The sequence below is a fragment of the Salvia hispanica genome, chromosome 3 (assembly GCF_029641045.1).
Source record: "Salvia hispanica isolate PSC_SH4W2 chromosome 3, Shi_PSC_v1, whole genome shotgun sequence".
Classification (NCBI taxonomy): domain Eukaryota; kingdom Viridiplantae; phylum Streptophyta; class Magnoliopsida; order Lamiales; family Lamiaceae; genus Salvia; species Salvia hispanica.
In genome coordinates this window covers 42,889,972-43,034,150 of record NC_142694.1, presented here as the reverse complement: position 1 = coordinate 43,034,150, position 144,179 = coordinate 42,889,972, and the positions used below count along the sequence as shown (strand labels likewise).

General features: G+C 39.5%; 5 protein-coding genes, 1 long non-coding RNA gene and 6 pseudogenes across 8 annotated transcripts; 10 read left to right on the top strand and 2 right to left on the bottom strand.

Moving 5' to 3' along the window:
- Positions 1 to 40,749: 40,749 nt before the first annotated feature.
- LOC148930872 (rust resistance kinase Lr10 pseudogene) lies at positions 40,750 to 42,110 on the top strand (annotated as a pseudogene).
- Positions 42,111 to 46,108: 3,998 nt separating this feature from the next.
- On the top strand, positions 46,109 to 47,243 carry LOC148930871 (rust resistance kinase Lr10 pseudogene; annotated as a pseudogene).
- A 12,224-nt stretch (positions 47,244 to 59,467) lies between these two features.
- On the top strand, positions 59,468 to 60,676 carry LOC148930870 (rust resistance kinase Lr10 pseudogene; annotated as a pseudogene).
- A 10,660-nt stretch (positions 60,677 to 71,336) lies between these two features.
- LOC148930869 (uncharacterized) lies at positions 71,337 to 72,266 on the bottom strand. The gene has a single exon (XM_089066637.1). It carries the CDS (start codon positions 72,264 to 72,266, stop codon positions 71,337 to 71,339), a length of 930 nt encoding a protein of 309 aa, XP_088922763.1.
- A 29,970-nt stretch (positions 72,267 to 102,236) lies between these two features.
- LOC148930868 (uncharacterized) lies at positions 102,237 to 103,031 on the bottom strand. The gene has a single exon (XM_089066634.1). It carries the CDS (start codon positions 103,029 to 103,031, stop codon positions 102,237 to 102,239), a length of 795 nt encoding a protein of 264 aa, XP_088922760.1.
- A 3,442-nt stretch (positions 103,032 to 106,473) lies between these two features.
- Positions 106,474 to 113,751, top strand: LOC148930867 (uncharacterized). Of its 2 annotated transcripts, none has more exons than XM_089069145.1 (7): positions 106,474 to 107,276; positions 107,366 to 107,398; positions 108,845 to 108,958; positions 109,030 to 109,074; positions 111,721 to 111,840; positions 112,002 to 112,043; positions 112,360 to 113,751. In XM_089069145.1, exons 1-7 carry the CDS (start codon positions 106,571 to 106,573, stop codon positions 113,532 to 113,534), a joined length of 2,235 nt encoding a protein of 744 aa, XP_088925271.1. In that variant the 5' UTR covers positions 106,474 to 106,570; the 3' UTR covers positions 113,535 to 113,751. The 2 variants fall into 2 exon arrangements, with proteins under 2 accessions (XP_088925271.1, XP_088925270.1); XM_089069144.1 differs by having other exon boundaries at positions 107,357 to 107,398.
- A 458-nt stretch (positions 113,752 to 114,209) lies between these two features.
- Positions 114,210 to 114,814, top strand: LOC148930866 (uncharacterized). Its single transcript, XR_016136339.1, has 2 exons — positions 114,210 to 114,452; positions 114,561 to 114,814. It is a non-coding gene; the product is annotated as an uncharacterized LOC148930866 (long non-coding RNA).
- A 4,057-nt stretch (positions 114,815 to 118,871) lies between these two features.
- On the top strand, positions 118,872 to 119,918 carry LOC148930865 (rust resistance kinase Lr10 pseudogene; annotated as a pseudogene).
- Positions 119,919 to 121,959: 2,041 nt separating this feature from the next.
- LOC125210209 (LEAF RUST 10 DISEASE-RESISTANCE LOCUS RECEPTOR-LIKE PROTEIN KINASE-like 2.1) lies at positions 121,960 to 126,621 on the top strand (annotated as a pseudogene). The gene is made up of 5 exons (XR_016136275.1): positions 121,960 to 122,649; positions 122,726 to 122,758; positions 124,659 to 124,724; positions 125,173 to 125,232; positions 125,285 to 126,621. The product of XR_016136275.1 is annotated as an LEAF RUST 10 DISEASE-RESISTANCE LOCUS RECEPTOR-LIKE PROTEIN KINASE-like 2.1 (transcript).
- Positions 126,622 to 128,785: 2,164 nt separating this feature from the next.
- On the top strand, positions 128,786 to 131,065 carry LOC148930864 (uncharacterized). The gene is made up of 2 exons (XM_089066633.1): positions 128,786 to 130,665; positions 131,028 to 131,065. The coding sequence occupies exons 1-2, from the start codon at positions 129,264 to 129,266 to the stop codon at positions 131,063 to 131,065; spliced, it is 1,440 nt and encodes a 479-aa protein (XP_088922759.1). The 5' UTR covers positions 128,786 to 129,263.
- A 4,750-nt stretch (positions 131,066 to 135,815) lies between these two features.
- Positions 135,816 to 136,788, top strand: LOC125216902 (LEAF RUST 10 DISEASE-RESISTANCE LOCUS RECEPTOR-LIKE PROTEIN KINASE-like 2.1 pseudogene; annotated as a pseudogene).
- Positions 136,789 to 139,841: 3,053 nt separating this feature from the next.
- LOC148930863 (protein FAR1-RELATED SEQUENCE 5-like) lies at positions 139,842 to 143,442 on the top strand. The gene is made up of 3 exons (XM_089066961.1): positions 139,842 to 141,148; positions 141,782 to 142,796; positions 142,893 to 143,442. Exons 1-2 carry the CDS (start codon positions 140,388 to 140,390, stop codon positions 142,734 to 142,736), a joined length of 1,716 nt encoding a protein of 571 aa, XP_088923087.1. The 5' UTR covers positions 139,842 to 140,387; the 3' UTR covers positions 142,737 to 142,796; positions 142,893 to 143,442.
- Positions 143,443 to 144,179: the final 737 nt, after the last annotated feature.

The following is a 144,179-nucleotide window of genomic DNA, read 5'->3' as shown; positions in this document are numbered from 1 at the left end:
TCTGCCAGGTTGTTTTCTGACTCAATCTTGACCACTTGTATGTCTCCTCTCTGCACTATATCTCGAATGATATGATACTTCCTCTCTATGTGCTTGCTCGCCTTATGAGCCCGTGGTTCCCTCGAATTTGCCACAGCACCAGAGTTATCACAATAAACGGTGATGCGCTTGGGCATATTCGTAACCACACCTAAGTCCAGAAGGAAGTTCTTAAGCCATACAGCCTCCTTTGCAGCCTCCGAAGCGGCTACATACTCGGCTTCCATGGTAGAGTCTGCAATGCATTTCTGCTTTACACTCTTCCAAACTATAGCTCCACCTCCTAAGGTAAACACATATCCGGAAGTTGATTTTCTCGAATCCAGATCAGCCTGAAAGTCTGAATCTGTATATCCTAAAGGACAGAGCTCGGCTGCATTGTAAACTAGAACATAGTCCTTAGTCCGATTAAGGTACTTGAGTATGTTCTTTACGGCAGTCCAATGTCCTTGGCCGGGATTTGATTGATATCTTGCTACCATGCCAACAGCAAAGCAGATATCGGGTCTAGTACAAAGCATAGCATACATGAGACTACCAACTGCCGAGGCATATGGTATTCTTCTCATCTCTGCTATCTCAGATGCTGTCTTAGGACACATCTCTTGAGACAACTGGATGCCATGTCTAAAAGGTAGGAAACCTTTCTTGGCATCTTGCATGCTAAAGCGTCTAAGTACCGTTTCGATGTAAGATTCTTGGGATAAGCACAACATTTTCTTACCTCGGTTCCTAAGAACCTTGATACCGAGAATGTGTCCCGCATCACCCATATCTTTCATCTCGAACTGGCTGGACAACCAAGTTCGCACTGATGACAACATCTTTTTATTGTTTCCAATTAGAAGAATGTCATCTACATACAAAACTAAGAACACAACATTTCCTTTTTCAACCTTCTTATACACGCAGCTTTCATTAGGGCATTTTTCGAATCCAAACTTTTGAACAGTTTGATCGAAACACTGGTTCCATGATCTAGATGCTTGCTTGAGACCATAAATGGCCTTCTTAAGCTTCCAAACCATGTGTTCCTTGCCCTTCACTACATAGCCTTCGGGTTGTTCCATGTAGATGGTCTCCTCAAGACTCCCGTTTAGAAACGCAGTCTTAACGTCCATCTGCCATACTTCCCAATCCATGTAAGCTGCTATAGACAAAAGTATACGGATCGATTTGAGCATGGCCACTGGGGAGAAGGTCTCATCGTAATCGATACCTTCCTTTTGGGTATACCCCTTAGCCACTAGTCTTGCCTTGAAGACTTTAACTCGTCCATCGGGTCCACGTTTACGTTTGTATATCCACTTGCTCCCAATGGCAGTACAGCCTTCGGGTAGGACAGACAAATCGTAGACGTCTTTGTCTAACATAGATTGTAGTTCCGAATCCATTGCTTTCACCCATTCGCAATGATCGACATCAGCCTGCGCCTCTGCAAAATTCCAGGGATCCAGTACATTGCTGTCCGAGGAGTGATCCATACACTCACCCAAACCAATGTATCTATCGGGCTCATGAGAGACCCTCCCACTGCGGCGCGGCACTACAATATCTGGAGTATTAGTTGAAGTTTCTGGAATTGTTGTTACACTTGGTAATTGTTCTTGGTTAATGGAAGTTGAAACTTGAGTTAGCTCTTCTAGAGCAATCTCACTGCTGGACTTATGATTCATTACATAGTCTTCCTCTAAGAATGTGGCATGAGTGCTCACAATCACTTTCTGATCTCTGAGACTATAGAATTCATAAGCTTTCGTTCCTCTAGGGTATCCTATAAACACGCAAACCTCAGTCCTAGATTCCAGCTTAGTTGGATCCTTTTCCAATACATGAGCCGGACACCCCCATACTCTGAGATGTTCTAGATTGGGCTTACGCCCATTCCACAACTCATATGGGGTAGTAGGAACAGATTTAGAAGGTAAGACGTCTAAGAGATAGTTTGCAGAAAGCAAAGCATGACCCCAAAACGAAACAGGTAACCGTGCATAACTCATCATCGATCTGACCATATTTAATAAGGTCCTATTCCTTCTTTCAGCCACGCCATTCTGCTGGGGTGTGCCCGGCGCAGTCGTTTGGGATTCAATCCCAGCTACCGATAAATAGTCCAAAAACTCGGCACTTAGGTATTCGCCTCCGCGATCAGATCGCAGGCATTTGATACTCTTACCATGTTGCGTCTCTACTTTAGCCTTAAACTCCTTGAACTTGTCAAAAGTTTCAGACTTGTAGCGCATCAAATAGATGTATCCGATTTTCGAGTAGTCATCTGTAAAGGTGACGAAATATCGAAAACCGCCCCTTGCCTCGGTTGACATTGGTCCACACACATCAGTATGAATGAGCTCAAGTACTTCTTTGGCCCTATTCCCCTTTGATCTAAAAGATCTCTTAGTCATCTTGCCTTCGAGACAGGACTCACACTTCGAAAACGGTTCCTTCTCAAGACCTTTAATAAGATCTTGATCAACCATCGCATGAATCCTTCTTTCGTTGGCATGACCAAGTCTAAGGTGCCATAAGTACGTTTCATTCATTGAAGTTGAAGGTTCTTTTCTTTTCTTAGAAATTTTCGATGTAGCATTGAGTTCTGATTTACGTTGATTAAATTGTGTAGAAGTGATCGTGTACAGATTGTTTTCCATGATACCGCGACAGATATAAGAACCATCTTTCTTAATAACGCAATTGTCATTAAAAGAAATCGAATATCCATCATAAGACAATTTAGAAACTGAAATTAAATTTCTTCTAAAAGAGGGTATCAACAAAACATTCTTCAAAATCAAAAATCTATCACTAGAAAAACGTAAATAAACGTCTCCCACTGCAACGGCCGCCACTTTCGTAGCGTCGCCCAGCTGGACCTCTATCTCACGATCATGTAGCCGTCTTGTCACCTGCATCAAGTCAGGATCAAAACATATATGATCAGTTGCTCCAGTATCAATAACCCAAGTATGAGTAGATGTCAAAGCCAAACATGACTCGACTACTAGAGCATGGTGCATACCTGTAGCCTTGCCCTTTTTAGGACAATCTGGCTTCCAATGACCTTTCTCTCCACACTTGAAGCATTTTCCAGTTTGCTTCTTGTCACCCCGCTGTTTCTTCTTTCCCTTAGCATTGTTGACTGCTACTTGGTTCGGTGCCTTTTTCTTTCCTCTTCTAGCCTTAGAGCCAGAGGAATTAGGCGCGATACTCATCATAGCTACTTTAGCTTGAACCATAAGGTCCTCCGCCGACTGAAGTTCAGTCAGCAACTCTGCTAAAGTATAATTCCGTTTGTTCATCTCAAAGTTGAGCTTGAACTGCTGGAAGCTAGGGGGAAGACTCTGAAGGATTATAGTAACCTGGGACTCGGGATCGATCGTCCCTCCCAATACCTCAATCTGGTTGAGGTGACTCATCATCTCGAGGACGTGTTGCCTCACAGACGAGCCTTCCTTCATAGACTTCGTCATGATACTCCGAAAGGCTTGAGACTTAGCCGTTCGATTCTGAGTACCAAAAAGATTTGCGAGATTTGTCATGATCTCGGCGGCAGTTTCCATGGCAGAATGCTGATGCTTGAGTACTGATGACATAGAAGCCAACATGTAGCACTTAGCCATCTCATTCGCCTTATGCCACCGTCTATGCGCATCTCGCAATGCTTGGCTGGCACTAGCAGCCGGGACAGCTGGGCGTGGAGTAGTGAGTACGAACTTGTACTCTTCTGCTGTGAGAACGATATCCAAGTTTTGTTTCCATTCGATGTAATTTTGGCCTTCGAGTTTGTTTTCTTTGAGAATGGCAGAAAGAGGATTAAAAGACATCTTGACGAATTTTATTGCACTGCAAACAGAAGATTTTACTATTTGTCATAAACTTATGTAAGGAAATTGAGTAGATTAACCATAAAACTTTTCAAAATCTTACAACAGCAAAATTAATAAATTGTATCCTCCTCAGGAGGTTAATACGCATTAAAATTTCGACAATTTACTGGTCACAACACCGACATATCAATAGCTTCCTCCTCTGGAGGTTGACATGTCAAATGCTTCCTAAGCACGACCACCTGGTTTAGCATTACAGTATTTTATTTCTACAACACACTCCCATAACAATGTTCATGTGTTGATAACAAAATCAAGCTATCTCATAAATTCCGATTGAACCCTGAAACTCGCAATTCCTTAGGATTATTGTCCCTACTCTGTAGGTGGCGATAATATTAGGAATCACTTTCTAGTTCACTCTATTCATTATTTGAGAAGTCCGCCCTTATGAACTTACTGTTTTCGTAGGATTATTGTCCCTACTCTGTAGGTGGCGATAATATTAGAAAATCAGCTTCACAAAATTTGGCAGTCCAACCGATGGAGACCATATATAAACCATTAGTTCATAATTATCGCTTAGATATTTGGGTTATGGTTTTAATTAATTATCCTTTAGCCTTAAGGCAGATTAAGACTAATTAAATTCTGTTGGTATTTAATTTACTGGATAATTAAATCTTTTATAATCTTTAATATCTTAATATAGAAACTATTAATCTAGAATTTAATTCTCATTCATGTCTTACTATAAGATATATCTAAAATAAAATACATTATTTATAATCTTAATTAGACATGAAAAATCAAATTCATATAATTTCCAAGTTCAAGATTAGGAAGAATATCAATTATATTATTTAATGTATTCTTATATATATCATATCTTATAATAGATTCTAGATATATATTATAATTAGGAAACTATTAAATTATTCTTATCTATATCATCTAGGATATAAAATATTCATAGATATAGAAAATAATCCAAATATTCCTAAAATCTAGGGAAATCTTCCCAAAATGTTTTATTTCATTAAATAATATTATTTTTAATGATATCTATTAATTAAACAATTAAATAATCATTAAAATAATCTTTCGTCAATTTCTAGAGATTCGAGGTTGGCACGAATCTACACAACGAAGATACGAAGATATCCCCGGAGATTCTCGCCGGGACGGCGTGTTCGCCCCCCGACGACCGCCGGAAAACCCGCGCCTTACGGCGCGCTCTTCCTTCTCCCTTCTTCCTCCCGGCGGACAACCGCCGAGATTTCACCCTCCGTCGTCGTCGAGCCAGAAGGCGCAGCCAGAGCCACGACCTCCCGGCGATCTCCCACTGCCCGACGAGCTCGCGCGCACCAGCAGCCGGCGGCTGCTTTCGGTTGCGCCTCGCTAGGGCTGGGTCGGCTAGGGTTTCGGTATTAGGGTTAGGGTTAGGGTTTTGCGAAGAAGACCGGCGCCTCGGTGGTTCTCGGACGAGCCACCGTGCCAGGCTTCCTCCGTCCGACGCGTCTGGTGCCGCCTGGGCTCGCGGTCTCGATCGGCGGCGCGCGCGAGCCCCTGCTCGCATGCGCGTCGCCGCGTGATCGCACGTCCTCGGCTCCTGTCGCGTCGCATCGCGTTTGATCGGGGCCGGCTAGGGTTTGGCGGGCTTGGCCGGTGGCGCGCGCGAGCCCTTGCTCGCCGGCGCGTCGCCCCATGCCCGTCGCCCTCGGCTCCCACTCGATTGGCAACCCTCTTCGATCGATCATAGCGCAATTCGTCCCGGCGCAAGCGCCGACGAATCGCACATCTAGTTCGTTCGAATAATTCAAGTTCTATGATTCGAATGTTCTTGAGTTCAACATGCATAAACATAAAAAATAAAAACACAAGAACATGCTTCGTAATCAATCAAGACATGCATACATGAATTTCGCGAAATTTAAATCCAAATAATCAGAGCCAAAGACTGGCTTTGATACCAATTGTTGGTGAACGCAGCGGAAGAGCATGTAAATAAATCACATAATAATCAGATCTATTTAGCAGATTATTTAGACAAAATCTATTCGCGTAATTATCACATGTATCATGCTCATAACTTGAATTAATCATGCTTTAAGAATATTGAAAACCTAAAACATGCTTTTCTACGGAGTAGAATAATACCTAATTAATTCTCCAAAGAATTGAAGATGGCTAGCGACTTCTCCACGTGTAGCTTTAAGTACTAGACCACAAATCTTCTCTCTGGTTCCCGAACTCTACTCTAATATCAGTGTGGGCTGATCTTACTAGAATACTAGGACTTAAATAAAGAAGACAGAAGAAATCCTTTTTGGAATAGGACTCAAATTCGAAATCTCCTACAGCTGGGAGAGATCGAAATTTTCGAAAATTGCAATATGAGATATTGTGTATTTTCTGTCTCCTTTATTCTCCTATTTATATTAAGTTCCTTTTGGGCCCAGACAGGGATCTATGGAAGGCTTTGGATATGGGCTCATCCAATTTACTTTTTACTAATTAAATTGAACCCACAATTTAATATAAGTTATAATTGGAATATTACGAGCAGCCACTACAGAAGTAATATTGAACTCTCCCCATCCAAATCCGAAATTATAAGTAATCCGGGTTTCCGTTTATCTTTCATTTCCCGTGCTTAAGATTAATATGTCCATTAATTAATTAATGTCTGCTATTGACTTAATTAATTAACTTCTTATTAATTCCAAGAGTGGACTTAGCATGAAACACTCATTTATTATTCATAGAGTAATCATACTCCAACTAGCTAGGTTCCGAATAATAAAACTTAGTTTCGCGCTCCTCTTGAGGACATTATCAAACGAGACTCACCTCGTGCACGATTCAATATAATAGCAATCCTAGCACCGCTAGATATCGATCACCACTGCCCAATATATCAGGATAATTGGGCTACGAAAAACCCGCACCATTTGATAAGTCAAAGCAATGCATAATCAATACCGTATGCTCAATGCTAACCTACATTGATTAAGAAATAAATATTTATCAAGACCTCGCCTTTCAGTAGATAGCCCAAGGCAAGTCTTGCTGTTAGATCCGTTCAGTGCTATACCACACCAATGTCATCTTATTTCAGTAAGGCTTAGAAATATACGGACTGACATTGCAACCTTTCTCGATGGGTAGTCTAATTCCATCTAGGTTGTGAAATTCATATTTTTCTTTGTTTAGAACTGACCGTATTACCTTAAAGTGGACGACGCCCACAACCGGTCTACTAAAACAAAGACTTAGACTTTGTTAAGTTAACTTATACATTTAAACATGCATTAACATCCATTAAATGTAAAACATAACAACATTATGACAAAAATAATCTGTTTTATTCATTGGAAAATAAAATAAGAGTTTTACAGTATTCAATCACTCGAAACGTGATTTCTAGTATACAAACTCTAACACGGGGAGCTTTCCCGACTGAAATGAGTCTCTGAGATTTCCTGGGCCAAGGGACCTCAGTTGTCTTTCCCTTCCTTTTTCGCTCCTTGGCCACCCGACGCTCTTCCTCAGCGTCTACCTCATCTTCAGAAGCAGGAGTCTCTCCCTCCTGCGTGCTCGCCGCCCTTGGGGCCAGGGATCCTGATCCCTTCGTCTGGTCGTCCTCATTGACTTCGTCCAGCAAACTACGCCGGACCATCCTCCTTGACGCCTGCCGATCAGCGGGTGATTCCTCTGGTTCCTTTTCTAGATCCACTACCTCCACCGGCCCGTCCTCTTCGGGCCTCTGTCCTTCAACATCCCCGGGGACCTCGTCCCCTCCAGAAATTTTAGGGATTTCTCCCTCAATAGATTTAAACGGAGTCTCCTCCTCAGAATTTTTTAGGGATTTCTCCCTCCGACACAATTGGGGTTTCCCCCTCGGAATTTTTAGGGATTTCTCCCTCTGACACAACTGGGGTTTCCCCCTCAACAAGCAAGTTCGGGGTCGCCCCCTCAAGATTAAACGGGGTTCCCCCCTCCACATACACATTCGGGGTTTCCCCCTCCACATCTCCAGAAACTGGGGTTTCCCCCCTCACAAATTCACCCACCGGGGTTTCCCCCTCCACTAATAGTATGGAAGAATCATTACCTTCCCTCGTGAGTACATCCACCGAATAATCCACTGCCATTCTGTCGATTTCGTCTGCAAATCCGCTGACTTCTTCCTCCTCGAGTTTGCTGTTTGGGTTTGGCCCAATTGCATGCGACTGATCTAGGGTTTTGGAAACCCCTGGACTTGAACTCAGTGGTTGCGCCTTTGATTCCTCAGGGATGGTTGGCTGTTGCTGGCGAAACATCGAGAAACGGGAGAACAATTTCTTGGCCTCTTCTTTGCTTCCAAACTTCTCTTCTAATTCCTTCAAAAATGCCTCCTCATCGGGACTCTTGACGATAGAGGAACTTTGCACAGAAGTCGGATTCCATTTTGATCGGATATCGAGTGCCGAAAGCGTCGGTTGGAACGGCGGTTGTCCGGACGACTCGCCGGATGGTGGTCTGGTGGTTGGGACTCCCTTCTTTACGGTGGTGCCTTGCGCTTTCTTCATTGTCACCTGCAATTCGAAATTCTTTGGTAGACAGGGTTAGGATTTGAGAGGAATTTGGGGAAATTATTTAGAGAGAGAGAGTTATGAGAGTAGAGAGAGTGGACGATTGATTTTGATTGAGAATCAATTATCTCTAGCTTTTTCAGAGTGGCAGGCGAACGGTTGCCATATGATGCAAGCAACTGTACATTCCTCGAAAAGCGGGATTCAAATTCCAAAAGGCAACTGCCTTTTCTCCTATCTACAAGGCGTTTCCTCCCCCTAGCAATGTAGAATAAAAGAAATGAAACACCAAATTCCTGGGTCGGAGATTATGAGTGACAAAGCAATTTCCCCAAGGAATTCGGTGCTTCAAAAAATATTTTTTTTGAAAATTTAGATTTTCTCATATTTTTTGGATTTTTACTTGAAAATTTTAAAGCGCAATTAAACTATTTACACATTCCTTATAAGTATTCCCGAGATTCCCTGGTTCAGTGTGTGTATTTAAAAATGTCAACCAAGTTACTGTTGGGGATAATCGCAGCGGAAATTGCAAAACAAATAAATCCACATAAGAATCTATTTAGGTGATTATGTGGGTCGATTCAATTTCATGCTTGAACATGTAGAAACATATAATTGCGCAATTAATCACATAATTTAAATTAAATTATGTTGTTGAATACTTACAACAATGATTCTCCAAAGAATCGAAGTAGCTTGCTACTTCTCCACGTGTAGATCTTGAAGCTTGATTGTGAATGCAAGACCAAAGATCTTCTAACCTATGACCCTTAACTCTATAGATCTAAATTCCTTGTGGGAGGAATCTCTTAGAAATTATAAGAATCTTGAAGGAGAAGACAAGAAAGCCAAGTGTGGAGGCTAGGGTTTGTAATAACATGTTTGTCTCATCTCCTTACATTCTTATTTATAGAGTTTATGATGGGCTAGGTTAGGGATCTATGAGGCTTGGATTGGGCCTCCCTCATTGGACCTTCTTTACTAATTAAATTATAACCCATAATTTAATATAAGGCCAATGGAATATTTCTTGTGCCACTATAGAAGAAATATTGACCGCCCATCCAATCCGTGATTACAAGCAATCCGGGTTAACCTCTTTAATATATTATTTTCCGTGTCTAAGACTTTCTATATCCATTAATTAATTTGTAGTCTGCTATAGACTTTAAATTAATTAATATCTTTATTTCCAAGAGTTTGTCTAGTACGAGATGTATATTAAAAATATACTTTTCCTTTTCTATTTATTCTTGGATTAAATCCAAACCGGCCCGGTTTCCGAATAATAGAACTTCTCTCGAACACCTCTTGGGGATATAGTCAAACCACGCAGGCACACGATTCAATGTAATAATAAAGCTGACACCATTCTAGTTATTAATTACTACTACCCAAGATATCAGGAATATTGGGTTACGAAAAACCCGCACCTATTGATAAGTCAAAGCAGCGTATGATTAAATAACGTGTGTCCTATATTATTACAAAGATTAGGAAATATTAAATCTCCAAGACATCGTCTTACAGTAGATAGCAACAAAGACGTGTCTATACTTTAGATCCATTCAATGCTATACCACACCAGTGTCACTAGTCATTCTCAAGGTAAAGACGACTTTTCGGATGGACACTGCAACCTTTCACGATAGGTAGCCAAAACCTATCTAGGTTGTGAAAAAGTTTTACTTCTACAAGGTACCGGTTGGGCCACCTACTGTGATGACATGTTCCACGACCCAACCTTCAATGTAGAAGACTTAGACTGATTTTACTTTCCGGCGTTCTAATTATATAATTTAATACTCCCTCTGTCCCATTAAAAATGAAACGTTTTCCTTTTTTGTTTGTCCCATTAAAAATGAAACGTTTCTTAAAATGGAAACAACTCTATCTCTACTTTTTCATCTCTCTTACTTTACTCTCTCCTCATCAACTCACAAAACAACACTACATAAAATCCCGTGCCGATTCCCAAATGTTTCATTTTAAGTGGGACGGAGGGAGTATATAATTAAATACGGTCAATACCCATTAAAGTAAAATACACAGTGTGAAGAAAACATTTATTATTCTCATTAAATGAAGAGTGTTTACAATATACAAGCAATTTATCAAATTCAAAAATAAACTCGAAAAATGCTTTTTAGTATATATGTTCCAACAGTTACCTGACCCATGAATTAATCGAGAATACCTCCTTGTCTGACTAGGTGATAGTAGGGAGTGCGCGTAGTGGCACTTCCTCCACTACACACAACTCAGAATTATCCCTATAGACTTTCACCCTATGACCATCAACAAGAAAAGAGACAAAGTTGGAGGCACTTCCCTGGATCTCTACTGCTCCATTTGCGCGGAGGCCGACAATGGTATATGGACTGATCCACTTAGACTTCAACTTCCCTGGCATCAGCTTGAGCCGGGATTGGAAAAGGAGCACCTTCTGTCCTACATGGAGTTCCTTGACCCGGAGATTCTTGTCATGCCATAACTTTGTCCTTTCCTTATACCACATAGCAGACTCATAAGACTCCAGCCTCAATTCCTCCAGTTCTTGTAACTGTAACTTCCTTTCTTCTTCACAAGCCGAAGGCTTCATACTCATCTCCTTGACCGCCCAGTACGCCTTGTGCTCTATACCCACAGGCAAGTGGCACATTTTGCCAAACACCAGCCTATAAGGCGACATTCCGATAGGAGTCTTGAAAGCAGTTCTGTAGACCCATAATGCATCTCCGAGCCTCTTACTCCAGTCATTCCTTGACGGATTAACTGTCTTCTCCAATATTGCCTTGATCTCGCGATTAGAAATTTCTGCTTGGCCGTTAGACTGAGGGTGGTACGGGGTAGATACCCTATGGTGAACACCATATTTCTTCATCAGAGCCTCGATAGTGCGATTACAGAAGTGTGTTCCTTGATCTGAGACGATGGCTCGAGGAACTCGGTATCTGTTGAAGATATTGGCCATCAGAAATTTTGCCACCTCCTTCGATTCACATGTCGTGGTGGCCTTAGCTTCTATCCATTTAGACACATAGTCTACTGCAACCAATATATATGTGTTCCCACAGGATGATGGAAATGGTCCCATGAAGTCCATTCCCCACACATAAAAAATTTCGCAGACAATCACCGGAACCTGGGGCATCTCGTCCCTCCTTGAAATTCCCCCTGTCTGTTGGAACCTCTCGCAATACTGACAAAACTCGAAGGCATCTTTGTTAAGCGTCGGCCAGTAGAACCCACTATCTAATACTTTCCTCGCTGTCTTCCTTGGGCCAAAGTGACCTCCACATGCCAAAGTGTGGCAATGATTAAGCACATCTTTTTGTTCCCATTCGGGAATGCAGCGTCTGATCACTTGATCTGAGCACATCTTCCATAAGTAAGGATCATCCCAAAAGTAATATTTGGCTTCACTTTTAATTTTCATCTTCTGGGCCCGGGAAACTTCGTCTGAACTTGGCACCTCTCCCGTGACCAAGTAGTTTGCTAAGTCAGCAAACCATGGTTTTGCGTTAAGTGTTCGCTTCCCCTTGTCGGATTCTCCTAGACCGGTTAATGCCAAAACTGCCTCCCAGCTGATCTGTCTAGGAAAATCCCCTAGATAATACAAGTGCTCTTCAGGAAAAGCATCGGGTATGGCCTCTTTCCGTCTTCCCTTGATGAATTCTGCTCAAGTGATCGGCTACTCTATTCTTCGTTCCTCTTTTGTCTTTCACTTCCCAATCGAACTCCTGCAAAAGCAACACCCAACGGATTAACCTCGGCATAGACTCTTTCTTAGCCAGTAAGTACTTTATTGCTGCGTGATCTGTGAAGACTATAACCCTCGACCCAAGAAGATAAGGTTGGAATTTTTCGAACCAATTGACGACAACCAACATTTCCTTCTCCGTGGTATCATAGTTCTTATGAGCTGGATTAAGAGTCTTGGATGCATAGAAAATCACATAACTTCTTCCGTCTATCTTCTGACCCAGGACAGCTCCCACAGCGAAATCACTCGCGTCGCACATTATCTCAAAGGGGTGATTCCAGTCTGGCGCCCTGATTATTGGTGCTGACACGAGTCTGTCCTTGAGCAACTGAAATGCCTTCTTGCATCCTTCGTCAAAGACGAATTCCACATCGTGGTGCAACAAATGAGTGAGCGATTGCGCGATTTTCGCGAAATCCTTGATAAACCTCTTATAAAATCCCGCGTGACCCAGGAAGCCTCTAACTTCTTTTTGGTTCGTGGGGTAAGGTAACTTTGATATCACATCTACCTTTGCCTTGTCCACCTGTATTCCTCTTTCAGAAACCACGTGACCCAGGACAATACCTTCAGTCACCATGAAGTGGCATTTTTCAAAGTTCAAAACTAGGTGCTTCTCCTGGTATCTTTTTAATACTAGGTCAAGGCTGGCCAAACAGGTGTCGAACGAATTCCCATATACGGTAAAATCATCCATGAATATCTCAATGCATACTTCAAGAAAATCCGAAAAAATACTCATCATACACCGCTGGAACGTTCCTGGTGCGTTATACAACCCAAACGACATTCTTCGGTATGCATACGTACCAAAAGGGCACGTGAACGTGGTCTTCCCTTGGTCCTCCGGGTTAACGTAGATCTGGAAATAGCCACTGTATCCATCAAGGAAGAAAAAATACTGTTTGCCAGCCAATCTTTCTAACATCTGATCAATGAAAGGTAGAGGGAAGTGATCCTTCTTCGTGGCCTCTTTCGGCTTCCTGTAGTCGATGCACATCCTCCACCCTGTCACCAGCCTAGTGGGCACCAACTCGTTCTTGTCATTCTTGACAACCTGTATTCCAGGCTTTTTGGGCACCATATGGACAGGACTGACCCACTCACTGTCCGGAATGGAGTAGATGATCCCTAGAGAGAGTAATTTCAACACCTCATTCAAAACTTCCTCTCGCATGTTCGGATTCAGTTTCTGTTGTGCGTCTCGGTGAGCCTTCACACCTTCTTCTAAACGGATGTGGTGCATGCAGAGATCAGGACTGATTCCTACTAAATTAGAAAGGGTCCACCCTATTGCTTTCTTGTTCCGCCTGATCACTTCCAACAATTCCTTCTCCTGTTCCTTAGTCAAGTTACTATTGACTATCACTGGGAATGCCTCATTCTCTTCCAAGTAAGCATACTTGAGGCCTGGTGGGAGTGTCTTCGGTTCCTTCCTCGTGTCATTCGTTTCCTGGGGCAAGGGAATTTTTTCTGCAATATCAGGTAATGTTTCCTTCCCAGACCCAGGAGAATTCTCCAGACTAGCCACATGGGCTGATCTCCTTGATCTAGCTGACTCGGGATTTCTGCAAAACTCCATGATGGCCTCTGTTAGTTCCTCATCTGTCAATTCCGTTGTGTTCATTGCTGCACACCACCCTACAACTTCTCAGTCGATTAAATGGCTCAACTCCGAGTTGTCAATTTGTTCTTGTATCAATTCTGTCTCAAGATATTCTTGAACCAAAGGGTTAATAACATCTATAGCATACAAATTCTCAACATCCAACGGCCTTTTCATTCCCTCATCTTTGCTAAATGTATATTTTTCCCCATTATAATCCAAGCAAATTGTTCCATCGAAGACATCGATAATGGTCTTAGCAGTGCGCAAGAATGGTCTCCCTAAAAGCACGCCACTAGACTCAGCAGACTCATTATCATTCATTTTGATAACATAGAAATCAACAGGATATAGAAAATCATGCACCTTAACTATGACATTTTCTAACACACCTTCAGGACAGATGCAAGTTCTATCTGCTAACTGGATTACTACCTTGGTGGCGACCATCCTAACTCCTGTCAGTTTCTTGTAGACTGACAGTGGTAAAACATTTATAGATGCCCCTAAATCACACATAACATGCTCGACTCTGATATCCCCTAGAGAAATGGGTAAAGTGAACATACCTGGGTCTGTGCATTTCGAAGGCATCCTTCTCTTTTGTATCACAGCAGACACGTTCTCCTCGATCACAATTTTCCCGTCTTCCCTGCTATGAATTCCTTGATGAACTTGCTAAAGGCGGGCATCTTCAGGGCTTGCAAGAAGGGCATGTTGATTTCCAGCTTGCTAAAAGTCTCCATGAGGTCCTCTGTATCATCCTTTTTTTTCTTTGCTTCCCCTTGTTATGGAAACGGCTTTGCTCGCTTCACCGCATTTGTGGAACTCCCAGCCGGGGTTTCGCCAGCTTCCCTACTTCCTTCCTTACTTACTAACTCAGGCTCTGGATCTAGGAAAAATGGATCTTGCTCGAGGTAAAGATCCCCCTAAATCTCCTTTCTGGAGGTCATCCTGAACAGGAACTTCTCTGGGTCTAGGGATATCTCCTTGAAACACCTGACTCTCCTTCCCTTTACTTGCCTGTGCGGGTACTTCTTCGTCGATCTCCAGTGTCGGTCCTTTATAGCCCCTCCCGGATCTCAAGGTGATGTGACTAATGTTTGCTCGGTCGGGTGGCTTGACTATGGCAGAAAGTTTTCCTTCATTACCCCGCATCTCATTTAAAGAAACCGCGATCTGGGACAGTTGTTTTGCCATCATGTCCATGGTTGCTTTGTGTTCCGACCGAGCGTCTTGCAATTTGTGCACCACGTCGTTGTTGGAATGCAAGTTATTATGCATGAACTGCTGTGAATTCACTAGGTCGTGGACCATGTCATCTAAACTCCTTTGTGGCCTGGAGTTGAATTGATTAGAATTTGATCCTTGACCTTCGTTCTGTCCTTGGGTTTGTCGATAGTTCCCCTGATTTCCTTGGTGGTTATTGTACTGGTTGCTAGACCCTTGATTCCCTTGGTGATTTGGTTGGGAATTCTGATAGTTCTCTTGGTTATTCCTCTGGTGAGGTGGCACACAGGAGCTCCCTGGATTGTTCTGATTCTTGTTTCCCCAATTAGTATGGTCCTGATTCCTGTACCCCAGTTGCAGTTGCCCCTCTTGATTTCTCCCTGACCATTTGGACTGCCTCTCTGGAGGGTGTGCATAATTTGTGAGCTGCAGTGGGGGCGGCTGACTTTGATCATTGTCAGTCTATCTAAAATTGGGGTGAGTCCTCCATGTGGCTTCCTTTTGTCTTCCTTGGTTCCAACTTCCATCCGGATTCCAGCTTCCCACTGAATTTGTCTGGGCTTGACATTCCCCTTCACAAGGTTGACCGTAATAAGGCTGAAGTTGTCTTTCCTCTGACTAGGGGGTTTCTCATTTTCCGATGGAGCATGAGGGTTGTACTTCTCAATAGCATTCAACAGTGCTTTCTCCAATTTATCTATCATGTCCTCCACTTTCTTGTCATCTTACTCTGTTAGTGCATTGGCCGATCCCCTCCTCAAAATGCTCCGCGGGTTATCATAGGCCTTCTTCGCCTCGATCAATCTTCCCAAAGTTTCTTTGGCTTCACTTGCTTTATTCTTGGTAAAATTTCCCCCGCTCGAGGAATTCATCAAGTCTTTTGATTCAGGGTTTGCACCTTCGTAAAACAGATAGTAAGTCTCTGCTTCAATCATCCTATGGTTTGGACAAGCATCCAACAGTCCCTTAAACCGGGACCAATAAGAGCTTAGAGACTCATCATATTCTTGCTTGCACTCCTGGATCTCCTTCTTTAAGGCATTCGTCTTGTTGGACGGGTAAAAAATAATCCAAGAACTCCAGCTTGAAGTCCTTCCACGTGTTGATCGAGTCTGGTGGGAGCCTCAACAGCCAAGTATTAGCCTCCCCTTTTAGGGCAAACGGGACTGCAGGCAAACAGTAGTCCTCCTCAGTCGCCTCGTTGGGTCGCTTTTGAATGCTGCACAGCTTACTAAACTCAATTAGGAATTCGTAAGGACATTCGTTCCTTCGTCCAGAGAATGTGGGCAAAACTCCGAGCACATTTGTCTTGATATCGATAGACCTCCGGCGCGAGTTTGAGACTATGGCATGGGCGGGCTCGCCGTCTAGATGCGCGGTGAGTGAACCTATCTCCGGATCGGGATCCACTAAATGTGCCATATTCACGTCTTCCTCTTCCTCAGTCTCGGAATGCTCTATTTCTGTGGACGACTTCGGGTCCTCTTCTCCTGACGAGTTCCACTCCTTCTCACTTTTAGATTCGAACGGAAATGGGTCTACTGTCCTTAACCCTGATCTGGTGGTGATAGTGGACGTAGACTCCTTGACCTGCCACTTGTATCAGTCACTTCCTAACCCAGATGAACTAGCCCAACTTCTAGAATGGAAGTCCGTGTTCATAAACTGTCAAGAAAAACAAAATAACAGAAATTAAACTATTTACACCAAATCCTCAAACACAATAACAATTAACGCCATCCATCCCCGGCAACGGCGCCATTTGAAGCTACTGGGTTTAGACCGTGTGCACAGTAAGGAATATCAAGCTTCCTAGGTCCAGCGAATCCACTAGATCACAGGGTCTAGGAACTCACGGATCGTCGAAGATCTCGGTCGTCGGACACACAGAATACCTCTTCAAAACCCTCAACCACGCATACTAAATTTAGCAAAGGGAAGTAGGGATCGATCCCACAGAGATGAATGCGCAATAAACAGGTTCAAGGACTCGGGAATTATTTCTGGGTTGGCTGCTGCCACGCAATTTTTTTGGGGTTGAGGAAATTAAGCTAGACTTGGTAATTGAAGTATGTTACTCTAACCGCTAGATCTAGGCAGAAACAGAAATCATGCGTATAACTGGAAAAAGCGAGGTAATTACTAGATCTAAGAAAACTATTCCCTAAATTACCCAGACCTAAGAAAACAACTGACGGTGGGGACCATTTCCTGAAAAGGTAAAGTACGGATGAAAAGTTGGAGAACAACTAACTAAAGTACTAACTAACAGCGACATCATCTTCTCCAACAATTTGCATAAAACTTTCAGTAAAAACAGAGATAGGACGTAACCGAAACGAAGCAACAGAAATAAAAGCAACAAAATCGAAAAAAAAACAATTCAAACTAAGACAGATCTACGGCTACTAGACGAAGTAAAACAAGATTGCAAACTTAAACACTGAAATGAAGCTTTAAACAAACAGATCCAGTCATGGAACGCTTAATCCACTCCGGATCCAAGCCATCCACAACAACCAAACACCATCTCCACCTCAAATTACACTGATCTACGTAGAATTCACCGATCAACACAGATTTCTCACAACCAGCTTCAAACCCAGATCAATCAACAGAGATCAACAACTCAGAACCCAAAACGATATTACGATATAACAAGATAAACGAAACATAAACATAGATATCCATTGCAAAATACTAAATATCCAACGATAGAAACCACACAAAAGTCGTGCTTCGAACAGCGAAGACTCGACGAGTACCCAAAGGCAGACAGAAAATAAAAGTAATTGTTTCTTCGCCTCTGTAGAGACGGTGTTGCACCCAAATTATCTATGAAACGTGAACCCCCAGAAAATTTCCCCCAGATGAGTGTGTAGAAAAGTAGAGAACTAAGCTAAGAGCTGAAAAAGGTATCTCTTCATGTTGGTTGCGTGCTCCTTTTATAGAGGGTAGAGCTTCTAGACTGTTCTTGTGATTCCCATTTTTCCCTTCAATCAATGCTCCCCAGTCTAGTGGCTCTTCATCCTTCTTGCTTAATTTTCCTTGCCAGCTTCCTTCATCAGGTGATCTTTATCTTCTTCCTGGGGCTGACAGTTTCTCTACACACCTGGCTCAAAAAAGTTCGTTAGACCCAGGAAACTATAGATTTAATCCCTATAACCAATGCATGAAATTAGCCTTATCAAATTCCTAAATAAGTTATGCAAAATCTGTAAGGCGCAGAGGCGGCCGGCAGGAGCAAGCGAGGATGACTACAGACTGAAGGCCCTACCGTTTGTCCTAAAGGGAGAGGCCAACACCTGGTTCATGCGCTTGCCAGCCGACTCCATCAACACATGGGTCGATTTCAAGTCAGCTTTCCTGGCTGAGTTCTTCCTTTCTTCGAATACGAGCGCATTGAAGATGAAGATATCATGTATAAGGCAAGAATACGATGAGACCCTGAGCGAGTATTGGAAAAAATACATGAGTCTTTTAGAGTCGTGCCCCAACCATCGCATAAAGGAGATAGAGGTGCACCACACCTTTTATGAGGGGATGAACAAAGAAACGAAGGATCTGGCGAATTCATCATCCGGAGGCGATTTCACACAGTTGAGAGTCAGTGAAGCCAAGAAGGTCTTACGCAAGCTGCTGAATGCGAAAAAGACGTATGACAACGCAAGGGATGGGTACAACAGAGAAAGGGTAGCTAGTGCTTCGGCTACTGACCAAGAGGAAAGGATGGATCTGAAGATGGAGGAATTAAAAAAGGAGTTGGTGACCGCAATCAAACAGAACACTTCACCACCTTCTCCGACTGGAGGCAAGGAGGCTCCAGAACTACCATATGATCAGCCATACAACTCGCCAGATGTGGAGCAAGTAAATGCAGCAGGATACTACAATTCTAATGGCAATTGGATTCCGGGGAAGCAGAGGGATGCACCATGGAGGGACCACCGAAACTTCCGATGGGGAGATGGAAATCAGAATAAGAACCAAAATCAAGGTCAGAATCAACCCAACCCCCACCCGAACCAAAACTTCAACCGTAGCCCAACGAACCCTGACCACCAGTCTAACTGGGCAGGAAGGAACCAGCAACCTCAGAACCAAAACCCTCAAAACCAGAACCCGAACCCTGTCTATGTGCCACCCCATCAGCGGAACTACCAGAACCAGAACCAGAACCAGTATAACCAAGGGCCTCAAAACAACAGCCACAACCAAAACCAGAATCAATTCCAATCCCAAAACCAAAATCAGTACCAGCACAACCACGACCAATACAACCCTCCTGCCCAGTATAACCAGTACCCACAGAACCAAAACCAGCAAAATTTCTCAGGCTACCAGCCAAACCCACCGCCCCAGTATAACCAGCACCAAGGTTCGAACCAGTTCCTTCACCCAAACAGGTCGAGGAGGTCTATGGAGGACATGATGGGAGAGATGCTTGCTTCGTAGCAGAACATTAAAAGCGACTTACAGTCCAGTAATGAAACAATGCAAGGAATGCAAAGTGCCCAGAAGGAGCATAGGGCAAATATGGATATGATGAACATGCAGTTAGCCCAGCTCGCAAACTCGGTGGACGAGATGAAAGGGAACTCAGGAAAACTCCCGTCTACAGTCCATGTACTTGAAAAAGCCAATGTGAGTAAGATCACACTGCGGTCCGGAACAGCCTATAATGGACCTCAACTCAAGAACCCTATTGGGGAGTCTAGTGGAGCAAGGGTGCTGAGCGACACCGTCTCAGTGGAAGAGCTCAAGAGGCCTCTGCCTCAGATGGAGGATCCATTTTTTCTAGACGAGGAGCCTACTGGGGAAGGAAAGGAGGGAAAAACACAACCTAGAAATGAGCAACCTGAAGAAACAATACCCACATCGGGACCTCAAACCCAGGAGGCACCAAAGGAAAGTCCACAAAGGCTTATTGAAGAGGCTAAAGGGGAAAAACCGTTTCCATATCTGTTTGTTACGAAGAGGAAGAAAGAAAACCCTGTGGATTTCATGTCGATCTTCGAAAAGCTGGATGTCACCATACCATTCCTCCAAGCCGTGAGACTGCCCCTCTGGGGAAGTTTATAAAGGAGTTCATAGCCGGAAAAGCCCAGGAGGATGGAAAAATCATGGTGGAAGGGATATCATCAGCTATTGTGCAGGAGAAACTACCACCCAAGAGAGCTGACCCAGGTATGTTTACTTTACCCATAACAATTGGAGATGTAAAAATTGAGCATGCAATGTGTGATTTAGGAGCATCTATCAATGTTATGCCGTTATCCATTTATAATCGGTTGAAGGGGGTAAAGTTGTCAAACACTGGGGTGTTGATCCAACTGGCTGATAGGTCATGTATAAATTGTTGGTGCACGCAGCGGAAGAGCATGTAAATAAATCACATAATAATCAGATCTATTTAGCAGATTATTTAGACAAAATCTATTCGCGTAATTATCACATGTATCATGCTCATAACTTGAATTAATCATGCTTTAAGAATATTGAAAACCTAAAACATGCTTTTCTACGGAGTAGAATAATACCTAATTAATTCTCCAAAGAATTGAAGATGGCTAGCGACTTCTCCACGTGTAGCTTTAAGTACTAGACCACAAATCTTCTCTCTGGTTCCCGAACTGTACTCTAATATCAGTGTGGGCTGATCTTACTAGAATACTAGGACTTAAATAAAGAAGACAGAAGAAATCCTTTTTGGAATAGGACTCAAATTCGAAATCTCCTACAGCTGGGAGAGATCGAAATTTTCGAAAAATTGCAATATGAGATATTGTGTATTTTCTGTCTCCTTTATTCTCCTATTTATATTAAGTTCCTTTTGGGCCCAGACAGGGATCTATGGAAGGCTTTGGATATGGGCTCATCCAATTTACTTTTTACTAATTAAATTGAACCCACAATTTAATATAAGTTATAATTGGAATATTACGAGCAGCCACTACAGAAGTAATATTGAACTCTCCCCATCCAAATCCGAAATTATAAGTAATCCGGGTTTCCGTTTATCTTTCATTTCCCGTGCTTAAGATTAATATGTCCATTAATTAATTAATGTCTGCTATTGACTTAATTAATTAACTTCTTATTAATTCCAAGAGTGGACTTAGCATGAAACACTCATTTATTATTCATAGAGTAATCATACTCCAACTAGCTAGGTTCCGAATAATAAAACTTAGTTTCGCGCTCCTCTTGAGGACATTATCAAACGAGACTCACCTCGTGCACGATTCAATATAATAGCAATCCTAGCACCGCTAGATATCGATCACCACTGCCCAATATATCAGGATAATTGGGCTACGAAAAACCCGCACCATTTGATAAGTCAAAGCAATGCATAATCAATACCGTATGCTCAATGCTAACCTACATTGATTAAGAAATAAATATTTATCAAGACCTCGCCTTTCAGTAGATAGCCCAAGGCAAGTCTTGCTGTTAGATCCGTTCAGTGCTATACCACACCAATGTCATCTTATTTCAGTAAGGCTTAGAAATATACGGACTGACATTGCAACCTTTCTCGATGGGTAGTCTAATTCCATCTAGGTTGTGAAATTCATATTTTTCTTTGTTTAGAACTGACCGTATTACCTTAAAGTGGACGACGCCCACAACCGGTCTACTAAAACAAAGACTTAGACTTTGTTAAGTTAACTTATACATTTAAACATGCATTAACATCCATTAAATGTAAAACATAACAACATTATGACAAAAATAATCTGTTTTATTCATTGGAAAATAAAATAAGAGTTTTACAGTATTCAATCACTCGAAACGTGATTTCTAGTATACAAACTCTAACAATCTCCCACTTATACTCAAAACACTTTCGAGTATACAAAATGTGCTAACGTCTAAATCTCCCACTTATACTGAAAGCGGATTGAGGTCTTGAATTAGTCGAACTCCCATTCCTTCAACATGGCTTTCATACGGCTTTACCGCTAACGCCTTCGTGAAAGGATCTGCCAGGTTGTTTTCTGACTCAATCTTGACCACTTGTATGTCTCCTCTCTGCACTATATCTCGAATGATATGATACTTCCTCTCTATGTGCTTGCTCGCCTTATGAGCCCGTGGTTCCCTCGAATTTGCCACAGCACCAGAGTTATCACAATAAACGGTGATGCGCTTGGGCATATTCGTAACCACACCTAAGTCCAGAAGGAAGTTCTTAAGCCATACAGCCTCCTTTGCAGCCTCCGAAGCGGCTACATACTCGGCTTCCATGGTAGAGTCTGCAATGCATTTCTGCTTTACACTCTTCCAAACTATAGCTCCACCTCCTAAGGTAAACACATATCCGGAAGTTGATTTTCTCGAATCCAGATCAGCCTGAAAGTCTGAATCTGTATATCCTAAAGGACAGAGCTCGGCTGCATTGTAAACTAGAACATAGTCCTTAGTCCGATTAAGGTACTTGAGTATGTTCTTTACGGCAGTCCAATGTCCTTGGCCGGGATTTGATTGATATCTTGCTACCATGCCAACAGCAAAGCAGATATCGGGTCTAGTACAAAGCATAGCATACATGAGACTACCAACTGCCGAGGCATATGGTATTCTTCTCATCTCTGCTATCTCAGATGCTGTCTTAGGACACATCTCTTGAGACAACTGGATGCCATGTCTAAAAGGTAGGAAACCTTTCTTGGCATCTTGCATGCTAAAGCGTCTAAGTACCGTTTCGATGTAAGATTCTTGGGATAAGCACAACATTTTCTTACCTCGGTTCCTAAGAACCTTGATACCGAGAATGTGTCCCGCATCACCCATATCTTTCATCTCGAACTGGCTGGACAACCAAGTTCGCACTGATGACAACATCTTTTTATTGTTTCCAATTAGAAGAATGTCATCTACATACAAAACTAAGAACACAACATTTCCTTTTTCAACCTTCTTATACACGCAGCTTTCATTAGGGCATTTTTCGAATCCAAACTTTTGAACAGTTTGATCGAAACACTGGTTCCATGATCTAGATGCTTGCTTGAGACCATAAATGGCCTTCTTAAGCTTCCAAACCATGTGTTCCTTGCCCTTCACTACATAGCCTTCGGGTTGTTCCATGTAGATGGTCTCCTCAAGACTCCCGTTTAGAAACGCAGTCTTAACGTCCATCTGCCATACTTCCCAATCCATGTAAGCTGCTATAGACAAAAGTATACGGATCGATTTGAGCATGGCCACTGGGGAGAAGGTCTCATCGTAATCGATACCTTCCTTTTGGGTATACCCCTTAGCCACTAGTCTTGCCTTGAAGACTTTAACTCGTCCATCGGGTCCACGTTTACGTTTGTATATCCACTTGCTCCCAATGGCAGTACAGCCTTCGGGTAGGACAGACAAATCGTAGACGTCTTTGTCTAACATAGATTGTAGTTCCGAATCCATTGCTTTCACCCATTCGCAATGATCGACATCAGCCTGCGCCTCTGCAAAATTCCAGGGATCCAGTACATTGCTGTCCGAGGAGTGATCCATACACTCACCCAAACCAATGTATCTATCGGGCTCATGAGAGACCCTCCCACTGCGGCGCGGCACTACAATATCTGGAGTATTAGTTGAAGTTTCTGGAATTGTTGTTACACTTGGTAATTGTTCTTGGTTAATGGAAGTTGAAACTTGAGTTAGCTCTTCTAGAGCAATCTCACTGCTGGACTTATGATTCATTACATAGTCTTCCTCTAAGAATGTGGCATGAGTGCTCACAATCACTTTCTGATCTCTGAGACTATAGAATTCATAAGCTTTCGTTCCTCTAGGGTATCCTATAAACACGCAAACCTCAGTCCTAGATTCCAGCTTAGTTGGATCCTTTTCCAATACATGAGCCGGACACCCCCATACTCTGAGATGTTCTAGATTGGGCTTACGCCCATTCCACAACTCATATGGGGTAGTAGGAACAGATTTAGAAGGTAAGACGTCTAAGAGATAGTTTGCAGAAAGCAAAGCATGACCCCAAAACGAAACAGGTAACCGTGCATAACTCATCATCGATCTGACCATATTTAATAAGGTCCTATTCCTTCTTTCAGCCACGCCATTCTGCTGGGGTGTGCCCGGCGCAGTCGTTTGGGATTCAATCCCAGCTACCGATAAATAGTCCAAAAACTCGGCACTTAGGTATTCGCCTCCGCGATCAGATCGCAGGCATTTGATACTCTTACCATGTTGCGTCTCTACTTTAGCCTTAAACTCCTTGAACTTGTCAAAAGTTTCAGACTTGTAGCGCATCAAATAGATGTATCCGATTTTCGAGTAGTCATCTGTAAAGGTGACGAAATATCGAAAACCGCCCCTTGCCTCGGTTGACATTGGTCCACACACATCAGTATGAATGAGCTCAAGTACTTCTTTGGCCCTATTCCCCTTTGATCTAAAAGATCTCTTAGTCATCTTGCCTTCGAGACAGGACTCACACTTCGAAAACGGTTCCTTCTCAAGACCTTTAATAAGATCTTGATCAACCATCGCATGAATCCTTCTTTCGTTGGCATGACCAAGTCTAAGGTGCCATAAGTACGTTTCATTCATTGAAGTTGAAGGTTCTTTTCTTTTCTTAGAAATTTTCGATGTAGCATTGAGTTCTGATTTACGTTGATTAAATTGTGTAGAAGTGATCGTGTACAGATTGTTTTCCATGATACCGCGACAGATATAAGAACCATCTTTCTTAATAACGCAATTGTCATTAAAAGAAATCGAATATCCATCATAAGACAATTTAGAAACTGAAATTAAATTTCTTCTAAAAGAGGGTATCAACAAAACATTCTTCAAAATCAAAAATCTATCACTAGAAAAACGTAAATAAACGTCTCCCACTGCAACGGCCGCCACTTTCGTAGCGTCGCCCAGCTGGACCTCTATCTCACGATCATGTAGCCGTCTTGTCACCTGCATCAAGTCAGGATCAAAACATATATGATCAGTTGCTCCAGTATCAATAACCCAAGTATGAGTAGATGTCAAAGCCAAACATGACTCGACTACTAGAGCATGGTGCATACCTGTAGCCTTGCCCTTTTTAGGACAATCTGGCTTCCAATGACCTTTCTCTCCACACTTGAAGCATTTTCCAGTTTGCTTCTTGTCACCCCGCTGTTTCTTCTTTCCCTTAGCATTGTTGACTGCTACTTGGTTCGGTGCCTTTTTCTTTCCTCTTCTAGCCTTAGAGCCAGAGGAATTAGGCGCGATACTCATCATAGCTACTTTAGCTTGAACCATAAGGTCCTCCGCCGACTGAAGTTCAGTCAGCAACTCTGCTAAAGTATAATTCCGTTTGTTCATCTCAAAGTTGAGCTTGAACTGCTGGAAGCTAGGGGGAAGACTCTGAAGGATTATAGTAACCTGGGACTCGGGATCGATCGTCCCTCCCAATACCTCAATCTGGTTGAGGTGACTCATCATCTCGAGGACGTGTTGCCTCACAGACGAGCCTTCCTTCATAGACTTCGTCATGATACTCCGAAAGGCTTGAGACTTAGCCGTTCGATTCTGAGTACCAAAAAGATTTGCGAGATTTGTCATGATCTCGGCGGCAGTTTCCATGGCAGAATGCTGATGCTTGAGTACTGATGACATAGAAGCCAACATGTAGCACTTAGCCATCTCATTCGCCTTATGCCACCGTCTATGCGCATCTCGCAATGCTTGGCTGGCACTAGCAGCCGGGACAGCTGGGCGTGGAGTAGTGAGTACGAACTTGTACTCTTCTGCTGTGAGAACGATATCCAAGTTTTGTTTCCATTCGATGTAATTTTGGCCTTCGAGTTTGTTTTCTTTGAGAATGGCAGAAAGAGGATTAAAAGACATCTTGACGAATTTTATTGCACTGCAAACAGAAGATTTTACTATTTGTCATAAACTTATGTAAGGAAATTGAGTAGATTAACCATAAAACTTTTCAAAATCTTACAACAGCAAAATTAATAAATTGTATCCTCCTCAGGAGGTTAATACGCATTAAAATTTCGACAATTTACTGGTCACAACACCGACATATCAATAGCTTCCTCCTCTGGAGGTTGACATGTCAAATGCTTCCTAAGCACGACCACCTGGTTTAGCATTACAGTATTTTATTTCTACAACACACTCCCATAACAATGTTCATGTGTTGATAACAAAATCAAGCTATCTCATAAATTCCGATTGAACCGTGAAACTCGCAATTCCTTAGGATTATTGTCCCTACTCTGTAGGTGGCGATAATATTAGGAATCACTTTCTAGTTCACTCTATTCATTATTTGAGAAGTCCGCCCTTATGAACTTACTGTTTTCGTAGGATTATTGTCCCTACTCTGTAGGTGGCGATAATATTAGAAAATCAGCTTCACAAAATTTGGCAGTCCAACCGATGGAGACCATATATAAACCATTAGTTCATAATTATCGCTTAGATATTTGGGTTATGGTTTTAATTAATTATCCTTTAGCCTTAAGGCAGATTAAGACTAATTAAATTCTGTTGGTATTTAATTTACTGGATAATTAAATCTTTTATAATCTTTAATATCTTAATATAGAAACTATTAATCTAGAATTTAATTCTCATTCATGTCTTACTATAAGATATATCTAAAATAAAATACATTATTTATAATCTTAATTAGACATGAAAAATCAAATTCATATAATTTCCAAGTTCAAGATTAGGAAGAATATCAATTATATTATTTAATGTATTCTTATATATATCATATCTTATAATAGATTCTAGATATATATTATAATTAGGAAACTATTAAATTATTCTTATCTATATCATCTAGGATATAAAATATTCATAGATATAGAAAATAATCCAAATATTCCTAAAATCTAGGGAAATCTTCCCAAAATGTTTTATTTCATTAAATAATATTATTTTTAATGATATCTATTAATTAAACAATTAAATAATCATTAAAATAATCTTTCGTCAATTTCTAGAGATTCGAGGTTGGCACGAATCTACACAACGAAGATACGAAGATATCCCCGGAGATTCTCGCCGGGACGGCGTGTTCGCCCCCCGACGACCGCCGGAAAACCCGCGCCTTACGGCGCGCTCTTCCTTCTCCCTTCTTCCTCCCGGCGGACAACCGCCGAGATTTCACCCTCCGTCGTCGTCGAGCCAGAAGGCGCAGCCAGAGCCACGACCTCCCGGCGATCTCCCACTGCCCGACGAGCTTGCGCGCACCAGCAGCCGGCGGCTGCTCTCGGTTGCGCCTCGCTAGGGCTGGGTCGGCTAGGGTTTCGGTATTAGGGTTAGGGTTAGGGTTTTGCGAAGAAGACCGGCGCCTCGGTGGTTCTCGGACGAGCCACCGTGCCAGGCTTCCTCCGTCCGACGCGTCCGGTGCCGCCTGGGCTCGCGGTCTCGATCGGCGGCGCGCGCGAGCCCCTGCTCGCATGCGCGTCGCCGCGTGATCGCACGTCCTCGGCTCCTGTCGCGTCGCATCGCGTTTGATCGGGGCCGGCTAGGGTTTGGCGGGCTTGGCCGGTGGCGCGCGCGAGCCCTTGCTCGCCGGCGCGTCGCCCCATGCCCGTCGCCCTCGGCTCCCACTCGATTGGCAACCCTCTTCGATCGATCATAGCGCAATTCGTCCCGGCGCAAGCGCCGACGAATCGCACATCTAGTTCGTTCGAATAATTCAAGTTCTATGATTCGAATGTTCTTGAGTTCAACATGCATAAACATAAAAAATAAAAACACAAGAACATGCTTCGTAATCAATCAAGACATGCATACATGAATTTCGCGAAATTTAAATCCAAATAATCAGAGCCAAAGACTGGCTCTGATACCAATTGTTGGTGCACGCAGCGGAAGAGCATGTAAATAAATCACATAATAATCAGATCTATTTAGCAGATTATTTAGACAAAATCTATTCGCGTAATTATCACATGTATCATGCTCATAACTTGAATTAATCATGCTTTAAGAATATTGAAAACCTAAAACATGCTTTTCTACGGAGTAGAATAATACCTAATTAATTCTCCAAAGAATTGAAGATGGCTAGCGACTTCTCCACGTGTAGCTTTAAGTACTAGACCACAAATCTTCTCTCTGGTTCCCGAACTGTACTCTAATATCAGTGTGGGCTGATCTTACTAGAATACTAGGACTTAAATAAAGAAGACAGAAGAAATCCTTTTTGGAATAGGACTCAAATTCGAAATCTCCTACAGCTGGGAGAGATCGAAATTTTCGAAAAATTGCAATATGAGATATTGTGTATTTTCTGTCTCCTTTATTCTCCTATTTATATTAAGTTCCTTTTGGGCCCAGACAGGGATCTATGGAAGGCTTTGGATATGGGCTCATCCAATTTACTTTTTACTAATTAAATTGAACCCACAATTTAATATAAGTTATAATTGGAATATTACGAGCAGCCACTACAGAAGTAATATTGAACTCTCCCCATCCAAATCCGAAATTATAAGTAATCCGGGTTTCCGTTTATCTTTCATTTCCCGTGCTTAAGATTAATATGTCCATTAATTAATTAATGTCTGCTATTGACTTAATTAATTAACTTCTTATTAATTCCAAGAGTGGACTTAGCATGAAACACTCATTTATTATTCATAGAGTAATCATACTCCAACTAGCTAGGTTCCGAATAATAAAACTTAGTTTCGCGCTCCTCTTGAGGACATTATCAAACGAGACTCACCTCGTGCACGATTCAATATAATAGCAATCCTAGCACCGCTAGATATCGATCACCACTGCCCAATATATCAGGATAATTGGGCTACGAAAAACCCGCACCATTTGATAAGTCAAAGCAATGCATAATCAATACCGTATGCTCAATGCTAACCTACATTGATTAAGAAATAAATATTTATCAAGACCTCGCCTTTCAGTAGATAGCCCAAGGCAAGTCTTGCTGTTAGATCCGTTCAGTGCTATACCACACCAATGTCATCTTATTTCAGTAAGGCTTAGAAATATACGGACTGACATTGCAACCTTTCTCGATGGGTAGTCTAATTCCATCTAGGTTGTGAAATTCATATTTTTCTTTGTTTAGAACTGACCGTATTACCTTAAAGTGGACGACGCCCACAACCGGTCTACTAAAACAAAGACTTAGACTTTGTTAAGTTAACTTATACATTTAAACATGCATTAACATCCATTAAATGTAAAACATAACAACATTATGACAAAAATAATCTGTTTTATTCATTGGAAAATAAAATAAGAGTTTTACAGTATTCAATCACTCGAAACGTGATTTCTAGTATACAAACTCTAACATAAATCCCGAGGGTGTGTTAGAAAATGTGTTGGTCAGGATACAAGACTTTACTTATCCCACTGATTTTTATGTAATTAAAATGAGTTTACCAGAAGCTAGGGAGTCTAGCGGGATATTGTTAGGAAGACCATTTTTAAGAACGGTTAAGACAATTGTAGATATGGCTGAGGGGACAATCTGCATTGACTTTAATAGTGAGAAATTTGTTTTTGACATCAATGAAGCCATGAAAAAGCAAATAGATTCTGAAAATCTATGCTATGTTGATGTTATTGACCTCCTAGTCCAAGAATTTCTTGAGATCGAATTATTGCAGGAAAAACTCCAAGCCTTGGATGTGTATGCACAGGCTGATGTGGAGGCAGCTGCATGGTGTGATCTGATCAGTAGCCGAGGGTTAACTGACGAGGAGATCGAAGCAGCAATTACGGAATTCTGTCAGAAGTCGGAACTAGCGGGATCTGCAGGGGCTTTACTACCGGCCAGTATGGAGGAGAAATCAGATGGTGACCATGAGCAAGAGGGGGATTCTAAAAAGAACCCTCTGCCTACAGACACACTACCCCCACAAGTGGAGTTGAAGAAGTTGCCAGTGAATCTTAAGTATGCCTACCTCAGGGAGGAAGACTCGTTCCCTGTAATCATCAATAGCGGGCTGACTGAAGAACAAGAGGCAAGGCTACTAACCGTGCTGAGCAAAAACAAGAAGGCTATCGGATGGAGCCTTACACACCTGGTGGGGATAAGCCCGAATGTCTGCATGCACCACATTAGGCTGGAGGAGGGAGCCAAGGCAAATAGAGATTCGCAAAGGAAGATGAACCCAAACATGCGGGAAGAGATACTGAAGGAGATCTTGAAGTTGCTCTCGTTGGGCATTATATACTCAGTACTCGATAGTGAATGGGTCAGTCCGATCCATATGGTCCCCAAGAAATCAGGGATCCAGGTGGTCTAGAATGAAAGGAATGAGCTAGTGCCCACCAGACTGGTCACTGGATGGCGAATGTGTATAGATTACCGCAAGCTGAACACTGCAACCAGGAAGGACCATTTCCCCCTGCCATTCATCGACCAAATGCTGGAGCGACTGGCTAGGAGGAAGTACTTCTGTTTTTTGGATGGGTACAGTGGCTATTTTCAAATTTACGTGAATCTCGAGGATCAGGATAAGATCACGTTCACCTGTCCGTTTGGAACATATGCGTATAGGCGTATGCCCTTCGGCCTATGCAACGCCCCAGGTACTTTCCAACGATGTATGATGAGCATAATCTCGGATTTGATTGTATATTGCATAGAGATCTTCATGGATGATTTCACGGTCTACGAAGACTCTTTCGACTCATGCTTGCAACATTTGGATGTCGTGCTGGAAAGGTGCCAAGCGAAGAATCTGGTTTTGAATTTAAAAAAAATGCCATTTTATGGTTACAGAAGGAATCGTCTTAGGACACGTGGTGTCAGAAAGAGGGATCCAGGTGGATCAAGCCAAGATGGATGTCATATCCAAACTACCTTTCCCTACTGATCAGAAGGGAGTAAGAGGTTTTCTGGGGCATGCTGGATTTTACCGAAGATTTATCAAAGATTTCGCCAAGATCTCCCAATCTCTTACCAGACTCCTCCAGAATGAGGTGGAGTTCGTTTTCGATGAGCAATGCAAGGCTGCCTTTAACCTTCTCAAGGAAAAGTTGATCTCTGCACCGATCATTCGAGCTCCTAACTGGGATCACCCCTTTGAAGTGATGTGCGATGCTAGTGACTATGCCGTGGGGGCAGTACTGGGTCAGAAGGTCGATGGGAAGAGGTACGTGATATTCTATGCATCTAAGACCTTGAATCAAGCCCAACGGAACCATGACACCACAAAGAAAGAGATGTTGGCTGCTGTTTATTCGTTTGAGAAGTTCAGGCAGTACCTATTAGGATCTAGAGTCACCGTCTATACTGATCGTGCGGCAATTAAGTATCTCATCACGAAGAAAGAGTCAAAACCCTAACTGATCAGATGGGTGCTGCTTTTGCAAGAATTTGATTGGGAAGTAGAAGACAAGAAGGGGGTTGAGAACAAAGTGGCGGACCACTTGAGCAGAATAGTGCAAGAAGGAAACAGTGAGGATGTGCGAGATCGATTCCCGAAAGAGCATTTGTGTGAGGTGATTTTCTCCGCAAGGAAGATCGATTGGGAAGAAGTAATGAGGCTTACAGGGCAGGACGCAACAACCAAGGGCAAGGAGAAAGTAGGACAGGAACCCTGGTATGCGGACTTGACCAACTACCTAGTGACGGGAGAGCTGCCAATGGTGCCAAACGTGACAAAGGTTCAGAGGATGAAGATCAAGAGTGAAGCAAAGTATTATTTCTGGGACGACCCATACTTGTGGAAGGCAGGAGCCGACCAAGTAATAAGGAGATGTGTTCCTGACTGGGAGCAAGGGGATGTACTAACACACTGTCACTCCTTGGCATGTGGAGGACATTTCGGACCAAGGAAAACTGCAAGAAAGGCGTTGGATAGCGGATTCTACTGGCCGACTCTGAACAGAGATGCATACGAGTTCTGCAAGGGCTGTGACCGTTGCCAACTGACCGATGGGATCTCCCCAAGGGATGAAATGCCACAAGTTCCAGTGATTGTTTGTGAAGTGTTCGACATCTGGGGCATGGACTTCATAGGTCATTTTCCCTCATCTTATGGGAATTCCTACATCTTGGTGGCAGTCGACTATGTATCAAAGTGGATAGAAGCCAAAGCCACGAGCACTTGTGAATCCAAAGAAGTCACCAAGTTCCTCAAGAGTCATATATTCAGCCGATTTGGGATACCAAGGGCAATCATATCCGATCAAGGGACTCACTTCTGCAATCGAACGGTTAAAGCCTTGATGAAGAAGTACGAGGTTCATCACTGCCTATCTAGTTCTTACCATCCCCAAGCCAACGGGCAAGCGGAGATCTCCAACAGAGAGATAAAAAGCATCTTGGAGAAGACAGTTAACCCCTCCAGAAAATATTGGAGCACAAGGTTGGAAGATGCTCTGTGGGCGTATCAGACAGCCTACAAAACACCTATAGGGATGTCCCCATACCGCATCGTTTATGGAAGATGTGCCACTTGCCAGTGGGAATTGAGCACCGAGTGTACTGGGCAGTTCAGCAAGTTAACATGGATGCTAAAGCCAGTGAGGAGGAAAGGAAGCTGCAACTACAGGAGCTGGAAGAAAACGAAGATGTGGCACGACAAAAATCTGAGAATCAAGGATCTCCAAATTGGTCAGAAAGTACTACTCTTCCAGTCGACACTAAAGCTAATGCCTGGGAAACTCAAGTCAAAATGGGCAGGACCTTACATTATCACTACACTACGTGCTAATGGAGCGGTCGAGATTTCAGGGAGTATCCCTAACTCTGAACCTTTTGTCGTAAATGGGCATAGGTTGAAAATATATAGGGAAAATGAAGAGATGTGTGTGGTGGAAGAAATTCCACTACATTTTAATACCGTCTAATGACCAGTAGAAAAGGGGTTTGGAGTTCCACTTGGCCAACTTTATATAATTTTTGCTCATTGACCAGGTAGAATTTCCAATACCCTTAGTGATGATGTAAATATTGTGAATATTTAGTAATTTAACTTAAGTTAAGTAGGAAAATATTAAAAATACAAAAAAGATTTTTGGATCTTAAATATTAATTTGGAGTCCATACTGACCACGAGGATACCACCTGGGTGAAACTCTGAATTGTATTTAAGAGTCTTTTTATTGCTTTATTTCTATTTTTAGCTAATTGAGAGGGAAGTATAGAGTGAAATTTGAATTTTGGTGCGTGGTGCAGCTTTGCAGGCGAGTGCAGTGACTGGGAGGGCGCGTGGAGCAGAGACGTGACAGTGGACGTCCAATCAGCTGAAAAACGCACAACCGTCTCCCATTTGAAGCGTCGCGACCTGGTAACCGTCTGCAACCGGTCAAAACCCTCAACTGCCCACGCCACTATAAAATACCCCACCGCCTACTCCCCTTCACTTTACAAACCCTTACCTGCATTTTCTCACCCAAAACAACCACCCCACTTCGAAAAACCACCGTGAATCACTACCGGAAATAGAGAACCGCCACCGATACAACCCATGGCAAAGAAAAAAGCAACCAACAACCAGGCATCCACTATCGGCGACAGCGGAATCGCGACCGTCGAGTCCACAACGATCACAGCCAACGCCGACGCTACAAATTCCGGCGATGGTTCCTTTAGACGCACTAGCGGCGTATCTAAGGCAACAAGACCCGAACAAAGATTGGACAGCGACCCTGGCCGGATTTAGCCTGACCGGAGGAATGCCGGCGATACCAAGCCCTACCCCAATTGCGACCCCCGTAAACCCACCCATCACCACCCCAAATACCTCAAACCCCACATCTGAAAAGACCTCCCCAATAGCAACTGCACAGTCAGAACCTTCTAACCTTTCTCCCAAACACCAACAAACAGAGCCACTCGACATTAGCCCACTTTCCGCCTATCAAGATCCCAACTGGGGAGAAACAGAGGAAATGGAGAGCGAAGAGAAGATAAGCGAAGGCGAGAAGGATAAAGCAGAGGAGACAACGACCACTGAAACCAGAGCCGAAGAAGCAGAGAGAGAGGAGATAGATCTGAATGAAATGGCCAAGAAGCAAGGGCTAATGACGGATGATGAGTTCCAATCGGTTTTAGGCGGGGGAGATAGGATAGTGGTAAACCCTGAAGGGGTGGCTGAGGTACTAGACCTCGCATCCCAGCCTGGAAGAGGGGAAACAGCCATGGGAGCAGATGAGTCAGAGGGGGTAGTCCACCAGCCAGTGGAGGAAATGAGAGAAGTACAAACCGAAGAACAGAAACAAGGTGAAAAGGAAAGGCAGGAAACAGAGACATACCAGTCAATGGAAACAAAGGAAACAGAAGAAGAGACCGAAAAACGACCAGAGGAAGCCTCAATAGTGTCTAAACCAAAGCCAGTCAAGAGGAGGCTAGTGTTGAAGAACGACCCCAAGGCAGAAAGGCAAAAACCCAAAAGAGTGTCACAGAGATGCTTAGGAAAGTGGAAGTTCAACAAGGCAGGAGCAAACACAGTAGCAGATGCAGTGGAGGTCTCTAGCGAAGACGAGAAGACTACTCCTACAAAACCTGGGGAGGAGCCCTCGACAACTAGCCAGAAGGACACCCAAATGACAACAGGGACAGTTTCATCAACGCCGACTGACCAGAAGGAAGATGCTGACAAGGTGGCTGAGGGTCTGGACCTCGCATCGGAGTCAGTAGGTTGGGAGGAGACGATAGGAAGTGATACTAGTACCCGCATGGTGACCGAGACTACTGCCCAGGAGGACATTTCAACACAAGCCGATGAAGAAGTGGAGGCAAATGAAAATGAAGACAGGTACATCAAGGAAAGGAAGAGAAAGGGGAAAGCCCCTGCCAATAAGAAGCAAGTCGTCAAGAAACAGCGCACAGCCAATACCAATATAGTGATCAGGGAAACAAAAGAGAGAAGGAAGTTGAGTGACAGTGACTACACTTCCAGTGAAGAGTCAGAGTCAGAGAGTGATATCTCTCTAGAAGGGGAGGAGTACCATGAGCAGCAGCTCCCCGACAACCACCAAGAACTAGTCCACCCTCCGGTAGAGAGGATTGTGTACCGACGGTGGCGGGTGGAGCTCACTGATGAGCTTATGGAGGACATGAAGCACTACAACACCAAGAAACTTCAAGACGCATTTGACGACAAGGAAGATAGCAGCAAACACGTCAAATGCGGAAAGGTACCCCACATACCCCCTCTGGATGAGTTATCTGTGCGTGATTCTTTCCTGGCCAGGATAGAAGCATTGGGTTTTGAGTGGCTGTTAAAGAATAGGGACCCGGAGATATCAGTAAGACTAGCCAAGGAATTCTTCACTACGTTTAGGTTCCAAGTCACAACAGACCTAGAAGAAGTGTCAATTTCCTTCAGAATATTCAGTGGAGAGCTGTCCATGAGTCTAATCGAGTGGACTGTGAGATTGGGGATGTGTACCTTAGAGGAGGCCATAGGACCAGAATGGAGAAGCCGAGAAAGGGGGATACCAAGGCGGCATGTAGACTTTGAACCCCAAGAAGCCTGGGATGAGCTAACCCACCCCGATGCTGGTCAATTCGCCTCCACCACATCCAGATCCACCCACTTCAACAATTCCATGCTCAGACTGGTGCAACTCTACTTAGGATACAACTTACTAGGACAAAGTAATTCAGCTTCCAGAACTTCTATGACCGAATTATACATGGTGTGTTGCGCTACTCGCGGGAGGAGGCTACATTTGGGATTCTGGACAGCCTACCAATGCCACCTGATAGCAACCCACCCAGCTAGGAACTTGTCCCTCTGCAACATAACAGGAGCCTTCGTGCGCAACAACATCATCATAACAGAGGCAGACGACCTATCTCCGATGTACATAGTCGACTCTCCTGGCCTGTTCGATATACCCTTCTTCGTCCGCACAAACGTTGTATACTACCGAGAAGAAGTCCCTCAGTTCTACCCGATGGGAGAAGCCCCTGGTGGAAGGGCACAACAAGGCCAGGATGGGCAAGTTGAACAAGCGCAAAGGCTGAGGCAAGAAAGTCTGGAGAGGGAAGTACCCGAACTGGCAGAGGAGAACAGGAAATCACGGGCAGAGATGGCAAGACTGACGATCCTGATGGAAAATGTACTTAAAGAATTAGCGAGAGGAAAGGAAAACACAGGAGCTGGAACGGGTGGCCATGGACCCCAGAACGATGAACCCACTGAACCTGAGGAAGAAGAAGATGATGAACCAGAGGAGGCAGAAGTCAACCAACCGTAATCCACTGAAGAGGAACCCAAGGAACCACCTGCACAGACCCCTACGCCAAGGAGGAGTAGGAGGAATGTCTGAACGACCCCCCCCCCCCCTACTGACCAGTTAGTTTTCCTTTTAATTTTCAATTTTTAGTTTTTTTTTTATTATTACTTTTATTGTTTAGGTAAATGTATATGTGTAGTCATGTGTGCAAACCCCATTCATAACACTTAGCATATCTAATAGTCTAAGTGTTAGAAGTAAAAGGGTTTTCTACTTTGGTGCATGTGTTATGTTTATGTTTTTTTGTGTTCTGTTATATGCATGTTAACTCACACTTAGCCTACTGCGTAGTCTAAGTGTGAGGAGTTTATTTGTTTATATATCATGTTTTGTAATATTCTGTCCTGTTTTGTTAAATCTATGTATATATCTAAAACTCTCTCACTTAGCCTATTGCATAGTCTAAGTGTGAGAAGTTTTTAGATATAGTATGTGTTTGTTATAAATTTGTGTCTGTCATACTAGCCATTCCCATTTTCACTTCACAGCCCGTATCTGGGGCAGACACTTGTGAAGGAAGAGGGGGGAGCAAATGGCCAGTATGACATGTATATATGTGTTATTTGAGTCAGTGCATGTTAGTATTTTTAGGGTTTGTTTAGGTCTAGGATTTATGTATTTTTATGAATGGGCTTAAAACTCAACTGCCTCAAACTGACGGTGAATGGAATTGAGGGAGATAAGACATGCTAGAAAACAGAAACCACCCCCCCACAGTAGCTCCTAGTCAGTATAGATGATGCAAGTATGAAGGAAAAAACCCATTCCTTAGGTCAGACACGAAAGCCCTCTTAAAAAGGTGAGTTAGAAGCCCAAAAGTGTAACTACTTTCCACTAAACACAGAAAAAAGAAGAGTGGCAACCAGATGATGTCTAGGGCAAGGTGACCGCGTGTAGCAAACCCTGAAGGCAGTAGGAAACCACCAAAAAAAAAAAGCCCTACCCTTAGAACCCCATTTTCTAACCTGATCTACACCCCGAAATAACCCATCAGCCACTGTGTGTGTGCAAGGCATAAGGCAAGGAATCAACTACCTAGGAGAACATACAAAAAGAACTAGCTGAAGAAAAAAAATAAAAAAAAAAGAAGAAAAAAAAGGAGAAAATCGATCTGGAAAAATTCCAGATCCAAAAATATAAGAAGGTATAAGGGTGGCAAAGCCACAAAAAAGAAAATCGAAGAAATGGTCGCAGATACTTGACCACAAAAAGAGAAAGGAAGAAGAAGGAATAAGGGTGGCGAAGCCACAAGGAAGCTACTGACAAGTGAAGCCAATGTCAGAAATTGTCCAATCGAAGAAGAAGCCCTAGCCAGAAGCCTAAATGCACATAGTTCTCCCACATCAAATAAGTAGTTAGGTTTTGAACCTTAGAGCCTTAGGAACCACCACCCCAAACATTACAAACCAATAGCCCCGTTACAAGCCCTAAAGACCTTCAGGAACTGCACGTGAGATCTGAGTCGGAAACATCTGTGGTTAAGCATTGAGAGAAAACAGTCCTAACATCCATGTGAGGAATGAGTGACTGAGTGAATCCAGTGTTTGGCCTAGAATTGGGTTATCCTGACAAGCGGATATACTGACTAGGAAGGAGAAGGGGGGCGGCGGAAGTTCAAGGCTGCCTAAGGCCGGATTGCACCTGATCCCAAGGGGAGGGATGGTTGAAAATATAGTTTGTTCTATGTGTTTGAGTTATTTTATATATGTTTATGTGTTGTGTCGTTGTGTTTTTCTTTGCGTCAGAGTCTTGAGTCTAGGTGGTAGAGTCGGTCAGGGGGAGTAACCAGGCTCGAATTCGACTTATTTCTTTTTGTTTGTCTTCATGCTTGAGGACAAGCACGTGATAAGTGTGAGCAATTTGATAAGTCGTATTCTAAGCCTTGGTTACTGATCAGTATGTCGTGAAATGCATGTATTATCTGCAAAACAGTTGCTCAAGTGTGCAGGATTAAGGGATCCAAGCCAGTAGGAGACGATTCAGGCGACGCAAGTGAAAAGAGCGCTAGAAGGGTGCAATACTGACCAGCATGCATGCCAGAGAAAAGGCTCGAGATGGAGAAGATAGATAGCTGGGATGATCATTAACAAGGGCAGAAAAGTCAAATCGAGAGGGAAGTCTACCCTAAAAGCAAGGGCAAGCCTCCCTATAAAAGAAGCCACTTGGAGAGAGAAAACGGATACTCGGGTCTTTCATTCTTCACACTTAGTAGAATTCTCTCTAGAAGATCAGCCTTTCAGCATTATCCAGTCTCTCGTTCCTCGCCACAGCTATGGTCACTTGACGTCCAAGAGTCTGCCGGAGAAGTCATCAAACTACCGTTCCAGCCAGTTTGCCGTAGTAGTATAGCAGTATCACCGCCCGGAGTGGCAAAACAATCATTATTTTCTTTCTAGTTTAATCTTTACATGCTTTTTCCGTTGGATCTGTTGCAAACATTATTTTTGTTGCCTTTTGAAGTACTGGGAGAAGATCCAGACGTTTAAGTTATGAAGTTTCTATTTCGTATGTCTCTTTGGTTTGTTTGCTTCATTCTGCCTAGGAAAGTTAGATTTAGTCATCGCTTTTAACTTTTAAGTGGGTGCATGTGTTTTCCGTCGAGTAGGCTAGATCTGAAGTTATTGATTGAAAGTTGTGGCTATGTCTCAGTTTAAGTTTTCGTGCATGAGTTTCCTGTTCTGCGCTATGATCATCACCTTGCATGTTAGTCAGTAGTGGTAGTCTGCAGTTTCAGCTGTTCATCTTTAGTTAAGCATTTTAATTAATGGATCGTGAGTTTGAATTTATGAATCTGAGTTTAGTCATGGAGTTTGTGTTCATATGATTTCTGTTAATACTTGGTGAAGAAGAAAACGTCAAAATCAACTTTTGCCTTGGACCACTTTTGCTTTTTAGTTGCTTTTGCTTTTGTCTCTTACTTTTCAGTTGTACCTTCCAGACCTGTCAGAAAGCCAACCAACCACCAGATATACCCTGTTGTCTAAGTTTCCTCTTTTAGTAATTGTTTACTTTTCACATGTCTCTGAAATACCTTGTCCCTTATTTTCACGAACACAACCACATGTCTGTCATTTTCAGGCCTACTAGTCAGTAGAGTACCATCTTTATTTCTCGCGTAGGTAGAGTCCCAACCCCAAAAGCGTGGTAGCTAACCAAAAACACCCAGGAAAGTCACCGCAATTATTCGACCCTTACATCCACTATACTAGCCAGTAGAAGTGGGTTGAGGAAATTTATTTGACACTAGGTTTGGTTGTAGTGCCAACGACTCAGCTAGGTTAGGAATCTCATCCTGATCAGTTAGATACACCCCTGCATTTTCACGCCCGACCGAAAATCTAGTACCGTCAATTATCAAAGTGAAGCTCACTCTTTTATCAAACCTAGATAGGTATCTCTCGATTACAACTATAAAGGTAAACAAACTCAATTGGTAGCTAAGCAATTGAATTGAAAAGACACAAGAATGAACAAAGAAATCACAAGAGCTAAGCAATCAAAAGAAGTCCTTGAATTAATCACAAACATCCATTGTAGTCTTCACCAAAACTCCACAATAAAATTTAGCTACTCATATTCTTCATGAAAATCAAAACAATGGATTCAATCAAATACATTAAAGAAAGCAAATAAATACTCATGTGGAATGATTCTATGGATTAGAGACTCCAATCTCTCGATTTGTAGTCTTCAATCTTCAAATCTCTATTCAAATTGTTCTTGGGAAAGTGTGGAATGTGTTGGAGGCGGTAGAATCGAGAATCTGTGAACCCTAGGCATTCTTCCTTTTAATCCCCCTCAAAAATCACATTTTTGGCATAAAAATACGCCAAAATATCATACCCGGGCGGGTGGAATTATAAAGAGTAAAACTCACCCGACTGGGTGGTCATTTTCGACCAATTTCTGACTCTTTTCGCGCAGAAACACCGTACCCGGCCGGGTGGTTAATTCACCCGGCCGCGTGAAAATTTCTGGAACGCGTAGTGTTCTTATAACGTTCATTACTTCTTCTACCGAACTCCGATTGAGGCGTGCGAGATACCCACACAAATCTCTTTCGAAGACGAAGAGATTGATATGCATTAGGGGCTGATTGGACTTCGAAATATCCAGTTAATATTGTCTCAAACTAAGGCAGCTGCACATCCACATATTTTGAACCTTTTTCTACACATTCTTAACAAAATGGTCAACATACCAACATAATAAAGAAGTGGATATAAACATGCCCAATAATAGACAAAATATGATCAAATTCATACAAAACCACCCTCTAAAATCATGTAAAATCCAGTATGTCAGTTTTGTAATAATATCCAAGTATGATTTAGTGGATTATCCATTGCCAAAAATGATAAAAAGTAAATAGACAAATTTTGTGAGACGGATGGAAATGAAAAAATGGCACAATCTTTGTGGGATGGAGGGAGTACATCAGTTTTCCTTTCATTTCTACCTAAAGCAAGTCACTATAAAACTTTTTGGCCTTATTTCAATCTTTATTTTGTCTTGTTTTTCCATGTTATCTCAGCCCTCTTAACTGAAATCATCATTTGTGCACCAAGAATAATCATTTGTCCTTTGATTTTCTAGTTTTTTATCTACAAATTCTGGAGAAGGCAATTGTCATTATTCGAGGGAGTAGAGTCACTCCTAAAAGGTGACAACAAACTCGTACCAATAAAGTATTCCTACTGGGACTTAAAGAAGATGACTAAAAATTTTGAAGGTAAACTAGGGCAAGGAAGTTTTGGTTCTGTTTACAAGGGAAAGCTTCGAAGTGGTCATCTTGTTGCAGTCAAATTGCTCGAAAAATCTGCCGCAAAAGACTTCATCAATAAAATAGCAACTATTGGAAGGATCCATCATGTAAACATTGTACAACTTGTTGGATATTGTGCTGAAAGATCCAAACGTGCCCTCAATTTTTATTTCATGCCAAACGGGTCGCTCGATAAGTACGTCTCGAATCGAGAAGAAGCTTCTTTATTGGATTGGGATATAAAATTTAAGATTGCAGTTGAAGTGGCTCGAGGGATTGAGTATCAGCATCGTGGTTGTGACATCCAAATCTTGTATTTTGACATCAAACCTCACAATATACTTCTTGATGAGAAGTTCGTGCCAAAAATATCAGATTTTGGGCTGGCAAAATTATGCCCCTCAAACAAGGAGGCAGTGACATTGACGGCGGCTAGAGGAACCATAGGTTATGTTGCTCCTGAACTTATCAATAGAAGTTTTGGCGCAGTGTCTTACAAGGCTGATTTGTATAGTTTCGGGATGTTGATGGAAATGGTAAACTTAAACAAAGACTTGATATGGAATAATGATGAATCTAGTAAGTATTTTCCAAACTGGATTTACGACCACTTGAACCAAGGTAGTGACATTGACATTGGAAATGTTGATGAAAATGACAATAGAAACATTGGTCGGAAGATGACTATTGTTGCATTATGGTGTATACAAATGAATCCGGACAACCGTCCATGAATGAATAAGGTATTAGAGATGTTAGAAGGTGATTTCGAACATCTGCAAACTCCAAATTATCTAACATATACAGCAAGAAATGAGGAAGAAAGTTGTACTACAGATTCAAATGCTTCCTTATCATTGTTGCATGATGACAATAGTAGCAGCATTATTGAGATTATTAGTAATGCTTGATATATTTGTGTGTCTTCTATTTTTACTTGAAAAAGAGTTCCACTAGTTGTGTATTTGTGATATGTTCATAATAAGATGTAACGTAAAGTGAATTACCATATTATTAGCTAGTTATTTACTTACATGGTCTTGTGAATTATAATTGAAGAGTTCTTTATTTATCCCATATATAACTAGTTGACTACCAAGTCACAAGGTAAGAATTGTTGTGAATGGTTTCCTAATAACAGAGTTTGAATATGATATGATTTCTTAATCACTGGTATTTAAGCTCTGAATATATGTTTATTCGAGGGGGCTCTGTATTTATGCTGAAGTTACTATTTCAAATTATGATTTTCATCTATATAAACACTGTCAAATACTATGTCAAAGATATCAACTACCAAAACGCCACTATTAGGCTGGTTGATGCTTCCATAAACAATGATACAATCTGCTATTTTCCTACCCATTCGTCGTATCTCCACGACTTCATACCTCGTTCTTCTTCTCCATACTATTATGATCCTGATCGAGAATTAATGTCTGTTAACTTGATTAGCTGCCCCAATCTGATCAACAATTCTTACCTCTTCATAGACATAACTCAAGATTGTGCCTCTAATTTATCACATCCAATATTTAGTTATGTAAATGTTGTGCGCGTCACGGCCTCAGAGGTGCCACATCTGTGTGATGTAGATCTAAGTGTCATGATATCGGGACGGGGATTGATGGATCCGATGAATGCTTCTCTTCCAGAAATCCTCCAATCTCTCTTGTATGGCTTTGAACTCCACTTCTTTCCCTATTATGTCGATGAGCAATCAACAGCATGGGGTAAGAAAGCCAATCTTGTTAATTAAGAATGTTATTAATTAAGATATTCTGTATAATTTCATATTTCTTGAAAATGCAGAGGAACTCTTGGGCCTCTTATCAGGAGCTGATCGTAAGGATAAACACTTTCAATTCGAACAACATACTACTCTATAACTGTCTGTCTTAATTAATGATTATTTTGCAGGCTATCTGCTGTTTCTTCTGGCCATTCTAGGTGCCCACTTAACATTTTTTTCAATTTTATCACATCAATCAAGAAGAGAGGTATCTGTTAGTACAAATCTATCCCACATCGGACATCTGAGGGAAGTTGGAAGGTGTATATAATTCCTGTCCAACCCCAATTAGTTTGAGGCCTTTTGAGAGTGACCCAAAAACAAATCCGTGCGGGCTTGACCCAAAGCGGACAATATCAAACTAATGTTTGCCGACGCCGACAATCCTGACAAGTGGTATCAGAGCCAGGTTGGCGTCGGGTCTGGTCCAATTTGCGAGACCCATGTTTGAGTGGGGCCGACGATCTGTCTGAGTCGGAGCCCATTATGTGTTTCGATGTGGTCTCGGTTTGAGGGGGAGGTTTGTTAGTACAAACCAATCCCACATCGGACATCTGAGGGAAGTTGGAAGGTGTATATAATTCCTGTCCAACCCCAATTAGTTTGAGGCCTTTTGAAGTGACCCAAAAACAAATCCGTGCGGGCTTGACCCAAAGCGGACAATATCAAACTAATGTTTGCCGACGCCGACAATCCTGACAAGTGGTATCAGAGAATAATTCTCACCCTCTGAAGATGAGAATAATTCTACCCTCTGACTGAGAATAATTCTACCCTCTGAAGATGACCAAATTCTGTACCCCTTAACTCCATCTCCATAACCAACAAATACTCCCTTCTTAGCTCTTGGCTCCAATTTACCTTCACTCACATGATAGTAAACAGTACTACCAAAAACTCTCAACATAGAGTAATTTGCAGGTGAATCAGACCATACCTCGTACGGTGTCTTGCAGTCAATGCCAATGTGAGGTCCACGGTTGATCAGATAACAAGCCGTGTTTACTGCCTCTGCCCAAAACTTTCTAGTCAAACCGGCTTGGAAGAGCATGCATCTTGCTCTCTCCAACAACGTCTGATTCATGCGTTCTGCCACACCATTCTGCTGTGGTGTATGTCTAACGGTGTGATGGCGAACGATCCCTTCACTCCTACAAAACTCATCGAACTCAGACGAACAAAATTCCAGACCGTTATCTGTTCTCAATCGCTTGATCTTCTTCCCAGTCTGGTTTTCAATTAGAGTCTTCCACTCTTTGAACTTCTTGAATGCCTCACCTTTATACTTCATCATAAACACCGAAGTCATTCTCGAGTAGTCATCAATCATCAACACAAAATACTTGGGTCCTCCAATAGACTCAACACGTGAGGGACCCCAACAATCCATATGAATTTAGTCAAGTGTCCCCTTCGTTCGATGAACACCTTTCTTTGGAAACTTGCTGCGATGAAGCTTCCCCAACACACAGTGTTCGCAGAAATCAAGTTTCTGCACCTTATGGCCCAAAAGAAAATCACGATTCGACATGATTCTCATGCCACGTTTTCCCATATGACCGAGCCTCATATGCCACAGCTTGGTCATATCCTTGGTTGCAACCTCGGATGATGCAATATCAGCAGAATTTGCTACAATGGAACCTCTCAGAACATACAAGGTACCCCGTTTCAAAGCTGTCAGAACCACCTTCGAACCTTTCAAAATACGCATTACTCCACCTTCACCTCTGAAACTGAACCCCTTACTATCAAATGTACTCAGGGATATCAGATTTTTCGTCATCTGTGGAACATGCCTAACATCGTTCAAGGTGCAGAAGACCCCATCATGAGTCCTAATCCTGATTGAGCCGATGCCAACCACCTTGCAGACAGCACTGTTGGCCATGGTAACATTGCCTCCATCTATCTGCTCATAAGTGTTGAAATACTCACTGTGAGGACAGAGATGATATGACGATCCAGAATCCAAAATCCACACATCATTACAGTGTGGCTGTTCATTCGCAACCAAGGCCAATTCTTCTTCCGAATTTGTGTCATCAGCTTCTGCCACAGTCGCAGAACCGTTAGCATCTTCCTTCTTGCCCAGTTTCTTCTTTATCCTTGGACGATCAGCCTTCCAATGCCATGGTTCTTTACAATATCTGCAGATGTCATCTGGCTTAGGGCCTTTAGGACCTTTTGAACCTTTTGAGTTCTGCTTCTTTTGTCTGAATTTCTTCTGTCCTTTACCCGTAACAGATAATCCCGATGGCAGATCTTTTGTGGCTGAACTCGTTGCCTGTTGACGATCCTCTCTGATGTGGAGAGCAGATCGAACATCATCCAACGAAAGAGTTTCCTTGCCAGTCATAAAAGACTCAACAAAATTTTCGTAAGATTCAGGCAGAGACACAAGCAAAATTAAAGCAGCATCCTCGTCTTCTACTTTAACTTCAACATTACGCAAATCTAGCAAAATTTTATTCAAATTTTCCAGATGATCCCGAAGGGGCGTACCTTCCTGCATGCGTAACCGAAACAAACGTTGCTTCAAGAGCAACTTGTTGGTTAGAGACTTCGTCATGTATAGACTTTCCAACTTCGCCCAAAGAGCAGCAGCCGTCTCCTGATCCGCAACTTCGATGATAACATCGTCAGACAGGCTCAATATGATGGTCGAGTGGGCCTTTTCGTCTAGGGTTGTCCACTCCTTATCATCCTCCGTAGCCTTCTTTGTTTTGAGCGGCTCCCACAAACCCTGCTGCTTCAGCAGAGATCGCATCTTGATCTGCCATAAACCAAAACTATTTCTCCCGGTGAATTTGTCAACCTTCACGTTCAGAGCAGACATCTCGATTTACCAGACAAAACCCTCGCAGCGGAATTCAAAACCCTAGTTCGAAAACCAAGGCTCTAGATACCAGTTTGTTATGACAAATAGGGCAATTGTGAATCGAGAAACAAAAGAAAGAGACACAGAATTTACGTGGTTCACCAACGTTGTGTTGGCTACGTCCACGGGCAAAAACGGAGAACAAATTGTATTATGACTGCAGTTTTCAGATACAGATTATGTGCTCTACTCCCATATATATGGGCACACATTAGACAGACTGGGCCTAGGAAACATAATCCTATCCCAATTAGAAAACCTAATCCTATACAAATTTAAGGCATACTAACAGTATCTAATTTTGTGAAACAAATTTCAGTTAGCATAATTGCAGGGTTAAGTCTTCCCGTGACAATCATAATGGTAATTACTTGTGTACCATTACTCTTATTTACTTCCCTTTGGAGAGATGTACAAAACTTTTGGGCAGATATACAAGAACGTAAGAATTTTTAATTTCATTTTTTTTTGTTTAGTGTCTCTTAATTTCTCTAATGTTCTGTTTTAATTCGCAGAATTCTATTATCAGGCTCTGGGAGGCTCTAATTACATTGCATTCATTGGTACGCTTTCTCAGCTCTAATTTTGAATGTAAACTGGGCCAAGGAGGCTTCGGTTCTGTTTACAAGGAAAAGCTTCGAAGTGGCAATCTTGTACCAGTTAAATTGCTCGGAAAATCCGAAGCAAACAGGCAAGACTTCATCAATGAAATTGCAACTATTGGAAGGATCGATCGTGTAAATGTTGTCCAACTTGTGGGATATTTTGCTAAAAGATCCAAGCGAGCCCTCATTTTTGATTTCATGCCAAATGGTTCACTTGATAAGTACGTCTTCAATCCAGAAAAAACCTCTTCATTGGATTGGGATATGAAATTCAAGATTGCAATTGAAGTGGCTCGAGGGATGGAGTATTTGCACCATGTATGTGACAACCAAATCTTGCATTTTGACATCAAACCTCACAATATACTTCTTGATGATAAGTTCGTCCCGAAAATATCAGATTTTGGGCTGGCGAAATTATGCGCTGCAAACAAAGAGGCAGTGACATTGACGGCCGCCAGAGGAACCATAGGGTATGTTGCTCCTGAACTTATTAATAGAAGCATTGGTGCAGTGTCTTACAAGGCTGATGTGTATAGTTTCGGGATGTTGTTGATGGAAATGGTAAACTTAAATAAAGCCTTGACAAAGAATGATAAGGAATCTAGTAAGTATTTTCTAAACTGGATATACGACCACTTGAACCAAGGTAGGGACATTGACATTGGAAATGTTTATGAAAATGATGATAGAAACATTGGTCGGAAGATGACCATTTTTGCATTATGGTGCATACAAATGAGCCCAGACAATCGTCCATCAATGAATAAGGTGTTAGAGATGTTAGAAAGTGCTATCGAACATTTGCAGATCCCTAACTATCTAGCGTCTATGGCAGGAAATGAGGAAGAAAACTGGGCTACAGGTTCAAATGCTTCCATATCATTGTTGCATGATAACAATGAGAACCACATTATTGAGATTATTATTAATGCTTGAAATATTTGTGTTATCATCTATTTTTACTTAATAGCAAGTTCCACTAGTTGTGTATTTGTGATATGTTCATAATAATATGTAACATGGAGTGAATTACCATATTATCAGTTAGTTAATCCATCCGTCTCGCTTTAGGAGTCCCGGTTGAGTCGGACACATGTTTTAAGAAAAAAAGTGTTTGAGTGTGTAATAAATAAATATTGTAGTGGATGTTGGGACCCACTTTTAATTGAGTGTCCAATAAATAAATATTGTAGTGGAGATTGAAACTCACTTTTAACACTTTTTTATTAGTTGTAGTAGATGCTGGGACCCACTTTTTACCACTTTGTAGGCATTTTTTATTAATTTATCTCAACTGGGACTCCTAAAGCGGGACACCCAAAATTGATCAACCGGGACTCCTAAAGCGTGACGGAGGGAGTATTTATTTTCATATTGACGAATTCGTTATTCACCCATATAGCTAGGGTGAGAATTGTTGTGAAAGGTTTAACAACCCTCATTCATGCCAAGCTTGTATAGCAATACATGCTATGATGCTAATTACCTTATCCAGATTAAATATATAAAATATGAAAATATAATTATACGTTGTAACATATTACAACGATATTATCTTAATTTTTCAATGAGTTCAAATTGTACAGAGTTAATATATGTTAATTACCTTTTTGGTGGTGAATTATAGGATTAAAAATTTGGTGGTTATGACATGCCAAGTGGCATGATGACTTGGTATGTCCCACTAATTACTAGGTGACATGTGGATATAGTAGGATTCTAGATATTTAAACGGTACGATGGAATACAGTTTTATAATTTGAAAACTTTCTAAATTGTGGAATGGATGATAAAAACAACCACAGATAGTAAGATTTAATGGGATTATTCTACTATTATTTTTATTTTATGGAGTATATATTAAATAACCTTAAGATAGTTAATTACAATTTTATATTTTTATCTTTTTTATTTATATATATAAAACCACAAATAAAACAAAAACAATACTATATTTATAATTTTTTTTTTCTTTTTTATTTATATCTGTAAAATTTACAAATAAAAAATATAATGATAAATTAAACCATAAATTAATCTTGCCAGAACTATTATTAAACTGTACAACGACAAAATTAATTTTTTTAAAAATTAATCTTGCTATTATTAAACTGTACAATGACAAAATTAAAATTTTTAAAATTAATCTTGCTAGCACTAAATGCACAAAATTTTAAAAATTTATATAGTATTGTTTTTGTTTTATTTGTGGTTTTATATATATAAATAAAAAAGATAAAAATATAAAATTGTAATTAATTATCTTATGGTTATTGAATATATACTCCATAAAATAAAAATAATAGTAGAATAATAATCCCATTTAATCTTAGTATCCGTGGTTGTATTTATCATCCATTCCACAATTTGGAAAGTTTTCAAATTATAAAACTTTATTCCATTCCTAAAACTAAATACTATATATATTTTAAATATCTAGAATCCTACTATATCCACATGTCACCTAGTAATTAGTGGGACATACCAAGTCATCATGCCACTTGGTATGTCATGACCACCAAATTTTTATTCGAATTGTAGTTAAAAATTATTACTGAATAAAAACATTAATTCATGATTTTGATAGAAGAGTTTGAAAGATGTATTTTATGGGATCAATAATTATATTTCATAGTGCCAAAACGAAAATCAATGCGACGAAAATTTCAAAAAGGCTTACTTTGAAAAATCGATCGTCATTGAATAGTAACTTTATCCAAATTGAATGATTCCTCTTATCTTTAGCTCGTCGACGGCTTCATGATTCATGAATAACAAAAATGTAGTTTATGAAAAAATATCTACATAATCTAAAAAGAATTATCAAAAGGCTTAAATATTCAACGTGTACTAGAAATATATATGAAAGAAAACATTTGATACACAAGAAAACTTTATTAGATACTATTATAAAAATTAAAACATACTGTTGAAATATATCGTTTTAATTAAGAAGTAAACAAAATTAAAATTAACTCGAAGGATGGCACATCTTTTTTTTTCTCAATTAGTAGGATTAGTAGGAGTATAATTTATTTGTTTCGTGTGATTTGACTCTTTCAATATATTGTAGTGCGCGTCCAAAATAGTTCACCAATAAAATGAAGTGATTTGGTATATATAATTAAAGGTTTTTTTTTTTGGTATATAATTAAAGGTTGTGTGCGAGTTAGTTTACAAATATTGTTTGGCCTTATTGTTAATTTACTAGTTATCCTGCCATGATCACTACTCAGAAGCTCATCATCTTCCTCGCCACTTCGATTCTCTCACTCCATTTCTTCTTCCATTCTGTTGGTGCAAAGAAATGTCGTCCTTCTGCCTGCGGTGCTATTAGCAATATCAGCTTCCCTTTCCGCCTCAAGACCGACCCCATCCACTGCGGCCATCCCAAATTCGAACTCACTTGCCAAAACAATGTCACCTTCCTCTATATAAACACTATCAAATACTGTGTCAAAGATATCAACTACCAAAACACCACTATTAGACTGGTTGATGCTTCCATAAACAATGATACAATCTGCTCTTTCCCTATGTGTTCCTCATATGCCTATACCTTCACCGCTAGTCGTTCTTTGCAATTATACTATGTTTATTCTTCTCGCGTTGAAGAATTGTCAGTTAACTTGATTAGCTGCCCCAAGCCGTTGAACAATTCTTTCTCCTTTAAAGATATTACTCAATATTGTGACTCTAATTTGTCACACTCCATCTTTAGATATGTAAATGTAGGGCACATCATGGCCTCAGAGGTGCCACATATGTGTACATTAGATTTAATAGGAAAGACATCGTGGCCGGGATTCGTGGATTTGAAGAATGTGTCACTTTCACAAATTCATCAATCTCTCTTGTATGGGTTTGCACTCGACTTCTGTTATGATTTCAGTGAAGAATCAATATGGGGTAAGAAAGCTAATCTTGTTCAGTATATATAATAATTGGCTAGGATATATATGTAGTTTCATCATGATTCTTGAAAATGCAGTGCAACTCTGGAATCGCTTCTTAGGAGATACTTCCTCCGTCCACGAATAAAAGACCCGTTTTTCCATTTTGGTCCGTCCACGAATAAGAGCCCCGATTCATAATTACTATAAATGGTAAAGAGACTCCACATTCCACTAACTCATTCCACTCACGTATCATTTAAAACTAATATATACAAGTAGGACCTCTATTCCACTAACTTTTTTCCACTCACTTTTCTTAACATTTTTTAAAATCGCACCATTTGAAAATGAGACTTTTAATCGTGGACGGAAGGAGTACTAGTAAGGATACACACTTTGAATTCTACTAACATACAAGTACAATTGAGTTCATAACAACCTAATTAATGATTATATATCATCTTTATCTGCAGCGTTTCTCATAATTCCTCTGGCTATTCTAGATGCCCACTTAATTAACATTCTTTTCCTTCTTCTTCTTCATCAATTTTATCAAGTGATCTAATTTTGTGAAAGAAATGTTAGTTTTTGTAATTGCAGGGGTAAGCCTTCCGATTACGACATCATCGTAATTACTGCTCTATTACTATTCTCATTTACTCCCCGTTGGGAATGGATACGAGGCTGTAAGAATCTTCAATATATTTCCTTTTGAGTAATGCTAAACAACCGTAATGTGGACCACCACACAGAGGCAAATTAGTAAATTTCTATATCAATTAATAGATAAAATATTAGTTCTAGTTAGTGGATATGTTAAAATTACTTATATAACCTTTTCTTTATTTTCTGTTCTAGAATTCCCTCCTTATTTAAATTTTGAATGAGCTAATTTGAATTTTGAACTCAAATTATACATTAATTACTAATTAATAGCCGAATATTGGAAATTGAATCAAAATAGGCAGCCACCATACATTGGAGTAAAAATTTAGTGGTCAATCCTCACACCAAGGTGTCAATCCTATTTGATATGTCCTACTAATAGAGATTTGACAAGTGAAAAATATATATAATCATGTTTCCAACAAGATATATAAACAATGAAAACATTAAATTATATGGAAAGTTTCTTTAGATTCCATGTACAATAAATAAATACACTACATATGAAAGAGATATTATTTAAATAATTAATCATCATCACAATTATTGTCAAGTCATTTTATACGTAAATATACAAAAATGGTAGCTTTATATTAGAACATTATTTATTTTATTTTATTATGAAACCATGGTGATATTTCATGTATTAACTATTATCAATTAAGTTTGATAAGATTAAATTTTTTAATTGGAGATCACTATCACTTTTATTATAGTAGTTTTAGTTTTTTATAATTTTAATTTTATATGTTATTTATGGAATTTTTTATTGTATATTGAAAAGGATAAAATGTACTAGTATTAATTTTTAGATCATCTTATTATTATATAACTATTTTTATAATTTAACATAGCACTCTCTATATAATATGTTAGAGTTTGTATACTAGAAATCACCTTTCGAGTGATTGAATACTGTTAAAACTCTCATTTTATTTTCCAAATGAATAAACAGATTATTTTTGTCATAATGTTGTTATATTTTACATTTAATGGATGTTAATTGCATATTTAAATGTATAAGTAATTTAACAAAGTCTAAGTCTTTGTTTTAGTAGTCCGGTTGTGGGCGTCGTCCACTTTAAGGTAACACGGTCAATTCTAAACAAAGAAAAAGAATAATTTCACAACCTAGATAGGCTTAGACTACCTATCGTGAAAGGTTGCAATGTCAGTCCGATTATTTCTAAGCCTTACTGAAATAAGATGACGTTGGTGTGGTATAACACTGAATGGATCTAACAACGAGACAGTCTTTATGCTATCTACTGAAAGACGAGGTCTCGTAAATTATTTCTCAATCAATGTACGTTAGCATTGAGCATACGGTATTGATTATGCACTACTTTGACTTACCAAATGGTGCGGGTTTTTCGCAACCCAATAAGCCTGGTATATTGGGTAGTGGTGATTAATATCTAGCGGTGCTAGGATTGCTATATGTTGAATCGTGCGCGAGGTGAGTCTCGTTTGATAACATCCTCAAGAAGCTTGAAATAAGGTTTTATTATTCGGAACCTAGCTAGTTGGAGTTTAATTACTCTATGAATAATAAATAAGATTTTCTTGCTGAGTCCTCTCTTGGAATAAATAAGATATTAATTAATTAAGTCCATAGCAGGCAATAATTAATTAATGGATGTTTCTATCTTAAGCGCGGGAAATATATATAAAGTATTGGAAACCCGAAGTACTTGTAATTTCGGATTTGGATGGGGAGTGCAGTATTACTTCTGTAGTGGCTGCTCGTAATATTCCAATTTTAAGCTTATATTAAATTGGGTTTAATTTAATTAGTAAAAAGCTAATTGGAGGAGCCCATATCCAAAGCCTTCCATAGATCCCTGTTTGGCCCAATATGTGACTTATTAAAAGTAGGAGAATAAAGGAGACAGAAAATACACTTAATTTTCTCTCAAAATTTTCGGCCCTCTCTATTCCTAGTAGAGGTCGAATTTTTCTCCTCCGTGGGAAAGGATTTCTGTCTTCTCTATTTAAGTCCTAGTGCGCTGGTGAGATCAGACCACCCTGATATCAGTTCACAGTCCGGGAACCAGTCAGAAGATCCGTGGTTTTGTACTAAAGATCTTCACGTGGAGAAGGCGCTAGCCATCTTCGATTCTTTGGAGAATCATCAAGGTATAATGGCTAAACCTTAGAACAGCATGTTTTAGGTTTCTATTAATTTAAAGCATGTTATTATTTGAGTTTTCAGCATGATACGTGAGATAATTACGCGAATAGAATTTTTCTAAATAATCCGCTAAATAGATCTGATTATTATGTAATTGATTTATGCATGCGCTTCCGCTGCCAACCCCTTCATAATATTCATACAATCAATGTGCAATGAAAATATTAAACAAAAACTACGTTATATAATTAGTCATATAATTAATTTAATTTATACACTTCATAATTCTTTATATTTTAATTTAATTTATAAGTATTTCACGCTAATAAACTTGCAGTTATATATAATTACATGTTTTATTTATCTAAACTTTTGTATTTATAAATAAAGAGAAAAAAAGTAATCACCTAAAATCTAAAATGGTGACGTGATCGTATTCTGTATTTATGTTAACACTACTATATATTTCAATATTTAATTAATTTTCATGATTATTGTCTAGGTCATGTATATTTAGGTATAAAATGACTTGACAATAATTGTGATGATGATTAATTATTTAAATAAATAGAATAATGAATATCTCTTTCATATGTAGTGTATTTATTTATTATACATGGAATCTAAAGAAACTTTCCATATAATTTAATGTTTCCATTGTTTATATATCTAGTTGGAAACATGACTATATGTATTTTTCACTTGTCAAATCTCTATTAGTGGGGCATACCAAATAGGATTGACATTGACGACCTCTCTTTTCCATTAAATTTTTACTTCACATTGACTGCCTCTCTTTTCCATTTTTTTTCTTCTATTTTTCTCTTTTCCATTTGTTTCTTCTAATTGATTCATTCCAAAGTACCGTAGTACTATATCCTAAATTCTAATCATTCAATTCAACTAATTTTAAGCATAATGTAGCACTTGTCGAATGATGTATAACCCAAATGGCATAAAGGAAAAGAAAAATAAGTCATACTACAATTTAATTGATGTATTAAAGTTAGGATTTTGATTATTATTAGAAATTTAAAAATGATTATATTAAACAATATGATTGATACTTGTATTCAATTGAATCATCTGAGATTTCAATCTAAAAATGATTATGTTAAACAATATGATTGATACTTATATTTAATTGAATTATCCTAGATTTCAATTGTTCTTATATTAAATTGAATCATAATTGAACAATTTAATTGAATTTCAATTATATTCAGATAAGTATTTATGCTTTCAATTAATCTTATATTCATTTGAACAATTTAAAGTATATGTTAAACTTAATAATTCTTATTGTGTTATTAATTTTAAGTTTTAGATTCAATTAAATGCTAAATTCAATTGGAAAATATAAATTAGTTTTTCATATTGAATCGATCGATTCAATTGAGTTTAGATTCATAATAGATTCAAATTAACTGTTAAGTTGTAGTTTAGCAATTTAACAATCCATTCAAACTTGGACTCATTTTTAATTCAATTAATCTTAGATTCAATCGAATGATTGGAAATGCTTTGATATTTGATTCAATTCAACTAATCAGATTAATATTGGTTTCAATTGAATAGTTTAGTAAATTTTAAATTTAATTATATAAATAAGTTGAATACTAGATTCATTGTAATAATTAAGTTAATATTTGATATCTAATTAAATAATTTAGTTAAATTTATATTCATTTCATATTCAGTTTATCATAAATCCAACTGAAGGATTTTGATATTTAATTTGAATTTAACTATTCAATGAATATTGGACTCAATTAAACATTTACTTTAATTTTAAATTCAATACACCTTAAATAATAATTAAACAATTAAGTTGAATTTTAGATTCAATTTATTAATCTCAAATCTACTCATAATATTGAGATATTTTTATTGTGAATTAATTGATATATACATTCAAATGAATATTAATATTTATTTGAGCCATTGAGTTTACTTTAAATTAAGTATAATTAATATCATTAAGATTTTTTTAATAATAGTTAGATGAAAATAATTTACTAATTGATCTACATATTTTTCAATATTAAGTCTTGACCACATATAAAGTTTAATGAATCACATACTAGAGGAATGATATGCTACATATCTTATGTGAGCATCACTCTCGTTTGACGCTCATTTAATGGTGTTCGTTTTGATTTATATATTTAGTTTGATTCTAATACAATGTCATAAGTAAAAAAAAATGGATGATAATAAATCACTAGTTGAATTTTAAAATATTATATAACGAGCATATTAACAGATCATTTAATCTACTCATTGACTGATCTATCTATTTTGCAACATTAGATCTAAATAATGACTAAAATGTCGTGAGTATTTTTTCTTACAAACCAAATACTTGGATGGTAATAATTCACCAATTATTCTATTTATTTTACAACATTAAAAATCTCAAGCACATAAAAAATTATTTAATCAAACATTAATATCATAGAATTACTTTTACAGACAAAATAGTTAAATAAGAACAATCAGATGCTTGATTTATTTATTTTCTGTCATAATATAATCTAAGTAAATTAAAAAATATTATTTAATCTAACAATAATTCACTATAATTTTTCTAATAAGTCAAAGGGTTGGATGAAAATAAATCACTGTCCAATATTACAATATTAAATCCTAAACACATTAACAAAACATTTGATCAAATCACTAATTGATCTATCTATTTTGTAACATTAGATTTCAATCAAGACTAATGTCATTAGTATTGCTTTAACAAACCAAATAGTTTGATGAGATGATTGACAAATTAATTAATTTATTTTGTAATATTAAATCTCAAGCACATTACAAATTATTTAATCTAACACTAATATCATAGGATTTTACAGACAAAAATCAAGTGATGAGTATGATTCGTTGTTTGATCTATTTTTTTTTATGATATTAGAATCCAGGTAAATTTAAAAATATATATTTATTCAAACAATAATTTTATTAGAATTAATCTATTAAAATCAAAACTCAAAATGTTAGATTAATGAATTTGTAATACATTTGAGATTTCATTTATAGACCAATGAGAATGACAGATTGAAACGCAAATAATGTTGTATGTCATTTAATCAATCTTTTATTTTCTTTTTCCATAAGCATAATTTTATTATTTTACATATTCTTGTATATATAATATGTTTCTTTTTTTTATTACACTATATGTTTTATATTTATACTTAATATTTTATCACACTAGAAATTATATTTATGTAAAAAATAAAAATATTAAAAAAAAACATAAAAATATAGTACTCCCTCCGTCTCACAAAAGATGTCATACTTTCCTTTTTAGTTTGTCACACAAAAGATGTTACATTTCCCTTTTTGGAAAAAGTCCTCTCTCACATAAATATAAAAATTACATTTTTTCTCTCCATTTAACACACAAAACAAAACCTCCTAAAATCTCGTGCCGTCCCACAAGTGTGACATCTTTTGTGGGACGGATGGAGTATATAATATATGATATGATTATTATATGGGTAAGCCTTTCAGTTTATAAATTCTTGTATATAACTATGTTTTTTTATTATAATATTTTTTATATTTATATTTAATATTTTAATCACATTAGATATCATGTTTATGTAAAAAATAAAAATATTAAACAAAAACACAAATATCTGTACATAATATGATATGATAATTAAAATTGATAAGCATTTCAATTTATGAATCCAACTAAATTTTAAAGTAATTGAATTTTCAAATAAAAATATAATATTACATAATAAATACTCCCTCCGTCCAGCAATAGCAGTCCCATTTCTAAAGGGCACGGGTTTTAAGAAAATTTTGGAGTGTGTATTAAATGATGTGTGATAGTAGAATTTTGGGTCCACTTAAAATATTTAATTTATAAATTCATTTTTTATGGTGCAATAATTTTTTGATTTTAGTTTTTTTTATCACTGTTTTTATTCCAAATTATCCCACAATCAAAGTAAACAAAACTCACTAATTGCAGTCACAATACGAAGATTTAAACACCAAGAACGGAGCCAAACCAAACCAAACCAGCTCAAGGCAATACACGCAGCAAAAACCACACTTTAAATCAAACCCAGTCTGAATCGATTTCAAAAGATGAGATTAATGAATCAAATCTAGCACCAAACTTAAATCAAAGATCAAAAACCGTATAGAGGCAACAAGAACAGATTTTTCAAGAACAATTTTTTTTGAAATTAATACTCCAATACAACAATGTTTTGGATCTTTGTCCAAATCAGGCACAGAACCAGTCGAAAAAACCTAATTACACTTAACACAACAATTAATTTTAAGAAGAGGAAAGGGATTAGAGTTCGCCGAGAGAGAGAGAGATAAGGGACAATTTTTGGACTGTATTCCAGAGAGAAGGAGATGACCGATTGTGGTTCGATATGGGGTGGAGGAGGCGGCGCGGTGGAGGCGGTAGGCGATGAGGAGACGGTGGAGGCGGCGTGGTACGACGGCGTGGTAGAGGCAGGGTGGTGGAGGCGACGGACGATAAGGAGGCGATGGCGGCGGCGCGGTGGAGGCGGCGGTGGAGGATTAGGTTTTCCGAGAGAGAATGGGAGAATGAGAGAGAGAGAATGGAAATTAGGGAATCAATTTGGGGGGGTTTTGGATGGCATTTTTGAAATTTAAGTGAATGAGTAGGGTAATTAGATTGTCCAAATATGGTAAGTAGAACCGGGACTCCTATTCCCGGATGTCCCAAAACGGAAAAACGGGACTTCTATTGCTGGACGGAGGGAGTACTTATTAAACAAGGAAAAGAGAAAAGTTAATTCAGTGTGCATATTAAATAAATATGCAAAACATATAGATTTAAAAAAAAATTCATGTTATACATACAAAAATACGTCAGATAACAATACTATGTTTATAGAAAAAAAAGAAAGAAAGCAAGTTTAGTTAAAGATTTAGCTAAAATATTTTCTGTATTGTATCGTCCCCTTTTAGTAGTGTTTCTTTTGTAGCTAGGTAGATATGGAAGTTTATGAGGTAATCAAGGAAATAGCAAACGGGAGAGGGAAAAACTGAAAAACAGGCACCATTTTGGGTGGAGAAAATAATAAGAGGCCACAGTTTTTAGCAAGGGTAGAAATGTAAATTTAGTTTTAATTGAACTGAATATTTATGAATGAATCGTTTTTTTTTTCTATTGAATCGGATTATGGTTGTACATAATATGGTTGTCTAGCTTTTCCCTTTCTTTTTAGTCTCTCTTAATTTCTCAAAGATTCCTTTTCAAATCGCAGACTACTACTACAAAATTTTTGGGGAACCTAGTTCCATTCCACAAATTGGCACGCTCTTTTTAATTACTATCAGCCTCTTTAAAATCATTTTCTCTTTTAGTAGGATTAAGTCTTTTATCGCTCATTAATTCTATTTTTTTTTCCTTTTATCATGTGTATGCTTGTTGGATATTTTGTGGTGGACTTTCATTTGGGCTCTTTATTTGTGTAGCCCAAGTGATGTTTATTTAGGCTGAGCCCAATACTCTTATCTCTTGCTCAAGATGCTGCCATGTGTACTCCCACCCGGATCTAGGCTCTGAGCCGTTGGATTGTGATGTGTGTTTGTTATATGAGTAGAGACTCTTTGAGTCTCTAATATTCCAGAACTCTCTCTCTCTCTCTCCTCACTCGTGTTCAGTGAATTCTCTCTTCTCTCTTCTCCTCCCTCATCTCCAATGTCTTCTCCGGCCATTGTCTTGTGGTTTTCACGGTTGTGTTGAGTGTCTGTGACTGTGTTGGTGGAAGCAACTACTTCGGTTGCTTGATTGCTTCAGAGATCTAGGGTTTTAAGTGTGAGAGATCTTGTGTGAGATTGTGTTCTGGAGCTCTAGATCCGGTGTGAAGGAGTTGTTGGTGTTGGTTTCTGCAGTGTGAGGTGAAATACTTGTGGATTCAACGGTGCTCCCTTGGATTTAGGTACCTGGTGAATAGACGTGTTCTATAGACGGGTGTCTGAGCCACCATCTTGATCGGTTCTGTTCTTCTCTTGGTGCTTGGTTCTCTTGTGTAATTGTTTTAAGATCCGCAAGGATCTGGTTTAGTGTATTGTCAATTTACTTGAGTGTGCAGGGCTAATCAAGGAGTGAAGATTACTCAGGAGCCCTATCTAGACTTTCTACTGTGTTTGTAATAGTTGTGACAGTTTCTCTTGTAATCTCTTGTATCTATCAGTCGCGTGGTTGGGAGTTTGACTGAGCTCCCTTAATGAAGAACAAAGAGGTCTTGGTAATTAGTGAATCCGACCCTAGTATGATCCCTATAATGCTGAAATCAAGTTTTCTACTTCGTGCTTGGTACGTTGAATAACCATTTCAGTACTATAATTTGCACCACTTTCCCTTTCATTTTCCCTTTCATTTCTACTTTATGCAAGTTAATGTATAACTGTTTTAGCACAAGTTTTTAATTTGGCCTTATCACTAAATGTATGTGTCTTGTTTTTCCATGTTAATCTCAGCCATCATCTCTAGCATCTTCGTTTGGACACCAAGGATAGTCATTTGTCCTTTGGTAGTGTGGTTTTTGATCTACAAATTCCGGAGAAGGCGTTTGTCCTTATTCGAGGGAGTAGAGTCATTCCTACAAAGTGACAACAAGCTCGTGCCAATAAGGTATTCCTACTCGGACATAAAGAAGATGACTAAGAATTTTGAAGAAAAACTAGGCGAAGGGGGTTTTGGTTCTGTTTATAAGGGAAAGCTTCGAAGTGGCATCTTGTAGCGGTCAAATTGCTCGGAAAATTTGGAGCTAATGGACAAGATTTCATCAAAACGATTGGGAGGATCCATCATATAAACATTGTCCAGCTTGTTTGCTATTTGCTGAAAGATCCAAGCGTGTCCTCATTTTTGATTTCATGCGAAATGGTTCATTTGATAACGTCTTCAATCGAGAAAAAAACCACTTTATTGGAATGGGATATGAAATTTAAGATTGCAGTTGAAGTGGCTCGAGGGATTGAGTATCTGCATCATGGTTGTGACATCCAGATCTTGCATTTTGACATTAAATCTCACAACATACTTCTTGATGATAACTTTGTCCCAAAAATATCAGATTTTGGGTTGGCGAAATTGTGCTCCTCAAACAAGGAGACAGTGACATTGCCGGCATCGAGAGGAACCATAGGGTATGTTGCTCCTGAACTTATCAATAGAAGTATTGGCGCAGTGTCTTACAAGGCTGATGTGTATAGTTTCGGGATGTTGTTGATAGAAATGGTAAACTTAAACAAAGCCTTGACATGGAACAATGATGAATCTACTAAGTATTTTCCAAACTGGATTTACGACCACTTGAACCAAGGTAGTAACATTGACATTGGAAATGTTGATGAAAATGACGATAGAAACATTGGTCGTAAGATCACTATTGTTGCATTATGGTGCATACAAATGGATCCAAACAATCGTCCATCAATGAATAAGGTGTCGGAGATGTTAGAAGGTGATGCTGAACATCCGCAAACTCCGAATTATCCTGCCTATATGGCAGGAAATGAGGAAGAAAGTTGGGCTACAGATTCAAATGCTTCGTTATCATTGTTGCATGATGATAATAGTAGCAACATTATTGAGATTATTAGTAATGCTTGATATATATTTGTGCTGTCTTCTATTTTTACTTGAAACAAGTTCCTCTGATTGTGTATTTGTGATATGTTCATGATGTAACACGAAGTGAATTACCATATTATTAGCTAGTTATTTATTTCCATGGTCTTGTGAATTATAATTGAAAAATTCTTTATTCATCCAATATATATAACAAGTTGAGTACCAAGTCAGCCGGTGAGAATTCTTGTGAACGGTTTTCTAATAGAGTTGGAATATTATATGATTTCTTTTTTCTATTTTTTTTTGGTTTAACCACAGGTGTCCTGAACCCGCTTTTGGCGGAATCCGACTAATCCTGCTCGACCGGGTTTACGGATTAAACCGAAAGTTTCCCTGCGGATGGCGGGGTTTGAATCCGTGACCTCAAGGTCACCACAGCTTCGCGCTGCCAACTGCGCTGCGACCCGTTGGTATATTATATGATTTCTTAATCATTGGTAATTAAGCTCTAAGGGGCCGTTTGGTAGCTATGTTACGACTAGATAAGGGAGTAATCTGGGTTTATTTGTGCGTTTGGTAGTTATCTTACCTATTTAAATAGCCCATGTCTTATATCCAGCCCGCACGAAGCCCTCATGTTTCAACCATATATGTAAACCTCAATTTTGCTATGTTTAGGATACCTAGTTAATTTTAGCAAAATACATTTTTACCCCATCAATTTTTCTAACCTTAAACAAAATAAAAATGTGCCTCCATATTTTTCCTCTTCTCAAAATCGCTATTGTCTCTCTTCTTTCATTCTCCCAATCCGCCAATCTCCGGAAAACGAAATTGAACGATTCCGTTTATGCATCTTTTCCGGCGACTCTATTTCTGAATCAAAGGTTAAAAGTTTTGCAATTATTCTTCAAGATTTATCTGAGCAGGAGTAAAAATCTAAACTTTGGAATTGAGGGAGAAGTAGATCGATGCCGAAATAGATAGAGACGGACTTCCGACGCGTGCGGCGACGGAGACGACGGCTACAGGCGATGGGTTCTGAGCGAGATGGTAGGTGGCGCGTATTAAGGTGTTACGGCGAAGAGAGAGAGAGAGAGAAGGGAGAGGGAAGGCGGCGGTGGTGGCGCCATGGAGAATCGACGGTCCGTGAAGAGGAGATTGAGGTAGATGGTGATTTTGGGATATTTGGAAATTTGGAGAAGTATAGTAGAGAGAGTTGAGGAAGATGGTGACCATGGATGTAACGCCCCGGAATTTAAAACCCTAATCTTAGAGCCCTAGAATTAATTGTTGATGACGTGGAATCGAGAATGCTTTAAATTCGTGAGACGAGTCTATGTTGAAAGTTGAAAAGTCAAACTTGTTGATTTGATGATGTGGCATGTGTTTTATTTATTGTTGTGTGGCAAATTAATTGTTTAAGGGTGAGTGAGAAAGTTGGAGAAAATTTCCATAAATACTTGTCACCCTAATTCTTGTGAATTTCAAACCCTAGCCCCTTTTGTGGAGGATTTCTATTTTTCTGGATTTAATTTAATCCTTGGGATATTTATTTAAATTAAGTTCTAAGAGCCAATTATTTCCTTATTTAGAACACAAAAATCGAGCCCCCCTTATTTTATAGTGATTTTCGAAAATCACTATTGTTGGGAAGGAAGGAATTTATTTTATTTTATTTGATCCCTTACTTGATTTCCTTCCATACCTAGAATATATTTATTCTACAAAATCTTTCCATACTTCAAGAGATCTTACCTTACTTTATTCTAATTGATAGTCAAAATCCATACCTTATTTAATAGGCATAGAACACGCCTATTTCTAGAGGCAGCAATGCCAAAAGAGAAGAGCGTAGGGAACACCGTGACGACACTGCCCCCGCCGCGACACAACCATGATAAGAGAAGATGGGAGGGGAGTAGGGTTCCCTACGACAACAAGCGATACCGCCCCACTCAGGACAGGCCACCGAACGGAGGAGGACAGTCTTCGTTCAACCCAAGGAGTGACCCCCGTGCCAGACCACCCCAGTGCAGCGTTTGCACAAGGTACCATTTCGGAGAGTGTAGAGGACCGAACCCGACTCGGTGTTTCAACTGTGGAGGAAGCGGTCATTTCTCGAGGGAATGTCCAAGCAAGGGAAACGGATCGAGACAGAACCACCAGGGTTTCCGTCAGCAGCAAAGAACGCCACCTACAGGCTCGGGAGTGAGCCGGAACCAGCCCCTGCGGCTGCAGCAACCTGACCGCCCAAGACTTCCAGCCCCGGCTAGAGCGTACGCAATAGAGCAGAAGCAGCCCAAGGTCGAGCAAGGAAAGCCCGAGAACGGAAATCTAGCAGGTTGTCACGACCGTAGTTAGCTAAGGATAGCATAACCCGGTTTATCGCGACTAAGGAGGGATTATAAGAAGCGGGAATAGAAATTAGGGGAGGTTAAGGTCAAGACATAGAATACACACAAATTATAATAATAAAGGATATTACTTAGCAAAATATACTCGATCAAGGGGACTCGAGAGACTGTTCTTACAAGTTCGACTTATACGAGTTTAGAAATTTAATAATAAGCGAGGCCTTATTAATGGCACAGCGGAAGCAAAAGAACGCGGTTCATGTGTGGAGACATGAACCTCCGAGAGTTTTATTCTTATATAGCTACTAGTCTGCCCTCCACAGCACTTGATCCACCCTTCCACGATCAACCTGCATATTTAGAAATATATGCAGGGCTGAGTACGAAGGTACTCAATGAACACATTACCGAAAAATACACATATACATTTAAAAAAAATATATTGCCAAGCCATTACCACAGTAACACTCAGGGGTTTTATTGAAAAGACCTGAGCTTACTAAAATATTCACATTGGGCCCTTTTTCCTGTACTTAGCCATATCTGATCATCTTGTGCCGCTGAGATGGTGATCTCATACGGTCACCTTCCCTGCCCAACAGGACAGAGGTATCCTTGTGCCGGGAAGGTGGCCACCTTCCACGGTCACCTTCTCTGCCGTCCGTTCACGGCCAGAGGTATCCCGTGTACACTAGTCCGAGCGGGGACACCACCCTCACTGGGACCCGAATTCGACTTATATATATATATCATCATTCATAATTCACTTGGCCTTAGCCAACAGATAGGCATCATACACAAAACATTTATGGCGAGACAATATCAATAAAATCACGAACATGTGTTCGAGTTTTCACAAAATATAATTTGTATTTTTAGTATAAGAAAGCTCACCTTGATCGCCTAGTTTTCCTTACTTGACTCTTTCGTTCCGATTCTACTTGCGAACGTACCCTTTTAAAATATCACAAATGGGAAAGTACTATTTTAGTCTTAAAAGTATTCTAATTAAATTAGAGAACATGTCTCGAGCTTAATCTCTAAAAAAATACTAATACTAATAATAATAATAATTATTATTATTATTATCTTTATCAATATTTCTAAAAAGCTTGTTTTATTTAGTATTGCTTCCTTTGCGATTCCCGTGTTCCGACGGAATAACTAAAATTCATGCAAAACTATAGTAATTCGTTTATCTTACTAAATCATTTTAGCTTGGGCCCATAAGTAATTAAATTCAAATTTGGCAATTCTTTAATTACTTTCTACATTACTTTTACAACATCAATTAAAGGAACCCAATTATATTATTTCAAGCAGTTGGGCTCAAATTAATTTGTATGGTCCATCTAATTAATTTAGGAGCCCAATTAAAGGAAACCCACATTCAAAGTCCCTAGCCTTCTTCTTCCTCCCTCATTCATCTAGGAGAAAGAACTCTCCCTCTCTCTCTCCGCCTTGTTACTGCCGCCGCCCAGCTCCAGCCCCGCCGTCCTCCTCCGCCTCCGACGGCGCCACTCTCCTCTTCCTCATCTCTCCCTCCCTTCTCTCTTTCTCTTTCCACAGATCTCTGCAGACCTCCGTGTCCCCCCACTCCCCCGTCGTCGACCTCAGGCCCGCCGTCGCGCCACCGCCACCACGGTTCTGCCCCAGCCGCCGACGCCGACCCCTTCCGGATCTGCCGTGGCTGAGAACACGGCGGCTCGCCGCGGCGGCCTCCCCCTCTTCCTCTCTCGGTTCTCCTCCCTTCACCGCCGGCATGCACTACCTCCGCCGCCGACGCCGTTCTCCAACAGATAGGGATCAACCTTCTTTTGTTCATCTATTTTCCCTCTCTCTCCCTTTTACTTTATCAAGATTTTAATTTTTATTTTATTTATTTATTTATTTATTTATTTTTGATGATGAAACTTGAAATTTCCAAAATTTCAGATTTTAAGAATGAAAACAGTGACGATTTTCGGAGTGTGGGCTGTTGATTGTCGGCGACGGAGTGCCGAGGTTGCTGTCGGAAGTCTCTCCGACAAATTCCTATGTTATTCAAGCTAAGTTCTTAGTACCCCTTAAAGTCTGCCATTTCTAAGTTCTTGAGAGGCTATAGCAACTAAGTTCTTGAGATGCTAAATTTACATATACGCAATTCCATTAGATACTAATTTGGCATTTTGGACAGAGGTTGCTTTATACCTATATGCAGCATGTTGGATACTAAATTTGTGTCTTGAGCAGAAGCGTATTTGCCTATATGTGAAATATTCATGGATGCTAAATTGGTGTTTGGGGCAGTGGCTATGTTGTTCTTATGTGTCATGTTGAGAAAGTGGGAGAGAAAAGTAAGGTTGTTGGTGCTCATTTAGACAGTTTTTACGATAGGTTTATATTAAGAGAGAGGGGTCTTGTAGTTTTTACCTTGAAAGGTACTAGGTGGGGCTTTTGCTCCTGCAAAGGTTGTCCTCTTCCTTAGTTCCCTTCGTATGTATATTTATGTATATTGTCAGAATCTCTGGTTGGGTAGGTGATAGAAAACGAAAGGTTGCTATTGAAAGCTTACCTACCTTTGTGTAAAGCTCTTTACTTGTCTGAAATCTCCACACTTTACTATCCTTGTCCTTTGTATACTGTTATAAGTGGTTAGTGAGTTGAGTTTCTCCTAAAAGAGTGGTGTTGTAAGGGTTTCTAGCTATTTATATGGACTGCTTAAAGTAGTCACTTGCTAGACAATGTATTAAATGCAGCTGATCCTTCTGGCACCAAATATCCCTTTGCAGAGATATTCATCATTACTGAGTAAAATATCCTATGTGGAAATTATAAAAAAAAGAGAAGGGAGAATATAGACCATTGGTTTGGTCTGTCCTTCATTAAATGCCTCTGAGCATAGAATCCTTACAGATATGAGACGTTTCATTTATCTCAGGAGGCTTATATATTTGAATTGCTTAATATGATTAAAAGTTATACGTGTGACATGTTTCTTTCTCCTCTTTTTTTTTTTTAGGAATTAATTCTATTTGGAGAGATATTGCCATCGTGCGACGACGGACATTCCCTATAACAATTTGGATTGTTGAGATGGCGCTTTCGGAGTTTGAGCGTCATTTATTGTAATAGATTAGATTTGTGAAATTGGACCTTTGTCGGATGTATCAGATATTAGTTTTGGTTTTGAGATCTTATTTCTTTATTTGTTATACCCATTTATGTGTGTGTATATATATATATATATATATATATTATTTACTACCTACTCAACGTCAAAATAAACAATAATGAAATTCTATCGTGATCCGGATTTAATCACAAAGTCATTTATATATATAATTAAGCCAATACTGGTATTTTTAATAATAATGTCTTAGCGGGTTGTTACATACTATCCCCCTTAAAAGAAATTTCGTCCCGAAATTTAAGAATTACTTAGGAAAAAGCTCGGGATATTTTTCCTTCATCTTCTCTTCCAGCTCCCAGGTTGCCTCCTCCTGTCCGTGATTTTTCCACAAAACTTTCACCGTAGAAATCGATTTATTTCGGAGTTGTTGCACCTTCCTATCCAGTATTGCCACCGGCTTTTCTTCATAACTCAGGTCGGGTTCCAGAGCGATTTCTTCGTGATGAATCACATGTTTTGGGTCGAACACGTACTTTCGAAGTTGGGAGACGTGGAATACGTTGTGTACGTTTCCGAAGTTGGGCGGTAGTGCTAAACGATATGCTACTGGGCCCACTTCCTCCAGAATTTCATAGGGTCCAATGAATCGTGGTTTTAGCTTACCCTTGAGTCCAAATCTTGTTACCCCTTTGGTTGGAGATACTTTCAAGAAGACCTTCTCTCCAACGTTAAATTTCAGATCGGTTCGACGTTCGTCGGCATAGGATTTTTGCCGGTCTTGCGCCTCCTTGATCCGACTTCGGATTTGTCTCACGATCTCAATCATCTCCGCCACTGATTCTGGGCCTAATACTTTTCTCTCCCCTACTTCGTCCCAATAGAGTGGAGACCTGCATTTTCTTCCATATAGTGCCTCGTACGGCGCCATGTCGATGGTGGCTTGATAACTATTATTATAGGCAAACTCTATCAGGGGCAAGATGGACTCCCAGCTTTCTCCTCTATCGAGTACGACAGCCCTCAACATATCTTCCAGGGTTTGAATTGTCCTCTCAGATTGTCCGTCGGTTTGGGGGTGAAATGCAGTGCTGAAATTTAATTTCGTTCCCAATTCCCTTTGCATGCTCTGCCAGATCCTGGATGTAAGTTTCGAGTCCCGATCTGACGTGATGGACACAGGTACTCCATGCAGACGCACGATTTCTCGAATATATAATTGGGCTAGTTTCTCTGATCCATATGTGATGGGGATAGGAATAAAATGGGCACTCTTCGTAAGTCGATCAATGATTACCCAAATGGCAGTATTTCCGCGCTTGGTTTTAGGCAGGCCTGTTACGAAATCCATAGTGATGTGTTCCCACTTCCATTCGGGAATCTCCAAGGGTTGTAATTTCCCGTAAGGCCGTTGGTGCAATGCCTTGACCTGTTGGCAAGTCAAACATCTTTCGACAAATGATGCGATGCTTCTCTTCATGCCATCCCACCAAAATTTCCTCTTCAGATCCTGGTACATTTTTGTGCTTCCGGGGTGTGCGGTATACGGGGTATCGTGTGCCTCACTCAATATTTCGTTTCTTAGATCCGAGTTGGCCGGTACGCACAGCCTTCCTTCAAAAGTAAGGGCGTTGTCTGCCTCTTCCTTGTAATTGCTTTGCTCACCGGTTCGCACTTTCATTCGTATTTTCTCCAGAGCCTCATCATCTCTTTGTGCGTCAACTATTCGTTTTCTCAGATCGGGTTCTAGTACCAAAGTGGCGATCCTTGCTTCCACCGTTTCTGGTGCGTGCACTATCTCTATCCTCATTCTGGTGAATTCCCGTATCAGTGCTTCCTCTTGGATGGCCAGGCCCGCCAGTTGTTGAGATTTTCGACTCAGCGCATCGGCTACCACATTGGCTTTGCCAGGGTGGTAATTTATGCTGCAATCATAATCTTTTACCAGCTCGAGCCATCTCCTCTGTCGCATGTTCAGGTCCTTTTGTTCGAAAAAGTACTTTAGGCTCTTGTGGTCAGTGAAAATCTCGCACTTAACTCCATATAGGTGGTGCCTCCAAATCTTCAGTGCATGGACTACAGCTGCCAATTCCAGGTCGTGGGTTGGGTAATTCAGTTCGTGGGGTCGGAGTTGTCTTGAAGCATAAGCTATTACCTTCCCGTCCTGCATTAGGACACACCCGAGTCCATTTTTTGAAGCATCAGTGTAGACTACGTAACATGTTCCGGGTTCTGGCACTGCCAACACGGGTGCGGTGGTTAGTTTCTCCTTTAGCAGTTGGAAACTAGTTTCGCATTCCGGGGTCCATACAAACTTGATGCCCTTTTTGAGCTGTTGTGTCATCGGCCTTGCAATCTTTGAGAATCCTTCGATGAATCTTCTATAGTAACCGGCCAGACCTAGGAAACTCCGAATTTCGTTTGGGCTGGTTGGCGATTTCCAGTTTTGCACGGCTTCCACCTTTGCTGGATCTGCCCGGATTCCTTCCGCTGTTACTATGTGCCCAAGGAAGTTAACTTCATTGAGCCAGAATTCGCACTTGCTGAATTTAGCATAGAGCTTTTCGATCCTCAACGTCTCGAGGGTGGTTCTCAGGTGCTCCGCGTGTTCTGTTCTGTTCTTCGAGTAGATAAGGACGTCGTCTATAAAGACCAGAATGAATTTGTCGAGATATGGGTGGAATATGCGATTCATCAAATCCATGAACACCGCAGGGGCATTGGTCAATCCAAAAGGCATTACTACAAATTCATAGTGACCATACCTGGTGCGAAAAGCTGTCTTAGGTATGTCTTCAGACCGGATTTTTAGTTGGTGGTACCCGGACCTTAAATCAATCTTAGAAAATACACTGGCTCCTTTAAGCTGGTCAAATAAATCATCTATCCTTGGCAGTGGGTATTTATTCTTGAGTGTCACCTTGTTCAGTTCTCGGTAATCTATGCACATCCTCAAGGTTCCATCTTTCTTCTTAACGAATAGCACAGGAGCTCCCCATGGCGACACACTGGGTCTGATGAAACCCAGGTCTAAGAGTTCTTGCAATTGTAGTTTGAGTTCTCCCAGTTCCTTTGGTGCCATTCGGTACGGTGCTTTGGATATTGGCGCAGCCCCTGGTTCTAAATCAATGGTGAACTCCAGCTGTCTGTCTGGGGGCAGCCCCGGCAGTGTGTCCGGAAACACATCTGGAAATTCTCGCACAATCTCCACATCCTCAATCTTCTTTTCTTCCTTCTGCTCATCGCTCAAGTAGACGAGATAGGCGGGACATCCTTTTCTAACCAGTGCGGCTGCTTGTAAGACTGAAATTATGGATTTTCGCTTGTTCATCGTGATTCCGTGGAAATAAACTTGCCCTTCTCCTGAAGTTTGAAAAGAAATCTGTCTTTCATTGCACTTGATGGTGGCGTGGTTCTTGGCCAACCATTCCATTCCTAGTATAATATCGACATCTTCCATTTTCATTACTCCCAAATTATTAGCGACAACCTTACATTCTCCAAGCAAAATTTCTAGGTTCGAGCATCTTTGTGTTATTTCTATAATTCCCCCTACTGGTGAGGACACCGTTATTCTAGGTTCCGCTGGTTCTGTTGTGAGTTCTAAGGTGTCTACACACGAGGTTGATATGAAGGAGTGCGAAGCACCAGTATCAAATAGTAGAACAACGGGTACGTTCAGTAGGGTGCCCATACCTGCCAGATTCTCATGGTTGTTGTTTCGCTGGTTTCGTCCCAATGCATACGCCCTGGCCTGTGTTGGGAGGCTCTGTCGTTGTGGATGCGGGGCCTGGTGCGGGTTGTTTTGAGTATTTGCCTGTAGAGCTCGCAGGTGTTGACGTTCTGCTGGTGGGTTAGTTGGTGCACTCCTTCCTTGCGGTCCACTACGACAATTCCTGGCGATGTGGCCATTCTTTCCACACGTATAACAAGTCATCTCTCCGGCCCTGCAGATTCCGCTGTGAGGTTTGTTACATTTGGGACAAAGATTGGGTCTTGGCTGAGTGTATCCTGTCGGGTTGAAAAGAGGCTGCCTTGCAAAGTTTTGAGGGCGGGGTGGTCCGTGCCATGGCCTCTTTTGTCCCCACTGGTTCTGGTTCCCTTCCCACTTTCTCTTGTCCCTTGGGGCTTGGGTCGTGGTCTGCAGTGGCATATTTGTGGGGTTGGGTGTAGGTTTTTCCTTAGGCAATGCAGCTTCGATATCCAGTGCCAGTTTCAGAGCTTCAGAATATGGTAGTATGCCACGACTGGCCAATGCTACTCTTATTTCGTGCCTCAAGCCAGCACAAAATTTTTCGGACATCTTTTCATCGGTATCCACCTGATCAGCTCCATATCTAGACATGTCAAAGAAGGCGCGATCATATTCCGTCACCGACATACGTCCCTGTTTCAAATTGTAGAACTCCGTTTCCTTCTGCTTTTTATAGCTCTTGGGGATGTACTTGTCGTAAATTCCTGTCTTGAACTGCTCCCAAGTTAGGTTCTCTAGCTGATGCAAGGTCATTGTCTTCTTGCGGGCCTCCCACCAGTAATCTGCTGACCCAGTCATTTGGAGTGAAGCACAAATCAAACGCTCCTGGTCTGTGCACTGCAGTAAGTCAAATAGGCGCTCTAGCGTACGTATCCACGCTTCTGCTTCTGCGGGGTCGCCTCTTCCGTCAAAAGTTGGCGGGTTCTTCTTCAGAAAAGTGTTCACAATCGTCCTATCCACCGTTGGGGCAGGTGGAGGCGAAGGTGATAGAGGTGGAGATGGGGGCGGGGTGTCTGCTTGCGGTTCTTCGACCTCGGGTCGCGGCCCTCTATCGCAACCCCTTCCTCTCCCTCTTCCTCGGGGTCGTCCAGCTATCCTTGGCGCCATTCTATATCAATAAAGCATTTCTTTTAAAGTTACTATTGTCGGAAAGATTAAAGATTGAGAAGTAAAAGAACTTTATTTTACACCAACAATTATCACAAGTTTCTACTAAAGACAGGAAGTAGCAACAAACATATGTATATATATATACAAGAGTGTATGTACAGGGAAAATTTGCCTCACAGAGGACTTTCGTACAACCATTCTTGGCGTCGCAAAATATTACATTCGTTACTAAACAAATGCTAGTCAAAATAGGTCAAGCCACGGAGCACTCACACGAATACTTCCGTGATGTCAAAATACTACAGCCAGTCATAACATAAACCAGAACAGTCTCATAACGGATCCGTTTCTGGTGTACACACATATACATATATATACATAAACATCCCATCACTAATCATAATGTCTAGGTGGTACTCTCTGCGGTCTCTAGCTCCTCCTCCTCGGGCTCCTCCTCGTCTGAGCTCTCGTCGATGTTGAAGGCGGACTCCATAGTGGTACCTGGCGCATGTGGCCCTCGAGTGATGACTCCCCAATGGCGTCTAGCCCACGCACGGGGCCTACGCTCCCATGGTGTGGGCTCCTGGCGAGTAGGAGGAGCTGTCCCTCCCGGCAGTGTCTCTGGGCGAGTCTCGGTAGGGAGTGGCAGTGGCTGTAGACGACCGGTGCCCATAACGACCTTCGGCTCGTCCTCCTCCATCTCCGAAGAAGAAATGAGGGCCTTGCCCCTCCTCCTCCTCTCAGCAGCAACTGCTCGTAGCCCCCTGGCCTCAGAGTCGGTCGCCGATGTCCCGGCTAGGCTCGGTGACGAGGAGCTGACGTGGTAGAGATCATCCTCATCCACAGGGGGACGAGATGGCCCTGCCTCGAACTCCCCGCGAGTCCGACGTCCTAGTAGGGAAGTCGGCGAAAGAGGGAATAGGTCCTCGGGCTGTGGAGGAGCTGACTGTGGGGCAGCTGGCGGTGAAGCAACTGGCTCTGGCGGTGGTACCGGCTGCAGGAAAACTCCGGGGAATCCTATAGCTGCCAGATCTCCCGGGCGTACATATGGCCCCCTCGGTGCCTGCCCGTGCAGAATGAAGCATAGGTGAAGCTCTCCGATGAACTCCGGAAAGTTCCCCACAATGTCAAAGAACGGGGGCACAGGGAATAGGTAGTAACGTGTGAGGTCAAGGGCATAACCTACCCAATCAGAGGGCAGGAGCCTGATAAGTCGCTGAATACCATCGAAGTGTGAGACCCCGATGGAGTAGGCCCTCTCCCAGAGCCATCGAAAGTGCGCCAGGAATAGCCCGAGATCGTCACCCTCATGTTGGTGCACGCAGCGGAAGAGCATGTAAATAAATCACATAATAATCAGATCTATTTAGCAGATTATTTAGACAAAATCTATTCGCGTAATTATCACATGTATCATGCTCATAACTTGAATTAATCATGCTTTAAGAATATTGAAAACCTAAAACATGCTTTTCTACGGAGTAGAATAATACCTAATTAATTCTCCAAAGAATTGAAGATGGCTAGCGACTTCTCCACGTGTAGCTTTAAGTACTAGACCACAAATCTTCTCTCTGGTTCCCGAACTGTACTCTAATATCAGTGTGGGCTGATCTTACTAGAATACTAGGACTTAAATAAAGAAGACAGAAGAAATCCTTTTTGGAATAGGACTCAAATTCGAAATCTCCTACAGCTGGGAGAGATCGAAATTTTCGAAAATTGCAATATGAGATATTGTGTATTTTCTGTCTCCTTTATTCTCCTATTTATATTAAGTTCCTTTTGGGCCCAGACAGGGATCTATGGAAGGCTTTGGATATGGGCTCATCCAATTTACTTTTTACTAATTAAATTGAACCCACAATTTAATATAAGTTATAATTGGAATATTACGAGCAGCCACTACAGAAGTAATATTGAACTCTCCCCATCCAAATCCGAAATTATAAGTAATCCGGGTTTCCGTTTATCTTTCATTTCCCGTGCTTAAGATTAATATGTCCATTAATTAATTAATGTCTGCTATTGACTTAATTAATTAACTTCTTATTAATTCCAAGAGTGGACTTAGCATGAAACAGTCATTTATTATTCATAGAGTAATCATACTCCAACTAGCTAGGTTCCGAATAATAAAACTTAGTTTCGCGCTCCTCTTGAGGACATTATCAAACGAGACTCACCTCGTGCACGATTCAATATAATAGCAATCCTAGTACCGCTAGATATCGATCACCACTGCCCAATATATCAGGATAATTGGGCTACGAAAAACCCGCACCATTTGATAAGTCAAAGCAATGCATAATCAATACCGTATGCTCAATGCTAACCTACATTGATTAAGAAATAAATATTTATCAAGACCTCGCCTTTCAGTAGATAGCCCAAGGCAAGTCTTGCTGTTAGATCCGTTCAGTGCTATACCACACCAATGTCATCTTATTTCAGTAAGGCTTAGAAATATACGGACTGACATTGCAACCTTTCTCGATGGGTAGTCTAATTCCATCTAGGTTGTGAAATTCATATTTTTCTTTGTTTAGAACTGACCGTATTACCTTAAAGTGGACGACGCCCACAACCGGTCTACTAAAACAAAGACTTAGACTTTGTTAAGTTAACTTATACATTTAAACATGCATTAACATCCATTAAATGTAAAACATAACAACATTATGACAAAAATAATCTGTTTTATTCATTGGAAAATAAAATAAGAGTTTTACAGTATTCAATCACTCGAAACGTGATTTCTAGTATACAAACTCTAACAATCTCCCACTTATACTCAAAACACTTTCGAGTATACAAAATGTGCTAACGTCTAAATCTCCCACTTATACTGAAAGCGGATTGAGGTCTTGAATTAGTCGAACTCCCATTCCTTCAACATGGCTTTCATACGGCTTTACCGCTAACGCCTTCGTGAAAGGATCTGCCAGGTTGTTTTCTGACTCAATCTTGACCACTTGTATGTCTCCTCTCTGCACTATATCTCGAATGATATGATACTTCCTCTCTATGTGCTTGCTCGCCTTATGAGCCCGTGGTTCCCTCGAATTTGCCACAGCACCAGAGTTATCACAATAAACGGTGATGCGCTTGGGCATATTCGTAACCACACCTAAGTCCAGAAGGAAGTTCTTAAGCCATACAGCCTCCTTTGCAGCCTCCGAAGCGGCTACATACTCGGCTTCCATGGTAGAGTCTGCAATGCATTTCTGCTTTACACTCTTCCAAACTATAGCTCCACCTCCTAAGGTAAACACATATCCGGAAGTTGATTTTCTCGAATCCAGATCAGCCTGAAAGTCTGAATCTGTATATCCTAAAGGACAGAGCTCGGCTGCATTGTAAACTAGAACATAGTCCTTAGTCCGATTAAGGTACTTGAGTATGTTCTTTACGGCAGTCCAATGTCCTTGGCCGGGATTTGATTGATATCTTGCTACCATGCCAACAGCAAAGCAGATATCGGGTCTAGTACAAAGCATAGCATACATGAGACTACCAACTGCCGAGGCATATGGTATTCTTCTCATCTCTGCTATCTCAGATGCTGTCTTAGGACACATCTCTTGAGACAACTGGATGCCATGTCTAAAAGGTAGGAAACCTTTCTTGGCATCTTGCATGCTAAAGCGTCTAAGTACCGTTTCGATGTAAGATTCTTGGGATAAGCACAACATTTTCTTACCTCGGTTCCTAAGAACCTTGATACCGAGAATGTGTCCCGCATCACCCATATCTTTCATCTCGAACTGGCTGGACAACCAAGTTCGCACTGATGACAACATCTTTTTATTGTTTCCAATTAGAAGAATGTCATCTACATACAAAACTAAGAACACAACATTTCCTTTTTCAACCTTCTTATACACGCAGCTTTCATTAGGGCATTTTTCGAATCCAAACTTTTGAACAGTTTGATCGAAACACTGGTTCCATGATCTAGATGCTTGCTTGAGACCATAAATGGCCTTCTTAAGCTTCCAAACTATGTGTTCCTTGCCCTTCACTACATAGCCTTCGGGTTGTTCCATGTAGATGGTCTCCTCAAGACTCCCGTTTAGAAACGCAGTCTTAACGTCCATCTGCCATACTTCCCAATCCATGTAAGCTGCTATAGACAAAAGTATACGGATCGATTTGAGCATGGCCACTGGGGAGAAGGTCTCATCGTAATCGATACCTTCCTTTTGGGTATACCCCTTAGCCACTAGTCTTGCCTTGAAGACTTTAACTCGTCCATCGGGTCCACGTTTACGTTTGTATATCCACTTGCTCCCAATGGCAGTACAGCCTTCGGGTAGAACAGACAAATCGTAGACGTCTTTGTCTAACATAGATTGTAGTTCCGAATCCATTGCTTTCACCCATTCGCAATGATCGACATCAGCCTGCGCCTCTGCAAAATTCCAGGGATCCAGTACATTGCTGTCCGAGGAGTGATCCATACACTCACCCAAACCAATGTATCTATCGGGCTCATGAGAGACCCTCCCACTGCGGCGCGGCACTACAATATCTGGAGTATTAGTTGAAGTTTCTGGAATTGTTGTTACACTTGGTAATTGTTCTTGGTTAATGGAAGTTGAAACTTGAGTTAGCTCTTCTAGAGCAATCTCACTGCTGGACTTATGATTCATTACATAGTCTTCCTCTAAGAATGTGGCATGAGTGCTCACAATCACTTTCTGATCTCTGAGACTATAGAATTCATAAGCTTTCGTTCCTCTAGGGTATCCTATAAACACGCAAACCTCAGTCCTAGATTCCAGCTTAGTTGGATCCTTTTCCAATACATGAGCCGGACACCCCCATACTCTGAGATGTTCTAGATTGGGCTTACGCCCATTCCACAACTCATATGGGGTAGTAGGAACAGATTTAGAAGGTAAGACGTCTAAGAGATAGTTTGCAGAAAGCAAAGCATGACCCCAAAACGAAACAGGTAACCGTGCATAACTCATCATCGATCTGACCATATTTAATAAGGTCCTATTCCTTCTTTCAGCCACGCCATTCTGCTGGGGTGTGCCCGGCGCAGTCGTTTGGGATTCAATCCCAGCTACCGATAAATAGTCCAAAAACTCGGCACTTAGGTATTCGCCTCCGCGATCAGATCGCAGGCATTTGATACTCTTACCATGTTGCGTCTCTACTTTAGCCTTAAACTCCTTGAACTTGTCAAAAGTTTCAGACTTGTAGCGCATCAAATAGATGTATCCGATTTTCGAGTAGTCATCTGTAAAGGTGACGAAATATCGAAAACCGCCCCTTGCCTCGGTTGACATTGGTCCACACACATCAGTATGAATGAGCTCAAGTACTTCTTTGGCCCTATTCCCCTTTGATCTAAAAGATCTCTTAGTCATCTTGCCTTCGAGACAGGACTCACACTTCGAAAACGGTTCCTTCTCAAGACCTTTAATAAGATCTTGATCAACCATCGCATGAATCCTTCTTTCGTTGGCATGACCAAGTCTAAGGAGCCATAAGTACGTTTCATTCATTGAAGTTGAAGGTTCTTTTCTTTTCTTAGAAATTTTCGATGTAGCATTGAGTTCTGATTTACGTTGATTAAATTGTGTAGAAGTGATCGTGTACAGATTGTTTTCCATGATACCGCGACAGATATAAGAACCATCTTTCTTAATAACGCAATTGTCATTAAAAGAAATCGAATATCCATCATAAGACAATTTAGAAACTGAAATTAAATTTCTTCTAAAAGAGGGTATCAACAAAACATTCTTCAAAATCAAAAATCTATCACTAGAAAAACGTAAATAAACGTCTCCCACTGCAACGGCCGCCACTTTCGTAGCGTCGCCCAGCTGGACCTCTATCTCACGATCATGTAGCCGTCTTGTCACCTGCATCAAGTCAGGATCAAAACATATATGATCAGTTGCTCCAGTATCAATAACCCAAGTATGAGTAGATGTCAAAGCCAAACATGACTCGACTACTAGAGCATGGTGCATACCTGTAGCCTTGCCCTTTTTAGGACAATCTGGCTTCCAATGACCTTTCTCTCCACACTTGAAGCATTTTCCAGTTTGCTTCTTGTCACCCCGCTGTTTCTTCTTTCCCTTAGCATTGTTGACTGCTACTTGGTTCGGTGCCTTTTTCTTTCCTCTTCTAGCCTTAGAGCCAGAGGAATTAGGCGCGATACTCATCATAGCTACTTTAGCTTGAACCATAAGGTCCTCCGCCGACTGAAGTTCAGTCAGCAACTCTGCTAAAGTATAATTCCGTTTGTTCATCTCAAAGTTGAGCTTGAACTGCTGGAAGCTAGGGGGAAGACTCTGAAGGATTATAGTAACCTGGGACTCGGGATCGATCGTCCCTCCCAATACCTCAATCTGGTTGAGGTGACTCATCATCTCGAGGACGTGTTGCCTCACAGACGAGCCTTCCTTCATAGACTTCGTCATGATACTCCGAAAGGCTTGAGACTTAGCCGTTCGATTCTGAGTACCAAAAAGATTTGCGAGATTTGTCATGATCTCGGCGGCAGTTTCCATGGCAGAATGCTGATGCTTGAGTACTGATGACATAGAAGCCAACATGTAGCACTTAGCCATCTCATTCGCCTTATGCCACCGTCTATGCGCATCTCGCAATGCTTGGCTGGCACTAGCAGCCGGGACAGCTGGGCGTGGAGTAGTGAGTACGAACTTGTACTCTTCTGCTGTGAGAACGATATCCAAGTTTTGTTTCCATTCGATGTAATTTTGGCCTTCGAGTTTGTTTTCTTTGAGAATGGCAGAAAGAGGATTAAAAGACATCTTGACGAATTTTATTGCACTGCAAACAGAAGATTTTACTATTTGTCATAAACTTATGTAAGGAAATTGAGTAGATTAACCATAAAACTTTTCAAAATCTTACAACAGCAAAATTAATAAATTGTATCCTCCTCAGGAGGTTAATACGCATTAAAATTTCGACAATTTACTGGTCACAACACCGACATATCAATAGCTTCCTCCTCTGGAGGTTGACATGTCAAATGCTTCCTAAGCACGACCACCTGGTTTAGCATTACAGTATTTTATTTCTACAACACACTCCCATAACAATGTTCATGTGTTGATAACAAAATCAAGCTATCTCATAAATTCCGATTGAACCCTGAAACTCGCAATTCCTTAGGATTATTGTCCCTACTCTGTAGGTGGCGATAATATTAGGAATCACTTTCTAGTTCACTCTATTCATTATTTGAGAAGTCCGCCCTTATGAACTTACTGTTTTCGTAGGATTATTGTCCCTACTCTGTAGGTGGCGATAATATTAGAAAATCAGCTTCACAAAATTTGGCAGTCCAACCGATGGAGACCATATATAAACCATTAGTTCATAATTATCGCTTAGATATTTGGGTTATGGTTTTAATTAATTATCCTTTAGCCTTAAGGCAGATTAAGACTAATTAAATTCTGTTGGTATTTAATTTACTGGATAATTAAATCTTTTATAATCTTTAATATCTTAATATAGAAACTATTAATCTAGAATTTAATTCTCATTCATGTCTTACTATAAGATATATCTAAAATAAAATACATTATTTATAATCTTAATTAGACATGAAAAATCAAATTCATATAATTTCCAAGTTCAAGATTAGGAAGAATATCAATTATATTATTTAATGTATTCTTATATATATCATATCTTATAATAGATTCTAGATATATATTATAATTAGGAAACTATTAAATTATTCTTATCTATATCATCTAGGATATAAAATATTCATAGATATAGAAAATAATCCAAATATTCCTAAAATCTAGGGAAATCTTCCCAAAATGTTTTATTTCATTAAATAATATAATTTTTAATGATATCTATTAATTAAACAATTAAATAATCATTAAAATAATCTTTCGTCAATTTCTAGAGATTCGAGGTTGGCACGAATCTACACAACGAAGATACGAAGATATCCCCGGAGATTCTCGCCGGGACGGCGTGTTCGCCCCCCGACGACCGCCGGAAAACCCGCGCCTTACGGCGCGCTCTTCCTTCTCCCTTCTTCCTCCCGGCGGACAACCGCCGAGATTTCACCCTCCGTCGTCGTCGAGCCAGAAGGCGCAGCCAGAGCCACGACCTCCCGGCGATCTCCCACTGCCCGACGAGCTCGCGCGCACCAGCAGCCGGCGGCTGCTCTCGGTTGCGCCTCGCTAGGGCTGGGTCGGCTAGGGTTTCGGTATTAGGGTTAGGGTTAGGGTTTTGCGAAGAAGACCGGCGCCTCGGTGGTTCTCGGACGAGCCACCGTGCCAGGCTTCCTCCGTCCGACGCGTCTGGTGCCGCCTGGGCTCGCGGTCTCGATCGGCGGCGCGCGCGAGCCCCTGCTCGCATGCGCGTCGCCGCGTGATCGCACGTCCTCGGCTCCTGTCGCGTCGCATCGCGTTTGATCGGGGCCGGCTAGGGTTTGGCGGGCTTGGCCGGTGGCGCGCGCGAGCCCTTGCTCGCCGGCGCGTCGCCCCATGCCCGTCGCCCTCGGCTCCCACTCGATTGGCAACCCTCTTCGATCGATCATAGCGCAATTCGTCCCGGCGCAAGCGCCGACGAATCGCACATCTAGTTCGTTCGAATAATTCAAGTTCTATGATTCGAATGTTCTTGAGTTCAACATGCATAAACATAAAAAATAAAAACACAAGAACATGCTTCGTAATCAATCAAGACATGCATACATGAATTTCGCGAAATTTAAATCCAAATAATCAGAGCCAAAGACTGGCTCTGATACCAATTGTTGGTGCACGCAGCGGAAGAGCATGTAAATAAATCACATAATAATCAGATCTATTTAGCAGATTATTTAGACAAAATCTATTCGCGTAATTATCACATGTATCATGCTCATAACTTGAATTAATCATGCTTTAAGAATATTGAAAACCTAAAACATGCTTTTCTACGGAGTAGAATAATACCTAATTAATTCTCCAAAGAATTGAAGATGGCTAGCGACTTCTCCACGTGTAGCTTTAAGTACTAGACCACAAATCTTCTCTCTGGTTCCCGAACTGTACTCTAATATCAGTGTGGGCTGATCTTACTAGAATACTAGGACTTAAATAAAGAAGACAGAAGAAATCCTTTTTGGAATAGGACTCAAATTCGAAATCTCCTACAGCTGGGAGAGATCGAAATTTTCGAAAATTGCAATATGAGATATTGTGTATTTTCTGTCTCCTTTATTCTCCTATTTATATTAAGTTCCTTTTGGGCCCAGACAGGGATCTATGGAAGGCTTTGGATATGGGCTCATCCAATTTACTTTTTACTAATTAAATTGAACCCACAATTTAATATAAGTTATAATTGGAATATTACGAGCAGCCACTACAGAAGTAATATTGAACTCTCCCCATCCAAATCCGAAATTATAAGTAATCCGGGTTTCCGTTTATCTTTCATTTCCCGTGCTTAAGATTAATATGTCCATTAATTAATTAATGTCTGCTATTGACTTAATTAATTAACTTCTTATTAATTCCAAGAGTGGACTTAGCATGAAACAGTCATTTATTATTCATAGAGTAATCATACTCCAACTAGCTAGGTTCCGAATAATAAAACTTAGTTTCGCGCTCCTCTTGAGGACATTATCAAACGAGACTCACCTCGTGCACGATTCAATATAATAGCAATCCTAGTACCGCTAGATATCGATCACCACTGCCCAATATATCAGGATAATTGGGCTACGAAAAACCCGCACCATTTGATAAGTCAAAGCAATGCATAATCAATACCGTATGCTCAATGCTAACCTACATTGATTAAGAAATAAATATTTATCAAGACCTCGCCTTTCAGTAGATAGCCCAAGGCAAGTCTTGCTGTTAGATCCGTTCAGTGCTATACCACACCAATGTCATCTTATTTCAGTAAGGCTTAGAAATATACGGACTGACATTGCAACCTTTCTCGATGGGTAGTCTAATTCCATCTAGGTTGTGAAATTCATATTTTTCTTTGTTTAGAACTGACCGTATTACCTTAAAGTGGACGACGCCCACAACCGGTCTACTAAAACAAAGACTTAGACTTTGTTAAGTTAACTTATACATTTAAACATGCATTAACATCCATTAAATGTAAAACATAACAACATTATGACAAAAATAATCTGTTTTATTCATTGGAAAATAAAATAAGAGTTTTACAGTATTCAATCACTCGAAACGTGATTTCTAGTATACAAACTCTAACACCTCAAACATCACAAAGGTGAGGTACTCGAACAAAATATCTGACATCGTGGGATACACCATCTACAAATAATGTGTGTCGATCAGATCTTCTTATCCTCATACATAAATATGCGTATAAAGCGTAAGAAAGTAAACGTGATGCAATGCATATGCTAAGTCACTACGAGTCGCGCCCTCACTATGTCATAATTAAGCACTAGAAGGAGTCCTAAAAGGTCAGTTATGTATCACATCTTACATGTTCACTATCGTTCGAGAATTCTAGTGATAAAGTTCTTGGTGTCGTTTGCCTAGCTTAGGAAAGCGTTGGCAACATACTTTTTTGTTCTACCAAGGCCAAATATAATATTCAATATACAAATCTGTAAACAATATATAAATAACTTACCTTTGCCTGGTTGAGCGTGTTGGGGTGGGTGCTGGGAGTCTCTCTCTTGTTAGACGAGAAGTCTAGCGGAACAATGCTAGACTAGAGATTATTGGAAAAAAGACTCTCGGGTTCAGAGCATGAAAACCTGGCTCTAATACCACTCTGTCACGACCGTAGTTAGCTAAGGATAGCATAACCCGGTTTATCGCGACTAAGGAGGGATTATAAGAAGCGGGAATAGAAATTAGGGGAGGTTAAGGTCAAGACATAGAATACACACAAATTATAATAATAAAGGATATTACTTAGCAAAATATACTCGATCAAGGGGACTCGAGAGACTGTTCTTACAAGTTCGACTTATACGAGTTTAGAAATTTAATAATAAGCGAGGCCTTATTAATGGCACAGCGGAAGCAAAAGAACGCGGTTCATGTGTGGAGACATGAACCTCCGAGAGTTTTATTCTTATATAGCTACTAGTCTGCCCTCCACAGCACTTGATCCACCCTTCCACGATCAACCTGCATATTTAGAAATATATGCAGGGCTGAGTACGAAGGTACTCAATGAACACATTACCGAAAAATACACATATACATTTAAAAAAAATATATTGCCAAGTCATTACCACAGTAACACTCAGGGGTTTTATTGAAAAGACCTGAGCTTACTAAAATATTCACATTGGGCCCTTTTTCCTGTACTTAGCCATATCTGATCATCTTGTGCCGCTGAGATGGTGATCTCATACGGTCACCTTCCCTGCCCAACAGGACAGAGGTATCCTTGTGCCGGGAAGGTGGCCACCTTCCACGGTCACCTTCTCTGCCGTCCGTTCACGGCCAGAGGTATCCCGTGTACACTAGTCCGAGCGGGGACACCACCCTCACTGGGACCCGAATTCGACTTATATATATATATCATCATTCATAATTCACTTGGCCTTAGCCAACAGATAGGCATCATACACAAAACATTTATGGCGAGACAATATCAATAAAATCACGAACATGTGTTCGAGTTTTCACAAAATATAATTTGTATTTTTAGTATAAGAAAGCTCACCTTGATCGCCTAGTTTTCCTTACTTGACTCTTTCGTTCCGATTCTACTTGCGAACGTACCCTTTTAAAATATCACAAATGGGAAAGTACTATTTTAGTCTTAAAAGTATTCTAATTAAATCAGAGAACATGTCTCGAGCTTAATCTCTAAAAAAATACTAATACTAATAATAATAATAATTATTATTATTATTATCTTTATCAATATTTCTAAAAAGCTTGTTTTATTTAGTATTGCTTCCTTTGCGATTCCCGTGTTCCGACGGAATAACTAAAATTCATGCAAAACTATAGTAATTCGTTTATCTTACTAAATCATTTTAGCTTGGGCCCATAAGTAATTAAATTCAAATTTGGCAATTCTTTAATTACTTTCTACATTACTTTTACAACATCAATTAAAGGAACCCAATTATATTATTTCAAGCAGTTGGGCTCAAATTAATTTGTATGGTCCATCTAATTAATTTAGGAGCCCAATTAAAGGAAACCCACATTCAAAGTCCCTAGCCTTCTTCTTCCTCCCTCATTCATCTAGGAGAAAGAACTCTCCCTCTCTCTCTCCGCCTTGTTACTGCCGCCGCCCAGCTCCAGCCCCGCCGTCCTCCTCCGCCTCCGACGGCGCCACTCTCCTCTTCCTCATCTCTCCCTCCCTTCTCTCTTTCTCTTTCCACAGATCTCTGCAGACCTCCGTGTCCCCCCACTCCCCCGTCGTCGACCTCAGGCCCGCCGTCGCGCCACCGCCACCACGGTTCTGCCCCAGCCGCCGACGCCGACCCCCTTCCGGATCTGCCGTGGCTGAGAACACGGCGGCTCGCCGCGGCGGCCTCCCCCTCTTCCTCTCTCGGTTCTCCTCCCTTCACCGCCGGCATGCACTACCTCCGCCGCCGACGCCGTTCTCCAACAGATAGGGATCAACCTTCTTTTGTTCATCTATTTTCCCTCTCTCTCCCTTTTACTTTATCAAGATTTTAATTTTTATTTTATTTATTTATTTATTTATTTATTTTTGATGATGAAACTTGAAATTTCCAAAATTTCAGATTTTAAGAATGAAAACAGTGACGATTTTCGGAGTGTGGGCTGTTGATTGTCGGCGACGGAGTGCCGAGGTTGCTGTCGGAAGTCTCTCCGACAAATTCCTATGTTATTCAAGCTAAGTTCTTAGTACCCCTTAAAGTCTGCCATTTCTAAGTTCTTGAGAGGCTATAGCAACTAAGTTCTTGAGATGCTAAATTTACATATACGCAATTCCATTAGATACTAATTTGGCATTTTGGACAGAGGTTGCTTTATACCTATATGCAGCATGTTGGATACTAAATTTGTGTCTTGAGCAGAAGCGTATTTGCCTATATGTGAAATATTCATGGATGCTAAATTGGTGTTTGGGGCAGTGGCTATGTTGTTCTTATGTGTCATGTTGAGAAAGTGGGAGAGAAAAGTAAGGTTGTTGGTGCTCATTTAGACAGTTTTTACGATAGGTTTATATTAAGAGAGAGGGGTCTTGTAGTTTTTACCTTGAAAGGTACTAGGTGGGGCTTTTGCTCCTGCAAAGGTTGTCCTCTTCCTTAGTTCCCTTCGTATGTATATTTATGTATATTGTCAGAATCTCTGGTTGGGTAGGTGATAGAAAACGAAAGGTTGCTATTGAAAGCTTACCTACCTTTGTGTAAAGCTCTTTACTTGTCTGAAATCTCCACACTTTACTATCCTTGTCCTTTGTATACTGTTATAAGTGGTTAGTGAGTTGAGTTTCTCCTAAAAGAGTGGTGTTGTAAGGGTTTCTAGCTATTTATATGGACTGCTTAAAGTAGTCACTTGCTAGACAATGTATTAAATGCAGCTGATCCTTCTGGCACCAAATATCCCTTTGCAGAGATATTCATCATTACTGAGTAAAATATCCTATGTGGAAATTATAAAAAAAAGAGAAGGGAGAATATAGACCATTGGTTTGGTCTGTCCTTCATTAAATGCCTCTGAGCATAGAATCCTTACAGATATGAGACGTTTCATTTATCTCAGGAGGCTTATATATTTGAATTGCTTAATATGATTAAAAGTTATACGTGTGACATGTTTCTTTCTCCTCTTTTTTTTTTTTTTAGGAATTAATTCTATTTGGAGAGATATTGCCATCGTGCGACGACGGACATTCCCTATAACAATTTGGATTGTTGAGATGGCGCTTTCGGAGTTTGAGCGTCATTTATTGTAATAGATTAGATTTGTGAAATTGGACCTTTGTCGGATGTATCAGATATTAGTTTTGGTTTTGAGATCTTATTTCTTTATTTGTTATACCCATTTATGTGTGTGTGTATATATATATATATATATATATATATATATTATTTACTACCTACTCAACGTCAAAATAAACAATAATGAAATTCTATCGTGATCCGGATTTAATCACAAAGTCATTTATATATATAATTAAGCCAATACTGGTATTTTTAATAATAATGTCTTAGCGGGTTGTTACACAGGTATAGGCGAAATCCTTGATACCCCCGTCGTTGTTTTGTTTGACACAGGCGCATCTCATTCTTTCATATCCGAGTTGTGTGTTCAAACCCTAAGCTTGCCTACTAGGAAATCCGAACATAAGATGATGGTGTCCTCACCAGTAGGAGGAATGATAGAGATCTCTCGTTTTTGCTTGAACATAGAAATCGTACTAGGAGAACGTAGGTTAGTGGTTCGCGACCTGCAAGTTATGGCGATGAAAGACGTTGATGTAATCCTAGGAATGGATTGGTTGACTGCGAATTTTGCGACAATTCGCTGCAAGGAGAGGCTAATAACCCTGCAAACTCCGGGTGCGAAACCCATCGTTTACCACGGAATCTCGATGAACCGACGAATAGCTATAGTCTCCGCGTTACAAGCCACTGCTATGCTAAAGAAAGGACGCCCGGCCTATCTTGTCTATCTCCACGGAAAAGAAAAGGAGGAAGCGAGGCTTGAAGACGTTGCTGTCGTACGAGATTTTCCCGATGTCTTTCCCAAGGAATTACCTGGACCGCCGCCCGATAGGCAGTTAGAGTTTGCGATCGATCTCGAACCTGGAGCCGCACCCGTATCAAAGGCGCCGTACCGCATGGCACCTAAGGAGTTAGAGGAGTTAAAGATTCAGCTGCAAGAGCTCATGGACTTAGGTTTCGTTAGGCCCAGTGTTTCGCCATGGGGCGCACCGGTGCTCTTCGTTAAGAAGAAAGATGGGTCAATGAGAATGTGTGTCGACTATAGAGAGTTGAACAAGTTGACCCTCAAGAATAAGTACCCGTTGCCAAGGATAGATGACCTGTTCGATCAACTCCGAGGAGCCGGAGTGTTCTCCAAGATGGATCTGAAGTCCGGATACCACCAGCTGAAAGTGCGAAAAGAGGATATCCCAAAAACCGCTTTCCGTACCAGATATGGCCATTATGAGTTCGTTGTGATGCCGTTCGGTCTAACCAACGCCCCAGCCGTGTTTATGGACTTAATGAACCGCGTTTTCCACCCGTACCTAGATACGTTCGTCTTAGTGTTCATAGATGATATCCTAGTCTACTCGAAGAACGAGCAGGAGCACGCGGAGCACCTACGGATCGCGCTGGAGACGTTGAGGAAGGAGAAGTTGTACGCCAAATTCAGTAAGTGTGAATTCTGGCTGAAGGAAGTCAACTTCTTAGGGCACATCGTGTCAGCAGAAGGAATCCGAGTGGACCCCGCCAAAGTTGAGGCGGTGCAGCAATGGAAGTCGCCATCGACGCAGAACGAGATTCGGAGTTTCCTGGGTTTGGCAGGATACTACCGAAGGTTCATCGAAGGATTCTCGAAGATAGCGAGACCAATGACCCAGCAGCTCAAGAAAGGAATCAAGGTGAGTTGGACGCCGGAGTGTGAAGCAAGTTTCCAACTCTTGAAGGAGAAATTGACCACCGCACCAGTGTTAGCCGTGCCAGAGCTTGGAGTCGACTACGTAGTTTATACCGACGCTTCAAAGGTCGGATTAGGATGCGTGTTGATGCAGAGCAACAAGGTGATCGCTTACGCGTCGCGACAGTTGAAACCGCACGAGTTGAACTACCCTACCCACGATCTAGAGTTAGCCGCCGTAGTACATGCCCTAAAGATTTGGAGGCACCATCTCTACGGAGTTAGGTGTGAAATCTTTACGGACCACAAGAGTTTGAAGTACTTCTTCGAGCAGAAGGACCTGAACATGCGACAACGGAGGTGGCTCGAGCTGGTGAAGGACTACGATTGTGGTATCAACTACCACCCTGGCAAGGCAAACGTAGTAGCAGACGCACTAAGCCGTAGAAGCCAATCGCAACTCGCCGCCTTTCTGGCAGTCGAGGAGAGCCTAGCGAGAGAGTTGAGTAAGTTGCAGATAGAGGTAGTTAGAACTCCCGAAACCGTGGAAGGCCGGATTACCGCGTTGATAGTGGAACCTGATCTACGAACGAGGATCGTTGCAGCTCAACGGCTAGATGAAAGATTAGAAGAGATTCGAGTCGAAGTGAGAACCGGTGAGTCCGGAAGTTTTAGTGAGGCTTCCGATAACGCTCTTACCTTTGAAGGGAGACTGTGTGTGCCGAACGACGAGAGTCTTAGGAACGAGATCTTAAGCGAAGCGCACGAAACCCCATACACTGCTCATCCCGGGAGCACGAAGATGTATCAGGATCTGAAGAAGTCCTTTTGGTGGAGCGGCATGAAGCGAGACGTCGCAGCTTTCGTGGAACGTTGCTTAGCCTGTCAACAGGTGAAAGCCCTGCACCAACGACCGTACGGGAAGTTACAACCGCTGGAGATACCCGAGTGGAAATGGGAGCACATCGCTATGGACTTCGTGACGGCGTTGCCAAAAACCCTCAAAGGAAATACCGCGATCTGGGTGATCATCGATCGACTTACCAAGAGCGCGCACTTCATACCAATCCCCGTGACCCACGGATCGGATAAGCTGGCTCGGATCTACATTCGAGAGATCGTGCGACTACATGGAGTTCCAGTGACGATTACGTCTGATCGTGACCCGAAGTTTACCTCAAAGTTCTGGATTAGTTTGCAACGCGAGCTTGGAACGCGTTTAAACTTTAGCACCGCTTTCCACCCCCAATCCGATGGACAATCCGAGAGGACGATACTAACTCTCGAGGATATGTTAAGAGCCGTGGTGCTCGACCGAGGCGGAAGTTGGGAGACCGCACTCCCACTGATCGAGTTCGCCTACAACAACAGTTTTCAAGCAACGATCGGCATGGCGCCATACGAAGCACTTTACGGGAGGAAGTGTAGATCACCGCTTTATTGGGACGAGGTTGGCGAACGAAGAGCGCTTGGACTAGATGCAGTCGAAGAGATGGTCGGAATCGTTCGACAAATCCACACGCGAATGAAGGAAGCTCAGGACAGACAGAAGTCGTACGCCGACGTCCGACGGACGGATTTGCAGTTCCACGCTGGCGATAAAGTTTTTCTCAAAGTATCCCCGTCGAAAGGGATAACGCGTTTCGGAGTCAAGGGCAAACTGAAGCCGCGTTTTATCGGGCCGTACGAGATTCTAGAAGGAGTAGGACCCGTAGCTTATCGTTTAGCGCTGCCGCCCAGCCTTGGGGGTGTGCACAACGTGTTTCATGTATCGCAGCTGCGGAAATACGTGTTCGATCCGAAGCATGTGATTCGTAATGAGGATATTGCTGTAAGCCCGGATCTGAGCTACGAGGAGCAACCCCAGATAGTCTTAGATCGAAAGGTTCAAACCTTGAGAAATAAAACTACAGCCTTCGTGAAGATTCAATGGAGAAACCACGGACCCGAGGAAGCCACGTGGGAACAGGAGGATAAGATGATGGAGCTATACCCGGAACTCCTTCCGTGAAAGGTACCAAATTTCGGGACGAAATTTTCTTTAAGTGTGGTAGGATGTAACGCCCCGGAATTTAAAACCCTAATCTTAGAGCCCTAGAATTAATTGTTGATGACGTGGAATCGAGAATGCTTTAAATTCGTGAGACGAGTCTATGTTGAAAGTTGAAAAGTCAAACTTGTTGATTTGATGATGTGGCATGTGTTTTATTTATTGTTGTGTGGCAAATTAATTGTTTAAGGGTGAGTGAGAATGTTGGAGAAAATTTCCATAAATACTTGTCACCCTAATTCTTGTGAATTTCAAACCCTAGCCCCTTTTGTGGAGGATTTCTATTTTTCCGGATTTAATTTAATCGTTGGGATATTTATTTAAATTAAGTTCTAAGAGCCAATTATTTCCTTATTTAGAACACAAAAATCGAGCCCCCCTTATTTTATAGTGATTTTCGAAAATCACTATTGTTGGGAAGGAAGGAATTTATTTTATTTTATTTGATCCCTTACTTGATTTCCTTCCATACCTAGAATATATTTATTCTACAAAATCTTTCCATACTTCAAGAGATCTTACCTTACTTTATTCTAATTGATAGTCAAAATCCATACCTTATTTAATAGGCATAGAACACGCCTATTTCTAGCTTCCAAGAGGGAATTCTTATTTTTATTTTGCTCCGTGATATTTTATTCTACTCCGTAAAAAAAAAAAAAAAAAATACCAAAACAAAACCATGGCTAATTAAACTAGCCTAATTTTCGAAAATAGGGAGATATTGCCATCTCCTATTTTTGTTAATTTTCCTTCTCTACTTCATCTTATTATTTTATTCTATTTAATTATAAGGCAAAAGATCCTACCAAATATTCTATTCTTATTACCTAAAGATCTCATTGGACTCTATAAATAAGAACCAACCCCAACCCTAGCCCCCATAATTTTCGAAAACTTCACCCCCATATGCTCTCTCAATTTTCTTCCACTTTACTCCATAAATCCTTCATCTTTTGAGAAGAAATTGAAGTTTAATCCGTGGATATTGAAGAACCAAGCCTATACTTTGTTTCTACCGATTGATTTTCTCTAAAAAGGTATTTTCGTTTAAGAGTTATGTTGTTCTTCTTATACCTCTCCTTTTCTTTTCTTCCAACCGATTTAATCGGTGTTCTTGAACCTTCATGCATATTATTGAGAGAAAACGGGATAAGAAGGGATATGGAACATGTGTGTGTGTGTGTGTGTGCCGAGAGGGTGAGGTGTGTGTGTGCCGTGTGTGTGTGTGTTATGCGTGTGGTGTGTGTTGTGTAGTATGTGCTTGATGGCTAAATACTTTTGCATGACGTATGATGATAGATCTAGGGTTGAGATGCTAAGAAATATATGTATGCTAAGCGTGACTTGAAATTAGTAATTCTTGGTGAGTGTGACTTGAAACTATAAGTTATGAAGGTTTAGGTGAATCGTTGGGAAGAGAGAAGTAACGAGACATGCATAAGTTAAGAATTATAATTGAACCTAATTTGTGAATATGTGCCTATGTGAATTTAAAGGTGAAACCTCGGTTGCGAAGCCAGATATCGGAAAAAGCGAAACTACTTGAAATCTAAGCAGTCAAGGTGGGCTTTACTCTCAAAAACTCTCTTTTATTTTTGTCAAAGATAATTATCGGAGCTATAAGGGTGGTTTAACTGTTATGCCATGCCTATGTTTGTTTTATTGTGAGATTGTGTGCCTGATGCCTAGTTTGTGAGTTCGCTCCATTGGGCTATAGGGCTATGGATATGATATACGAATTCGGGTCTGAGTATGGGCCGCAAACCCTACCAGGCTGTGTACACGAGGGGATCGGGAGCCGTCCTAGCTAGTCGGCCGGTCTCGTGGGCGAAAAGCGTGGCCACGCTTTCGTCGCACCATGGAAAGATTGTGATATGTGATTGTGGAATTTGATGAGAAAATGGGGAGTTATTTTGACTGGCCAGTCTATGGAAAATAATTTGTGATACTCGTGATATTTCTCTTAACTGCTTAAAACTCGAGTTCACTTGGTAAGGGTGGCATAACTTTTGAAATAAAATGTTTTGGCAATGAGCTCACTGAGTATTTCAAAATACTCAGCCCTGCATGTGTTTTCCTATGTGCAGGTTGAATGATGACGAGCGGTGGCGGGTGTTGAGCAGCTTACTTAATGAATATGGATGTGTTGAACTCTAAGTGTAGTTGTGTCACCATACATAGCTATGCTTCTCTCTTGGTCGTTTTCCGCTGAATTTTTGATACCCTTTGGAATTTCTTTTGGGATATTTGCGTCTTACTTTTGTTTGTGGCCTTAGCCCTTTTCCTTATGATTTTGTCTGGGATACCATGTCGTACATTTGAGACTTTTGAACCATTTATGATATCCTCCTATTCTCTCTTTAAAATTTCTAGGTCAAGTCTTTACTATTAATTACCCTGATATTTCTCTTTAAATGTAACCCTGGCCTATATTTACTTCTTTGGAGTCGGTTGGGTAGCAGTTCGCCGCATTTATTGTACCCTAGGAGGGCGGGCTGTTACAGTTGGTATCAGAGCCAGGTTCTTTCCGCTCTGGACCCAAGAGTCTTTTCGAACTTTAGGTTGTCCTTGTAGTCGTGTCATTAATAAATTAAAATGTGGAAACGCTCAACACCGCAACTCGTATCATTCAACTGCGAAGAAAGAGGTACCAAATATTTTGTGATTTATGTTTGAAACTTGATGCTTTTGGAAACGCTGTGAATAAGGAGTAACGTTTTCCTAATGAGGATATGTTGAATATGAGAACTTGTGAAAAGCATGCCTTATGTGTTAAGAATTTTATGAATGCGAAGCGATGCTTCTTGAATGTTTGATGAATGTTGTATGAGAACTTGAAATGCGAATGTGATTATTTGGGACTATGTTGGCTTGTTGTGATGCCTAGACTTGGACTTTCGAACCTAGGATGCTTTAGCGAAACGATCACAGCGCTTGAACCAACTCTAGAAAACGCGAAAGAACTAGCTTAAGGCCGTTTGTGTACATGAAGACTCGACGAAACGTGAACAGAAAACGCACGATTAGTTATCTAGGGACGAGAACCTTGGACGCGACGTTTTGAACTACCATCTTTTGACTTTTATCCACTTTCGCAGCACCATTTGAGATCACGCACTATCTATTCTTTTCCACTTTGGTGATGGTGTTGACTTGTTCCTTTTTCCCTTTTGTAGATGGTCCAACCCTATCACGCCCTTATGCGCAACCGTTATGCCAAGAATAGGAACTTCCCCGTGGAGCGCTTTAGAGAGATGGAGTGGGACGGAGAGCAGTTCCTTCTGAACTTCGTCACCGACTTTTATGGTCATTGGCTGGACGCCTACGCGTACGGGACTACCCATCATGAGGGAATCATGCGACTTATCCACATACTACCTTCCCCTTGGAGCGAGTGGACCGCTCAGGCCTCAGTATCCTACGTCTGGTTTAGTCCGCCCAAGTATACGCCTCGAGGAGACTTCGTCGGCCTTATGGGAGTTTTGCTTCCAGCCATGTCGACCGCAGTTGACGGACCTCCGCTCCATCCGCCAACGCAAAAGTACTCGCCAGGCGCAGCACGCCGAATGAGGTATCGCGATGATGAGGAACCGCACGTTGCTCGCGTACCCCGTAGAAGAACCCTTAGGATGCGCGTTTCGGCACCTCGAAGGATCATAAGAGAGGCCGAGGAGATGCTTACCTCGATTCCTTTGCCCCTTAGCGACGAGAAGGAAGACGAGGGGATGGGACAGTTCGAGAGAGGAGAGCGTTCGAGCGCCGAGAGTGTTGGAGAGTCGGAAGAACCCGAGGAGGACGAGAACAGAAGTGGCTAGTGCTCAAATAGCGATTTTGTTTTCCCTTTCCCCATGTTTATTTTTGAGAATTCTAGAACCTTTAATTCCGTTGTTGTTTTCACAATTTCTTTGCACTTCTTCTCTTATTCATTGTACCAAGACCTTTTGGGATCATTTTTAAAATTTTATGGGGAATTCGTACCTTTCTTTCTATTACATGGCGATGAAGCCGTCTTCACTCTTTTATCCTTATCGCATGAATATACTTACTCTCTATTATCTTCCGAGTGTTTTCCACCTTATGGTGCAATCTTATTATGTTCTCTCTTGCGCACTTGTGTACCTCACAAATGTCATTATATGGTCTTTCTTTAGACCCTACTTGAAAATGAGTACAAATGAAAATCTTTGTGTAAACACACCTTTGTCTCAAAGTACCCTATCGCTACCTTGAAAAAAAATAGTGCGCTAACAATTCGAGTGTGAAAATCAGGATGCCGCCAAGACGTAACGTGAGGAATGAGGAACGTACCTCCCAGGTTTCGGTAGAGGAAAGTGTGACGCAACCAAGACCGCCGTCACCACCACCACCACCCCCGCAAGTGGACAGGGAAGTTGTGAAGCTATTCCTTGACCAGAAGCCTCCTACCTTCGATGGGATGGGTGAACCTGCCCGAGCTGAAACTTGGATACGTGCCTTGGAACGCATCTTTAGGACCTTAGTGTGTAACGATGCGGAGAAGATGATCTGCGTGACGCATCAGCTGACCGGATCTGCCGACTTTTGGCGGGACACCAAGTTGAAGACCATGTCCCAGGATCGTATAGACGAGATGACGTGGGAAGAGTTCAAGACTGAGATCTACGACAAGTACGTACCCAAGAGTTACTGAAAGGCGAAAGCCGCCGAGTTCCACAATCTCACCCAAGGACGTCTGTCGGTAACCGAGTATGACCGTGCACTTTGTGACATGACCCGCTACGTGCCGGAACAGACCGATACTGACGAGAAACTGGCCGATAAGTTTCGTGAGGGTCTTAGGCACGAGATTAGGATGGCTTTGGCAGTTCGTGGAACCCTTACGTATGCCGAGGCGTTAGCCCTCGCTTTGGATGTAGAGGCAGCAATGCCAAAAGAGAAGAGCGTAGGGAACACCGTGACGACACTGCCCCCGCCGCGACACAACCATGATAAGAGAAGATGGGAGGGGAGTAGGGTTCCCTACGACAACAAGCGATACCGCCCCACTCAGGACAGGCCACCGAACGGAGGAGGACAGTCTTCGTTCAACCCAAGGAGTGACCCCCGTGCCAGACCACCCCAGTGCAGCGTTTGCACAAGGTACCATTTCGGAGAGTGTAGAGGACCGAACCCGACTCGGTGTTTCAACTGTGGAGGAAGCGGTCATTTCTCGAGGGAATGTCCAAGCAAGGGAAACGGATCGAGACAGAACCACCAGGGTTTCCGTCAGCAGCAAAGAACGCCACCTACAGGCTCGGGAGTGAGCCGGAACCAGCCCCTGCGGCTGCAGCAACCTGACCGCCCAAGACTTCCAGCCCCGGCTAGAGCGTACGCAATAGAGCAGAAGCAGCCCAAGGTCGAGCAAGGAAAGCCCGAGAACGGAAATCTAGCAGGTATAGGCGAAATCCTTGATACCCCCGTCGTTGTTTTGTTTGACACAGGCGCATCTCATTCTTTCATATCCGAGTTGTGTGTTCAAACCCTAAGCTTGCCTACTAGGAAATCCGAACATAAGATGATGGTGTCCTCACCAGTAGGAGGAATGATAGAGATCTCTCGTTTTTGCTTGAACATAGAAATCGTACTAGGAGAACGTAGGTTAGTGGTTCGCGACCTGCAAGTTATGGCGATGAAAGACGTTGATGTAATCCTAGGAATGGATTGGTTGACTGCGAATTTTGCGACAATTCGCTGCAAGGAGAGGCTAATAACCCTGCAAACTCCGGGTGCGAAACCCATCGTTTACCACGGAATCTCGATGAACCGACGAATAGCTATAGTCTCCGCGTTACAAGCCACTGCTATGCTAAAGAAAGGACGCCCGGCCTATCTTGTCTATCTCCACGGAAAAGAAAAGGAGGAAGCGAGGCTTGAAGACGTTGCTGTCGTACGAGATTTTCCCGATGTCTTTCCCAAGGAATTACCTGGACCGCCGCCCGATAGGCAGTTAGAGTTTGCGATCGATCTCGAACCTGGAGCCGCACCCGTATCAAAGGCGCCGTACCGCATGGCACCTAAGGAGTTAGAGGAGTTAAAGATTCAGCTGCAAGAGCTCATGGACTTAGGTTTCGTTAGGCCCAGTGTTTCGCCATGGGGCGCACCGGTGCTCTTCGTTAAGAAGAAAGATGGGTCAATGAGAATGTGTGTCGACTATAGAGAGTTGAACAAGTTGACCCTCAAGAATAAGTACCCGTTGCCAAGGATAGATGACCTGTTCGATCAACTCCGAGGAGCCGGAGTGTTCTCCAAGATGGATCTGAAGTCCGGATACCACCAGCTGAAAGTGCGAAAAGAGGATATCCCAAAAACCGCTTTCCGTACCAGATATGGCCATTATGAGTTCGTTGTGATGCCGTTCGGTCTAACCAACGCCCCAGCCGTGTTTATGGACTTAATGAACCGCGTTTTCCACCCGTACCTAGATACGTTCGTCTTAGTGTTCATAGATGATATCCTAGTCTACTCGAAGAACGAGCAGGAGCACGCGGAGCACCTACGGATCGCGCTGGAGACGTTGAGGAAGGAGAAGTTGTACGCCAAATTCAGTAAGTGTGAATTCTGGCTGAAGGAAGTCAACTTCTTAGGGCACATCGTGTCAGCAGAAGGAATCCGAGTGGACCCCGCCAAAGTTGAGGCGGTGCAGCAATGGAAGTCGCCATCGACGCAGAACGAGATTCGGAGTTTCCTGGGTTTGGCAGGATACTACCGAAGGTTCATCGAAGGATTCTCGAAGATAGCGAGACCAATGACCCAGCAGCTCAAGAAAGGAATCAAGGTGAGTTGGACGCCGGAGTGTGAAGCAAGTTTCCAACTCTTGAAGGAGAAATTGACCACCGCACCAGTGTTAGCCGTGCCAGAGCTTGGAGTCGACTACGTAGTTTATACCGACGCTTCAAAGGTCGGATTAGGATGCGTGTTGATGCAGAGCAACAAGGTGATCGCTTACGCGTCGCGACAGTTGAAACCGCACGAGTTGAACTACCCTACCCACGATCTAGAGTTAGCCGCCGTAGTACATGCCCTAAAGATTTGGAGGCACCATCTCTACGGAGTTAGGTGTGAAATCTTTACGGACCACAAGAGTTTGAAGTACTTCTTCGAGCAGAAGGACCTGAACATGCGACAACGGAGGTGGCTCGAGCTGGTGAAGGACTACGATTGTGGTATCAACTACCACCCTGGCAAGGCAAACGTAGTAGCAGACGCACTAAGCCGTAGAAGCCAATCGCAACTCGTCGCCTTTCTGGCAGTCGAGGAGAGCCTAGCGAGAGAGTTGAGTAAGTTGCAGATAGAGGTAGTTAGAACTCCCGAAACCGTGGAAGGCCGGATTACCGCGTTGATAGTGGAACCTGATCTACGAACGAGGATCGTTGCAGCTCAACGGCTAGATGAAAGATTAGAAGAGATTCGAGTCGAAGTGAGAACCGGTGAGTCCGGAAGTTTTAGTGAGGCTTCCGATAACGCTCTTACCTTTGAAGGGAGACTGTGTGTGCCGAACGACGAGAGTCTTAGGAACGAGATCTTAAGCGAAGCGCACGAAACCCCATACACTGCTCATCCCGGGAGCACGAAGATGTATCAGGATCTGAAGAAGTCCTTTTGGTGGAGCGGCATGAAGCGAGACGTCGCAGCTTTCGTGGAATGTTGCTTAGCCTGTCAACAGGTGAAAGCCCTGCACCAACGACCGTACGGGAAGTTACAACCGCTGGAGATACCCGAGTGGAAATGGGAGCACATCGCTATGGACTTCGTGACGGCGTTGCCAAAAACCCTCAAAGGAAATACCGCGATCTGGGTGATCATCGATCGACTTACCAAGAGCGCGCACTTCATACCAATCCCCGTGACCCACGGATCGGATAAGCTGGCTCGGATCTACATTCGAGAGATCGTGCGACTACATGGAGTTCCAGTGACGATTACGTCTGATCGTGACCCGAAGTTTACCTCAAAGTTCTGGATTAGTTTGCAACGCGAGCTTGGAACGCGTTTAAACTTTAGCACCGCTTTCCACCCCCAATCCGATGGACAATCCGAGAGGACGATACTAACTCTCGAGGATATGTTAAGAGCCGTGGTGCTCGACCGAGGCGGAAGTTGGGAGACCGCACTCCCACTGATCGAGTTCGCCTACAACAACAGTTTTCAAGCAACGATCGGCATGGCGCCATACGAAGCACTTTACGGGAGGAAGTGTAGATCACCGCTTTATTGGGACGAGGTTGGCGAACGAAGAGCGCTTGGACTAGATGCAGTCGAAGAGATGGTCGGAATCGTTCGACAAATCCACACGCGAATGAAGGAAGCTCAGGACAGACAGAAGTCGTACGCCGACGTCCGACGGACGGATTTGCAGTTCCACGCTGGCAATAAAGTTTTTCTCAAAGTATCCCCGTCGAAAGGGATAACGCGTTTCGGAGTCAAGGGCAAACTGAAGCCGCGTTTTATCGGGCCGTACGAGATTCTAGAAGGAGTAGGACCCGTAGCTTATCGTTTAGCGCTGCCGCCCAGCCTTGGGGGTGTGCACAACGTGTTTCATGTATCGCAGCTGCGGAAATACGTGTTCGATCCGAAGCATGTGATTCGTAATGAGGATATTGCTGTAAGCCCGGATCTGAGCTACGAGGAGCAACCCCAGATAGTCTTAGATCGAAAGGTTCAAACCTTGAGAAATAAAACTACAGCCTTCGTGAAGATTCAATGGAGAAACCACGGACCCGAGGAAGCCACGTGGGAACAGGAGGATAAGATGATGGAGCTATACCCGGAACTCCTTCCGTGAAAGGTACCAAATTTCGGGACGAAATTTTCTTTAAGTGTGGTAGGATGTAACGCCCCGGAATTTAAAACCCTAATCTTAGAGCCCTAGAATTAATTGTTGATGACGTGGAATCGAGAATGCTTTAAATTCGTGAGACGAGTCTATGTTGAAAGTTGAAAAGTCAAACTTGTTGATTTGATGATGTGGCATGTGTTTTATTTATTGTTGTGTGGCAAATTAATTGTTTAAGGGTGAGTGAGAATGTTGGAGAAAATTTCCATAAATACTTGTCACCCTAATTCTTGTGAATTTCAAACCCTAGCCCCTTTTGTGGAGGATTTCTATTTTTCCGGATTTAATTTAATCCTTGGGATATTTATTTAAATTAAGTTCTAAGAGCCAATTATTTCCTTATTTAGAACACAAAAATCGAGCCCCCCTTATTTTATAGTGATTTTCGAAAATCACTATTGTTGGGAAGGAAGGAATTTATTTTATTTTATTTGATCCCTTACTTGATTTCCTTCCATACCTAGAATATATTTATTCTACAAAATCTTTCCATACTTCAAGAGATCTTACCTTACTTTATTCTAATTGATAGTCAAAATCCATACCTTATTTAATAGGCATAGAACACGCCTATTTCTAGCTTCCAAGAGGGAATTCTTATTTTTATTTTGCTCCGTGATATTTTATTCTACTCCGTAAAAAAAAAAAAAAAAAATACCAAAACAAAACCATGGCTAATTAAACTAGCCTAATTTTCGAAAATAGGGAGATATTGCCATCTCCTATTTTTGTTAATTTTCCTTCTCTACTTCATCTTATTATTTTATTCTATTTAATTATAAGGCAAAAGATCCTACCAAATATTCTATTCTTATTACCTAAAGATCTCATTGGACTCTATAAATAAGAACCAACCCCAACCCTAGCCCCCATAATTTTCGAAAACTTCACCCCCATATGCTCTCTCAATTTTCTTCCACTTTACTCCATAAATCCTTCATCTTTTGAGAAGAAATTGAAGTTTAATCCGTGGATATTGAAGAACCAAGCCTATACTTTGTTTCTACCGATTGATTTTCTCTAAAAAGGTATTTTCGTTTAAGAGTTATGTTGTTCTTCTTATACCTCTCCTTTTCTTTTCTTCCAACCGATTTAATCGGTGTTCTTGAACCTTCATGCATATTATTGAGAGAAAACGGGATAAGAAGGGATATGGAACATGTGTGTGTGTGTGTGTGTGCCGAGAGGGTGAGGTGTGTGTGTGCCGTGTGTGTGTGTGTTATGCGTGTGGTGTGTGTTGTGTAGTATGTGCTTGATGGCTAAATACTTTTGCATGACGTATGATGATAGATCTAGGGTTGAGATGCTAAGAAATATATGTATGCTAAGCGTGACTTGAAATTAGTAATTCTTGGTGAGTGTGACTTGAAACTATAAGTTATGAAGGTTTAGGTGAATCGTTGGGAAGAGAGAAGTAACGAGACATGCATAAGTTAAGAATTATAATTGAACCTAATTTGTGAATATGTGCCTATGTGAATTTAAAGGTGAAACCTCGGTTGCGAAGCCAGATATCGGAAAAAGCGAAACTACTTGAAATCTAAGCAGTCAAGGTGGGCTTTACTCTCAAAAACTCTCTTTTATTTTTGTCAAAGATAATTATCGGAGCTATAAGGGTGGTTTAACTGTTATGCCATGCCTATGTTTGTTTTATTGTGAGATTGTGTGCCTGATGCCTAGTTTGTGAGTTCGCTCCATTGGGCTATAGGGCTATGGATATGATATACGAATTCGGGTCTGAGTATGGGCCGCAAACCCTACCAGGCTGTGTACACGAGGGGATCGGGAGCCGTCCTAGCTAGTCGGCCGGTCTCGTGGGCGAAAAGCGTGGCCACGCTTTCGTCGCACCATGGAAAGATTGTGATATGTGATTGTGGAATTTGATGAGAAAATGGGGAGTTATTTTGACTGGCCAGTCTATGGAAAATAATTTGTGATACTCGTGATATTTCTCTTAACTGCTTAAAACTCGAGTTCAATTGGTAAGGGTGGCATAACTTTTGAAATAAAATGTTTTGGCAATGAGCTCACTGAGTATTTCAAAATACTCAGCCCTGCATGTGTTTTCCTATGTGCAGGTTGAATGATGACGAGCGGTGGCGGGTGTTGAGCAGCTTACTTAATGAATATGGATGTGTTGAACTCTAAGTGTAGTTGTGTCACCATACATAGCTATGCTTCTCTCTTGGTCGTTTTCCGCTGAATTTTTGATACCCTTTGGAATTTCTTTTGGGATATTTGCGTCTTACTTTTGTTTGTGGCCTTAGCCCTTTTCCTTATGATTTTGTCTGGGATACCATGTCGTACATTTGAGACTTTTGAACCATTTATGATATCCTCCTATTCTCTCTTTAAAATTTCTAGGTCAAGTCTTTACTATTAATTACCCTGATATTTCTCTTTAAATGTAACCCTGGCCTATATTTACTTCTTTGGAGTCGGTTGGGTAGCAGTTCGCCGCATTTATTGTACCATAGGAGGGCGGGCTGTTACAATGGAATATTGGGAATTTGGTTATGTACAGTAGAGAGAGAGCCGTAGAAGAAAGATCGTAGAAGAGAGATGGAGTAGCAATTATTCTTCAAGAGTACTTTAATTATTAGCTGGAGTAGCAATTATTCTTCAAGGGTACTTTAATTATTAGCTTAAATTAGTGAGGTTAATTTTGACCTTCATAATTTTATCCTTAGTTGTAACTCGTTGCACCAAACACTTAAATAGAATAATTCATAATTATCTTAAGCTATCAAACATCCAATTAAGACAAATAAACTAATTGAAACTATGATAACTATGACAGATTATATATATCTAGTCAAAACATGACATAGCTGCCAAACGAGGTCTAAATATATATTTTTTGAGGGGGGTATGCATGCCGAGTTACTATATTTCAAATTATGATTTTCATCTGGATTGGCCCAGCCCCATTTCATTATTGTTTGAGGCCCATATCATAAATCTTACTCCAGGAAAAGAAAATTTATGTTAGGCCCAAAGTATCTGCTAGTTTCAAACCCAAGCACACGACCCAAAAATAAGAAAGTTTAAAGTTCATTTAAAAATGGGATATTGACATCTAATATCACAAAATTTACAAAAAGTTAGATTTTTCTCACAAACTTTAAAATTGACAAATAATATGATAAACTTTTTCCCGAGTTTATTTTTTCCCACGAATGAAAAAATTCATGTTATTTTAATAGATTGAAAAATAATTTTGGAGGTGTACTTCAAGAAAAACTACTCCCTTTGTTTCACTATAATTGAGTCATTTTACCATTTCGAGAAGTTTCTTCATAGTTGAATCGTTTCCAAATATGGTAGTAACTTTTTTCTCTTTTTTACTTTACTCTCTCTTACTTTTTCTCTCTACTTTATTCTCTCTACCTTTTCCTCTCTCTTACTTTTTTTATCTATTTATTTAACACATGCAACATTACTTTCTAAAACTCCGTGCCGAAAAGTTTCGCCTCAACTATAGTGAAACGGAGGGAGTATCTTCAAAGATTGAAAAACTTGAAGCTCTCAAAATTGTTGTCGAGAAATTACGAAAAAAAATCCATATCATAATATTATTTGTGGAAATTTTGTCATTCATTGGAAAAAACAAACCCGGAGTAAAGTTCGTGATATTATTTGCCAATTTTAAAGTTCGTGGAAAAAATCTAATTTTTTTAAAGTTTCGTGATATTAGATCTCTACGTTTATTTATAAACCAATTAGAACTCGGTTCACGTTTATTACACAACCACAGTTCGATTTAGATCTCTACACGGCCCGAAAGACCGCCTCTGTTTAATGTCCACATCGGTTGTGAGTAGGGCTGGGTAAACATACCGAAAAAACGGTATATCGATCGTATCGTATTGAAAAATATCCAAATGTATCAAATTTTCGGTATACCGAAACTTTCGGTACGATACAATACCGTATCGAAAGTTTTCGGTATGATAACGATATGAATTTTCTTATACCGCGATATACCGTTTTGTATCGAATATATGGTATATATCGATATTATCGTTATACTGAAATATATCGAAAATCAATACGTATGGAGTTATCGATACATATCGTTTATACCATTTACATCGATGATGATGATAATAATAATAATAATAATAATAATAATAATAATAATAATAATAATAATAATAATAATAATAATAATAATAATAATAATAATAATAATAATAATATAATTTATTTTTTTATGATTAAAAGTTTTAATCATAAATATATCCATATAACTTAATTATATATTTTTTGATTATGAAGATGTGGACAATGTTTATTTTATTATGTTAAAATTATATTAATTTTGGTTTTATTTTTTAGTTTTGAAATTATAATTTTTGGTATAAAGGTATTCGAAATGGTATAAAATTTCAGTATATCGTACGAAATATCGATATACCGTTCAGAACGGTATACCGAAGTTCGGTACGATATACCGAAATTTTGAAACGGTAACGGTATAGTTTTTTTCCATACCGAAATTCCGGTATACCGAAACTTTTGACTCGATTTATTTTAAACACGAGAAATACCCGCAAGTGTACGGGGCTAGTGTAGCAATAAACAAGTATGAGTATCGTATCCACGAAGACAAACTGTGCAGCTCAAGTACCACGAACCAATTTTGACTACTATCTAGAAAATCCGGAAGAGTTGGTTTTGATTTTTGAAAAACAATTGAACATAAACAAGACACAAGTATGCAACAAAAGACGAGTTTCAAATAATAGAACGAGATAGAGTCTTGGATCCAACTACAACGAACACGATGTGAACAACTCAACAACTTCGATTACCCAATTGAAGCCTCTAGGATTACTAGGAAAGCCGCTTCAAAAGGCTCTTGAACCTTTCCCAAGCTCCTCGGATACTCTCTTGAGGGGTCATCTCAAATGCTAGAATTGCTGATTGCCTATTCAAAGCTTCACTCGGAGGGTAGTATTTTGCTAAGAATTTGGCCACCAATGCATCCCACGTACGGATGGAGTTGGGCTCCAAACTGTCCAGCCAATCCCGGGCATCATCCTCTAGAGAGAAAGGAAATGCCCTCAATCTGATCTGCTCATCCGGTACTCCATTAATTTTCGTCGTGTTGCAGATCTGGATGAACTTGGTGATGTGTTTGTTAGGATCCTCCGTGGATCGGCCTCTAAAAACATTGTTCTCTACCATCTGAAGGAGCCCCCTCCTGAGCTCAAAGTTGTTAGCATCCACGTTGTTGCTGACGATTGCTGGATTGGACACCCCATTATAGGCAAACATATTCTGCACCGGTATCCCATTCTGCCCTTGATCTAACCGCCTCTGCAATGCTGCGAGTTGCTCTTGAAGTTGAGCATTCGTCAGAGGAGGTGGTGGATTGTTATTCCTGTTGTTCCCCCTGTTTCCTCCGTCCATCAGAAAAGGAGGATGTGGTTCAAACTGGACAGGAGAGTGAACTGGTGATAGAGAAGGTGACGGTGGTTCTTGAACTGGTGAAGGTGACCGTCTCTGGATCGGAGAAGAATCTCGGATCCGCTGGTTTAGCCTCTTCAAAGCGTTTCTCCTTCTGTTGGATGCTTCGATCTCAAGATCAATAGGCTCTAGAGGTAATCCCTTAGAGCGTGTGTGCATAAAACCTGAAAAAGACAACACAAATCTGAGAGCTCAAAGAAAATAAAAATAAAAATTAAAGCAATAAAATCTAGAGTAGTAATCTCCATCTTTACCACGATATTAAGCTAAAAACACAAATTGTCCCCGGCAACGGCGCCAAAAACTTGACTAGATTTATTTTAAACACGAGAAATACCCGCAAGTGTATGGGGCTAGTGTAGCAATAAACAAGTATGAGTATCGTATCCACGAAGACAAATTGTGCAGCTCAAGTACCACGAACCAATTTTGACTACTATCTAGAAAATCCGGAAGAGTTGGTTTTGATTTTTGAAGAACAATTGAACATAAACAAGACACAAGTATGCAACAAAAGACGAGTTTCAAATAATAGAACGAGATAGAGTCTTGGATCCAACTACAACAAACACGATGTGAACAACTCAACAACTTCGATTACCCAATTGAAGCCTCTAGGATTACTAGGAAAGCCGCTAGTCTAGGCTAAGCCCTCTCTCGAGTGCACTTAACCAGTTGATTAATTATTAATATTGAAGTCTCCTTCTAATACGTCACAATTAACTCCTTAAAACAAAAGGCTCAAGCCCCTCACTCTAGAATGCCTTCTCTCGAATGCAAATTACCTAGGTGTTGCTCATTCTTTTATTAATCCTAATTGGGTATCTCTCGACTACTCAAACTAGGACAACAAACCCAATTGGTAGCTAAGCAATTGAATTGAAAAGGCACAAGAACGAAACAAAGAAATCACAAGAGCAAAGGTAATCAGAAGTCCTTGAATTAATCCAAAGCATTCATTGTAGTCTTCACCAAAACTCTACAAATGATTTAGCTACTCATATCCAAAGCAAATTCACAAGAGAAATCCATAGAAAGAGATTTGAACATAGTAAACTAATAAAGATACTCCCAAGGGTGAATTGAATGGGCAAATCGTCTTCGTCTTCAAACTTGTTGATGAATCGGACTCTTTGGCGCTTCAATCTGCTCTCAAAAGGTGGAAACTGCTTCTGGGGCGTGTGGAATGTGTCCTGGAGTCGAACCCTAGGTCCTATTTATACCCGGGGCGAAAAATAGAAATTAAGCTGCAGTCGAGCAAATCGCCCGGCCGGGCGATTTCTAAGCAACAAAACGCCCGACCGGGCGTTCTTCTTGAAGCGCGAAGTTGCGCAAAACGCCCGGCGGCATTTTCAGAGGGAAAAACGCCCGGGGACAGGGGATTCGCCCGGTCTGAGAGGCAAAACGCCCGGGGACAGAGAATTCGCCCGGCCTGGCTGGCAAAACGCCCGGCTAGTTGTGTGAAAATGCCCGGCTTGATCTTTTGGCTGTCATTTCGTCCGTTTCCACCTGTTTTGACTACAAAAACTCGACAAACTTATCAGAGCACTCTAATTAAGGGATCATGGATGAAAACTCAAGTAATGTGCTACAATATACTCAATTAAGCACTGTAAACCATCCAAAACACTTGCTAAACTACGAGTTTATCAACTTTCGAAACAATAACGATATGAAATCATTTCATATCGATATTTTCGGTATGATAACGAAACAAAATTTTTGATACGGTATATCGTATCGACCCAGCCCTAGTTGTGAGAGTGATACGTTCAATATTTCCTAATTATTTAATTGCATTATTTATTAGATAAATTAGGGATTTGCATATCTTTTTATTATATTGATTTTCTTGTTTATTAAGTTAGGGCTAGTCGTATAAATAGGAGTCATTGTATCAAAGCACCCGCGACTACCTTTTATTCCTCTGTCGATCGCAATCGCGACGCCGAAATCTTATTAAGGGAATAACCCCTTAACAGAGAGCAACTAATATGAGATTTATAGACTAAATAAACTATATCTCCTAGCAAGCTAGTCATTTGGAATGAGTTCTCTTATTTGATATGTAACATTAGTGCTTTTATTGATATGACCAACAAGAACTCAGAGTGGTGGCCTAACAAATAACCATACGTGACCAACGAGAACATTAGTCTATTTAGTCTCTCTTCTAAAAGACTAGTCTTTTAGAATGAGGTAATTCTGTACCGTATGGATCGGAGATTTTTGAATGATGAATGGGATTTATATTTCATAGTGATCCGCTCCGAAGAAAATTGTTGCGACAAGAATTTTCTACACGGAGTTAAAATTGTGATGGATGTGTTTAAAGTGACCTCACTTCAATCAACTATCGCCATTGACTCATTGACTTCAATATAAATACTTAAAAAATAATAATCGTGGACTTAGTCTTTTCAAGATGAATAATTCTTGCCAAATCAAATCTCCTTCACACATAATTGAGCGCACAGCTGGCTGCAGCTGCAAAAGTAATTTCGCTCAAATAATAGATAATTAGATATTTATAAAATTCCGTATTAATATAAATAACGATAAATTAAGTATTCATTGATATGTATATAGCAGTTTTAATTTTTGTTCAATATTTTTCTTTTTTTATTTGTTATACTCCTTCTGTCCTAAGTTACTTGAGTCGTATTTTATTTTGGATTGGCCTAAGTTATTTGAGTTATTTCTCGTTTTGACTAAAGACATAACATCTAATCACACATGTTTTATTTTATTTTTACTTTATTCTCTCACCTCTATCTTATTTATTCTCTCATCTATTTTATTTTACTTTATTCATTTCACTAAATATAAATTTCTTAAATCTCGTGCTTAAAATAAACGTCTTAATTTATTGAACGGAGGGAGGGAGATGTAGTATTTGTTAGAGATGAAAAATATCAAACTAGGTGAAGCGGGCGAGAGCATATAGTTAATATGTTCAAAAGCATATTACTCCGTCCATCCATAAAATATGTTCGATGTACGGATTCTAAGAAGAAATTGATAAAGTAACTCAGAGAAAGAGAGAAAGTGAGTAAAGTAAGAGAAATAGAGAGAAAATGTGAGTAAAGTATGAAATATATAGATAAAGAGAAATTTTCTATTTTTAAAAAATTGAAGTATTTTTTGGGACATCCCAAAATAACAAAATGAGAATAATATTTATGGACGAAAATAGTACTCCCTCCGTTCCTAAAAATTTGTCACCTATTTCCTTTTTCGTCCGTCCCAAAAAATTTGTCACCTTTCACTTTTATCATATTTGGTAGAGGACCCCATATTCCACTAACTCATTTTCACTCACATTTTATTATAAAACTAATACTTTAAAAGTAGGATCCACATCCCACCAACTTTTTCAACCCATTTTCTATTACATTTCTTAAAACCCGTGTTGGGTCAAATGGTGATAAATTATGGGGCGGAGGGAGTATTTTATTTTCATGGACATTGGTGTATACGATTCGAACTCGGACCGGTTTGTACAAGATTTTTCGTCCGCCCATTATTCGACTTCAGCAATCCAGCTATTTATAAATTAACACATCTCCTTTTAAATTGAAATGCTTGAACACGCGAAATGCAGACGTGTCCAATTACTCAGTATTTTTAACTTATAAAGAGTCCGAAACACAGGATCTATTTCCAAAAATTTGCCGTTCTCAGCCTTCCAAGGTGCAATGTCCACAACTCTCCTCCTCATCTTATTTATCCTTAAAACATTAGCCCATTTCTCTCATGCTAAACCTCACTGCACTCCTTCGTGTGGCGTTATTCGTAACATCAGCTACCCTTTCCGCCTCAAGGGCGACTCCAGCCACTGCGGCCATCTGAAATTAATCTGTCACCACAATCTCACCTCCATCTCTCTCAACTCTCATAACTTCTATGTCAAAGCCATCGACTACGAAAACTTCACCATCAGAGTGGCTGATGCTTCCCTCAACAATCACAACATCTGCTCTTTCCCCATCTCTTCTTTCCCAATATCTTCTTCTTCTTCTTCTTATCACCTTACCGATGTTTCTGGTTACTATTACAAGATCCCAAGTTATTCTACCTATCAATATGATTGGAAACCCACCCCTGTCAATTTGATGAGCTGCCCTAAATCTAATCCCATGAAGAATTCATCTCTCTTCACCAACATTTCTAGTTCTACTAATTGTTCTATAATGAATGATAGATATTCATATATAAAGTTCGGACGCATGAATGCCTCAGAGGTACCGCATCTGTGCGGACTAGATGTCATAGCGATGACGTCGTGGCACTTTCATGATCATAACAATGTATCTCTTTCAGAAATCCACCACTCTCTCTTGTATGGATTTGAACTCACCTTCTGCGACGACTGCGGACCATGGTTTGCTCCCGTCAATTGGGGTAAGAATCATAGAATATCATTGTTTTAATATCTAATGATTTTGTGTTTATGAAGATTATCTCACTTGCTACTCCTCTAGTTTATGCAGTGGTGCTTCACCCAGCTCCTCTACTCATTTTAGGTGAGATCTTCCATTATCTATGCTTATTACGACAATTGACCAAATTCTGGATTTTTCTACCTACTTAAAACTTGATCGTGAAATTATTATGTTTCGATGATGTTGTCAATTTCCCAAGCTTGATGATTTCGGCTACATTAATTTTCTGACCGAACTTGTCTGACAATTTAGGAGTCACGAAATTTCAATTTTTTTTCCACAATTGTCATCCATGCACAAATTGTCGTCTTTTAATGTTGTTTAAAATGACGTGTTTTATTAATATAAGTATTTTTCTTTTATATTCCTTTATTTTTTTATTTATATTGAAATAATGTCGTTTTTAACTTCACTAAAAGACGTCTATGTGTGCATGGACGTGACCGTTGATAGAAATTATTCCCTCTGTCTGTCTTTAGTAGAGGCATTTCTTTTCGGCACAAAATTTAAGAAAAATTGTTAAATGAGTTAATAAAAGGAGAATAAAGTAGAATGGAAAAAGGTAGAGATATAAAGAGAAAGTAAAATACTTTTTATTAAAAAAGAAAATGATTCAGCTACAGTGGGACAATCCAAAAAGAAATACGACTCGGCTACAAAGGGACAAAGGGAGTATAATTTTATTATTTAATATTCCAATATCAAAGTAATATCAAAATCTGAACAAACTTCATAATTTAAATAGCTAATATTATCCTGAAAATCAATATCTCTAGCTAATTACGATGTTGTCATCAATTTAAAATTGGGTTTTTGGCTTTTTAAACCAAAACCTTTCCCCGAATTCTGGTTTTTCCCATGAACTATGAGATTTGTTTTTAAAACCACGAACTTTTATTTCGTTAGGATTTTCCCAACCCGACCCGAATAGCACATTTCCGATCCGAATAGCATAATTCAAAATGTTAAAGTTGTGTTTTGTTTATTCAAAAGTTGTCATTTGTTATGTAATAATTGTGACTGTATGTATTATTGTGCCAAATAGTATCCAAGTAATCAATTTAGTGACAAATGGGATTAAAATTAACATGTAGACAACCCGGGTTTCGTCGTTGACCCGTCAGGGGAAAACCCTAACGAAATGAAAGTTCGTGGTTTTAAAAACAAATCTCATAGTTCATGAGAAAAACCGGAATTCAGGGAAAGGTTTTGGTTTAAAAAGCCAAAAACCCTTTAAAATTAATACTTCTATCTGGCCATTAAAAGTGAAACGTTTTTCTTTTTGGTTTGTTTCATTAAAAATGAAACATTTTCTAAAATGGAAACACGATATTATCTCTTTTTTTTCTTCTCTAACTTTACCCTCTCTTTATTAACACACGAAACATTAATTTAATCAAGTTGCACTTCTTTTGGGGAAGTCACAAGGCAAATGAATATTCCTTCTGCTAAAGTTCGTCATATTAGCAATCAGTTGTCATATATTCTGATCATCGGCTTTGAACTTAAAACTGAAAAATATTTCAGGGATACTATGTGCAGTAATAGGCCCTCCTATATTCACTCTCGTTGGAATCGCAGCTCTATCAATGGGCTTATTTCTAACTTTGTTTCTATACAACCACATATTCATACATACCGGTAAGTATCCTTAACTTCTAATGCTTGCATAAACACATAATTCAGTTCTAAATTTTATCGTCTGCGTGCAGGCTATGGTTGGTCAACCGCTCAAATAGGCATTGGATCAGTAATCGGTGCGCTCCTTGTTTATAAACATGCACTACTTTCTACTCCCTCTATCCCGCAATAGTAGTCCTATTTGGTTACGACGGGTTTTAAGATAGGTAAAGAAAAATGAATTGAATAAAGTTAGTGGAATATAAGTCATGCTTTATATATATTAGTTTTATAAAAGAACGTGAGTATAACAAGTTGGTGGAATATGAGCCTAGTTACCATGTAAAAGTAAAATATGATTTTTATTGTGGGACGGACCCATGGGCGGACCCAAGTGTACTTGGGAGGGGCTTAAGCCCTCAATGACTTTGGCTTTTTTACTTTTTTTCTATTAATTATTTTTAAAATTTATTCAAATTTAGGGTAGATTATAATGTAAAAGCCCCTATAAATTATCTAAATTACTCAAAAATATACTACCTCCGTCCCCCAAAATTTGCTACACTTTGACCCGACACGGGTTTTAAGAAATGTAATGGAAAGTGAGTTGAAAAAGTTGGTGGGATGTGAGTCCTACTTTTAAGTATTAGTTTTATAATAAAAGGTGAGTAGGAATGAGTTAGTGGAATATGAGGTCTACTATCAAAAATGGTAAAAGTGAAGTGTATCAAATTTTCAGGGACGGACCGAAATGGTAATATGTATCAAATTTTCAGGGACAGAGGTAGTACTACTTTAAAATAAAATTTAGAAATTTCAGCCCCTACCGATAAATATTTCTGCGTCCGCCACTGGACGGACCGAAATAGCAAAAATAGGACTTTTATTGTGGAACGTAACGTAAGGATTTATTAATCAAAATAGTAGGTTTTGACTAAACCAATTTTCTGACGGGCTTGTCAGACAATCTAGGGATAATAGTCATTTGAATTATAGAGTATAATTAAATATGTTCTTACGACATCTGTCATCAGAATATTCACCAAAACACATTGATTTATGCAAAGATATGATAATTGAGAAAAAAAGAAATTGGTGTTGGAATCAAATTAATGATTCACATAAATCATCACATAAATCTCACATGTCGAATACGATTGATAAACATAAAGCGGAAGCGTACATGGATTCGGATTCATGATGTTGTTTATGATTATGAAGTATGGAAATTAGTCTTCCAAGTGACAACGCTCTCTTACAGATTCTCTGTAATCTGTAGAGTCTTGATATTACGTCTGTATTGGTTTCTGGATTTACAAGAGATAAGCTAGTCGGGCGTAATACAACCCAAGAAGAAATACAAATGGAAATCTGAAATTACAACTTGAAAAATCGAAACGAATAGACCGTGAAAGAATTAGCCGAGTCGAGGAGAGCTCTTTCTGCAAGATAAAACGACTACGTCTCTGGTGAAGCAGCAACCGCTAGAGCTCCGGCGAATTGGATGGAGGAGAGGGCAGAACTTTCGACAGAAAAACAATGCTGAGAGAGAAGAGAGTGTATGATGCAAATTCTAGTTTCTAGTGTGTAAAATGCTAGAATGACTAGCCTATTTATAGGCTCAGTCCACTATAGGGGTCAACGCAGCCTTGATGGCTGTCATCAATGCTAGACCGTAACGATCGTTGGTTACGAGGCATTACGAGCCGTAACGGTAGGCATTACAAGCCGTTACAAGCTGAGAGCTAGAGATGTTGAATCTAGACGCTTCTAGATTCGATCATGACGTGGACTATCACGTGTCAACCACGTTGGCTTCCCGCGTCATACTGACGAGGTGTCATCCCGCTTGGCTCGCTGACGTGGAAACGGTGGTGGTCTAAAAAGAATTAGACCCACTAGCCTTGGGTCGAGCCCAAGCACCAAGCCCACGCCAGGCCCAAAAACCAATTGCCAAGATCCAAGGACAAGGGCACGGGCTCGGGCTCGCGGCGGGGCGGGCGGCGCGAGCGGGTGGGCTCTTACAGCCCATCTTAGTCCACTATAATTATTGCATGTAATAATCCTTCTTATTAAATACTAGTTTAATAAGGTTGTAACTTCCAATGTGGGATAATTAACTCTCTTAATTATTCCCTAAGGTTCTCTCATACCTCATTAAGTTTGCAATTTTGCACAACTTTAATCCATTATTTCTCACTCACCGGGAATCGGATTTGAGAAAATGAATATACCACGGCCATCTACTCCAAACGTAGATCGACGCTATATAATTTAATTTCACAAAAATTAAATGTCTCGTTGAAATTATAATTAGTCAAAGTCCATTGACCGACATAGATTCCAACAGTCTGATCAATAGGAATGAGATTCTATTGACTTATTTATAGGTTGAACTTGGGGACCATAACCATTATTTAGAGAATAAGTCCCTAACTTTATTATAACTTCAATTTCATCCATAACAAAATTAAAGTTATCCAAAGTAGTATCTGCACAATAGTCCTCATACTTTTATAGATAATCGTTTGACCCTATAAGTTATATAACCTTAGTAGATCACGTAATCGGGTCAATCAATAAATAGCCATAAATATTATACAATTTTTAGACTATTATATTGGACCATATTAAAATGTTCCAACAATTGGAACTCATGATTTAATATTCTAATTTCAAATATCACGCAGAATTATATTTGACGAAACTTCGTTATTTAAATATTAGCAAAGTTGTCATAAATTCTGATGACTGGGTTTGAACTTAAATCGAAAATATTTCAGGTGTGGTATGTGCAGTAATATGCCCTCCTACATTAATCCTGTTTGGAATCACAGCTTTATCAATGGGCTTACTTCAAGTTTTCGCTTCGTATTACAACCTAATTATAACGATACCACCACGTAAGTATCCCTACTTTTATTGAATAAAAACAAGCATATGAATTTATGCAGCTATCTCAATTTTTACGTTGTATTCAATTTTTATTGGACTCCACCCTCATGATAGTAAATCCTAATGTTTATTTAAATTTAGTTCGAAATTTTATTTGATGTGCGTGCAGACTTCGAGTTCCTATTTCCTGGAGGCATGGAATTAGTAAGCGGTGCGCTCCTTGTTTATATATATGCACTACTTAATTACTTACTACTATTTCAGGTTTTAATTTTAACCAAATTTCGTGATTTTTTATCCAAATAGTACTATGTAAAAGTATCATATTATGCTTTAGATTTTATTACACATCATTTATTTATTTATAATATTATAAAACAATTATGTCATCGTATCGATTGGAGTTCATAATCTATCGTGTTACTTGAACGTAATATTTTCTTTATTCGTTATAAATGTAGACAGAAACTTGTACAACCATTAATATTCAACATTGATGAATTTATTTATTTTCACTTGTCATGCAGAATTGATCATCTTGCTACCAAGGGTTATCCTCTTTCCAGTTGCTATGTGGCTTTTGATCAAGAAATTTCGGAGAAGGCATATGTCCATGTATACAAGAATAGAAAGCTTCTTACGAAGTGACAACCAACTCACACCAATTAGATATTCATATTCAGACACTAAGAAGATGACAAGAGGCTTTCAAGACAAACTAGGTGAAGGTGGCTACGGTTCTGTCTATAAAGGGAAGCTCCGAAGTGGCTTTCATGTGGCAGTCAAATTACTCGGGAAATCTGGAGGAAGTGGACAAGACTTCATGAATGAAATTGCAACTATTGGAAGGATCCATCATGTCAATGTGGTGAAACTCGTTGGATATTGTGCACATGGCTCCAAACGTGCACTTATCTATGATTTCATGCCCAACGGTTCCCTTGAAAAATATCTTTTCAATAGAGACAAAACAATCTCATTGAATTGGGATATGAAGTTTGAGATTGCAGTTGGTGTTGCTCGTGGGATTGAGTATCTACACCGAGGGTGTGATGTTCAAATCTTGCATTTCGACATTAAGCCTCATAACATACTTCTTGATGATAACTTCATCCCAAAAATATCAGATTTTGGGCTAGCAAAGTTTTTCTCAACGGATAAAACCACAGTGACTATGACTGCTGCTAGAGGAACCATAGGATACGTTGCCCCTGAAATGATTAGCAGAAGTATTGGAGCAGTCTCTTACAAGGCTGATGTTTATAGTTTCGGGATGTTGTTGATGGAGATAGTGAGTTTAAAGAGAGATTTGTTAGGGAACAATGATAATTCTAGCCAGTATTTTCCGTATTGGATATATGACCACTTCAACAAAGGGAAGGATATTGAAGTTGTGAATGGTGGTGACAATGAAAATGATGATGATATTTGGAGGAAATTTGGTCGGAAGATGACAATAGTTGCATTATGGTGCATACAGATGAATCCAGATGACCGTCCCTCAATGTACAAAGTGTTGGAAATGTTGGAGGGTGATGTTGAACGTCTAAATATTCCCGAGTATCCTTCTCAATCTATTCAAACTGCGGTAGTAGATCAAACATGTTCCACTGATTCAGTATCGTTGCTAGAACATGATGATTCTTCAACCAGTGTTGAGATTATCGTTGAAGAGTTCCATAGCTGCCATAGTTCTGAATAGTATTTAGGTTTATGTGGGCCCCATGCTCTTGTAAATTAAGTTTATTAAAGATGTGTTTGTGATTTTAGATATCTTTTTTTGGGCTGTGATTTGTGTAGTTAGCATATGGGCCTCGGCCCACAAAAATTTTTGTGTTAATTGATTATTGCTGGAGTCATAAAATACTATCATAGGGACCAAGTTTTTATTTGTAATTGAATAAAATTCATTATCCAAATTATAGAAGTCCTGGCTATTTATTCGGATAATTCTGATTTTATTACATGTCAACTATTTTACATGGTAGGGAAGTGACAGCAATGTTTAACCTTTTTTTTTTTGAAAAAGAAAGCATGCTCCGGAGTATGTAATATTTAACTTTCAATGGGCTCTCTCAAAAATAAAAATTTTAGTTCTGTCGCTCAAAAATAAAAATTTTCTATTTAAATGACTTTCACTACAAAAAAGGTGGGTTTTAGCGACGCAATTTAGTAACGGACTATAGTCTGTCAGTATTACCAGCGTATTAGCAGTATGATCCGTTGGTAACAGAAATGTGCGGTTAAAATTAATTTTTATAATAAAGAAAATTAAGTAAAATATTAAGAAATCTTTGCAGCGGATCTTTATTTAATATAGTTGAATATAAAGTGGTGGTCTCACATATTTTTACAGTTACCTTATTTTACTCAACCCTAAAAATTTTATATCTGAAAAATAACTCATTCTCTCCCCCCCAAAATCTCTCCAGCCGACTCCACTCTCCCTCTCAATCACGTTGCCGCCTCTCTCCCCTCTCACTCACGGTGCTGCCTCTCTCCCCTCTCACTCACGCTGCTGCCCCACTCTCCAAGTATTGGGCAATTTCTCCTCCCTCCCTCTGTCATCCCCTTTAGCCGCTGCAAGATACACACCGCTCCTTTCTCCGGCAATTTCATGGTATTTTCCTAGATTGACTCTAAATTCCACTGGGTTTAATTTAGATCTGATTTGGTTTTCATTGATTTTTCATATCTGATCTAATTTTCGTTTCTGCTAAATCTTCAGATCTGCTCTACCACAATGCCGATCTGCACTCAGTTGCTGCTCCGTCCGGCACTGCCTTTACGCAATGCCATTGCTAGTCGAGAATTTATTAGTTAGCACTTTAGGTTGTTTATATTTTTAAGTTCTTTGTATTTTTATTTAATTCACTAATTGTGGTGTAAAGTTAGAATATGAGTAGTTTGATTGACACAAATTAAATCTTCTTGTACGATTTCATGTAATCACTCCTTGTTATAAGCAATGATATTCTGCTATGTGTTTGTACTTTTTTAATTTCACAATGCAATTATAAAATTATAAATGTGTTAGTTCTTGTTGATTAAGAATATTAATAAATACGGTTCAGATCTTTTTTTATAGGGATTAAATATGAATTATGGCCAGATTTTTATTTTACCGGTTGTCTGGCATTTTTTGGTTCGCCGGAATTTTACTGGTTGTCTAGCATTTTTTGGTTCGCTGGAACATTAGCAACGGAAATTGTCCGTCATAAACTTACCAGCGGATGTTTTGTGCTACAACAAAATTGGCAGCAAGGTATTTAGCAACGGATCTAATCCGTTGCTAATCCGCTAGTGATCGATTTTACTACCGGATTTTTAGTGTTTAGCAGCAGATTTCATGATATTTCAAAATTTTCTACTTCTTAAAAATTGTTGGAACGTATATAAACTTCACATCCCAGCTAAGTTTATGAGACGTAGTATTTTTTATGCTTATCTTTATCATTTTATACTTTTTGGGCTTGGATATTTCCTAAACACTAACGATAACTTACGGAGTACATAACGGAGTTATATTGGTGAAACAAAAGAGATTAAAATGTTGAATTAATATCCATCGACCTCAGCTAAGCTTAACACTAACGAGAGCTTATGGAGTAAATAACCATACATAAATGGAAATGTCCATATTTTTTGGGACGGACGAAAATGGAAAGTACATATATTTTTATGAGATTGAATGAGTATAATATAAGTGAAACTCATATTCCACTAACTTTCTTCTATCCACTTTTCTTAACATTTTTTAAAACTCGTGCCCGAAAGAAATGAGACTCCTATTCGCGAACGGAAGGGATATATCCATCCTTCAAATATTTGAAACCTGCATTTTCTTCCTTTAAATTTGTAGTACTATATAATTTAATTAAACAAACATGTAATGAACTGCAACAAAAGGTCAAAAGATCATAAAGTCCCATAACGCGTATCTAATTAATATCTTATTTTCCTTAAAGAATCCAATATTATCATATCATTCACACGCAAATAAAAACTATGAGAAATAAAAAAAATCTCTGCATCCTCCTTTTTCACATCTATAAAATCTTGAGAGCAAAATAAACAATAGATCGACCAACTTCTCCTACACAAGATGACACCTTCAACGAATTCTCACTGAAATATCATAAAAAATTATAAGAAACTATAACATGCATTGAAAGCAATTCAACTAGAGAATAAATATACCTGTTGGTGAAAATTTATCTTTAAATACCTAACAAACATGTTAAACACAAGACAAAAGACTAGAGGGATTTAGATAAGAAAGTAATTCCATTTTATATAGGCGAGCGGCCATGCAGCAAAGGGCCGTGGTGGTTGTCGGTGGCACGTGTTGAGGGACTTCGATTCAGAAGCTTCAGCCTTCAAGTGTCTGCGATCGGCGGGTGAATGAAGCCTGCACCATGTAATTGTGTACCAAGATTGGAAGTGGCTTACAACAGATTCTCCAAAGAAGCTACAAAGAAAACTCGAAAAGAGGCTTCTCACATCAAGTGATGAGGTAGTGGGAGAGTGGTTGTAGCAGATGTGGGGTGATGTGGAAGTTGGCATGCATGTGTAGTGGGTGACATACATTATCTATTTCAGCTTACAAATATTGTTTGGCCTTATTGGTTGGTGAATCACATTATCCAGCCATGATCACGACACACAAGCTCATCATCTTACTCACCACTTTGATTCTCTCACTCCATTTCTTCCTTTCTGCTGAGGCAAAGGAATGCAGTCCTTCTGCCTGCGGTGCTATTCGCGATATCAGTTCTCCTTTCTGCCTCAAGAGCGATCCCAAGCGCCACTGTGGCGATCCCATATACGAATGAACCTGCGAAAACAATGTCACCTTCATTTATCTAAACTCTATCAAATACCATGTCAAACTTATCAACTATCAAAACGACACCATCAGGTTCGTTGATGCTTCCATAAAAAACGACATCTGCTCTTTCCCTATCACTTCCGCATATGCCTATAACTTCACCACTCCTTTTTGGCCATACCATTCTCCTTCTCACTTTGAAGATTTGTCTGTAAACTTGATCAGCTGCCCGAATCCGTTGAACAATCCTTTCCCCTTTAAAGACATTACTCAAGATTTGTCTGTACCACATTTGTGTAGATTAGATCTAATGGAAAAGATATCGTGGCCGGGATTCGAGGATTTGAAGAATGTTTCACTCTCACAAATCCATCAATCTCTCTTGTATGTGTTTGAACTCAACTCTGTTTAATTACTTGTATGTTAATTAAGATATACTTACTACGAGGTGTGATCAATTGCGAAGTTTCTTATTGCTAAGTCTGCTAACTCATCAATGCAGTGTATTAAAAATGTAACACATAATTTTGTTGACATTCTTAATATACTTGATGAGTTAGCACAGTTAACAACTTAAAAAAATAACAATATAATGCACCCCTACTTACTATTGTAGGGTAGTGATAAAATGCAAACTTATATATTGTATATTCTCAAAACTCCTCAACACAGCTTCAACACGGTTTCATACAATATCGACATTGTGTAAAATTTCAAGATTTTAATGTTAACACAGTATCAACACAATATCAACACAACATCAATTATTGATTACCGTTAAAATTCTGTTGACATTTTCCTACTGATGTTTTTTTATGATTTGTTGACATTTTTCAATGGTGCAGATTATAGTTTTGAGTTTGTACAATATTTAGAGTTTTCATTTGATCACATTCCTACTATTGTATATATAATTCCATCACTAATAATTAAATGCTTTTGATTCTTGAAAATGCAGAGCAACTCCGATATCGCTTATTAGTAGAACCTACTCGTAAGGATTCACACTTTGAATTCTAACAACATACTAGTATACTACTACAATTGTGTTCATAGCAGCCTAATTAATGATTATATATCATCTATATATGCAGGGTATCTCCTAATTCCTATGGCCATTCTAGATGCCCACTTAACATTTTTTTTCTATCAATTTTATCACATCAATCAAGATTCATTAATAATGGTTATAAGATTACAAGAGATCTAATTTTGTGAAAGAAATTCCAGTTTTCATAATTACAGGGGTAAGCCTTCCTGTGACGATCATCATCGGAATCGTAGGTGTGTTAGTACTATCATTTACTCGTACTCCTTCTCTATTGGAAAAATATAATACAGTAAGATTCTTCAATTTTTTTTGTTTTTTTGTTTTTTTTTTTTTTTGTCTATCTTAGTTTGTTCCCTTTATTTTATTTCGCAGGCTACTTCAATCAGACTCTTGAGGGAGCATCTAATCACATTGCATTCATTGGTATGACCTTTAAATTAATGTTGTAGTAACTATTTTAAATTCTAATTTGCATATGTCCCTGTCCATCTACCTAAATGCAACACAGTTTAGTGGGATGAATTTGAATTTCAATAGTTTAATTCATGTCTCATTATCTGCAGCATTTGTCGTGAGTTGTGTAGCAATTATAGGTGAGCACTTTTTTTATTTCTCACTACATTAACAGTGGAGAAGATTGATTGATACCAACTATTACTAATTTTGTCTCCCAAAAAATATCAATATATTTAACCGCAGCATTAAAACCAACTCTCATACTACTAATTATCGGAGCTGGGATTGGAATACTAATCTTCCTTATTTACAGTAAGAATCTTTACATACATTTCTCTTTTTAAGATTAGTAGTTTGATCATCGCTTCTTGAAATTCATATTTTTTTTTTAATTATGTATCTATCTAGTTAGTGTGAGTGTACGACAAAATTATCTCGACCTCCCAACTGATGTTTATGACCTCGTGTTCCCTGGTGCGTTCTAGATTTATTTATGTTGAATTACCATTTTAATATTATAAGTTACATAAGTTTTTCTTTCATTTCTACTTAAAGCAAGTTACTATAACACATTTTGGCCTTATTATTTATTTTGTCTTGTTTTTCCATGTTATCTCAGCCCTCTTCACTGGAATCATCATTTTGGTACCAAGGATAATCAACTGTCCTTTGGTATTCTGGTTTTTTATCTACAAATTGTCGATTGTCGTTAATCGAGGGAGTAGAGTCATTCCTAAAAGGTGACAACAAACTCGTACCAATAAGGTATTCCTACTCGGACTTAAAGAAGATGACTAAACTAGGGCAAGGAGGCTTTGGTTCGGTTTACAAGGGAAAGCTTCGAAGTGGCCATCTTGTTGCAATCAAATTGCTCGAAAAATCTGCCGCAAATGGGCAAGACTTCATCAATGAAATAGCAACTATTGGAAGGATCCATCATGTAAACATTGTACAACTTGTTGGATATTATGCTGAAAGATCCAAGCGTGCCCTCATTTTTTATTTCATGCCAAATGGGTCGCTCGATAAGTACGTTTCGAATCGAGAAAAAAGCCTCTTCATTGGATTGGGATATGAAATTTAAGATTTCAGTTGAAGTGGCTCAAGGGATTGAGTACCTGCATCATGGTTGTGACATCCAAATCTTGCATTTTGACATCAAACCTCACAATATACTTCTTGATGAGAAGTTCGTGCCAAAAATATCAGATTTTGGGCTGGCAAAATTATGCCCCACAAACAAGGAGGCAGTGACATTGACGGCGGCCAGAGGAACCATAGGTTATGTTTCTCCTGAACTTATCAATAGAAGTTTTGGCACAGTGTCTTACAAGGCTGAAGTGTATAGTTTCGGGATGTTATTGATGGAAATGGTAAACTTAAACAAAGACTTGACATGGAACAATGATGAATCTAGTAAGTATTTTCCAAACTGGATTTACGACCGCTTGAATCAAGGTAGGGACATTGACATCGGAAATGTTGGTGAAAATGACGATAGAAACATTGGTCGTAAGATGACTATTGTTGCATTATGGTGCATACAAATGAATCCGGGCAATCGTCCATCAATGAATAAGGTATTGGAGATGTTAGAAGGTGATGTCGAACATCTTTAAACCCCTGATTATCCAATGTATATGGTAGGAAATGAGGAAGAAAGTTGGACTAGAGATTCAAATGCTTCCTCATCATTGTTGCATGATGATAATAGTAGCAACATTATTGAGATTATTGGTAACGCTTGATATATTTGTGTTTGTTCTATTTTTACTTGAAATAAGTTCCACGGTTGTGTATTTATGATATGTTCATAATCAGATGTAACATGAAGTGAATTACCATATTATTAGCTAGTTATTTACTTACATGGTCTTGTGAATTATAATTGAAGAGTTCTTTAGTTATCCCATATATAACTAATTGACTACCAAGTCCCAAGGTGAGAATTGTTGGAATATGTATTTAAGCTCTGAATATATGTTTTTTTGAGGGGGCTCTGTATTTATGCTGAATTTACTATTTCAAATTATGATTTTCATCTGGATTGGCCCATATGAGAAATCTTACACAGGAAAAGAAAAATAATATTAGACCCAAATTATCTGCTAGTTTCGAACCCAAGCACACGACCCAAAACTAAAAATACGTAAAAACTTTAATCGAACAAATGTGATCAAGTTAAAAGTGACTCATGTACCAGGAATAGGCCTGTAAATTCGGGTACCCGAGGGTACCCAAACCCGAAAATTTGGGTACCCGAACCCGAAATCTCAAAAATATTATACTCAATACCCGACCCGTATGTGAATTCGGGTACCCTAATACCGGATGCGGGTACCTGAACCCAACTAATCGGGTACCCATAAACCCGAAGTTATTATATTTCAAATTTATTCTTTTATATAAATTATATTGTGATGAGAATAGAAATTATTAAAAATAACACAATACTACTATTTATGGACTATTATTAAAAGTCTAAAACTCAATTCTAAATTTCTAATGTTTTTGCTCTCTCTAATCTCCATTACTATATATATAAAATAGACATTAGACAAATAGACACTACTTAATTTTAAAATAAAAATTCGTTTGGCATAAATTGAAACATAAAAGAGATTAAAAATAACTTTTTAAGATATTAAATGAACATGTAAATAAAATGGAGAAAGCATAACTATATATTTTCAAAAGATAATAAGAAAGAACATAAATATTTACTACAAATACATAATTAATCGGGTTTAATCGGGTATTAGTCGGGTACCCTAATACGAGTTTCGGGTATCCTAAATCCGAAAATTTTTAACATTAACTACCCAAACCCGTACCCGAACCCATACTTTCGGGTTGTATTGGGTCGGGGTCGAGTATACCCGAAACTCGCGGATTAAATTTTCAGCCCTAACCAGGAACCGTGGACATGAACTAGTTAGAGATATTTTGTAGGAAAAATTATTTGTAATGAATATTTTATATATAGAAGTAGTGAAGGCATAATAGTAAATGTTTTTATTTTAAATATCATTTTCGACATTTATGTCTTTTTAATAATTTATTTTCCTTATAAGCGATTCACTGTCATTGCTTTTGAGCATTTATTTATTAACTTATGGATCTAATCTATGAGTTTCATATAGTAGTAAATAATTTGGTTTGGTCGTCATTTAAATTTATCCAAAAATATCTGCCAATTTATTCATTTTTTAATAGAAGAATTTGAAAAAGATGTACACAGATTTATATTTCTTACCGATCGACAAAGAAAATTAATGCTACAAAAATTTCAACGCGGAGTTATAAATTGTGATGGATGAGTTTGTAGATTTCTCTCCAATCAACTATCGTCTTTGACTAATTGACCTCATTAAAATTGAAAAAGACTATAATCGTTGACTAAGTCTGGCCAAAATGAATAATTCCTTCAAAATCAAATCTTCACATATACTAGCAGTAGTGATGCAAAATCATTTGTTGTCGAGTTATTTCGATAGATAGATATTTACAGTATTTCATCTTAAACTTAATTGGTGAAAATTAAATGTTTCATAAAATTTATATATTGGTAATTTTAATTTTCTTTTTAAGTCAATATTATACTCCATCCATTTCATAAGTCGAATCATTTTGCCATTATGATAATATAGTAGGTAACAAAAATGTAGTTCTCTCTTAACATTATCAACGCACATTAGATAATAGTGTGAGATAAATTTGGAAAAAGTAAATGATTTGGCATATAAATAGAGGTTGTGTGTGAGTGAGCTTCCTTATTTTTCCTTATTGGTAGAGACTTATATTATCCAGCCATGATCACAACACACAAGCTCATCATCTTCCTCACCACTTTGATTCTTTCACTCCATTTCTTCCATACTGCTGATGCAAAGAAATGTAGTCCTCCTTCTGCCTGTGGTGCTATTCGCAATATCAGCCACCCTTTCGGCCTCAAGAGCGACTGTGGCCATCCCGAATATGAACTAACATGTGAAAACAATGTCATATTCCTCTATCTAAACTCTATAAAATACTATGTCAAAGCAATCAACTATGATTCCTCCACCATTAGGCTGGTTGATGCTTCCATAAACAATGATACAATCTGCTCTTTTCCTACCCATTCATCATATCCCCACGACTTCATCCCTCGTTCTTTTTTTGATCCCTATCGAGAATTAATGTCTGTTAACTTGATTAGCTGCCCCAATCCGATCAACAATTCTTCCCTCTTCATAGACATAACTCAAGATTGTGCCTCTAATTTATCACATCCCAGTTTTAGATATGCACATCTTGGGGGCATCAAGGCCTCAGAGGTACCACATATGTGTACATTAGATCTAATAGTCTTTGCATTGGCGCGTGGATTGACGGATCTGAAGAATGTTTCACTCTCACAAATCCACCAATCTCTATTGTATGGCTTTGAACTCCACTTCTTTTTCTTTTATGTCGATGAACCATCAACAGCATGGGGTAAGAAAGCCAATCTTGTTAAGAATGTTAATTAATTAAGATATTCTGTATAATTTCATAATTCTTGAAAATGCAGAGGAGCTCTGGCGTCTCTTATCAGGAGCTGATCGTAAGGATAAACACTTTCAATTCTAACAACATACTACTCTATAACTGTCTCTCTTAATTAATGATTATTTTGCTGCTGTTTCTTCTTGCCATTCTAGGTGCCCACTTAACATTTTTTTCAATTTTATCACATCAATCAAGAAGAGAGATATCTAATTTTGTGAAACAAATTTCAGTTATCATAATTGCAGGGTTAAGCCTTCCCGTGACAATCATAATCGTAATTACTTGTGTACCATTGCTCTTAGGGTGTGTTTGGGAACATGGAATTGGAGGTGTGGAATTGGAATTGGAGCCTTCAATTCCAAATCCAATGCTTGGTACCACAAAAATGTATGGATTTGGAATTGAATTCTTCCAATTCCACAATTTGAATTCCATATCAAAGGTAGAAAATTTGAATTCCAAATAGTCATAAAATTAGATAAATTCAGTATATAGCCACTACAGACATTTCACACACTACACACACTACACATATTTCACACAGTACACACATTTCACACACTACACAGTACACACATTTCACACACTACACACAGTACACACATTTCACACACTACACACATTTCACACACTACACATCACACATTTCACACATTTCACACACTACACATATTTCACACAGTACACACATTTCACACAGTAGACACAGTACACACATTTCACACACTACACAGTACACACATTTCACACACTACACACACTTCACATATTTCACACACTACACAGTACACACATTTCACACACTACACACTAAACATATTTCACATATTTCACACACTACACATATTTCACACACTACACACATTTCAAACACTACACACACTACACACACTACACACATTACACACAATACACACACTACACACACTACACATTTCACACACTACACATTTCACACACTACACACACTACACACATTTCACATATTTCACACACTACACACTACACACTTTTCACTAATTTCACACATTATACAGTTTCTCAATCTTGTGTTATGATTAATTTACAATTAATTTAATATTTTGTTTAATATATACTTTTTTTTATTTTTTTATTTTTTTAAATTCATTTTTAAATTAAAAAAAATAATTTTTTTTAAATATTTTTTTTATAAAATTTTTACAAATTTTTTCAATAAAAACTAGCCAGAGTAAAACTATTATTGAAAAAAAAATTCAACAATTTTTTTTAAAAAAAAAACTAAAAGAAATTTTAAACAAAATAAAATATAAAAAAATTAAAAAAAAAACTAATTTTTTTTAAAAAAAATTTAAAAAAAATTAAAAAACTTAAAAAAACTAATTTTTTTTTAAAATAAAAAAAAACTAAAATAAAAATTGAAATGTGTGTAGTGTGTGTAGCGTATGAAATATGTGTAGTGTGTGAAATGTGTGTAGTGTGTGTAGTGTGTGAAATATTTGAAATGCTTGTAATGTGTGAAGTGTGTGAAATATTTGAAAGGTGTATAGTGTGTGAAGTGTGTGTAGTGTGTGAAATATGTGAAATATGTGTAGTGTGTGAAATATGTGAAATATGTGTAGTGTGTGAAGTGTGTGTAGTGTGTGAAATATGTGAAATATGTGTAGTGTGTGAAGTGTGTGAAATATGTGAAATGTGTGCAGTGTGTGTATATTCATCAAACATGTCAATTCAATTTCATATCAATTCTCATTTTTACCAAACATAGGATTTGGAATTGAATTATAATATAATTCCTTCCAATTCAATTCCATAATTCAATTCCAATTCCGTGTCCCAAACAGAACCTTATTTACTTCCCTTTGGAAAGATGTACAAAACTTTTGGGCAGATATACTACACCATAAGAATCTTTAATTTCATTTTTTTCTGTTTAGTGTCTCTTAATTTCTCTAATGTTCTGTTTTAATTCGCAGAATTCTATTATCGGGCTCTGGGAGGCTCTAATTACATTGCATTCATTGGTACGCTTTCTCAATTTTAATTTATGTTGGAGTAGTAACTATTTCAAATTCTAGTAATTAATTTCCAAAAGTCCATCTACCCAATTTTAATTTATGTTGGATTAGTATCTATTTCAACAATATTAATCATGTCTCCTTAATTATATGTTGTGTTTGTGTAAGTACAACTGCAGCATTTGTGGTGAGTTGTGTGGCAATTACAGGTGCGCACTAAATTTACGTCTGACTGCAAACGCAAATGATAAGATAAAATTGCTAATTTTGTTCCCAAAAATCCTCCAGTTTGTTTAACCGCTGTACTTAACCCCCTTCTTCTAATAATCATCGGATCTGGAGTTGGATCGGTGCTCTTGGTTATTAACATCCACTACTGTAAGAATTTTCCATTCATTTCTCTTTCTAGGATGAGTTTATTGATCATCCCTTCTTTTACTTTTAAATTTACTTTTTTTCCTTTGGTATATAGTTGAAATTGAAGAGCTCGTGGTCCCTGGTGAAGTTGAAGTTGAAGAGCTCGTGGTCCCTGGTGCGCTCAATATTTATGTTCAATTACCATTCAATATTTTAATATGCATCAGTTTTCCTTTCATTTCTATTTCATCCAAGTTACTGTAAAACTGTTTTAGCACAAGTTTTTTGGCCTTATCCCAATATGTATTTTGTTTTGTTTTTCCATGTTATCTCAGCCCTCATCTTTGGAATCATTATCTGGACTCAAAGGATAATCATTTGTCCTTTGGTATTCGGGCTATTGATCTACAAATTCCGGAGAAGGCGATTGTCGTTATTTGAGGGAGTAGAGTCATTCCTACAAAGTGACAATAAACTCGTGCCAATAAGGTCTTCCTACTCGGACATAAAGAATATGACTAAGAATTTTAAAGATAAACTAGGACAAGGAGGCTTCGGTTCTGTTTACAAGGGAAAGCTTCGAAGTGGCCATCTTGTAGCAGTTAAATTGCTCGGAAAATCCCGAGCAAACGGGCAAGACTTCATCAATGAAATTGCAACTATTGGAAGGATCCATCATGTAAATGTTGCCCAACTTGTTGGATATTGTGCTGAAGGATCCAAGCGAGCCCTCATTTTTTATATCATGGCAAATGGTTCCCTTGACATGTACGTCTTCAATCCCGAAAAAACCTCTTCATTGGATTGGGATATGAAATTCAAGATTGCAATTGAAGTGACTCGAGAAATGGAGTATTTGCACCATGGTTGTGACAACCAAATCTTGCATTTTGACATCAAACCACACAATATACTTCTTGATGATAAGTTCATCCTGGAAATATTAAATTTCGGGCTGGCGAAATTATGCACTGCAAACAAAGAGGCAGTGACATTGACGGCTGCCAGAGGAACCATAGGGTATGTTGCTCCCGAACTTATCAATAGAAGCATTGGTGTCGTGTCTTACAAGGCTAATGTGTATAGTTTTGAGATGTTGTTGATGGAAATGGTAAACTTAAACAAAAACTTGGGAAGGAGTGATGAGGATTCTAGTAAGTATTTTCCAAACTGGATATACGACCACTTGAACCAAGGTAGGGACGTTGACATTGGAAATGTTTATGAAAATGACGATAGAAACATTGGTCGGAAGATGACTATTGTTGCATTATGGTGCATACAAATGAGCCCAGACAATCGTCCATCAATGAATAAGGTGTTGGAGATGTTAGAAAGTGTTATCGAACATCTGGAGATCCCTAGCTATCTAGCGTCTATGGCAGGAAATGAGGAAGAAAACTGGGCTACAGATTGAAATGCTTCCATATCATTGTTGCATGATAACAATGAGAACCACATTATTGAGATATGTAAGTTCACCTAGCTGTGTATTTGTGATATGATCATAATAATATGTAACATGGAATAAATTACCATATTATCAATTAGTTATTTATTTTTATATTGAAGAATATTCGTTATTCACCCCATGTAAAACTAGGGTGATGAGGATTGTTGTGAAAGGTTTAATTACTCTGATTCATGCCAAGCATGTACATCAATACATGCTAAGTACCTTATCCAGATTAAATTTATTAAATGGAGTAGTATGAAAATATAATTATAAGTTGTAGCAAATTACAACGATATTATCTTAATTTGGCAATGAAGTTCAAATTGTACAGAGTTAATATACTATAAGGGTATTGATAAATGTACATAATTGTACGTACATATACAATTTATGTACGTTTATCTTTTTGGTGGTTAATTATAGTAGTTAAAAATTATTACTGAAAAAAACAGTAATTGATTGTGATAGAAGAGTTTGAAAGATGTATTTTATGGGATCAATAATAATATTTCATAGTGCCAAAACGAAAATTAATGCGACGAAATTTTCAACACGGAGTTATAAATTCTGAAGGATGGGTTTGTAGACTTCTCTGCACTTAACTATCATCATTAACTTACTTTGAAAAATCGATCCATTGAGAAGTCTCCACCGACTTATAGAACAATCGAGAAGTATGAAATCATGAGCTAGAATTATCTAGCTCCATGTCACCGACTTAGTCCTAGGAATTATTAAATTATTAGGCTTAGGTTGAAGATGTGCCGCTAGAATTATCTAGTTTTGTGAATGTCGGTTTTTCACCGACTTAGAACTCCTATAAATAGGCACTAGGCCTTTATGCGTAGTGTATACAAATAGAGTGAGTACACAAGTAGCAAGTGTGCGTGGTGTGTACGAGAATTAGTGTGCGAGGTGTGTCCTCATAGAACTAGAGGTGTGTCTTCGGGTGTCTTATGAGGTATGTCCTCGGGTGTCTTATGAGGTGTGTCCTTTAAGAGTGTATTTTGGGGTGTCTTCAAAAGTGTTGTAGTGTTGTGTTGGTGTTGTGTACACCATCGTGTTGTGTATCGGTGTTTCGTACACCGTTGTCGGGTTTAATTGTGTGTCGATCCTGGAGTACCGCTGATACCCAACACGATCATCATTGAGTAATTACTAATTTATCCAAATTGAATGATTCCTCTTATCTTTAGCTCGTCGACGGCCTCATGATTCATGAATAACAAACATGTAGTATATGGGGAAAATAGTGTACGTAATTTAAAAGAACTATCAAAAGGCTTAAATATTCAATGTGTAATAGAAATATATATATGTGCTTAAATATTCAACGTGTAATAGAAATATATATGGAGCGCAAAGAAAATATTTGATACACAAGAAAACTTTATTCGATATATTATAAAATATATCGTTTTAATTAAGTAATTGTTTCGTGTGATTTGACTCTTTCAATAGATTGTAGTGCGCGTCAAAAATAGTTCACCAATAAAATGAAGTGATTTGGTATATAATGAAAGGTTGTGTGAGAGTAAGCTTACAAATATTGTTTGGATACGAGTCGAACTGTGGTGCTATTCGCAATATCAGCTTCCCTTTCCACCTCAAGACCGACCCCTTCCACTGCGGCAGCTCCAAATATGAACTAACCTGCGAAAACAATGTCACCTCCCTTTATCTAAACTCTATCATATTCTATGTCCAAGCAATCAACTACAAAAACGAGACCATCAGGTTGGCCGATGCTTCCATAAACAATGATACAATCTGCTCTTTCCCCATCCATTCCTCATATCTCGAATTCACTACTAGTCTACACTACTATCCTACTCCTGTTCGAAACTCGTCAGTTAACTTAATTAACTCCCCCAATCCGTTGAACAATTCTTCCATCTTTAAAGATATTACTAAACATTGCCCCTCTAATTTATCACATCCCAGATTTAGTTAAGTATATGTTGGACGTATCATGGCCTCAGAGCTACCACATATGTGTGGATTAGATCTATTAGCCATAACATCGTGGCCAGGCATCATGGATGTGAAGAATGCTTCACTTTCAGAAATCCACCAATCTCTCTGGTTTGGTTTTGAACTCAGCTTCTGTTCTAGATGCGCGTTGACAACCACATTGTGGGGTAAGAGTAAGATGCTCTTATCACATCACTGCTCTTCAACAAATTAGATCCTTTCTTTGTACTATTCTAACGCTTTTGATTCTTGAAAATGCAGAGCAACTCAGATATAACTTATTAGTACAACCTACTCGTAAGGATACACACTTTGAATTCTAACAACATACTCTATAACTGTCTGTCCCTAATTAATGATTATCTGCAGGCTATCTCCTAATTCCTATGGCCATTCTAGGTGCATATTTATTTCAATTTTATCGCATCAATCAAAATTCATTAATAATGTTAAGAAATGGAAGAAATCAAATCTCCACAAATTAGGAGTCAATCAAATCACCGTGTAATATTTCTCCTAGAATAGGATTATTTACTAACCATGTATATTGTATTCCTACACCTATTTAAAGGGAACACCATAGAGTAAATAAAATCATCCCATTCAATACAACCAATAGTGTTCTATAATGTCCTCTCCTCCCAAATATGTCGACTAAACCATTGAACATGGTACCAGAGCAGGTTTGGACTCAGATAAGGTATCATCATCGTCCTTGATACCTTTCTCGGCCCTTTCCCGTTCCATACTTTTTTCCTGTACCTGTACCAACAAAAATGTCAGACGAAGAAGACCGAAAACTAACCGAAACTTCCAACCAGTCCATGGCGGACGAATTTGCCCGGCAATTTGCCAACTTCATGCGCAATAGTTTTGCGATGAACAACCCACCAGAAACTGCTGTTGTGTCATACAAAATCGACACACAGCCCCTCCACATCGGCGGGGACAAACTCAACGGAGAGAATTACGCTCTTTGGTCTGTACTTATGAAGGCGGCGATAAGCGGTCGGGGAATGATATCTCACGTGACCGGAGTGCCTACTCCCCCACCGCGAACCGATCCAGCCTTCACGCAGTGGCAACAGGCTGACCACTGTGTGTTTACATGGCTGACTCAAAACATAGAGTCTCGACTAGTCAGTCGAATCTCACAACATCCGACTGCCAAGCACATCTGGGATGCGTTGGCTGTCACATATGGAAGCGGAGGAGACAGAATCCAAGTGTATTATCTCCAGTTCAAAGCAAGTACACTAAGACAGGGGAGCGGTTCATTAGATGAAATATGGAGCAAGTTGCAGGAGATATGGATCTCAATTGATCAAAGACAGAGTAATCCAATGAAATACCCAGAAGACATTGAAATACATGATAAATTCATACAAGATCAGAGACTATGTCAATTTGTCTATGCAATTGATAGCAAGTATGAATCAACCAAGAGGGAAATACTGAAATTGGATCCACTTCCCTCAGTAGACTTCGCATACAACCTAGTCCAGCAGGAAGAGACACGCCTCCGAATATTGCAGACGGCGAACAATGGTGGAGCAGTCACCACCGATGGAATCGGGGCGGGTCTCGCTGCCCGAGGGTGGCAGAACCACACCGGCGGCTCGCGGGGTAGTGGTCGCGGCGGAAATGGCAGAAATCGGAGGAGTGATGAGGAGGACAAATCGAAGTTAGTTTGCTCCTACTGCAAACGGAAAAAGCATACAAAAGATTCATGCTTTGAGCTCATCGGTTATCCCGACTGGTGGGAAGAGAAGCACGGCAAACCACCGCCGCCACGCACACCCTGGAACCGCGGTGGGCATGCCGCCGCAGCGGTTGGAGGAGACGGAGGCCAGGAAACTGGTGGTGTTGTCCAGCCAGCAAATGGGGCCGGCGTCGCTACTACCCAGCCGGCGAACAGAACCGGGACGGCGAATTTCGTCGCCGGAGGAAGTGGGAGCGTTGTCCATGATTGGAGTGAGGAGCTGCGTGGAGAAGAAGAAGAGGAGGCGGTGCCCGATAGGGCTTCAGGTAAATTAGGGATTGGGGTCTCATTTGTTGATGAGCCCCAATCTTCTAATAAATTCCAAAAATTACCCCACCTCTCCTGTAATTCACAAATAATACCCCACCAAAGTTACCAGCCACATTTCGCCCCCAATCTTCCCAAAAATTCCACAAGTACCCCAATTTTGTGCAAAAACCAATTTCAGCCCCTTGAAAAATATGGAATTGCGTGTACAGTGTCTAATGATCAAAATAAAAATGACAAATGGATATTTGATTGTGGGGCAACCGATACAATAACATATGATGCTTCCGATCTCACCGAGCTACATAAACCTCAAAAATCCCATATTCAGACTGCCAACGGGGAATTTACTACAGTTGAGGGGGCCGGGACTGTCAATATATCACCTACTCTGCAATTATCAAACTGTCTTTATATCCCTTCGATGTCCCATAAATTGTTATCCATCAGTCATGTCACAAAGGAATTGAATTGTACGTTACTAATGCATCCACAATTTTGTCTGTTGCAGGATATCCGAACCGGGGAGATAATTGGGCGTGGCACTGAACGCGATGGGCTTTACTATGTGGATGAGATAGCTCAAAAAGGAACTGCCATGTTAACTCACGGGTCTGCGGATCGGAAAGCTTGGCTTTGGCACCGGCGCTTGGGTCATCCCTCTATCGGTTACTTAAAATTATTATTTCCTAGTATTATTCCTAAGCATGACATGTACTGTGAAACTTGTTTTTTATCCAAAAGTCATCGAAACTCTTATCCTTTAAATAATACCCGTGTTAAAACCCTTTTTTCCTTAGTACACTCTGATGTTTGGGGTCCCGCACCAGTTATTGGGGGGCAAGGTCTTCGATATTATTTAGTTTTTGTGGATGATTGCACCCGCATGACTTGGGTATATTTTATGAAACATAAATCTGAAGTTTTCTCACATTTTTCTCATTTTTACCACCTTATCCAAACTCAGTTCCAAAAAACCATTCAAACTCTTCGGTCAGATAATGGAGGGGAATTCGTTAATTCAAGTATGAAACAATTCTTCCAAGAAAAAGGCCTCATACACCAAACCACTTGTGCTTATACTCCAGAACAAAACGGTGTAGCCGAAACGAAAAATCGATCCCTTCTCGAAATGACCCGTTCAATGCTCATAGAATCAAAAGCCCCAGAACATTTTTGGCCAGAAGCCATTGCAACCTCAGCCTACCTCTTAAACCGATTGCCTACAAGTATTCTCAAACACAAAACCCCCCTGCAAATCTTGTCTGATCTCACAAATATCCCTCCGCCTTTAACACTTGAGCCTCGCGTCTTCGGATGCTCCATCTTTGTTCATGTCCCTAAACATGAAAGAACCAAGCTGTCCCCATGTGCTATTAAATGCGTTTTTGTCGGGTACGGGATAAATCAAAAGGGGTATAGATGCTTTGATCCAAAATCTAACCGCATGTTCGTTACAATGAACTGCAACTTTCTTGAAACCGAGTACTTTTTTACCCACCTTAGCGGTCAGGGGGAGAGTAAAGATGGGAATAACAATGATACGGACCCGCTAAGTTGGATCTCAAGACCAGTGCCAAACCCAAGCTATCATGAGGCGGACCTAACAGAGAAAACAGTAAGCATTTCCGCTGAGCAAGTCCCTGATGTAGTAGAGTCTACCGTGGAAAGTGACGTCGATCCGACTATTTCTCCGTTGAAGTTATCCAATGTAAGTACTCCAACCCTCGTGGATACAGAAGATTGTTTGGCTAACATTGTGAATACAGAAGAGATACAAAATCCCACCGAGGCCACAGAAGGGGAAATTGAGAAGATCGAGGTTGAAGGAGTTGATCCTGACAGTGGGAGATACATACTCCCACCAAGGCCAAACAGAGGAGTTCCACCCAAGAGGTACACACCAGAAAAGATTGATAGGAAAAAACGCTACTCTATCGTGAACCTGGCAAAGGGTCATTTATCAGAGATGGCCCAGGCTTTTGAGAATGCACTTTATGAGGAAGAAGAAATACCACAGACATGGGAGGAAGCTATGAGACACAAACATTGGAGGGAGGCAATGAAGAAGGAGATAGATGCACTGATCCGAAACCAAACATGGGAAAAGTGTACTCTACCAGGAGGAAAGCGACCGGTAGGTTGCCGGTGGGTCTTCACTATCAAAAGAAGACCTGACGGCTCGATAGAAAGGTACAAGGCACGGCTTGTTGCGAAGGGATACACTCAGACATATGGAGTAGATTATTCGGAGACCTTCTCTCCAGTAGCCAAGATGAACACTGTTCGAGTATTGCTATCTGTCGCTGCTAATAGGGACTGGCCATTGCACCAGTTCGATGTAACAAATGCCTTTCTTCATGGGGAGTTGAAGAAGGAAGAGGAAGTATATATGGAGGCACCTCCAGGTTTTGCAACAGATTTCAAGGCAGATGAATGTTGTCGATTGAGGAAAACCTTGTATGGATTGAAACAATCTCCAAGAGTGTGGTTTGGGAAATTTGCCAGGGCGATGATTAGCTATGGCTTTACACAGAGCCATTCCGACCATACTCTATTTTTGAAGAAGAGAGGTGATAAGATCACATGCTTAATAATTTATGTGGATGATATGATTATTACAGGTGACGACCTAGAAGAGATGGAGAATTTGAAGAATAGTCTATTTCAAGAGTTTGAGATGAAGGACTTGGGTGATCTCAAATATTTTCTTGGGATAGAAGTGCTAATGTCAAATGAAGGCATTTTTCTGCGACAAAGGAAGTATATCTTAGACATCCTAGCAGAAACTGGCCTACTGGAGTGTAAACCAGTAGATACTCCTATGGCAGTCAATCATGGGTTGCAAATCAGAGAAGGAGTTGAGTTAACCGATCGTAGTCGATATCAGCGACTAGTCGGAAAACTCATTTATCTCTCGCACACTAGGCCAGATATTGCCTATGCCGTGGGGATCGTAAGTCAGTTCATGCATAAGCCGCAAACGGATCACATGGAGGCAACACTTAGGATCTGTCGATACTTAAAAGGAACTCTAGGGCATGGAGTGTTGTTCTCCAAAAACGGACATCTTGAGATTCATGGATATACAGATGCTGATTGGGCAGGAAATCCGAATGATAGGAAGTCCACGGCAGGCTACTTTACCTTTGTTGGAGGTAATTTGGTAACGTGGAAGAGCAAGAAACAGAAGGTGGTAGCTCTCTCAAGTGCCGAAGCTGAATTTCGTGGGATCAAAAGTGGGTTGACTGAGATACTGTGGTTAAGGAGGCTGATGAAAGAAATCAATTTCCCTCCTATTAAGTGCCAGTTGTATTGTGATAACAAAGCTGCTATAAGCATATCACAAAATCCAGTTCAGCATGATCGAACCAAGCATGTGGAGGTAGATAGACATTTTATCAAAGAAAACATTGAGAAGGGTATAGTCGAGCTGCCTTTTGTTCGTTCAGAGGATCAGCTCGCCGACATACTAACCAAGGCAGTCAACTCACGAAGCTTTGAAGATGTGCTTTCCAAATTGAGTATTGGAGACCCCACTACTCGATTTGAGGGGGAGTGTTAAGAAATGGAAGAAATCAAATCTCCACAAATTAGGAGTCAATCAAATCACCATGTAATATTTCTCCTAGAATAGGATTATTTACTTACCATGTATATTGTATTCCTACACCTATTTAAAGGGAACACCATAGAGTAAATAAAATCATCCCATTCAATACAACCAATAGTGTTCTATAATGTCCTCTCCTCCCAAATATGTCGACTAAACCATTGAACAAATAATGGCTTACAAGAGATCTAATTATGTGAAAGAAATTTCAGTTTTCATAATGGCATGGGTAAGCCTTCCTGTGACGATCATCATTGGAATCACTGGTCTATTACTACTCTCTTTTACTTCAGGGATACAAGAATGTTAAAATCTAATTCATTTTCATTTTTCTGTTAAGTCTCTCTCAATTTATCAAATGTTCCTTTGCAATTCGCAGATTACTATACTCAGACTCTGCCATCAATTGATTACATTACATTCTATGGTACGCTCTCTAAATTTAAATTGTAGTAATCTATTATAATTCAAATTGGATAAGTCCATCTACCTAATGCAACTCAGTTTAGTGAGATGACTTTGAATTTCAACATCGTTAATCCTTTCTCCTTATATATTGTGTTTGTGTATGCAGCCTTTGTCGTGATTTGTGTGGCAATTATAGGTGCGCACTTAATTTATTATGTCTCACTGCCATTACAATGGAGAAGATTGATTGATACATCTTCTAATTTTGTCTTACAAAAAATCTTCAGCTTATTTATCCATAGCAATATTGAACCCCCTTTTCATAATCATGGGATCTGGAGGTGGAATGCTTCTCTTGCTTAGTTACATCCACAGCGGTAAGAATCTTTACATTCATTTGCATGTGTTTCTAGGATGAGTAATTTGATCATCACTTCTTGTACTATTAAATTCACTTTTTTTTTCTTATATTATGTATATACTCCATATAGCTGGTATACGTGTACGGCCAAATTTTTATTACAACGTCCCACATGTACTTAATGAACTCCAGTTCCTGGTGAGCTCTATATTTATGTTGAATTACCATTTCAATATTATAATTTGCATCAGTTTTCTTTCATTTCTACTTCTGCAAGTTACTGTAAAATTGTTTTAGTACAACGTTTTTGGTTTTATTACTAAATGTACTTGGTATTGTTTTTCATGTTATGATGCAGTTTCAACGTAGAAATCGGGCAAAAGCTGGCGGTGTCAGATTGATTTGAAATTCACACGGTACATGCGAAATGCAATTTGGGATCGAACTCATTGCGACTTGGACAATGGATTTTGGCCATCTGACATCGTTTAGGGGGCGAAAACTGAAATTTACTGTTTTTATCGGCTTATTTTTAATTTTTAATTTTTAATTTTCTGTTTTATTTCCTTATGAACTTCTAGGGTTTTTTAAACGCTTATAAATAGCGTTGCTTTTGTTTTGGGCCGCAGTTGAATTTTGATAATAATATTTCGTTTTTCATTGAAACTAGGGTTTCTCTGAATTTCTTCTCCGTTCAGTCAATTTCTCTATACGTTTTGCATCATGTTATCTCAGCTATCATCTCTGGCATCATCATCTTGGCACCAAGGATAATCATTTGTCAATTGGTAGTCTGGTTTTTTATCTACAAATTCCGGAGAAGGCGCTTGTCGTCCTCTTTCGAGGGAGTAGAGTCATTTCTACAAAGTGACAACAAACTTGCTCCAATAAGGTATTCCTACTTGGACTTAAAGAAGATGAATAAGAATTTTGAAGATAAACTAGGCCAAGGAGGCTTTGGTTCTGTTTATAAAGGAAAGCTTTGAAGTGGCCATCTTGTAGCAGTCAAATTGCTAGGAAAATCTGGAGCAAACGGGCAAGACTTCATTAATGAAATAGCAACTATTGGACGGATCCATCATGTAAATGTTGTCCAACTTGTTGGCTATTGTGTTGAAAGATCCAAGCATGCCCTCATTTTTTATTTCATGGCAAATGGTTCACTTGATAAATACGTCCTCAATCGAGAAAAAAGGCTTTTCATTGGATTGTAATATGAAATTTAAGATTGCAGTTGAAGTGGCTCGAGGGATCAGGTATTTGCACCATGGTTGTGATAATCAAATCTTGCATTTTGACATCAAACCTCACAATATACTTCTTGATGATAAGTTCGTCCCAAAAATATCGGATTTCGGGCTAGCAAAATTATGTGCCACAAACAAGGAGGCAGTCACATTGACAGGTGCTAGAGGAACAATAGGTTATGTTGCTCCTAAACTTATCAATGGAAGTATTGGCTCAATGTCTTACAAGGCAGATGTGTATAGTTTTGGGATGTTGTTGATTGAAATGGTGGGATTAAACAAAAACTTGCCATGAAACAACGATGAATCTAGTAACTATTTCCCAAGTTGGATATACAACCACTTGAACCAAGGTAGGGACATTGACATTGGAAATGTTGATGAAAATGATGATAGAAACATTAGTCGGAAGATGACTATTGTTGCGTTATGGTGCATACAAATGAGTCCGAATAATCGCCCATCTATTAATAAGGTGTTGGAGATGTTAGAAGGTGATGTCGAACATCTGCGAATTACCGATTATCCAGCGTATATGGCAGGGACTCAGGAAGTAAACCGGGCTACATATTCAAATGCTTCCATATCATTGTTCCATGATAACAATGATAGCAACATTATTGAGATCATTAGCAATTCTTAAATGTGTTGTCTAATTATTGTTGAAACAAGATACTCTTTTATATTCCTTCATCGACCTCTCTAGCTTGTATAATGAAGAATAATATAGTGATCTCATAGTCGAGCGGTGGGGTCAGCCGACCCCACGCGACCCAACCTCCATCCGTCATTACACATGGGAAAGGGAGAGTGAGTGATTAAGGAAGAGGGCATTCGTGGAAGACGGGTGACCACTATAAATGCAATATCTGAATCGTGCACACTTCTCCACTGTTGATGCCTAAGGAACTAATAATATTTCCGTTTTTTTGCTCTCTCATTTTTGGTGCAATGATTTGCTTACACTGAATTTATCATCTTTAACCACGTGGATAGTTCAGTGTGTGCATATCCAACAATATCTTATTCTCCCATAAAGAATCCAACATTATCATATCATTCACACACATATAAATACTATTTCCTACGTCTTATTTAAAATGTCCATTTTTCCTTTCTAGTTTGTCCCATTCAAAATGTCCACTTTCTATGTTTGGAAATAGAGCTCTCTCTCCTCTCTCCACGTTAAAATATTCAATTACCTTTTTTTTCTATTTATTCCACCTAACAATTCCTCTTAAATTTCATGTCACTCAAGAATGTAGACATCTTGGCATTCTTGAGTGGGACACTGATAGTATGGGAAATAAAAAATATCCGTGCATCCTGCCTTTTTCCCATCTATAAAATCCTGAGAGCAAAATAAATAATAGATTCACCAGTTTCTCCTACACTAGAATACACCTTTAAAGAATTCTCACTGAAATATCTTAAAATAAATATACGAAACTATAATATGCATTGAAAGCAATTCAACAAGAGAATAAATATACCCAGTGGCGGACCCAAGAATTTTACACTAGGGGTGCCAAAATGACATAACACAAAATGAAGAGAAATATAAAGAAATTAGGACAAGAAAACGTTAAAAAATGGTGCCAAAACTACATAGAAGAGAAATATAATGAAATTAGGATAAGAAAACATTGAAAAATAAAGTATTGTGGCTCAGGGACTTGAACTCAGCTCTCAAATTTTTTAAGTTTTTAAGGCAGATACCACCACCACTTGAGCTGATAATATATTACAAAATTCATAGATTATATATATACATAAAATAGTTCAAATTGTTGGGGGTTCCAATGCCACCCCACCCCTCCATGTAGGTCCGCCATTGAATATACCTGTTGGTGAAAAAGATATTTTTGCGAGCAATTTATCTTTAAACACCTAACAAGCATGTTAAGCACAAGATAAAATGGCTAGAGGAATTTAGATAAGAAAGTAAATTCCATTTTATATACTCCCTCTGTTCCAACAAAAAATGAAACGTTTATTTTGTTTTGGACTGTCCTGTTAAAAATGAAGCCTGCAGGAAACATATCAAGTGATGAGATAGTGGGAGAGTGGTGAAGTGGGGTGATGTGGAAGTTGGCATGCATGTCATGTGTAGTGGGTGACATATATGATCTATTTCAGCTTACAAATATTGTATGGCCGTGTTGGTTGGTGAATCACATTATCCAGCCATGATCACAACACACAAGCTCATCATCTTCCTCACCACTTTGATTCTCTCACTCCATTTCTTCCATTCTGCTGATGCAAAGGAATGCAGTCCTTCAGCCTGCGGTGCTATTCGCAATATCAATTACCCTTTCCGCCTCAACGACAACCCCAAAAACTGCGGTGACAGCAGATTTGAACTCAACTGTGAAAACAATGTCACCTTCCTCTATCTCAACTCTATCAAATACCATGTCAAAGCAATCAACTATGATTCCTCCACCATTAGGCTGGTTGATGCTTCCATAAACAACGACGACATCTGCTCTTTCCCCGCCCATTCCTCATATCCCCTTACCTTCACCGCTCCTTCTTCTTCTCCATACTATTATACTTCTCCCTATCGACACTCTTTAGTTAACTTGATTAGCTGTCCCAATCCCTTGAACAACTCTTCCATCTTTACAGATATTAATCAAGATTGTGCCTCTAATTATGTATTACATCACAGATTCAGTTATGTATATGTTGGGGGCATCATGGCCTCAGATCTACCACATATGTGTATGTTAGATCTAATAATCGCGACAACGTGGCCGGAATCGGAATTCTTGGATTCGGAGAATGTTTCACTCTCAAAAATCCATCGATTTCTCTTGTATGGGGCTGAACTCAACTTCGATTACGGTGAACAATCAATATGGGGTAAGAAAGCTGAAACCTTATATATATATATATATATATATATAGGGTTTTGATCTATGAAAACCAGATTTAAATACAGAAACGCAGAACACGGTCATACGTAAGGCATTTTTAGGTCATAGTTAGTTTATTTTTAGGTCATGCTAACAAAGCATGACCTAAAATGATCTTAACATGACATAAACCCAAATATTATAATATGACCTAAAACTACTTAATTATGACCTTCCGTGTTTTGGGTTAATTATTGACCATTAGATCATCTAATCCTAGGGACAAGATTTGGGCTGCATTTCTGGATTTAAATGCATTCTTATTTTGATCATCTCCATATATATACATATATATATATATATATATATATAGAGATGCGATCATATCATAACTCTCAAATCACATGATAACTCTATAACTAAATCTGGACCACACATATTTTATAATCTTGTGGTTGAGATTCAAACTTAGATTTACTTAATAAAAATAGGCTCAGAGGGTAAATATGTCATTTCGCTAATTTAATTTTTGAATTTCGCTCCAGATTCACTCCAGATTTCACGCTCTTCTCATCGGTTTCTTCTCAGCGATTTTCGATTCTCTCATCTTCTCTGTGATTTTGTTTCCATTTTGATCCAGATCACTCAATTTGATTCTCTCCTCTTCTCTGCGATTTTGTTTCCATACTTTTTCGCTTATTTTGTTTCCATAGGCTCCAGATTTGATTCATTTTCCATAGTCTTCAGATTTTGTTTCCATAATTGTGATCGGGAAGATGTTTTCATTGATTACCTCTTCAATTGCTGTGAAAATTTGCTTCGATGGAATCTGTAGCAAATAACGAAGGTAACAATCATTATCTATTATTTAGCTTATTGATTGTGTTCATATTCATGTATTGAATTTGATTTTAGATTAATATTAGTTGTTGATTGGTTTATGTTTCTGATGTACTGAAATTCTTATTTGATTATATTATGTATTGTCGATTATGTGTTAAAATGATACTTTTGGCTTATAAATGTTAGGTTTACTGCATAACATGATAGTTTTGTCGGATAAAATGATATTATGATAAAATGATACTATGATAAAATGATACTATTACTGATTTGTAGGTATGTACATTCCTGTTTGTGATGATAGGTTTACTGCATAACATGATAGTTTTGTCGGATAAAATGATACTATGATAAAATGATACTATGATAAAATGATTCTATTACTGATTTGTAGGTATTTACATTCCTGTTTGTGATGATAGGTTTATTGCATAACATGATATTTTTACTGCATAAAATGATACTTTTAGTGCATAAAATGATATTATGATAAAATGATACTATGATAAAATGACACTTTTACTGATTTGTAGGTATGTACATTCCTGTTTGTGATGATGCTTTGAAGCCAATGATTGGTATGAAATTCAATACATTAGTAGAAGCAGTTGGTTTCTATGAACATTATTCTCGTTCAGTTGGTTTTGGCATTCGTAAAATGGGTAACAAATCAGTTCAAGGTATTACTAAGTGGCAGTATTTGGCTTGCAACAGACAAGGCTCTAAGAATTTTATACCTGGTCATGCATCCCAATCAACTGAAGTGTCTTTTAAGAAGCGTAGGTGTCGGTCATTTAGGTGTGAATGTCTTGCTAAGCTCAATTTGAGATATTATTCAGATGGCAAGAGCAGAGGATATGAGGTTTATCAGTTTGTTGAGTATCATAATCACTTAATGGTTGCGGATGAGCATAGGCATTTTATGATGGCCAATCGCAATCTGGATCCTATTGATCGGAGGTTTATGGAGGATTGTGGCAGGTGTAATATTGGTCCCACTCTCACATTCAAACTTTTGAAGGAGATAATGGGTGGACCTGAAAATGTTGGATGTGATATTATTGATATTAGAAATGGTTATCGTGATATTATGTCCAATATTGATGGTTCAGATGCTCAAATGATTTTTGATTATATGCGTTCTCAAAAGGAATCATCTGATGCCTTCTATTATGAAATTGAGATAGGATCTCATGGAAAGTTAACTAGACTCTTTTGGGCTGATGCTATTTCAAGACGAAATTATCATATGTTTGGAGATGTAATTTCATTTGATTCAACATACAACACTAACAGGTATATTACTTTTGTTGCTAATAGACATAAATTGATACTTTTTGCTGATAAAATGATACTCATATCTGATAAAATGATACTCATATCTGATAATATGATACTCATTGCTGATAAAATGATACTTGCAGTAGATAAAATGATAGTTCTTACTAATAAAATGATACTTTTGCATGATAAAATGATAGAAATTGTGCTTTTGCATAATAAAATGATAAAATGATACTTTTGCATCATAAAATAGTATCCCTTCTGTCAATAGCTGATAAAATGATACTCATTGCTGATAAAATGATACTTTTGGCTGATAAAATGATACTCATTGCAGATAAAATGATACTTTTGGCTGATAAAATGATACTCATTGCTGATAAAATGATACTTTTGGCTGATAAAATGATACTCATTGCAGATAAAATGATACTTTTGGCTGATAAAATGATACTCATTGCTGATAAAATGATACTTCTTACTAATAAAATGATACTTTTGGCTGATAAAATGATACTCATTGCTGATAAAATGATACTTTTGGCTGATAAAATGATACTCATTGCTGATAAAATGATACTTCTGGCTGATAAAATGATACTCATAGCTGATAAATATAATTCATTTTTATGTTATATTCTGAAGGTATTGCATGATTTTTGCTCCATTCACTGGAAAAGATAACCATTCTAGACCAGTTACATTTGGAGCTGGCTTGTTATCAAGTGAAGGTAGAGAATCCTATTCTTGGTTGTTTGGCTGTTTTGTTCGATGCATGGGGGTAGCACCCAAATTGATTATCACTGATCAAGATTGGGGGATCAAACTTGCTGTTCAACAAGTACTTTTACAAACAAGGCACCGATGGTGTATGTGGCATATCATGGTTAAGGTGTCAGATAAGTTGCCCAAATCTTTACTTGGTAATGAAGATTTCAAAAAAGAGTTGAATGCATGTGTTTGGTCTGATTTGTTAGAGCCTGATGAGTTTGATATAATATGGAATGATATAATGGAACGGTATGGATTAGAAGACGTGCACTGGTTTGGATCAATGTTTGAAGATAGAGAATTCTGGGTTCCTGCTTATTTTCGAGATTTTCCCATGGGGTCGCTTCTTAGGACTACATCGATGTCTGAATCGGAGAATAGCTTTTTTAAAAACTACACAAAGCCACGTGCAAATCTTGTACAGTTCATCAATTTCTTTAATTATGCTGTGGGAGATCAAAGGAATGCCAATTCACGATTGAACTACTTGGATTACTCAACTATTCCTGATTTGTCAACCCAATTGCCTATTGAGAAGCATGCATCTACAATCTACACTGATTCTATTTTCAAACATGTACAACAGGAAATAAGTATTGTGTGTGAGATTGTTTCTATAACTACTGTTGAGGATAACATCAAGAAGCATCAGGTCAAGGACCAATATGGTAGAACATTGGATGTTATGTATGATTGTAAGCAAGACACATTCGACTGTAGTTGCAAGAAGTTTTCCAGAATTGGTTTGTTATGTTGTCATATATTTTGTTTGTTGAAGAATAAGTCTGCTAATCTCATTCCTGAGAAATATTTGGTCGAAGGTGGTTGAAGAGCTCTTTACTAAAGGCAGCACATGGTCTACCATCTGAGGAACAACAACCATTTGAACGTGTGTTCCATTTTTAACCTTTATTTGTAAAAATTCTATTTTTCAGTCAGAGAAATGATAGTACTTATTGTAATAATGTTATCTTTTATCTTGCAGATTTGGATGAAAAGCAGGAAGTTAAGAAAAAGTTGTTCTCCAACTTTTATCGATTAGTCCAAAATTCTGAAGGAAGTATGGATCATTTGTCTTTGTTAAGTGCTGGTCTTGATGATTTGGAACAGCATATGTTTGGAAATTGTGCAGCACCTTCAGTCATTGAAAAGAAGAAGATGGTTGAGGATTTTTATGGAATGGCAGTACCTGATGTAATTGATGTACATCCTCCAGACGTTGTTAGTACTAAAGGATCAGCTAGTGGCAAAGTAGCAAAGAGGCAGAGTGCAATAAGGAAAGCAAATAAGCCTCTACGACGGTGTGGTAAATGTCATGAGATGGGTCGTCATGATTCAAGAAATTGTGGTAGAGTCAATGAGAAGTCAGATTGAAGCCATTTGATATAGTTTAGGTATTTTAGGTGTATAAAATGACATTTTGGCTGATAAACTCATTCTTTTGTTTATAAACTGATAAAATGATACTTTAACCTGAAAAAATGACATCAAAAATGATATATAAGCTGATAAAATGATACTCGCAGTTGATAAAATGATACTCGCAGTTGATAAAATGATACTTCTGACTGATAAAATGATACTTTAGCTGATAACATCATTCTTTTGTTTATAAACTGATAAAATGATACTTTAACCTGAAAAAATGACATAAAAAATGATATATAAGCTGATAAAATGATACTTTTGGCTTATAAAATTATAAAATGATACTCGTAGTTGATAAAATGATACTTTCAGCAGATAAAATGATAAAATGATACTTCTGACTGATAAAATGATACTTGGCTGATAACATCATTCTTTTGTTTATAAACTGATAAAATGATACTTTAACCTGAAAAAATGATACTCGCAGCAAATAAAATGACAATAACCTTATAAAATGATGTATAAGCTGGAAAAAATGACATATAAGCTGATAAAATGATACTATCAACGGATAAAATGATGTTTTAATCTCACAAAATGATATATAAGCTGATAAAATGATACTTCTGACTTATAAAATTATAAAATGATACTCGCAGTTGATAAAATGATACTTTCAGCAGATAAAATGATAAAATGATACTTCTGACTGATAAAACGATATAATGACAAAATCATAGTTGTAGCAGATAAAATGATAATTTGGGTGATTATATTCGAAACCACTATTACAAAACGCTATTATCAAGTCATAGAAGTTAGTATACAGGGGGTTTAAATTCTCTAATCATCTTTTCAACATCAATATCTTCTTTTTTGCTGTCATTCTCAAACTTCTTCT

What these genes read in the sequence shown, in the direction of transcription:
- LOC148930863 (XM_089066961.1), top strand. Translation starts at nt 140,388, where the DNA reads ATGTACATTCCTGTTTGTGATGATGCTTTGAAGCCAATGATTGGTATG. An exon ending in TCAACATACAACACTAACAG is followed by an intron (nt 141,149 to 141,781) that starts GTATATTACTTT and finishes TATATTCTGAAG; the next exon opens with GTATTGCATGATTTTTGCTC.
- LOC148930867 (XM_089069144.1), top strand. Translation starts at nt 106,571, where the DNA reads ATGTCCACAACTCTCCTCCTCATCTTATTTATCCTTAAAACATTAGCC. An exon ending in CCACATATTCATACATACCG is followed by an intron (nt 108,959 to 109,029) that starts GTAAGTATCCTT and finishes GTCTGCGTGCAG; the next exon opens with GCTATGGTTGGTCAACCGCT. An exon ending in AGGCATTGGATCAGTAATCG is followed by an intron (nt 109,075 to 111,720) that starts GTGCGCTCCTTG and finishes AAAATATTTCAG; the next exon opens with GTGTGGTATGTGCAGTAATA.
- LOC148930869 (XM_089066637.1), bottom strand. Translation starts at nt 72,266, where the DNA reads ATGCTCTTCCGCTGCGTGCACCAACATGAGGGTGACGATCTCGGGCTA.
- LOC148930868 (XM_089066634.1), bottom strand. Translation starts at nt 103,031, where the DNA reads ATGCACACACGCTCTAAGGGATTACCTCTAGAGCCTATTGATCTTGAG.
- LOC148930864 (XM_089066633.1), top strand. Translation starts at nt 129,264, where the DNA reads ATGTCAGACGAAGAAGACCGAAAACTAACCGAAACTTCCAACCAGTCC. An exon ending in TCTTCCCAAAAATTCCACAA is followed by an intron (nt 130,666 to 131,027) that starts GTACCCCAATTT and finishes TGTCTGTTGCAG; the next exon opens with GATATCCGAACCGGGGAGAT.